Source organism: Tamandua tetradactyla, chromosome 4, assembly GCF_023851605.1.
Source record: "Tamandua tetradactyla isolate mTamTet1 chromosome 4, mTamTet1.pri, whole genome shotgun sequence".
NCBI lineage: Eukaryota > Metazoa > Chordata > Mammalia > Pilosa > Myrmecophagidae > Tamandua > Tamandua tetradactyla.
Genome location: NC_135330.1, coordinates 21,808,513 through 21,952,691, shown reverse-complemented (window position 1 = coordinate 21,952,691; position 144,179 = coordinate 21,808,513). Strand labels below are relative to the sequence as shown.

The window sequence follows — 144,179 nt, the reverse complement described above, 5'->3', positions numbered from 1 at the left end:
CTCGTGGCACTTCCTATGCTATATTCTAATTGTCTGTTTTCCATTGTCTTGAGAAACAGATGCCTTCACGGCATGCCACGTGGTGCCTGTTACCTAGTAGGTGTTCAGTAAACATTTGATCAAGGAACAAATGGCCAAGTAAGCTGTATGATAAATATGGCCAATGACCATATTTCCAACTCCCCAACCATTACTAAAACAATCATCATTTGGATCCAGCTCTTAGTACCAAGAGAAAGCTTTTCTTCCAAGGATGTCCAAATACAAATTGCAGGTGATTCTGTCACATAAGGTGGCAACAACAAGCTCACATGAAGCCCACCTTTAAAACTGAAATGTGCCAAAGAGCTTAGGACCCTAAAACATTGAGGGAAGGACCCTGGGCTACTGCATAGGAAAAGATAATCCTGGATGGAATCCTGGCCTTGCCACAGACTTTCTGGACAATATTGGACAAATCATTTCACCTCTCTGGGCCTAGGTTTCCTCACTTATAAAATGAGACACTTGACTTTTAAGATTTCTGAGGGTTCTTCCAACTCTAAACAAATTTGAGTTTCTGACTCAAGTCTTGCCTTTCTGCATTACCAACATCTTCAGTGGCTCCCCATGGCCTTTGGAATCAAGATGTATCCTTTCCTCAGTACTGTACCAGCTAATAGGATCTTGTGCTCTCACTTTGGCCTGCTCCAGTTAACTCTCAACTTCACACTCAGATGAAAACCTTCCCTTCATAACAGTTAAACAGGTCTATACCCTATTTCCCCTTTAGTTGGTTATTCATCTCCTCAAAGTGCCTCTCTTCTTCTCTGCAAATCTAACACTCTCCTTTTCAAAACCCACCTCCAATCCCACCTTCTTCATGCAACTTTCCCCAGTCATCCCAACTATGGCCTTCTTCGTTCAACCACATTTTATGGTCTTTATTTATGGTATCATATTGGATCATTTATTGTCTTAGATTTTGCTTCATTATTTCTTACATATTAGTACTTTCTCCTCATGGCTTCTTAAGGAAGAGATCCGGTCCTTTTCTTTTTACACCTTCTTCTCACTGAGCCTCATACTCTGCCAGCCAAAGAAGTGTACTCATGGAGCATATGTTAGCTCAGTAAATAATTTGCTGACGATGTCATACATCTTCTGATTGTTCATGGGTGCCCAGAGAATGGTGCTAAATGCCAGTGGTAATACTTAAGGTGCTTTGATTTATCAACCACCGAAGACATATTCAAATACCAGAATGCTTCAGTGTCTATGAGTAGTCTAAGTGTCCTTCAGCTAAGAAATCTACACAATCTTTACTCTCTTCCCCCTATTGCCTTCCCATCCCTCACCCTCTCCCTTAAGCCCCCCAAAGGCTTTCAGCTTTCCTTTCAAGCTGAAAGGAAATGCAAAAACACAGAATCTATCAAACTGTCCCATCTCACTTGAGCATTCTACATTATTTAAGTTTAGCTCCAGCTTTGTGGAACCATTGCCTTTTTCGTGAGACTAAAATGGCTCTCTTGACTGCTCATTTTCTCTTTTTAACAATAATATCAGGGAGCTTATTTCCTCACCCAAAGGCATCTATTCTGAGGTACCAAATGTTGCTGCTTTTTTCATTAGTCCTCCAGAAATAGAAGAAGCTAACACTTACCTCTTTCATCTATTTCTTCTTGCTACCCAAGCATTCCATCATGCACAGTACTAATTGCCATAACAACACTCACCATGGATGGCAAAGCTTTTTCACAGCCCTTATCTCATTTCCCCCTACACTGACCTGCTGCTCTTAGAAGAAGTAAGATTCCCGGTGGCCCTGCTTCCCAGCTCCTCTGTGCAGCTGTCTCCATTCCTAAACCACTGTAGATGATGTCTGTGGATGAAGTGACTCGGTGACATGGTAAAAGAAAATGTCTCAGACAAGCAAAGAGTGGCAGGAGCCAGAAAAGGTGTCAGGAAAGGGCAGTGACAGGGCAGGCAGAATGCTAAAATCAAAGATCAAATTGAATTGTTGGTAAAGATAAGTGCGACCCATTTAAAAACTCATATCTACCGTTTGTGTGTCATTTCCAGCTTGGGGTTTTCTTAGTGTCATGATAAGGCCAAGTCTTGGAATAAATGCTGAGAGCAGCACTTCCTAACCCCCAAACTCCAGAGGGTGCCAGAAACAGAATTTTATAAATCTACTAACTTACAGAGATAGTACTAAAACAAAGCTAACACGGGCAGCCCCCACATACAAAGGGATTGTGTTCCATATATGTTTGTAAGTCAGTTTTTGTGAACTTAAATACATTTTCCCATAGAATTATTTTTATAAAAGTTGGCAGGTTTCCAATTTTACTTGCAAAAGTTTATTTACCAAAAATATAGCCAAAAAATAATGTACCTGCTAAGAAACATATAAGTGTAATATTATGAATGAATATAGAAAAACAACCTCAAATAATGAATAAAACTAGATTAGGAGTTTCTTAAAGGCATTCACTTTTTCTTATTTAATTATTTTTCTAAGTTCCAAGATCTTGCCTCACTACCCATCACTGACTATTTGTGTTCATCAAATTCCAGTGCTTGAGCAGGTTTCATTAAAGGCAGACAAGGAGATACCTGAAGATTTGTGTGAATTTTCTGAAAAGACTGCCAGGACTTTAGTTACTGATTGCCCCAGTTATCTAATTTCACCACAGATCTAGAACTTTCCTTCCATTTACACAGATGTATTGGCAGCAATAAACATGCATTTATCAGTGAAAATAGGAATCGTTTTTGGTCCACAAATGTACTAAACAAAATAAAAGTGAAAAAATGAGAGGGAAAAAAGGACAGGAAGTAAGCAAAGGAGAGATTTTTCTTTAAGTACTGGACACAAGTGGGGAAAAAGAAGGAATATCATGAAACTAGAAAAGACAAGGCAAGACAGAGGAAAGATAGCGAATACTGCACTGCATGTTTTTGGTTGGGGAGGAGCTGGGAGGAGGTAGGAGCTGAAGGGTGGGGAGAAGAAAGGCTGTGGCCTGGAAGAGACTGGATAGCTGATCCTACTGGCAGCCAGGCTCTCATGGTGGTTTACACACGTCTGGTGCAGTTTGAGTGTTGTCTGTGTGGCTGGATTGGGGGGTAGGGTTACTTTGGCTTCACTGCTCAGGAGTTTCTATATGTTAAACATTTTAGTTGAAAGAAATAAGAGAAGATTAAGCTCAAGTTTAAGGAATCTTCTGCTGGAATTTTGCAAAGGCAAAAGTGAAAGATCCTCTGACTTTTGTTTTTCCACTTGCATGGTGGGAAAATAAAGTTACCATGGTTAGAGTTCGGGCTCTGGAGTCAGGCAAAGGCTTTTAAATCCAAGCACTTTTTAGTCATGAACCAACTTCTCCATGTAGGGAGGACTTCTGGATGCAGACAAGATTTCAAAAGACTTTTCTATTGTTCTATTGTTCTCAGCAATTATTGGAGTCTTCTTTTCCAGACACCTTTTCTTAACATGCTTTTTACTAGGTATCAAGATTAATATCCTTTCCTTTCTTTCAAAGCTCCTCCTCCAAGCAGCACCATGGATGGGGGCACCAGTGGGGCAGCCCACACACTGGGTACAAGATCTGGCTTCTACTTGACTTCGTGGGTGGTCTGTTTTGAGTCACCGTGCAACATAGCACAACCACTTCAAGCCCACTACCAGCCACCACGGGATTTGTCTTCAAGGAACTTGGTGGAGGTGTTAAAGCAAAGGGATGATGTAAATCTGAGTCAATGGCTGATCATGTCGTCTCCAATTTAAGGAAAAACTAAGATGGGAATACACTGGTGGAAATAAAAGAAGTATAATTACCTGTTTATGACATTGCCATTATGTAAGCATGGCCTCAGGACAGGCTGTTTCAAGGAAGTAAACCCTGATTTCTCAAGACCCTTTTAGGGTTTTGGGGGAAATGAAAAGATGCCTTGGGAAAACTGTAAAGAATTATAATACTTACTGTTGTTGGAAGTGAGGCAAAGTTAGTGTACTCACTTATTGCTTTAAGAAAGATAAATTGGTACAGTCATTTATGCAAAGCAAGAGTCCATAAGAAATTCATGTCTTTTGACTCCATTATTCCATTCCAAGGAAGTTACCCTGAAGAAATATTAAAGAGGTGGGATAGTGGGAAGATGACAGAGTAAGAAGCTCTAGAAACAGTCTCTCCACCATAACAGCTATTAAACAGGCAGAAACTGTCTGAATCAACTATTTCAAAATTTCAGAGTCCAGTAGAACATTGAACAGCATCCAGGAAAGAGCAGGAGGAAGAAGCTGATAAATTATGGTAAATACCAGTAAATTGCTCTTTCTGAGGTAGTTTTCATCCCCCATCCCCCATGGGATGGGGGTGGGTGGCGTGCATTTGATTTCACATCACTGCTTTTAAATTAGCTACTTCAGAACTCTGGGCGTCAGACTTTAAGGGAGACCATTATTACAACCTGTCGGGACAAAGGCAGAGGAGAAGACTTAAAGACTGTATGCTTCCTCAGACCTTCTATATGCTCAAGGAGACAAAGGAAAATATAGATAAAGAACTAAAGGATATCAGAAAAACAATGAATGAACAACATAAGAATCTTGGTAGAAAATTTTAAAAGAAACTAAACCCTACTTACTGGAGTTGAAGACCATAAACTGAAATGCAAAATTCTCAGGACAGTTTCAACAGTAGATAGGACCTAGGAGAAGAAAGAAACAGTGAACTTGAAGAAAAGACAATTGGAATAAGTCAGGCAAGGAACAGGAAAAAAAAGAAGTATAAAAAGAAAAATAACCTGAGACTGGTGGGAAACCATTTGTGGACCAAGATAAGCATTATGGGAGTCCCCATAGGAAAAACAAGAGAGAAGGGAGAAGGAGAAATATTCAAAGAAATAATGACAAAAAACTTCCCAAACTTAGCAAAAGATGTGAATATATACATCCAAGAATCCCAGAGAACACCAGTAAGGATAAACTTGAAGAGAAATATGGTCTGTCACATATGGATCAAATGTCAAATGCAAAGGACAAGCACAGAGTTCTGAATGCTACAAGAGAAAAGCAACACGTTACATAAAAGAAAGTCCCAATTAGGTTAATTGCTAACTTCTCATTAGAAATCATGGAAGCAAGAAGGCTATAGGTTGAAATACTTAAAGTGCAGGAAGAAAACAATTGCTAACCAAGAATTCTATATCTGGTGAGACTTTCTTTCAAAAATGAGAGAGAGATTAAGACATTCCCAGATAAACAAAAGTTGAGGGTGGGCATTACCAATAGACCTGCCTTATAAGTAACACTAAAGGGAGTTCTAAAGACTGAGGAAATAACACTAGAACTCTGGTAAAGGCAACCATTTGGGTAACTATACATGCCAGTACTATTATATTGCTTTTTTTTTTTGTTACATAACTCCACTTATAACTTCCTATAGGTGTTAAAATGCAAATGCCTAAAACATAAAGATAAATCTATGGTTTTAAATATAACAATATGCAAAGATATCATTTGTAACAAGTACAAATAAGGTGGGGGGACAGAGAGGTATGGGAATGCATACATTATTGAAGTCAAGTTGGTATCAAATTATATATGATTGTTACATCTTTAGGATGTTAAAACTTAAATCCATATTATATGGATACTTTATTTAAATGTGCCTATGGTTAAACTAAGATATCCATTTTTGGTGGTTCTAGGGTATAAAAAAAATTCTATAATAAACTTTAAAAATTGCTGAAACTGGGATTAAAAAAAAAAGAATCAGTCCTTTGATGCACAGAGATTTTTTGCTTTGATGAGGTCCCCTTTGTCTGTCTTTTTTTTTTCCTTTGCTGCTTGTGCTTTTGGTGTGAAGTCTGGGAAGCCATTGCCTATACGGGGTCTTGGGGATGCTTCCCTACGCTCTCTTCTAGACTTTGATATTTTGAGTCTTGTGTTCAGGCCTTTATGCATTCTGGGTTGTTTTTTATGTATATGGTGTGAGGTGGGCATCCACCTTCATTCTTTTGCAAATACATATCCAGTTTTCTTGGCACCATTCGTTAAGGAAACTGTTCTTTCCCAGTTAAGTGATGTTGGCACCCTTGTCCAAAATTAGATGGTACCTCCAAAGAATGGGAGAAGGATCAAAGGAGAAGGAGGAGTATAACAAAGAAGATAGGATTTAACAATTTCATTCAGTATGACTGCTGAATCATTGTATTGGCATTTCCTTTAGCTTCCAGTATCATGGAGCAGTTAGAAGAAAAAACTTAAAATAGTGAGACTATAATCCATACCAAACTCTGAAATCTGTTCTGTAATTACCTGTTACAATGTTCTTTGAAATTTATTGCTTTTTTATGTATATGTTATATTTCACAATAAAAAAATTAAAACAATGATAGCCACAAGAAAAATATATAAATATATATATCCATATAGAAATGAGAAGGGAATCAATATGGTACAGTACAAAAAAATTAAATAAGTGTGAAAATAGGCATTAACAGAATAAAGATTTAACATATACAAAGATGAAATAGCATCTTTGCTATTTCAAAATGTGCAAAATGGCATTAAGATTAGTGATATTAAATGTAAATGGATTAAACTCTTCACTCAAAAGGCAGAGATTTGAAGAATGGGTTAAAAACATAACTCAACTATAAGCTATTTACAAGAGACTCACTTTAAATTCAAAGACATAAGTGATTGAAAGTGAAAGGATGATAAAATATATATTTACCACGCAAACAGTCATCAAAAGAGAGGTGGGGTAGGGTGGGCCATGGTGGCTCAGTAGGCAGAGTTCTCACCTGCCATGCCAGACACCCAGGTTTGATTCCCAGTGCCTGCCCATGCAAAAAAAAAGGGGGGAGGGAGAGAAGGAAAGAGAGAGAGAGTTGGGGGTAGCTATGCTAATATCAGATAAAATGGACTGTAAATACAAAAAAAAATTGTTATGAGATTCAAAGACAATCACTATATACTGAAAAAGGGGTCAATTCAATAAGGAGATTTTAAATATTTATGCACTTAACAGCATAGCCCCAAAATATATGAAGCAAATGTAGACAAATTTTAAGGGAGAAATAGTTCTGAATTAATAGTAGGAGACTTTAATATACCACTTTCAATACTGGATAGAACATCTAGACAGTAGATCAATAAAGAAATTGATTATTTGAACATTACTCTAAATCTGGTAGACCTAAAAGACATACATGAAAACTTCACCAACAACAACAGAATTCACATTTTTCTGAGTACACATGGATCATTCTCCAGGATAGATGATAGCTTATGTCTTAGAATAAATCTCAATTAGTTAACAAATATTGTAATCATACAATGTATCTACTTTGATCACAATGGAATGAGAGGGAAAAATGGAAAATTCACAAATATGTTAAAATTAAGTACTGTACTCTTAAATAACCAGTAGGTTAAAGAGGAAATTACAAGTGAAATTAAGAAATCTCCTGAGGCAAATGAAAATGCAATATAACAAAATTATAGGATGCAGCAAAGGTAGTGTTGAAAGGGAAATTTGTAGCTCAAAATACTTATATTTAAAAAGGAGAATTTCAAGTCAGACCTAATCTCAAAAAACTGAAAGAACTAGAAGAACAAGAGCAAACTAAATCAAAAGCAAGCAGAAGAAAGGATATAACAAAGATGAGAATGAAGATAAATAAAGCAGAGGGTAAAAAAACAACAGAAAAAATCAATGAAACCAAAAGTTGCTTCTTTGGAAAGATCAACATAAAGAAATCTTTATATAAACAGACAAAGAAAAAAAAGAGAGGACACAAATAATTAAAATCAGAAATGAAAAAGGTGGCATTATTACTGACCTCATCAAAATAAAAAGGAGTATAAGAGCATACTATGAACAAATGTTTGCCAACAAATTAGATAACCTAGATGAATTGGACAAATTCCTAGAAATACACAAGCTACCTAACTGACTCAAGATAAAAAAAAAAACCCTGAAGATCTCAACAAACTGTAACTGCTAAAGAGATTGAAAAAGAAAAAAAGCAAAAAATCAGATCACTTCACAAGCAAGTTTTACCAAACATTCCAAGAAGACTTAACACCAATCTTTATTCAAACTCTTCCAAATAATTGAAGAGAAGGTAACACTCCCTAATTCGTTCTATGAGGCCAATATTAACCTCACACCAAAGCCAAGTAAAGATACTACTAAGAAAAGAAAATTAGAGACTAATATCTCTTATGAATATAGATGAAAAAATCCTCAACAAAATGCCAGCAAACTGAAATCCTACAGCACATTAAAAGAATTATACACCATGATCAGATTGGATTTATTCCAGTTATGCAAGGGTGGTTCAACATAAGAAAATCAATTAATGTAATACACTATATTAACAGAATGAAGGGAATAAACGTGATCATCTCAACTGATGCAGAAAAGGCATTTGACAAAATTCAGCACTACTTCTTTATTAAAACACTTAGAACACCAGTGGCAGAAGGAATTAAATGAAAACCCCACAGCTAACATCATACTTAATGGTGAAATACTGAAAACTTTCCCTCTAAGATCAGGAACATGAAAAGGATGTCCACTGTCACCTCCGTTATTCGACATTGTACTGGAAGCTCTAGTCTAGAACAATTAGGCAAGAAAAAGAAAAGACATCCAAATTGGAAAGGAAGAAGTACGTCTTTCCCTGTTCGCAAGTCACATGACCCTAAATACAGAAAATCCTGAAAAATGCACAAAAAAGCTCATAGAGCTAATAAATGAATCCAGCAAAGTGGTTTTATAAACCAGTGATGAACAATCAGAAGAATAAATCAAGAAAAAAATCCATTTGCAATAGCAACTAAAAGAATCAACTATCTAGGAATAAACCTAACAAGGATGTAAAGGACTTGTACACAGAGAACTACAGAACATTGCTAAAAGAGAGCAAAAAAGACCTAAATTAACAAAGGACATCCTATATTCACGGGCTGAAAGACTAACTATTGTTAAGATGTCAATTCTACAAAATCAATTTACAGATTCAATGCAATCTCAACCGAAATTCCAATAGTCTTCTTTGCATAAGTGGAAGTGTCAATCATCAAATTTATATGGAAGGGTAAGGGGCTCTGAGTAGCCAAAACTATCCAGAAGGAAGGAAAAGGTTGGAGGATTCATACTTCCCAATTTCAAAACATCTCTTGGGATTAGGAAGCTGAGCTCCCCAACAAAACACATATAAAATACATTTTTAAACAAGTGATACATGGATTCAGTGAAAAACAGAGGTTACCTTCAGTCCAGAAGAAAAATAAGTGTATATATTGTATCCCAGGAAGGGCATGGAAGTGAGCAGGGAATTTTTCCCTTTTCTTAGCCTTCATGCAGAAGGGAGGATAGGTAATGAAGTGATTGGATATATGGAACTTCAGATATAGAAGGAAACACTCCTCTCCTGCCAAAGTACTAGTCAGTCTGGTTGAGGAAGGGAAGTTATTCTCCCCAAAAATCTCAGGGTCAGGAAATTGTGTAATACCCTAGCAACTTCCATATTAGACAGAGACTAGGGTTCACTAGTTACCATTTTAGAGTCTTTGCTGCAAAGTGCCAAGCATTTGACACGTGTCATTTCCTCATAACAAATCTCACAACAGCCCAACACATTATGATTATCCCTCTATAAAGAGGGGAAGGTTAAGGCCCAGCAAACTTTTAAAAATATGCCAAGTCAGTCAACTCAGCAATGGATGATCATAGTTTCAATCTAGATCAGTCTCGCTCCAAAAGTGGTGGTGCCTTTTCCACTACCCCACCCTGTTTTAACCACAGAATCAAGCAGAGAAAGAATCTCAGGTGGAAGAAAAGCTCAGTCCTTAGCAGAATTCAGTTATGTGGGGGCAGCTGCTCAGAACCCCAAGAATAAAAAATATGACCCCCATTAGTTTTGTTCAAGCCTCCTCTTTACCAGTCTTTCTCAGTCACTTTCATGGAATCCTTTCAATTTGGAGAGTATCTGTCTTGTGTTTCATAAACATAGTACCACTTCTTTTACGATAAGTATACTAGGAAAAATAGTTAATATAACTACTTTTTTAAATTAGGAAATGGAGGAGACAGTGGAGGGATGCATATTTCACATTTTGGCAAATTAACTCATCTGCAGCACTGTTTCCATTTTGGTTTTTTTCTATTTAATTTGGCTCAAAATATCTTCTACCGATTATCATCATGAATATGTATCAAGCACCTAATTAAGCTTAGCTTGGAACAGGTTAAGCCACCCCATCAAGGCATAGGCTTCAGTATCAGAAACCTTCCTTTCACTTCCTGGCTAAGAACTCTAGGACAACATCTACTTAACCTTACAGAGTCTCAGTTTTCCGTATATAAAATGAGACAGTAACCTTGGCTCACAGGGATCTGGCAATGGTCAAATGAGATAAAGTACCTGAAACCTCTTTGTAAGCTATAAAATACCATACTCATATTTTTGGGCATTATGTTTTATACATGATTTTACTTAGCATTCATCTGGCCAACCTTCTTATTTGTATGCCCTCTGGCAGATGGAAATCTGGGACAGAACACAAAAATTCTGAGGAAAAGAGAAATTGCATTGTATGAGCAAACCTAGCATAAATGCAAAAATTTCCTAGGAAATGATTTACATTATAAGAAAAGAAAACTATTCATTTTGATGTGATAGGTGAAATGAGAATTACAGAATATGAAGTAGGGAATTAATTACTAACCAATTCTCATTCATTAATCAAGGAATGCTTCTTGAAGGAAGGAGGATTTCAGGTGATTTTTGAATATTAGAAAGGTAAACCTAAGGTATATTTAGGTGGGATAATTATTCTCTTGACCCAACATGGCAGTTGGATTTATCTAACCCATTGGTAGTGGTTGCTCCAAACACCACTATGAAAGGATTCTCAAGCAAAGCTCAGACTCAGCAAGAAGCAATATGATGACTCCCCAGAATTGGTTAGAATGGGCATTGAGAGTAAGTGGCAGCCAGTGAGCCATATTTGTATAGAGCTGGCACCAAACTTTGAGCCCTTGAAGGAGAAAATAAACTGCATTAATATTTAGTGTCTCCATGCAACAATTCCTTCTGGCACTTTTCAGAAAGTGTAAATGTTTTTATGAATCCTGAATCCTGAGAAAATCAGCTAAGAATCAAGGAAATGCATTCTAATTTTCCTGCAAGGAATTATACCTCACAATCAATGTGGGATGTTGCTGATTGATGTTAAGTTGAAAGTAAGAGTGGGAAACACTGATTTGTGGAGTGGAAGGTTAAGGTCAGCATATTTGGTCCTGGGATAAGAGCATAAAGGAGAGACATAGTCAACCCCCTAATCAGTCAGCCTTGCTTGTAGCTGCTGCCATGTCATCAGTGTGCGTTCATGACCTTGTCTGCTGCTAATGGTCAGTCATTCTCATAAATAAAATAAACATTAATAAGCTTATTTGCATATTATACATTATATAAATCCCGTGAGTGGTGTTCTATTTTGCTAGCTGCCGGAATGCAATATACCAGAAATGGAATGGCTTTTAAAAACAGGAATTTAATGAGTTGCTAGTTTACAGTTCTAAGGCCAAGAAAATGTCCCAGTTAAAACAAGTCTACAGAAATGCCCAATCAAAGGCTTCCATTCAGGGAAAGATACCTTGGTTCAAGAAGGCCAATGAAGTTCAGGGTTTCTCTCTCAAGTCACATGGCGAACACAGATTTTCTCTCTCATCTGGAAAGGCACATGGTGAACACAGTCAGGGTCTCTCTCTTATCTGGAAGGGCACATGGTGAACACGGCATCATCTGCTAGCTTCTTCTCCTAGTTTCCTGTTTCATGAAGCTCCCCGGGAAGCATTTTCCTTCTTCATCTCCAAAGGTCGCTGACTGGTGGACTCTGCTTCTCATGGCTATTCTCCAAAATAGTTCCTCTTTTATAGGACTCCAGAAACTAATCAAGACCCACCCAAACAGGTGGAGACATGTCGTCACCCAATCCAATTTAACAACCACTCTTGGTTGGGTTACATCTCCAGGGAGATGATCGAATTACATATTCAAATAGGGATTATTCTGCCTTTACAAAATGGGATTTTGATTAAAACATGGCTTTTCTAGGGGACATACATCCTTTCAAACCAGCGCAAGTGGCATTCCAAGAAATAATAAGTTTTGGAAGCAAGACAATTTCTTCAATTGGCAGTTTGCTTTGTGATTCTGTGTAGTGCTATTAACCTTGCTGGAAGAGCTGAGTATTACATTAGAAGAATGCCACCTAATAATATTTGCTGGTGTTTGCCATTGTTTGAATATTTGCTATAGGCTATAGTCCTTTTAAACACTGCTAAAATCAGTATTTCTTATTTATTAAAAATTTATAAATAAAGTGATATGAAAAATTCAGAATACCTTATGACTCAGGGAATACAAGAATTCTCAGGAATTCTGGTTTCTTGTTCACAAATTCTGGAGTTAGTTTCTTTTTAGGATTTTAAAACTATCATTTCTATATCCTCGATTCTTATACAAATGTCTGTATATTTGTACAATAATAGGTACTTAGTATAGTCTTGTCAAATTGGTTAATTAGCTTCAGACACTGGTTGCAGTTTTGGAAAAAATATTTCCATCAAGAAGATCCTCTTGGCTGAGGAGCAGAGGCCCACTTAGTGAACCTCTCCTCTACGCCTTCTTCACTCTCTGAGCTTTGTCCAGGACCTATCTAATGTCTTCCTTCCATTTGGTCTCTGCCAATCTAGTCACTTGACATTGCTTAACTCTCAAGCAGAGCTTGTATGGCAGCCCAGAGAGCATAGGTCACACAGGAACGTACAGATTTGACCTCCCTTTGATCACGTGCCCACCCTAAGTTCATTCAGCTATGGGAAGGACAGGCACTCAGGGCTTATGCTTGTCCAGTTTTAGAAGATTTAGAAACACATGATAGAACATATAAAAGGACATTCATAAAATGTTCTGTGAGAAGAGAACTCAGGACCCAGGCCATTAACAGAAGACAAGGGATGTGAGAAGACACAGGGCATGTGCACCAGCTCCCATCTCACCGCGAGTCACTGGAAGACCTTGAAAGGTAAGGAGGTCAACTCAGAGCCACACAGATGGCAAATGGGATTTACTATCCTCTGTATACTTCTCTCATGCTCTTGACATTCAGGGCTACGTAGATGATGGAGAAAGAGAAAAGAAGAAGTATCTATCTTGTTCTGGCTTCTCCCCATGCCCTGGTGTGGCATCTCCTGTCATCTCTAGAACCACATAACTAGATATCAAGCAAGCTCAACCACCCACCCTCAGCAAAAAGATCCCTTTTGAAAGTGTAGCAGGCTCAGCTAAGTGAGTTGGCTTCTTAGAGAACTCACAGCGCTCTAAGCAAACACCCTTGTTGTATTAGCAGTGTATTGCGGGCAGAGAGAGACAGCAATGACCCAGGTGGGATAACTAAAGTATAAGATCCAGTTGGTCTCATGGGACTTTCTCTCTGGCGCCCTACAGAGGGCTCTTGCTTTCACTAGCTGTTCTGCCCTCCAGTTGTCCTTTTCCTTCCTCTGGGATGCAGATACAACAGGGCTATGCTGTGGGATGAGTTCAAAGACCCTCTGAAAGCTATGCCTTAGAAGAAGATAGATTCTTCCTCCTGAGCAAATCCATCTCAATCAGAAAGCTTCACGGTCAGCCCCTCTCCATCTGCCTTGGCTCTATATCTCATCCTCAAAACGTCCATTAATACTGCAGGCCCTGCAGGCATTGGTCAGAACCCGGATGTCACCGATTCACGTGGAAAGAATTACCTCCTCACAACCTATCATGAAACCTTCACATTTTAACTGCTGAGCAAGAAGAAAGGGGATCCCTGAAAGCCACAGGGTCTGTCTCCTTGCACACCTGCAATATTGAATTATCAGCTTTAAAGCACCAGGAGCAAGACCTGCATTGTATTCTCCTCAGAGATACTTCATAAATAATGTTCATCATTCCTTGGGATTTTTTATGTTTTGGAGGTGGAGGCCGTTGTCTAGCCAACTCAGAAGGCAACTTTCTTCCAGAGCACTTTTCATTATGGCTCTCTTTAAAGCTTCCAGTCTTGCAAGGTTAGCTCTTTCTCTAAAAGGAAAATCTGCAGTGTGGCTTTTTTAAGTTCTGCGTCAGAAGACAGTCGGTACGTAGACCAGGACGGTTGGTGAGTTGGAGCTTTGCTGCCACCTAGTGTCCAACCTAAGAGGCTGACACGGTAAAGATAAGAAGTGGCAGAGACCGCTAGTGGGTGCGGACTTCCAGACATTCCCCGTCGGTCCATAGATGATTGTGCAGAGTTCTGAATCACCTGATCGACTCGGGACCATCCGTTCGCTCGCTCTGATCAGGAGGCCCACTACCACATACATCCCCAGCCAACAATCGCGGCTAATGCCGCCTTCAGCCAGCCATACCCTCCTTGACCTCCCACCCCATCACCCAGGCAAAGTTGGTAGGGCCAGCACTCCTCACTTACACACGTCTTTCCACTGGCCTTTCAGTTACTTCTTCCTCTTACTCTTCCCTTCCTCGACCGGACTCAAGATATCCCCATTCCCGTTGACAAACGGAGAGAAGGAGGAGATAGAGAAACATATGCAGTGAGATTTTCTCTGGGCTTCTCAATTCCCTACAGAGAACTCTGAGAACTAAAAACAAGAGAGTTGAGGAAGAGGAAGAGATCTTAAAGCACTGAAATCTCCAGGAGATGCAAACCATTAAGGTGATGTACATGGTTCAGACAAGGAAGGACTGGAGAAGAGAATAAACTAGACGCAAGAACTCAAAAAAAAAAACAACCGACTAAAGCCAATATAACTGAAAATATACCTGGTGGTATTTTGTATTCCATCTGCAAATTCAAACTTGCAGAAGCAGCTGGTGTGTATAAGGAATGCCCAAAATTAGGGACTCTCACACAAGACTTCTTGGAAGCTTTAATAACAATGCTGTGAGCTTCAGTTTTTCAAAGGGTCAGGAACTGGGAAAGTCTAACTTGATTTTCTAGTTAATGAGGGTTAATGAAGAAATTGTTATTGTTATCCAGGAAAGTGTTTTATGATAGTTACAAGTCTTTGTCCTATTTAATGTTACTCTTAATGCACTGGAAGAAGACTTTGAGACATGCCTATCGATAAAGTTTTAGATAATAGAGGCTGGGAAGGATTGATAATACATTATATGGCCGAATTTCATTCAAAAATTATTCAACAGACTAAAATGTATGAGATAAGATTAAAGTCCTGCAAATAAATCTTTATTAAGCTGACCATACAGATATAAGATGTGATAACTTGGCTCAATCAGATTTGATGTGGGAAAACCTAAGAATTTTGATCACCTGGTATGGATACCAAAAATGGTAAAGGTGTCTTAGACACATTGAGAGAGAGATAAAATGTTAGGAGCAGAGAGGTGGCAGTGCTACCAAATACTACAGTGGATCCCATCTGCCATGCTGTGTGCCACTCTGCCTGCTGCAGCACAAAAAACAAAAGGGTGACCAGGATGATAAAGGTTCTGAAAATTGAGTCATATGAGAAAAATCTGAAGCTGCTGAGGATGTTTAACTTGGAAAATAGAAGACCCAGGGGGAAAACTGAAGAGCTATATTCACACATTTGAAGGTTGTCTTGGGGAACAGGAAATAAATTTAGGACTTTCTAATAGAGTTGTTCCGAACAACCAAGTAAACGGCACTGTGAGAAAATGGAAACTCCATCAGAGAATTCAGAGTCCAGCCATGGTGAAAGGGGTCATAGAACTAATTCCTGTCCTGGGTTAGAGTTTGGCCCCAAAACAAATACATGTACACACACATGCATGGGCACGCACACACCAATACAGTCTCTTCCTGGCTCAGCTGTGTGACCTAGAATAGGTTTATTAGCCTCTCTAAATCTCAAGTTTTCCTGCTTATAAAAAAATAATGGAGGTGATTTCCTTAGAATGACTGTGAGAACTAAATGAGATAATGCATCTAATGCTTGGCATGTTATTAAGTGTTCAATAAATATTAGTTCTTACTCCTGTCTCTGCATAGGGAGTGCAGGAGGATGGGAGAGGGGACTGAGGGAAGAAGGTGGCCACTCCTTAGCAAACAAGGTTGTACCTCTTCCATTCAAAAGATCAGCTGAAACTGAATTGGACAATGAATAGTAATTCCAAATTCCTGAGAAAAAGAAGGCAAATAGCCTAGCTTGGTTCAGGTTTCTATGGTGGCAGTTATGGGGAGGACGGTGTGTTGGTTTGGTACCAGGAGAGTGGAGTGCTGCTGTTGCAAATATCAAAGATGTGGAAACAGCTGTGGAATTGATTAATGAGTAGAGGCTGAAAAGCTGTGAGCTATTTGATAGAAAAAGCTTTGCAGAGACTATTGGTAAAAATATGGATACTCAATGTACTTCCTTCCAATGAAACCTTAGACATAGATGATGAAGGTGCTATTGTAAACTGGAGGAAAGAAGATCTTTGTTTAAAGTTGGCAAAGAACTTGGCAAAATTGAGGACTGATGTCAGATGGAAGGCAGAACTTGAAAGTGATGAATCTAGATATTTAGCTGAAGCTATTTCTCAACTAAATGCTGAAAATGCAGCCTTGTTTTACTTGCAGCTTACAGTAAAATAGGAGAGGAAAAGGATAAGCTGAGAACTGAACTTCTGGGCACAGAGAAACCAGGAATTGTTGGTTCCAAAAATTTTGAGCTTCTGGAAAGCGTGTCCCCAGAGAATAGTTTTCCATGTGAGGGTTTGACTAAACATGGAGCCAATCAACCACTTCAGTGCAAGTCAGGATTGGGAAAGCAGTTACCTAGAAAAGATCTGTGGAAAGACCTTCTATCTGATGGTTTAGACCCCTGTATACTACATGCAAAACTGACAAGTTTTTGTGTGAGATCTGTATGAGTGGGACTACCGCCAGCCTGGACTAAAATGCACAGAAAAGGGACAGATGAAGGGAAAATCACTTCAAGGGCAGGACCATGGAAGCTGAGATATGGACTTAAAGCATCTCATGCCAAGAAAACGACCCCACCCATGTGGGAGGGAAGGGTGACTCTGCCCCAGCACTTGAGAGGGCAGGCCTTGCACCCACTGTTCAGGAAAAACTGGGATGGTAATCCCTGTTTTCTCAGATGTTGGGGGGATTACAGAGTCTGGATGCCACCCTGAAGCTTAAAGAAAATAGGACATTCAGCCCAGCCCATCAGCAGAGGATGGCAGTTTCTCAGGCATTTGGAAGGGGTGAGGCTGCCACTTTTTCAGACTCAGAAGACTGAAAATTTTCCATAGATGAGTCTCAGACCTTGAAATCTAATGGAGTGTGCCTTCCAGGATTTGGGGAACTGTGGCCCCTGTTATCCTTCAAATTTCTTTCTATGGGAATAACAATATTTATCCTATGCCTGACTTTCCATTGTACATTGAGGCAGATAGCTTGTTCTCCAGGTTTCATGGTCCACAGATGAAGGGGAATTGTGCCCCATAGAGAAAGCACCTATACTGATTTTGATGAGACTTTGTACTAAGCATTGTTTCTGAAATGACTTAAAGCTTTGGGGATTTTGTGATAGAATGAATGTATTTTACATATAGAGAGAAAAAGTCTTTTGGGATCCAGATCCTGGAATGTGGTGGTTGAAGCTGTGTGTATCCCCAGAAAAGCATGTTCTTGAATTTAACCCATTCCTTGGGGTGTAGCTCCATTGTAAGTATGACTTTTGATAAGGCTACTTCAGTTAAAGTGTGATCCACCTCAACCAGGATTGGTCTTAATCCTATTACTTGAGTCCTTTATAAAACAATAAAATTCAGGGGGTGCCTGGATGGTTCAGTGATCGAATGCTCACTTTCCATGCAGAAGACACAGGTTTGATTCCTGAACCATGCACCCAAAAAATAAATAAATATATATATATATAAATCACAAAAGAATAAGATTCAGACACACAGAGAGAAAGCCACAGAATCAAGAAGCTGAAATCAGAGAAACCTGGAAGAGATGGGAGACTCTAACAGATGCCATCACGTCTCTTGCCATGTGGCAGAGGAACCAATGATTGGGGGCAGCTGGTCTTTGGGAAGAAAGCATCTCCTTGCTGATGCCTTGATTTTGGACATTTTATTAGCCTCAAAAATGTAAGCTAATAAATTCCCATTGTTCAAGCCAATCAATTTCATAGTATTTGCTTTAAGCAGCTTAGGAAACTCAAATAGAAACTCCTAGAAACATGTCTGAGGGTTTCTACATAATGGCTCCTGCTTCCCTAATGCCCATGAGAACCTCTCCTGTGGTGACCTTAACTATAAATATAGAAAAAAATGAGTTCTGAGAAATGTAGTTCAGCCTGGCCAAATGCATATGTTACAAAGCCATCACATTTGATTGGAGAATATGATTGAGACCTGAAACCAAAATGGGACTCTTGCCTCAATTCAGACCTGTGGGCAGCTCTGATCCAGAAGAAAATAAGGACAGCTGGCCTGCCTTCCATACTGGTTGATGGCAGAATGGGGAGCTCCAGGGATGGGGAATTCAGGATGCTTATCATGATGTTAATGAAGTTAAGTTTCAGACCCAGCCTTGTAAGGGTCCTTCCAAGGCCCTGAGGTAGGAGGACACTATCAATTTTGTAGTCATAATTTTATATTCCCCGAATTGTTAGCCTTCAGATACCACATTAGAGTTCAACCTGGATCTGAACTCTAGTTAACCTGGTCCAATGGGCATCTGATTTATCATTGATCTCTCTAGTAAGTTATGTCTCTGCCCGTAAGGCAAAACAAATGAAAGCAGGAGAGGTGGCAGAATTTCTCTCCCCAGAGTTTCTCCAAAGGGACAGAAAAACTGTCTGGAGTTTCCTTTAAGGACGGATAACAGTACCCTGGAAAATTACAGCAGTCTGTTAAGAAATTGTCAGAAGAGGCAAGGCAAGATGGCAGCATAAGGACATGTGGGATTTAGTTTCTTATAAGGGAGCTAGCAAATAGCCAGGAACTGTCTAGAGCAGCTGTTTGGGGGACTTCCACGAAAGATGCACATCATAAACCAGCCTGTAATGAGTGGGAAGGCCAACATCATAGCACAGAACTATAAGCAAATTATTCCAGGGTGGGGACTGGTGCCCCTCCCCCACTGGCATAGCAGACTGACTTAGTCTATCCCCAGTGGGAAACAAAAGCCCTTTCTACTAGGAGCAAGGGAAGGAGAACTCAACCAAGCTCCAATTGTGGATTTGATTAACAAATTCAGACTGCAAATATCAGCTCTAAGCACAGATAAATCTACAACAGAAATACTAAAAAAAAACCAGTAGGCATATAGGAGCCCCACCTTCAGTAAGAAGGAGACATAGCTAATGGGAAAAAATAACAGGTTTCTGGAGTTGGTTGAGCTCAGAATATAGTAAAAGGGTTGTGCCCCCAAGAAAAGGGGCAGATAAAGCTGGATACCAGCTCTGGCTCTTGATTGACAAATCCAGGGGACTGGGAACTGGCTCTGAGAAGGATTTTTTTTCCTTTTCTTTTTCCCATTTTTTTTTTTAGCAGCCCACTTAAAAAAAAAAAAAAAAACAGCAGACATTCTCAATTTTCAACCCTGCCCCCTGCAAAGGTGGAATTAAAGAATGACTGAGTGACAAAGTAACTAATCAGGTTTAAGGAGGTAGTTCTTAAAAAGGGCATATCTTCCCCCAAGAAAAGGGAAGGCAAGGTCCAGTGCAAGTGACAGCATTCATTCAGAGAATTTAGACCACAGGAGCTGGGATATCAACAACAGTTTCAACCTACAAAAAGTGGACCCCCAACCTGTCTCAAACCCACTCCTGGCAGGGAGAAGATTAAGTGGAGATGTGATTCCACCCATTCAAGTGGTTAGTTTACTGAGTTGTTTAAAAAGGGAAATATTTTGGAGTTCCTTCAGAGCCAACAGAGATGCAGACATGTGGAGATGCATGGAGTGCAAACATAGAAAGCATATGCCTAAACATGGACATTGTGAGATGCACAAAACCAGCAGACATTGCCATGTGCCTTCCCCTGAGGTGCTAAGCAAGCCAGAATCCAGAGTTGTGTCTTAGAGGAGCTAAATGAAGGCCCACAGATGCTTAGAGAAGAAACCACTGACATCACAAGCTAGAAGCAACAGAACTTGGAACAAGAATGAGCAGACACCAGCCATATGCCTTCCCATGTGACAGACATTAGCCTTTCTTGGGTCAAGGTATCTTTTCATGGATGACTTAGTTTGGACATTTTTTATGGTCTTAGAACTGTAAACTTGTAACTTAATAAGTTCCCTTTTTAAAAGCCATTCCATTTCTGGTATGTTGCATCCCAGCAGCGATTAACAAACCAGAACACCTAGACACCAGCAAAAAATCATATGTCATATTAGAAAGCATAAAGATATGGCCCAATCAAAGGAAGAAATTAACATTTCAAATGAGATACAGGAGTTGAAACAATTAATTAAAGATGTTGAAAAAAATCATAAATCAATTCAATGAGTCCAAAGAAAATGAGTCCAAAAGAGATGAAGAATATAAAAAAAAAATACTTTATCACTTGATAACCATAAAGAAGAAAAATTTGCAAAAAAAAAATGGCAGGACTTATGGAAATGAAAGGCACAACAGAAGAGATGAAAACCAGGATGGAGACATACAACAGTAAATTTGAAGAGGCAGAAGAAAGGATTAGTGAGCTAGAGGACAAGGCATCTGAAATCCTACATACAGAAGTACAGATAGGGAAAAGAATGGAAAAATATGAGCAGGGTCTCAGAAAATTGAATGACAGCATAAAGTGCACAAATATACATGTTATGAAGCAGAAGAGAAGGGAAATAGCATAAAAGGAATAGTTGAGGAAACAATCACTGAAAATTTCCCAACTCTTATGAATGACATAAAATTACAGGTCCAAAAGTCACAACATACCCCAAATAGCATAGATCCAAATAGACCTACTCCAAGACACTTACTAATCAGATTGTCAAATGCAAAAGACAAAGTGATGATCCTGAAAGCAACAATAGAAAAAGCAATCCATCACATACAAAGGAAGCTTGACAAGACTAAATTCATACTTCTCAGCAGAAATCATGGAGGTGAGAAAGCAGTGGTATGATATATTTAAGATACTGAAAGAGAGAAACTGCCATACAGTAATTCTATACTCAGGAAAATTGTCCTACAAGAATGAGGAAGAATTATAAATATTTACAGATAAACAGACACTGTGAGAGTTCATGAACAAGAGATCTGCTCTACAAGAAATATTAAAGGGAATGCTACAGGCAAATAGGAAAAAACAGGAGAGAGAGGTTTGAAAAAGAGCACAGAAATGATGATTATAAGGAAGGGAAACTAAAATGATGTTCTAGTTTGCTAGCTGCCAGAATGCAACACACCAGAGATGGATTGGCTTTTAATAAGAGGGGATTTATTTTGTTTGTTCTTCAGAGGAAAGGCAGCTAACTTTCATCTGAGGTTCTTTCTTACATGAGAAGGCTCAGGGTAATCTCTGCTGGCCTTCTCTCCAGGCTTCTTGGTTCCAACAACTTTCCCTGGGGTGATTCCTTTCTGTGTCTCCAAAGGTCTGGGCTGAGCTGCGAGTGCTGAGATGAGGTATGCTGAGCTGTTTGGGCTGTACTACTTTGCACTCTCTCATTTAAGCACCAGCCAATTAAGTCAAACATCATTCATTGCAACAGGCATGCCTCCTAGCCGACTGCAGATGTAATTAGCAACAGATGAAGTTCACGTGCCATTGGCTCATGGCCACAGCAACAAAACTAGGTGCCTTCACCTGGCCAAGTTGACACCTGAATTTAACTACCACAACTGGTAAAAAAGGGAAATAAGATATGACATATAAAATCCAAAGGACAAAATGGTTGAAGAAAGTGCTGCCTTTTCAGTAATTACATTAAATGTTAATGTATTAAACTCCCCAATCATAAGACATGGACTGGCAGAATGGAGTAAAAAACAAACAGGATCCATCTATACACTGTCTACAAGAGACTTAGTTTAGACCCAAGGACAAAAATAGGTTGAAAGTGAAAGGCTGGAAAAAGATATTTTAGACAAACAGAAAAGAGGAGGAGCTATTCTAATATGAGATAAATTAGACTTCATGTGTAAACAATCAAAAGAGACATAGAAGGACTCTATGTATTAATAAAAGGGACAGATCATCAAGAAGAAATAACAATCATAAATATTTATACACTGAGTCAGAGTGCCCATAAGTACATGAGGCAAACATTGACAAAAATAAAGGGAGGGTGGATCATGGTGGCTTAGTGGCAGAGTTCTCACCTGCCATGCCAGAGACCCAGGTTCAATTCCCAGTGCCTGCCCATGCAAAAAAAAGGGGGGGAGCGGGGGAGAAGGTGACACCTCTATAATAATAATTGGAGACTTCAATACAGCACTCTCATCAATGGATGGAACATCTAGATGGAGGATCAATGAAGAAACAGAGATTTTGAATAATGTGATAAGTGAACCAGACTTAACTTTACAGAACATTACCCCCCACAACAATAGGATATATATATTTTCTCAAATGTTTATTGACCATTGTTCTAATTTGCTAGCTGCCAGAATGCGATGTACCAAACTAGAATGCTTTTAAAAAGGGAATTTATTAAGTTGCTTGTTTACAGTTCTAAGGCTCAGAAAAATATACCAATTAAGGCAAGTCTATAAAAATGTCCAAATTAAAGTATCAACAAGAGGTTACCTTCATTCAAGAAAGGCTGATGAAGTTCAGGGTTTCTCTCTCAACTGGAAAGGCACATGGCAAACATTTCAATGTCTGCTAGCTTTCTCCCCAGGCTTCTTGTTTCATGAAGCTCCCCTAGGGGCATTCTCCTTTTTCATCTCCAAAGGTTGTTGGCTGGTGGACTCTCTGCTTCTCATAGCTATGTCATTCTCACCACCCTGTTGTGGCTCTGCTCTCTTGGAATTTCTTATTCTGAAGCTTTCTCCAAATGCTTCCTCTTTTAAAGGATTCCAGTAAACTAATCAAGACCCACCTGGAATGGATGGAATCACAACTCCATGTACTTAAGATTTAATACCAACAATTGAGTGAGCCACATCTTCATGGAGATAACCTAATCAAGTTTCCAACCTACATTATTGAATAGGGATTAAAAGAAATGGTTGTTCCCACAAGATTGATTAGGATTAAAACATGGCTTTTCTAGGGTACTTAAGTCCTTTCAAACTGGCACAATCATTCTCAAGGATAGACCACAGGTGGGGTCACAAAGCTCGTGTCAATTCATCAAAAGATCAAAATTATACAAAACACACTCAGATCATAATGGAATGAAGTTAGAAATGAAAAAAAGAGAGCCACAAAATTCACAAATTTATGGAAGCTAAACAACACACACTTAACCAATGGATCAAGGAAAAAGTTACAAGAGAAATCAGCAAATATCTCTGGGTGAGTGAAAAGAGAGCATAACTGTTTTAGTTTCATAAATGCTGCAAGAATGCATTATACCAGAAATGGAACAGCTTTTATAAAGGGGAATTTAATGAGTTACAAGTTTACAGGTCTAAGCCTATAAAAGTGCCCAAACTAAGGCATCCAGGGATGATACCTTAATTCAATGAAGGCCAAGGGGTCAGGAACACCTCTGTCAGCTGGGTAGTCATGTGCCTGGCATCTGATGATCCTTTGCTCTTGAGATCCACTGCTTTCAGCCTCTTTTCCTTTGGGGGTTCCTCATTTTGCTTCTCCAGGGCCAGCCTTCTCTTGGCTCCCTTGGCTTCCCTTGGCTCTCTCCAGGTTCTGGCTTGCTTAACATCTCATGGCAATGTCCGCTGGGCTCTAACCATCTCCAAACATTTGTGTCTCTGTTCTCCAAATATCAGCATCTGTGTCAGTCTGGGCTCTGAAGTTTCTATTGGCTCTGTCATTTTCTGTCATATCTGTCATTTCTGAAGTTTCTCCAAAGTATTTGCTCTTTTAAAGGCTGTCAGTAAACTAATCAAGACCCACCCGAATGGGCAGTTTCATCTCTATCTAATCAAAAAGTCACACCCACAATTGGACACCTCACATCTCCATGAAGATTATCTAGTCAAAAGCTTCCAAACTACAGTACTGAATCAGGATAAAAAGAAATGGCTGTTCATATAAGAGTCTATCAAGATTAAGACATGACTTTTCTGGGGTACATAATACTTTCAAACTGACACAACAGTGTATCAAAACTCATGGGATACAGCAAAGACAGTGCTAGAGAGGAATGTATTGCCTGAAATATTGATATTAAAAAAGAACAGGGGGGCAGGCCACAGTGGCTCAGCAGGCAGAGTTCTCACCTGCCATGCCGGAGACCTGGGTTTGATTCCTGGTGCTCACCCATGCAAAAAAAAAAGGGGGGGGGGAGAAGTAAGGAAAAAGAACAGGGGGTGCAAGGGTAGTTCAGTGGTAGAACTCTCACCTGCCATGCAGGAGACCCAGGTTTGATTCCTGGCCCATGCACTTCACCCCAAAAAAGAAAGTCAACAAATGGTGCTGCTATAACAGGACAGTCACATGGAAAAAGAATGAAATGTGACCCCCACCATACAGCATACAAAAAAAAAAGAGAGGAAAGAGCAAAAAAACAAAAACAAAAACAAGGATTTAACTACTCACCTAGGAGAACAAAAGAATTAACAGCACACTAACCCCAAAGCAAACAGAATTAAAGAAATAACAAAGATTGGAGAAGAAGTAAATGAAATTGAAAACAATAGTGAGACTCAACAAAACCACAAGTTTTTTTTTCTGAGAAACTCAATAAAATTGATGGACCATTAGCTAGGCTGACAAATAAAAAGAGAGAATGCAAATAAATAAAAGCAGCAGTGGGAAGGAATACATAATTACTGATCCTGAATAAATAAAAGAGATAATGAGAGGATACTATGAGCAACTACATGCTAACAAACTAAACAATGTAGATGAAATGGACAAGTTCCTAAAAAGAATCATGAACACCCAACAATTACTTGAGAAGAAATAGAAGACCTCAACAAACCAATACAAGTAAAGAGATTGAATGAGTCATCAAAAACCTCCCAGAAACAACAGTTCAGGACCAGATGGCTTCATGTGTGAATTCTACCAAGCATGCAAGAATTAGTAACAATCCTGCTCAAACTCTGCAAAAAAAATTGAAGAGGAGGGAAAGCTACCTAAATCATTCTAGGAAGCCAATACCACCCTAATACCAAAGGCAGACAAAGATACTACAAGAAAAGAAATTACAGACCAATCATTTTAATGAATATGGATGCAAAAAACCCTCAACTAAATACTTGCAAATTGAATCCAGCAGCACTTTAAAAGTGTTTTTATACACTGTTCTAGTTTGCTAGCTTCCAGAATGCAACACACCAGAAACAGAATGGCTTTTAAAAAGGGGAATTTAATAAGTTGCAAGTTTACAGTTATAAAGCCAATAAAATGTCCCAATTAAAACAAGTCTACAGAAATGTCAAATCTAAGGCATCCAGGGAAATATACCTTGGTTGAAGGAGGCCGATGAAGTTCAGGGTTTCTCTCTCAAGTGGATGGCACATGGCAAACACAGTCAGGGTTTCTCTCTCATCTGAAAAGGCGCATGGCAAACATGGCATCATCTGCTAGCTTTCTCTGCTGCCTTCCTGTTCCATGAAGCATTTTCCTTCTTCATCTCCAAAGGTTGCTGGCTGGTGGACTCTGTTTCTCCTGGCTATGTCATTCTCAGCTCTCTCAGAATCTCCCTTTCATAGGATTCCAGTAAATTAATCAAGACCCACATAGAATGGGTGGAGACACATCTCCACCTAATCCATCTTAAGAACCACTCTTGACTAAAGCACATCTCCAGGGAGATGATCTAATTACAGTTTCAAATGTACAGTACTGAATAGGGATTAGAAGAAATGGCTGCCTTTACAAAATGGGATTAGGATTAAAACATGGCTTTTCTAGGGTACATACATCCTTTCAAACCGGCACATACACCATGATCAAGTGGGCTTTATTCCAGGTATGCAAGGGTGGCTCAACACAATAAAATCAATTAATGTAATACATCACATCCATAAATCAAAGTGAAAACCACATGGCCACCTTGACTTGTGCAGAAAAGTCATTTGACAAAATTTAGGATCCTTTCTTCATGAAAACACTTCAAAGGATAGGAACAGAAAGAAACTTTTTAACATGATAAAGGGAATATATGGAAAGCCCACAGCTAACATCATACTCACAGGGAAAGACTGAAGGCTTTCCCTCTAAGTTCAGGAACAAAACAAGGATGTCCACTGTCACCATAGCTATGGTAACGTTGTGCTGGAAGTTCTGGCTAGAGTAGGTAAGAAAAGAAAAGGCATCTAAATTGGAAAGAAAGAAGTAAAACTCTCACTGTTTGTAGATGACATGATATTATATGTTGAAAATACCAAAACAAAATCTGCAACAAATCTACTAAAGCTAATAAACAAGCATAGCAAAGTGGCAGAACACAGGATTAACACCCTAAAATCAGTAGTTTCTATACAAGAGTAATGAGCAATCTGAAGAAGAAATCAAGAAAAAAAATCCATTTACAATAGCAACCAAAAGAATCAAATATGTAGGAATAAATTTAGCCAAGGACACAAAAGACCTATACATAAAAACTACAAAGCCTTGCTAAAAGAAATCAAGGGAGAAATAAATGGAAAGACACACTGTGTTCATGGATTGGAAGAATAACTATAGTTAAGATGTCAATTCTGGGCGATGTAATGGTGGCTCAGCGGCAGAATTTTTGCCTGCCATGCCAGAGACACGAGTTTGATTCCTGGTGCCTGCCCATGAAAAAAATAAATAAATAAAATGAATTTGTTAAAAAGTTTTTAAAAAAAAAAAAAACAAGAAAGAGCAAAAATCAAGGACTTAACTGCTCACCTGTAGGAACTTGAGAAAGAACAGCAAACTAACCCCAAAGCAAATAGGAGAAGAGAAATAACAAAGATTAAAGCAGAGGTAAATGAATGGGAGAACAAAAGAATCAATAAAAAACAAAAGGTGGTTCTCTGAGAAAATAAATAATTGATGGGCCACTAGCAAGATTGACAAGAAAAAAAAAGAGAGAGGATGCAAATAAACAAAATCAGAAATGAGAAGGGGTGCATTGCCACAGACCCTGAAGAAATAGAACAAATCATAAGAGGATACTATGAACAACCATATGCCAACAAACTAAACAAACATAGATGAAATGGAAAAATTCCTGGAAGCACACAAACAAGCTACACTGATTCAGCAAGAAATAGAAGATCTCAACAAACCAATCACTAGTAAAAAGATTTGATCAGTCATCAAAAATCTTCCTACAAAGAAAAGCCCAGGGCCACATGGCTTCACAGGGAAATTTTATCAGTCATTCCAAAAAGAACTAACACCAACCCTGCTCAAACTTTTCAAAAAAAATTGAGAAAAAGGGAACACTGCCTAACTCATTTTATAAAGCTAACATCACTTTAATACCAAAACCAGGTAAAGATGCTACAAAAAAGGAAAACTACAGACAAATCTCCCTAATGAACATAGATACCAAAATTCTCAGAAAAAAAAACTAGCAAATCGAATCCAACAACACATTAAAAGGATTATACACCACAACAAAGTGGGGTTTATACCAGGAATGCAAAGATGGTTCAATAAGAAAATCAATTAATGTAATACAGGACATTAACAAATTAAAATGGAAAAATCACATGGCCATCACAATTGATGCTGAAAAAGCATTTGACAAAAACATCCTTTTCTGATAAAAACACTCCAAAAAATAAGAATCAAAGGTAACTTCCTCAATATGATAAAGGGTATATATGAAAAACTGATGGCCAGCATCATATTCAATGGAGAGAGACTGAAAGCTTTCCCCCTAAGATCAGAAATAAGACAAGAGTGCCCTCTGTCACCACATTATTCAACATTGTACCAGAGTTCTAGCTAGAACAATCAGGGAGGACAAAGGAATAAAAGACATCTAAATTGGAAAGGAAGAAGTAAAACTTTCATTATTTGCAGATGGCATGATACTATACTTGGAAAATCCTGAGGAATCTACAACAAAGTTACTTGAGCTAATAAATTCAACAAGGTGGCAGGATATAAAATTAATGTGCAAAAATCAGTAACATTTCTGTACACAAGCAATGACCTGAGAAGTCAGTTAAGGAAAAATATCCATTCAAAATCGCAACTAAAAGAATCAAGTACCTAGGAATGAACTCAACTAGGGACATAAAGGACTTGTACACAGAAAATTACACAACATTGCTAAAAGAAATCAAAGAATATCTAAATAGGTGGGAAGACATTCCTTGCTCATGGATAGGAAGGTTAAATATAGTTAAGATGTCAATTCTACCCAAATTGATCTACAGATTCAATGCAATACCAATCAAAATTCCAACAACCTACTTTGAAGGCTTGGAAAAGCTAGTTACCAAATTCATCTGGAAGGGAAAGTGACACTGAATAGCTAAAAATATCCTACAAAAGAAGAATGAAGTGGGAGGATTAACACTTCCTGACTTTAAAACTTACTATAAAGCCACAGTGATCAAAAAGCATGGTACTGGCTCAAAGATAGATGTATTGATCAATGGAATTGAATAAAGAGTGCAGAAATAGACCACCAAATGTATGGTCAACTTGAATTTTGACAAGGCCCCCAAATCCACTGAACTGGGATAAAATAGTCTTTTCAATAAATGGGCATGGGAGAACAATAGCCAAAGAATGAAAGAGGACCCTTATCTTACACCCTATACAAAAATTAACTCAAAGTGGACCAAATACCTAAATATAAGAACTAGCATCATAAAGCTTCTAGAAGAAAATGTAGGGAAATATCTTCAAGACCTGGTAATAGGAGATAGCTTTCTAAGCTTTACATCCAAAGCACAAGCAACAAAAGAAAAAGTAGATAAATGGGAACTCCTTAAAATCAAATGCTTCTGCACCTCAAAAGACTCTGTCAAAAATGTGAAGAGGTAGCCAACTCAATAGGAGAAAATATTTGGAAACCACAAATCAGACAAAGGTTTGATATCCTGTATACATAAAGAAATCATACAACTCAACAACAAAAGAACAAACCACCCAATTATAAAATGGGCTAAAGATATTAATAGACATTTTTCTGAAGAGCAAGTACAGATGACTCAAAAGCACTTGAAGAGATTCTCATTTTCATTAGCTATAAGGGAGATACAGATCAAGGCTACAATGAGATACTACCGCACACCCGTTAAGAATGGCTGCTATTAAACAAACAGGAAAATACAAATGTCAGAGAGGATGCAGAGAAATTGGGACACTTATGCACTGCTGGTGGGAATGTATAATGGTACAGCCACTATGGAAGACAGTTTGGCAGTTCCTTAGGAAACTAAATATCAAGTTGCCCTATGACTAAGCAATACCACTGCTTGGTATATAACCAGAAGAGCTGAAAGCAGTGATATAAAGAGACATCTGCACACCGATATTCATAGCAGCATTATTCACAATCACCAAAAGATAGAAACAATCCAAATGCCCATCAACAAAAGAGTGGATTGACAAAATATGGTATATACATGATGGAATATTTTTCAGCAGTAAGAAGAAATAATGTCCTGAAGCATATGACAAGATGGATGAGATTTGAGGCATAATGCTGAGTGAAATAAGCCAGACACAAAAGGATAGTATACGACTCCACTTTTATGACCATGGTAAAGGTAACATCAGAGACTTATGATACAGAATATAGGGGACTTAGAGACACATAGAAGCTAGAGATGGGTGTGCTGGTCTGAATCTGTGGTGGGCCCCAGAAAAGCCATGCCCTTTGATCCTTATTCAGTGTTGCTGGGTGGGAGCATTTTGATTATTTCCATGAAGATGTGACCCACCCAGTTGTGGATGGTAACTTTTGATTAGATGATTTCCATAGAAGTCTCCACCCACTGAAGGTGGAGTTGCTTGCTGGAATCCTTGAAAAGAGGAAACATTTTGGAGAGAGTCTCTTTTGGTAGAGCCACGTGAAAGCCAGCAGACGCTACCATGTTCTCCATGTGCCCTTCCAGCTGAGAGAGAGACATTGAATATCGTTGGCCTTCTTGAACCAAGGTATCTTTCCCTGGATGCCTTTGATTGGACATTTCTATAGACTTGTTTTAATTGGGACATTTTCTCGGCCTTAGAACTGTAAACTAGCAGTTTATTAAATTCCCCTTTTTAAAAGCCATTCTGTTTCTGGTATATTGCATTCCAGCAGCTAGCAGACTAGAACAATGGGTGAACAGTTAGCTAATGAGGTTGAACTCAAATGTAAGGGAATAGATAGAAGTGAAAGTGGCTCCCTAGTGGGTCTATAAGTGATATTACAATGTTGAAGATGAACAAGATTGAAAGGGGTTTTATAGACCTATGTATCCCACTGATTAACATTAGAAATGTAAATCATTTCTTAAAAGAACTGCTTCAAAGGTATGATTCGTGTACAAGAGTGTTTAAGTCCGGGATACAGGGGGAAGCTGCTATTGCATGCTGTGGGCTATGTTGAACAGGAAAACATCAGCAGTACCACAGTAACAGCAGGGGTAAATAATGGGGGGTAGGGACAAGAGTTAAGGGGAGGTTTAGATTTCCTGTTTGGTGAGGGTATGTTTATTGGTTATCTTTCTCTTGGGAACAATGAAATTATCTAAAATTGAGGGTGTTGATGGATTATGGACTTTGGGCATTATACATGATTCCTAATGAATGCAGGTAGCTGAAGGATGCATTTACTGAGAAGTAGATTGGCGAACAATAGTGTATACATATGATTGGATATTGTGCTGCTATAAAAAGGAAATGAAGTCGTGAGGAATGCAATGATGTGAACAAACCTATGGATCATTTCCTGAAGTAAAAGAAGCCAGAAATGAAAGAACAATTATTGTATGGTCTTCTTTAGAAATGCTTATAGGAAAACAGGGCCTTAGATTGAAAGCTCTTATAGCAGACACATTTAGTCCAGAGTGGTAATTAGTATCTCTGGATTTTGAGAGGCTGTTCTGTGTATCTATAACCTGGTGTTTAGAGATAAGAATGAAGCCAATCAGGTTGGGATTAAGGTAAATCAGAACACAGAGGTAAGGAAGGCATTATCTATATTTTAGAACCACACTTACTCTTTGAGACCAAAGGAAGAAAAATTTATTTTGTCCAGAGTCTAAATTTTCTGTAGCACATAATCTAACTCACCTGTCTGGATAGCTCATTTGAACAATTGAAACACAGGGAGTCCAGAATAAGAATGAGGGCCTTTAATCCTATATAGTTTAATGTAATGCCTGGATACATCCTAGAATATATTAAGCAGATAATCAAAAAGTATTGGTAGTGTGGGCACAGTGGCTCAGCAGGCAGAGTTCTCGCCTTCCATACTGGAGACCTGGGTTCGGGTTCTGGTGCCTGCCCATGCCAAAAAAAAAAAAAAGGAGTATTGGCAAAGTCCCTTCAGGGATGGGAGAAAAAATATGGAACTATTAAACTTAACCATCAGGGAATCCTCTGATACTGTGTCAAACATTAGGGACACCCAAATCAGTAGGCCAAACCCTTGATCTTGAGGCTTACTCTTGTGACGCTTATGTAGGTAGCAGAAAAGCTTAGTCTACCTATAGGTATGTCTAGGAGTTAGTTCTGGAGGACTTCTTTTGTTGCTTGGATGTGGCCTCACTCTCTCTCAGTCCAACTCTGTGAGTGAAATCATTGCCCTCCCCCTACATGGGAAAGTTTCCCTGGCAACCTGGGAGATGACTCCCAGGGATGAGTCTGGCCCTGGCACCATGGGATCAACAATTCCATCCTGACCAAAAGAGGGAAAAGAAGTGTAACTAATAAAATACCAGTGGCTGAAAGAGTTCAAATAGAGTTGAGAAGCCACTCTGGAGGTCACTTTTTCACAAGGTTCAGTTAAACATTGCTACCCATCATAACTCGCCAAACCCTGACCAAAACCATTCCAGCCAATCCCAAAGAACACCTAGGGCAATATATAAGATTTTACAAAGGTTTCATGCACTAGGGAAATTTTCCAGAAACCTACAATCTCCAGATGAAGTACCAGATAAGTCCTGAAACCTAGAGAGCCCATCCTCTCCAGAATATCAGATAGTTCCATCTCCCTATCCCAGATTATTGGCAGACTCTTCCAACTTGAAAAATTTAGAGTGGCCATAGCCCAAATACCCAGAAAGAGTGGGATAGAAAAATCAAAGGTGATGGTGGAGTTATACAGAGAAGTTAGGGTTTAACAAATGAATATGAATGCTGTATCATTAAATTGATATTTCTTTTAGTCTCCAGTATCTTAGAGCAGCTTGAAGTAAAAACCTAAGATCATGGAATTGTAACCCATACCAGACTCTGAAGTCTGTTCTACAATTGTTGTGCTGTGCTTTGAAATTTATTGCTTTTTTGTATATATGTTATTTTTCACAAAAGAAAAAAAGTCGATTGTGAAGATAAAAAAAATTTGTATTCCTTCTAGCCTCCTATATTCTGAAGCAGCTAGAAGGAAACATTTGAGAGGATCATATGGCAGACCATGACAAACTCTTGGATCTGTCCTGTAACTACTTCTTGAAGAGTGCTTTGAAAACTATTGTTTTTTTCTTTCTTTGCTTTGTATATATGTTATATTATACAATTAAAAAAAATTTTAAATAAAAAAACGGTCATTATAAAAATTGGAATTAGACTTAGCTGGTGCAAATAACACAAAGTCCAAAATAGTTGACTTGAACAAGATAGAAGATTATTTTTCTTAAGTAAACGAAGTTCGAAGTAAGAGACCTAGGGGTGATATGATGACTTGACGATCATGGTGAACTCAGAACCCTCCCATCTTATTATTCCACCATTCTCAGTTTGTGGCTTCTGCCTCATGGCCCAAGATGACTGCTCAAGCTCCACTCATTATCTATGCATTCCAACCAGCAAGAAAAGGGAAGAACTAAGAAGTTCTGAATCCCTCTCTTTAAGGATACTTCTTGGAAGTCATACATGACAATTTGCTTACACTGTGTTGGCCAATACAGTTACATGGGCACACATAATTGCAAGACAGGCTGGAAAGTGCTTTGATTCTAGCTTGTCAGAAATGACATAATCTATATTTTAATTAATTTCCTACAATTTTTTGGCTATTTACTCTTTGATCACTTTTTGTGATGACTTTTGTAATATTATTTTCTATAAAATAGAACAATAACTCATGTTCTTCTTTGGCATGACATCAAAATTTATGTGATTTTTTGGTATTAATATTTTAAAACAGTTTCTTTCAGCTTCACAATTAGCTATTAGTAATTTCATGTACATTTCTAGAATTTTTTTCAAATTTTGAAAAAGTATTGTTTCTTTTATGAAGAAGAGCTGCTGTACACGTGTTTGCTATTTATAATACTGCTATAGGTCTATGCCTTACAAAGACAGGAATTTTAAAATATTCAACTTTGCATAACTCATTAAAAAGTATGATGCATGTATGGGTATATTTCCTACTTTACTGAGTATATTCCTGGCAGGAGACAATTTCCAGTTTGACTAGGTTTCAGTGAAGGTTCTCTACTTAAAATTCTATTCGTCTGATAGCAGGAAGACATTTCCACACACCAGTTTCTGAATCCGTACATTTCAATCTTGTTTCTTTTCCATTATCCAGATTTTTCTTGTGCCAGTTGCCATAAGAGGTTTTCAAAGCACAGTGTAATTTCTGGCTCTGCATGTTCATCTCATGAGCAGTGGGAATATCCCTGGAAGCCATTTCTACACTGGGAGGGTCAGCAATAAATTAAAGTTGCCTGAAAATGATTATGAACCCCCATTAATATATCCCTGTAAGTACAAACCAAATGCATTCCCAATTCAATTTCTTAGAACCCCAAAATGCCCATGACCAGTCACCATGAGAGAGGCATCACAGGAGAGAAGTAGGAGTAGAAAGAAATTCTGGCCTTAACCAATTAGCATTAAAATATTTTACATTTGCAAATTTTGCAAAAATATATGATCATGTGAACACATTGCTAGATCTTCTCCCAGGAACTTGAAGAGGTCTGTACAAGCAAGGAGCCCTAAAACTAAATTTCAATAGCTTCAAATTAAATCCACCTCTGGCAACAAAGAAATAGCATCCAGAACTTATAAAGAAAGACAAACCACGCGTAGGAATAATGGGCACAAGAAATAAGGAGAGAGAACCCAAAAGGCCAATAAATCTATAGAAAGATATTCAACTTCACCAAAGATGAAAATTAAAACAATCACATAATATTTTACACCAATCAGATTGAAAAATATTAATAACTTGGATAACATTGTTTTTTGCAAGTTTGAAAATTTTCTGCAAGGTTGGGATTGCAAATCAATACAACCAATTTGGAGAACAACTTAACAATCGTCACAAAAGTTGAGATGAATATTTTCTAAGTCTAGGATTCTACTGGTAGGTGTTGGGGTAGGTGGAATTACATGCACCATCAAAAGACACATTCTTCCCTAATCAAACCCATTCTTGCCAATCCTAAAGAATACCTAGGGCATTATATACGCTCCTACAAAGTTCCATGTAGTAGGGTGACTTTTCAGAAACCTACAATCTCCACATGAGTCTCTGGACCAGAAAAGTCACTCTTTTTAGAACATCAGTTAGTTCCATCCCCTTATCCCATGTTATCGACAGCCTCTTCCAACATGAAAAAGTTAGAATGGGCATAGCCCACATACCTCTAAAGAGTGAAAGATCAAAGGTGATGGTGGAGTTATACAGAGACGGTCAAGTTTAACAAATGAGTATGCCTGCTGAATCATTGTATTGATATATATTTTTTTGGCCTTCAGCATCTAGGAACAGCTAGAAGATAAAATGAAAAATCATGGAACCCTATACCAAACTTTAAAATCTGTTCTAAAACTACTTGTTAAAATGTACATAGAAATTTAGCACTTTTTTGTACGTATGTTATATTTCACAATTAAAAAAAAAAAAGACATGTTCTTATCTGTGTTCCTGTGGGTATGAATTTATTGATAAATAAGACCTTTTGAAGATATTATTTTTAGTTAATATGTGGCCAACTGAATCATAATCCATATTGCTAGAGGCCTTTTAAGGAGAAAAAAACAACGAAGGCCACATGGGAAGAAGCCAGAGATTAGTGGAAACTGGAAGAAAGACAAAAAGGCAGAAGGATTGCCATATGACGGGAGGCAGAGATGCAAGCCAAGAGACCCCAAGGACAAGACAGCACCAGAACACTAAAGACCTTGGAGAGGAAGATTTGCCTTGTCAGTGCCTTGATTTGGGGATTTCTAGCCAATAAATGCTTATTGTTTGTCAATCCATTATGTGGTATTTGTCAGAGCAGCCTGGAAAAACTAAGGAGAGTGTCTACCTTGAAGAAACTCTCACACAAGTTTATGAGGAGACATATACAAGGATGTTCATTGCAACTCTCCTAATGACAGAAAATAAGTGGAAATTAGCTAACTGTCCCAGAGGTGAATAAATAAACTAAGTTTTTTTTCATAAAATATTTATACAATAAATGACAGTAGAACAATGAAAATGAATTAACTGTATCTATGTACATAAACATGGATATGTGTTCAAAACATTTGTCCGTCACTGAATTACATATTTGAATGTGGTTTAAAGAGGAAATTTTAGATTGTATATATATGTAACTAGAATTACAAAGTTTTAAATATCTATAGGACACCCCTTTCAACACGAAGAAGTTAGAATGGTTGTTGCCCAATACCCCTAAAGATTGGGAGAAGAATCAAAGGAGAAGGAGGAATTGTAACAGAAGAAGACAGGATTTAACAAAGGAGTTATGTCTACTGAATCGTTACACTGTTATTTCTTTTTAGTCTTCAGTGTCTTAGGGCAGCAGAAGAAAATACCTGCAATGGTGGAACTGTAACCCACATTGTCCTTTGAAATTTGTTCTAAAACTACTTGTTAAAATATACTTTGAAATTTATCGCTTTTGAATATAAAAATACATAATATTTCACAATAGAAAATATTAAAAGAAATCCATAGGACTGTTCAACACAATGACCCTTAATATAAACTATGAACTATAGCTAATAATACAATTATAATATTTTTTCATCAATTGTAACAAAGGTATCACAGTAATGCAAAATGTTAATATTGGGGTATTAAGGGAAACTCTGTAAACCTGCAACTTCTCTAATAAAAAAATTTTATATATTAATAAAAACATTTGCTGAGTTAAAAAATAAGTGGCAATATGACATGTATGGGTTGCTAGCATTTGTCTGTAACTTAAAGCACACAAAATAGTTATTCATATTGTTTATGAATTTATATACGTATTAAAGGAATATTGCAAAAATGCACATAGGTATAGTATATACCTACTTCAAGGTTTTGGCTACTGTCAAGAACTGTGAAGGGGCTGAGAATTTTGCCCTCCTTTCAAGTTAACAAGTTAACCGGCCACAATTTCACGGATACTGGCAAAAGACACCGGTCTCCTAAGCCAAAGACAAAGGTTTATTGTATTATTCACAGCAGAGCAGGCAGCCCACACTTCCTGTTCACATCAGTTCTACCCTTCCTCCCATCTCCCAAGGAAGGGCACAAAGTGGCCCAGGGGGATTCTGACTTTGCAATTGGTTTGCAACACAGCTGAGGAACTCAAGCTTTTATGATGGGTATAACGGGCTGCAAGAAAACTGCCTATCGAATTAGAGGGTGACACACTTTTTATTATACTAGAACAGTAAACAAATCTGCCTTCTTCTCATAGTGAGACTCTCTATCATCCAAGGCTATTTGCTCTGTATATATCCTTGAAAAGATGGCCGGGAGCAAAAGCCATCAGTGCCTCTGCTCACAAAACATGCAGAAATGTCATAACAGAGAGAAAATCTGTTGTGACAGAGAGAGATGTCACAACAATTACCTAAGGAAAAAGAAAGGTGGGGAAGGGTATGGGAGTGTGACACTTCAGTTGTATCTGTAATGTTTTTATGTATTTTTTCTGTTTTAATAAGGAAAGAGAACACAAAATTTTAAAAGAAGGAGCAATATTTGAAGTAGAGATAGTGAAATGTTAATATCTATTTAATTTTGTTGATAGACATAAATATATATGCCTGCTATATCATTATCTATATTTTTCTGATGAATTTTTGACATCTTTGACAATTGAAAATAGTCCTTAAAAGAAAACAAAATAATGGGAAGATGAAATTCACTGGAGTCAGTTGCTCTCTTTCTGGTCTTGACTTCAAACCCCATCTCTCCTCATTCAGCACCTCACATAGTGGCATTCCCAGAATCTTCTCTTCTTTTGCCAGTAGAACCTCCATTTCAGGCTTCCTCTCTTTGACTCTGTCTCAGTAAGTGTTCTCCAGAGAAACAGAAACAATTGGGTATATATACACCTTGTGTGTGTGTGTGTCTGTGTGCGTACCGTGTGTGAGAGATTTATTATAAGGAGTTAGCTCATGCAGTTGTAAGAGCTGGCAAGTCTAGAATCTTTAGGGCAGGCCGGCAGGCTGGAAACTCAGGCAAGAGTTCATATTGCAGCCTTGAGATAGAATTTCTTCTTCTCCAAGGAATGCTCAGTTTTTTTGTTTGTTTGATTTGCTCTTAAGGTTGTCGACTGATTGGATGAAGCCCATCCACATTACTTTAAGGTCAACTGATTGTAGATGTTGATCACATCTATAAAATGCATTCACAGCAACATCTAGACTAATGTTTGACCAAGCAACTGGATAACACATCCTAGCCAAGTTGACAAATAAGTTAACCATCACAGGTTCCAAGCCCACAAAGATACCTGCACAAAAAATTCATCTATCTTTCAAAAGAAATCCTGACTCAGCCTTTAATGGAAAAACAGACAGTTATCTGAGATATTTCCTTAGTTGAGGTGAGAGGGCACAAAGCCTATGACTGTAATTTTCATTTCTGATAAATGAGGGTAATGGCAGCTTGGATTGACAGAGGGTCTGGTAGCATTGAGTCAAGAAGTATTTCTGAGGCACCAGGGACGAGGCTTATTGGCTAACCATCTGCCACAGATGAATGGGAGAGATTCTCCAACACCTCTCAGGTTTCTGGATTTAGTACCTGGGTAAATGCCATTCATCCAAATAGGAAATACATAAAGAGAAGCCATTATTGAGTTGAGTTTTTGACATTTTGGCTTTGAGAGATCTGTAAAACACAGAAGTGGGGATGCCCTATAGACAGTAGTATAGATGGGGTCTGGAAAGAGAAGTGATCTATCCTGGAGAAATATTTATGAGTCATTATTAAAAACAGTGAATCTGCTAATGGCCTGGCCATATCACTCAATGAGTCAATAGAGCAGTAGATATCTACTTTGGGAGGTGATAAATCTCTTTGGAAATCTCATAAAATCTATGGATCCCTTGTTTTCCCTGCCCCTCAAAAATACCCTATTAATACATCATCCCCAGTCGCAAGTGGCAGGAGGTGAGGGCATTGGGGAAATGTCATGTTTGATACCATTCCCTTCCCTTCCCTTCCCCTCCCTAGTAAACCCACTAATGGGATTCCCACCTCTTAGTCTAATAATTGATCCTAATTGCAGGGCCTCTGTTGAAAGATCTGAGTTCTGAGCTAGTGAATAAATCCTATTCCTGAGTTTCAGAGTGCTATGAACCTGCATGACTCACCAACTTCGATCCTTGATCAGTTATGTGAAGTCTCACCAGCTCTGGGTCATGCTCCAAGCTGGGAGTTTTATAACAACTTTGAGAGAAGAAAACTTAAGACCTTAAGCAGTGTTTCTAGGACATAACCAAGTTATGTGGGGAATGTGAGGCATGCATTTAATAAAGCTGGGACAGATGGACCTGGTTGCCTGTAATGAAACAAGCAGCTGCTTTATGCATCCAACACTTCTAGTTGCTCTGTGCATCAGTTTTCCTTCTGTAAATAACTGTGCCAAATAACTCCATGGGGAGCTGATAAAAGCTCAGCAGTATGAAATTAAGGCCACAAAGGAATATCAAATCTGCTGGCTTCTCTACTTCTTCTCTGCTCATCTCTACCCTCTTTTTCTTTTCAAATATCCATTCCCTGTGTGGTGAAGAGTAGAATCCTGAGTCCCTTTGGACATCGTATAAGCCTGTGCCACATGGTATAGGTAACCAACTCATTCCTGGCAAACCAGAGCTGTCCCAGTTTAAACTGAGAGTCCTACATTCCAGGAACTGCCTGGATGGTCACCCCACCTGCTTGCCACTTCTATTCCCCAAGGCTCACTGACTTCCCTCTGGGGCAATGAGGGATCAGTGGTGCTGACCTGTATCTGATCCTCTCAGATACAGGTCAGCACCATTAAGTAGCATCATTCTACTACTTATCCATCCTAGCAACAGGGTCATCAAACAGTGGCCTAACATATATGGACCCCAACTCAAAATCTAATAGGCCTGATCCCCTAATATAAAAGATTTCAAAATCCTTTCTCTTTTGATCAACTTCATCACATTTGTGAATTTTTGAAATGTAAAGCTATTTATTGGATTTCTGAACCTCTTTTGTCAGTGCTTTGGCTATAGCATATTTTTGCTTAGGTGTCAATAAATGCTCTTTTCTTCTTTTTTTAAATCTATCCTGAAATTATCATACCTTCTAAAATTAAAACAAATATTTGTCAGACTTCTCTAGACTTCGAAGTCACATTTTCATTAATAACCCAATTTCCAGCAGATTCACACCTACATCCTACTTACTACACAAATGTTTCTGGAAATCCCCTAGAGCTATTTTCCTCTTACCCAATCCTTCCTGGACAACAAGGAATCTGCCACCAGAGACTCTGCTCAAACCTCAATCTTCCTGTCTTCTGCTGCCCTGCTCCCCCTATATCCAGCTCCTCTATACCCAACCTCCTCCCAACAGTGACCACAGACCCTTTCCTTAATTCTCCCTGCAATCCTAGCTGAGACCTGGTGTAAATTTGACAAGAAACTAAGGAGAAGCAAAACACAAAGAAACTTACAAGTACTCCTACTAGTGCTCCTCTTTCAGCTCAGGAGTGATTGGACTTGTTGTTGGACCAATCAATGGATTTTACATCAGATAGGTCTGAGCTGCCCCTTACCAGTGTGTCACTGGAAAACCCATCTCAGTTCTCGGAGCCTCCATCTTTATCTGTAACATGGAAAAAATAACAGTACTTATCCTACACAAGAAACTTATGCAAAAGTGCTCCTAATAGCAGCATTCTTCAAAATAGCCAAAAAGTAGAAACAACCCAAATGTTCATCAACTGAGGAATGCAGAACACAACATGATATGTCCTTATGTTGGAACATTATTTGGCCACAGAAAAAATGAAGTACCGATAGATGCCACAACGTGGGTGAACCTCAAAAACATGTTGCTAAGTGAAAAAGAGTCACAAAGGACCACATATTGCATGATACCATTTATAGTAAATGTCCAGAATGGACCAATTTATAGAGAAAAAAAAGAAAGTTAGTGGGTTGCCTGGGGTTGGGAGAAGGGTGTGGGGAGCAGGAGAGGAAGGGAGGAGGTGAATGCTAATGGATAAAAGATTTCTTTTGGGAGTGACAAAAATGTTCTAAAATTTCATTATGGTGATGGTTTACTTCTCTATACACATACTTTAAAAAATCATTGAGTTGTACACATTAAACAGGTATAATTTATGGTATGTTAATTATATACTAATAAAGCTGTTTAAAAAAATAATAGTACTGGGTGCATGGGTGGTTCAGTAATAGAATATTCACCTTCCACACAGGAGACCTGGGTTTGATTCCCAGACCATGAACCTAAAATGATAATAATAATAATAGTATCTACCTCATAGGCTTAGATTAGATAATGCATATAAAGAGCTTAACGCAGTGCCTGGCATATAATATATAATAAGTTTTCAATAAATGTTAGCAATATGACTAGCACACAGTTTTCCAACCACAAGACATTTCAGTGAGTCATTCTTAAATAGTATCAAGTATAGGAGAACATCAGCACTGGCATTTAGGTTGAGCTGCAACAAGTCTGTCCTGTTTTGTTTGTCTTACCATCCTCCTCTCCTCCTAGGTAAAATGAAGGTCATGGCTTTGCATCTTTCCTGAGGTGCTCTCCTCAGCACCAGCAATCAACTCTAACAAAGGAGTGTAGGATAGAGAATGAGAGAGAAAAAGGGAGGGAGAAAAGAAGGAGAGAGAGGGAAGGTGGGAGAAGGATCTCCAAGAAAACATGATACAACTCAAGGAGAGAGGTGATGCCAAGGAAAAAAAATTTCTTCCAAAGAGATGTAATATTATAAAGATACGACTTTGATTAAAATAAGTGCAAAATTTTGTTTTGCCAAACAAAACATGTGGCTTCCCCATCTTAAGTTACCAAGCATTGCTGTTTTAGTTTATAAAAGCTGCCAGAATGCAATTCACCAGAAACAGAATGGCTCTTAAAAAGGGAATTTATTAAGTTGCAAGTTCACAATTCTAAAGCCATAAAAATGTCCAAATTAAGGGAAGTCTATAAAAATGTCCAAACTAAGGCATCCAGGAAAAAGATACCTTGGCTCAAGAAGGTTGATGATGTCCAGGGTTTCTCTCTCAGCTGGAAAGGCACATGGCAACTTCTGCTAGCTTTCTCTCCTTATTTCATAAGGCTTCCCTGTGGGCAGTTTCCTTTTGCATCACTAAAGATCTCTGGCTGTGTGGGCTCTGTTGGTTCTGGTGGCTCTCTTGGCTCTAAAACTTTTACCAAAATTGTTCCCTCTTAAAGCGCTCCAATAAGCAACCCCACCTTGAATGGGTGGAGTTACATCTCCATGACAATCATCTAATCTAATTAGAAACAATTTAATTTAATTAGAAACAATTAAAATGATCCCATCCAGCAATATTCAATAAGAATTAAAGGACATGGGACTTCCTGGAAGATGGCGGCTTAGTAAGACGCGCGGATCTTAGTTTCTTCTCCAGGACACCTACTAGGGGAGTAGAAACGATACAGAAAGCGCCCAAAGCCACAACAGAGATAAAAAAAGACAGCGTACCCCATCCTGAAACGGCTGGCTGGCTGAGAGAAGCAGCTCAGGTGAGATCGCTGAGGCGCACGGGCCTTACCGGGCGGGGTGGCAAGCGGCCGGAGTTACTCCCTTCCCCCTTCCCGGGCCGGCTGGGAGAATTGGAGAGGCAGTCCCCTGAAACCAAGGTGACTGGCGCTCACACCACGCGCAGCCCCCGGACCAACTGAGAGAATTGGATCGGAAATCCCCAGCCCGCGGAGAACGGTGACGGGTGGGGGAGGCCCCTTCCAAACCCGTGACTCCCGGGGAACGTGCACTCTCTCGGGCGGGCCGCTGCCGCTGGCGCCCTCCCGCCACGCTTGTTGCCCAGGGCCAACTAGGAAATTCGGACGGGCTCTTTCCCTGGCTGCGGCGACCAGCAACCCTCCCTGCGTTCGGACCGAGGGCCGGCTCAAGCCGCTTCGGCTAGCGAACCCCCAGGACGGCGAGAGTTTTCCAAAGTTTAAGGTCCCACAGCACCTTTTACTGGTGGGACCCGCAGACAAACGTGTGCCACGAGCGCCACCTACTGGGCAGGATAAGAAAAACAGAACCCAGAGATTTCACAGAAAAATATTACAACCTTGCTGGGTCCAACACCAAGAGAAATCTGAATAAATGCCCAGACGCCAGCAGCAGAAGATAACTGTCCACGCTCAAAAGATTGAGAATATGGCCCAGTCAAAGGAACAAACCAATAGCTCAAATGAGACACAAGAGCTGAGACAACTAATCCTGAATATACGAACAGAAATGGAAAACCTCTTCAAAAATGAAATCGATAAATTGAGGGAGGACATGAAGAGGACATGGGCTGAACATAAAGAAGAAATAGAAAAACTGAAAAAACAAATCGCAGAACTTATGGAAGTGAAGGATAAAGTAGCAAACATAGAAAAAATAATGGATAGCTACAATGATAGATTTAAAGAGACAGAAGATAGAATTAGTGATTTGGAGGATGGAACATCTGAATTCCAAAAAGAAACAGAAACTATCGGGAAAAGAATGGAAAAATTTGAACAGGGTATCAGGGAACTCAAGGACAATATGAACCGCACAAATATACGTGTTGTGGGTGTCCCAGAAGGAGAAGAGAAGGGAAAAGGAGGAGAAAAACTAATGGAAGAAATTTTCACTGAAAATTTCCCAACTCTTATGAAAGACCTAAAATTACAGATCCAAGAAGTGCAGCGCACCCCAAAGAGATTAGACCCAAATAGGCGTTCTCCAAGACACTTACTAGTTAGAATGTCAGAGGTCAAAGAGAAAGAGAAGATCTTGAAAGCAGCAAGAGCAAAACAATCCATTACATACAAGGGAAACCCAATAAGACTTTGTGTAGATTTCTCAGCAGAAACCATGGAAGCTAGAAGACAGTGGGATGATATATTTAAAATACTAAAAGAGAAAAACTGCCAACCAAGACTCCTATATCCAGCAAAATTATCCTTCAAAAATGAGGGAGAAATTAAAACATTCTCAGACAAAAAGTCACTGAAAGAATTTGTGACCAAGAGACCGGCTCTGCAAGAAATACTAAAGGGAGCACTAGAGTCAGATACAAAAAGACAGAAGAGAGAGATATGGAAAAGAGTGTAGAAAGAAGGAAAATCAGATATGATATATATAATACAAAAGGCAAAATGTTAGAGGAAAATATTATCCAAACAGTAATAACACTAAATGTCAATGGACTGAATTCCCCAATCAAAAGACATAGATTGGCAGAATGGATTAAAAAACAGGATCCTTCTATATGCTGTCTACAGGAAACACATCTTAGACCCAAAGATAAACATAGGTTGAAAGTGAAAGGTTGGGAAAAGATATTTCATGCAAATAACAACCAGAAAAGAGCAGGAGTGGCTCTACTAATATCCAACAAATTAGACTTCAAATGTAAAACAGTTAAAAGAGACAAAGAAGGACACTATATACTAATAAAAGGAACAATTAAACAAGAAGACATAACAATCATAAATATTTACGCACCGAATCAGAATGCCCCAAAATACGTGAGGAATATACTGCAAACACTGAAAAGGGAAATAGACTCATATACCATAATAGTTGGAGACTTCAACTCACCACTCTCATCAAGGGACAGAACATCTAGACAGAGGATCAACAAAGAAATAGAGAATCTGAATATTACTATAAATGAACTAGACTTAATAGACATTTATAGGACATTACATCCCACAACAGCAGGATACACCTTTTTCTCAGGTGCTCATGGATCATTCTCAAAGATAGACCATATGCTGGGTCACAAAGCAAGTCTTAACAAATTTAAAAAGATTGAAATCTTACACAACACTTTCTCGGACCATAAAGGAATGATGTTGGAAATCAATAATAGGCAGAGTGCCAGAAAATTCACAAATACGTGGAGGCTCAACAACACACTCCTAAACAACGACTGGGTCAAAGAAGAAATTGCAAGAGAAATTAGCAAATACCTCGAGGCGAATGAAAATGAAAACACAACATATCAAAACTTATGGGACGCAGCAAAGGCAGTGCTAAGAGGGAAATTTATTGCTCTAAATGCCTATATCAGAAAAGAAGAAAAGGCAAAAATTCAGGAATTAACTATCCATTTGGAAGAACTGGAGAAAGAACAGCAAGCTAACCCCAAAGCAAGAAAAAGGAAAGAAATAACAAAGATTAGAGCACAAATAAATGAAATTGAAAACATGAAAACAATAGAGAAAATCAATAAGGCCAGAAGTTGGTTCTATGAGAAAATCAATAAGATTGATGGGCCCTTAGCAAGATTGACAAAAAGAAGAAGAGAGAGGATGCAAATAAATAAGATCAGAAATGGAAGAGGAGACATAACTACTGACCTCACAGAAATAAAGGAGGTAATAACAGGATACTATGAACAACTTTACGCTAATAAATACAACAATTTAGAGGAAATGGACGGGTTCCTGGAAAGGCATGAACAACCAACTTTGACTCAAGAAGACATAGATGACCTCAACAAACCAATCACAAGTAAAGAAATTGAATTAGTCATTCAAAAGCTTCCTAAAAAGAAAAGTCCAGGACCAGATGGCTTCACATGTGAATTCTACCAAACGTTCCAGAAAGAATTAGTACCAATTCTCTTCAAACTCTTCAAAAAAATCGAAGTGGAGGGAAAACTACCTAATTCATTCTATGAAGCCAACATCACCCTCATACCAAAACCAGGCAAAGATATTACAAAAAAAGAAAACTACAGACCAATCTCTCTAATGAATACAGATGCAAAAATCCTCAATAAAATTCTAGCAAATCGTATCCAACAACACATTAAAAGAATTATTCATCATGACCAAGTAGGATTCATCCCAGGTATGCAAGGATGGTTCAACATAAGAAAATCAATTAATGTAATACACCATATCAACAAATCAAAGCAGAAAAATCACATGATCATCTCAATTGATGCAGAGAAGGCATTCGACAAGATTCAACATCCTTTCCTGTTGAAAACACTTCAAAAGATAGGAATACAAGGGAACTTCCTTAAAATGATAGAGGGAATATATGAAAAACCCACAGCTAATATCATCCTCAATGGGGAAAAATTGAAAACTTTCCCCCTAAGATCAGGAACAAGACAAGGATGTCCACTATCACCACTATTATTCAACATTGTGTTGGAGGTTCTAGCCAGAGCAATTAGACAAGAAAAAGAAATACAAGGCATCAAAATTGGAAAGGAAGAAGTAAAACTATCACTGTTTGCAGACGATATGATACTATATGTCGAAAACCCGGAAAAATCCACAACAAAACTACTAGAGCTAATAAATGAGTACAGCAAAGTAGCAGGTTACAAGATCAACATTCAAAAATCTGTAGCATTTCTATACACTAGTAAGGAACAAGCTGAGGGGGAAATCAAGAAACGAAATCCCATTCACAATTGCAACTAAAAGAATAAAATACCTAGGAATAAATTTAACTAAAGAGACAAAAAACCTATATAAAGAAAACTACAAAAAACTGCTAAAAGAAATCACAGAAGACCTAAATAGATGGAAGGGCATACCATGTTCATGGATTGGAAGACTAAATATAGTTAAGATGTCAATCCTACCTAAATTGATTTACAGATTCAATGCAATACCAATCAAAATCCCAACAACTTATTTTTCAGAAATAGAAAAACCAATAAGCAAATTTATCTGGAAGGGCAGGGTGCCCCGAATTGCTAAAAACATCTTGAGGAAAAAAAACGAAGCTGGAGGTCTCGCGCTGCCTGACTTTAAGGCATATTATGAAGCCACAGTGGTCAAAACAGCATGGTATTGGCATAAAGATAGATATATCGACCAATGGAATCGAATAGAGTGCTCAGATATAGACCCTCTCATCTATGGACATTTGATCTTTGATAAGGCAGTCAAGCCAACTCACCTGGGACAGAGCAGTCTCTTCAATAAATGGTGCCTAGAGAACTGGATATCCATATGCAAAAGAATGAAAGAAGACCCGTATCTCACACCCTATACAAAAGTTAACTCAAAATGGATCAAAGATCTAAACATTAGGTCTAAGACCATAAAACAGAGGAAAATGTTGGGAGATATCTTATGGATCTTACAACTGGAGGCAGTTTTATGGACCTTAAACCTAAAGCAAGAGCACTGAAGAAGGAAATAAATAAATGGGAACTCCTTAAAATTAAACACTTTTGTGCATCAAAGAACTTCATCAAGAAAGTAGAAAGACAGCCTTCACAATGGGAGACAATATTTGGAAATGATATATCAGATAAAGGTCTAGTATCCAGAATTTATAAAGAGATTGTTCATCTCAACAACAAAAAGACAGCCAACCCAATTACAAAATGGGAAAAAGACTTGAACAGACACCTCTCAGAAGAGGAAATACGGATGGCCAAGAGGCACATGAAGAGATGCTCAATGTCCCTGGCCATTAGAGAAATGCAAATCAAAACCACAATGAGATATCATCTCACACCCACCAGAATGGCCATTATCAACAAAACAGAAAATGACAAGTGCTGGAGAGGATGCGGAGAAAGAGGCACACTTATCCACTGTTGGTGGGAATGTCAAAGGGTGCAACCACTGTGGAAGGCAGTTTGGCGGTTCCTCAAAAAGCTGAATATAGAATTGCCATACGACCCAGCAATACCATTGCTAGGTATCTACTCAAAGGACTTAAGGGCAAAGACACAAACGGACATTTGCACACCAATGTTTATAGCAGCATTATTTACAATTGCAAAGAGATGGAAACAGCCAAAATCTCCATCAACAGAAGAGTGGCTAAACAAACTGTGGTATATACATACGATGGAATATTATGCAGCTTTAAGACAAGATAAACTTATGAACCATGTAATAACATGGATGGACCTAGAGAATATTATGCTGAGTGAATCCAGCCAAAAACTAAAGGACAAATACTGTATGGTCCCACTGATGTGAACGGACATTCGAGAATAAACTTGAAATATGTCATTGGTAACAGAGTTCAGCAGGAGTTAGAAACAGGGTAAGACAATGGGTAATTGAAGCTGAAGGGATACAGACTGTGCAACAGGACTAGATACAAAAACTCAAAAATGGACAGCACAATAATACCTAATTGTAAAGTAATCATGTTAAAACACTGAATGAAGTTGCATCTGAGCTATAGGTTTTTGTTTTGTTTTGTGTTGTTTTGTTTTGATTTTACTATTATTACTTTTATTTTTTTCTCTATATTAACATTCTATATCTTTTTCGGTTATGTTGCTAGTTCTTCTAAACCAATGCAAATGTACTAAGAAATGATGATCATGCAGCTATGTGATGATGTTAAGAATTAATGATTGCATGTGTAGAATGGTATGATCTCTAAATGTTGGGTTAATTTCTTTTTTCCGTTAATTAAAAAAAAAAAAAAAAAAGAGAAGGGATAATTGGAGATGAAGGGATACAGACTGTACAACGGGACTGGATATAAAAACTCAGAAATGGACAGCACAATACTACCCAATTGTAATACAATTATGTTAAAACACTGAATGAAGCTGCATGTGAGGTATAGGTTTTTTGTTTTTGTTTTTTTTGTTTTTTTTTCTTTCTATTATTGTTTTAATTCTTATTCTGTTGTCTTTTTATTTCTTTTTCTAAATCGATGCAAATGTACTAAGAAATGATGAATATGCAACTATGTGATGTTATTAAGAATTACTGATTGTACATGTAGATTGAAATGATTTCTAATTAAAAAAAAAAAAAAAAAAGAATTAAAGGACATGGCTTTTCTGAGCAATAGCTTCAAACCAGCACAATTGCTAGGGATTATCTCTACAAATTCCAGGTTAATAGGTATGAAGCACTTACCACAGGCCAGGTATGTATGCAAGGTGTTAAAGACACGGAGATGGAAGACAGTCATTGTCTTCAAGTATAACCAAGTCAGTCACCCTTCCTCTAAAAGCAAAATAAATCATGAAATTAATTTTATAGCTACAGTGACTCCAGCACTCTCTTCCACCACTCACTGCTGTAGATACCTCTTCCCCAGGCATCCCACTGAAGAATTTTAGTCCAGGTCCCAATTTTTTAAATTCTTTCATTATCAATCCTTTGGACTCATATACCAGCCATTTTTCTCAAGACACACCAGTGTCCAGGTGGCTGCATGTCTCACAATGGATCCAGAGCCAAACTTATATTTGGGGTGGAAACCCACTCAAACTATCCATCCCATTTAGGTGAATTTTGTCATTATACTCTTTCTGCTTCCCAAAGTTGAATTGAGCTAGCTCTTCCAGGCCATCCAATATATTTTACTAAATCCAAAACACAAATAGAAAAGGATAAGATCTGTATCACTTTCCTTCCAAGAGACCATCACGTTCCTAACTGGATTTGCCTAATCCCTGCTCAGCAACCTCCAAGCTCCAAGGCTTCTCCATTCATCAGGTATGTAGGAGGCATTCCACAATTCCACCTCCCAGAACCAGCCCTGCTTCACCCAAAACTGGACAATTACACTCTTACCTACAACCCTGTCCCTCAAAAAATGTTCATCCCAGAACAAAGCAAGTTGACCTAAAGGTTTATTGACCTCCTCCAGGAACAGGAACTCTCTGCTAAATAAATCCATTCATGCATGCACAGGCACATGCATGCAGTTGCTCCCTCAGGGTACTTCAAATCAAAGTGGTCAGGACCAAAGGAAGTGAATTGCAGATTTTTCCATGTTAAAAAAGGAAAGTTTGACCAATTTCTTACTCCAGTCTCAGTTTAATTCCACCCCAAGTTCTAACATGGGCCTGACAAGTTACTCTGGCCTCCAGGTTTCCCAGACTCCAGTCCCCACCACTGCTCTCCTCCTTATTCTCATGCCTGTGAGAAGATAGCAGAGGTCAGGGTAGCTCATTCCCAGGCCTCTCTGTGCCTTTGCCTCTGGGACCTAGTGCCAGTCCCTTATTAGCAATTCCTAGACTGCCTCTCAAAGGATGCAATGCCTGGGTTTTCTCCACAGTGGGCTGGCACCTTTACAATAAATGTTTATTCCAGAAAAACAGTGCCCCAGGGATGTTCCCCCAGCTCTAGGGAACTAGGGGAAGGGAAAGGAAATATAAGTTTGGATGTGATCTTCTTATTTGTTGTAAAATCTGCTACTATAGAATATTAGATGTGGGCCATTTTGTGTTATAGATGAGGAAATCAAAGACCAGAAAGAAGAAGTAACTTGTTCCACTCCAGTAAAAAGCAAGCATGCCAATCAGATCTCTTACTACATGTCCAGTGGTCTTTCCTCTATAGGTGTTAGACTGGCATTCATCACAAGTGAAATTTATCTTCACTACAGACAGTATTTATTTTTTATAATGCTAATCTTAAAAATCTTCTGCACAGATATTGATCTACCTGTCAATTACAAAGCCCAACTGTGCTTCAGCAACAAAGAAAGCCAGCTTCAGTGCCCCCAATTCAATTCCTATACTTGGTAGGTCCTCACACAGCGATTTAAAAATTAGCAGTTGACTCCCTGTTCATTCACCACTTCTGTCCCTGCTCCTTTCTGCCTCCATCACCAACCGCAGAAGGATGGGAAACAGCAGACCCTTAGAAAAAATAATCGCTGTGAAATGCTTTGCATATCTGTCGATTTTCTCCTTACCTTGCCTTACCACATTCATGCTATACTTCATTTTCTCTTGATGGCTAAACATCAGCCGTGTTTCATAGTCATCAATAATCTCCTCATTTCAATAGCACTTACCTGTACAATGTCCTATTCTCTCAGGAGTGTTCTTTTTTTACTAAATAATATGATTAACTGTATTGCCTGTAGAATTAATAGGCAATAATAAATTGACCAGAAATTTGTGAAGAACTTAATTGTGTCCTCCAAAAAGATATGTTGAAGACCTAATCCCCAGTACCTCAGAATGTGACCTTATTTGAATATAGAGTCATTACAGATGGAATTAGGCAAGTTAAAATGAGGTTGTACTGGAGGAGGGTGGGCCCTTAATTCAATATGACTGATGTCCTTATAAGGAAAGGAAATTTGGATCCAGATAGGGAAGTGGGGGTGTCAGGGGAGTGGAAACACCACGGCTTGACTAAGACACAAAATGTCATGGATTGCCAGCAAGCCATCACCAGAAACCAGAAGAGGCATGAAGCAGAAACTTCCCTGCAGACTTCAGAGGAAGCACGGACCTGCCAACACCTTGTTTTCAGACTTCTGGCCTCCAGAATTATAACACAATAAGTTTCTGTTGTTTCAAGCCACACAGTTCCTGGTTCTTTACTATGATAGCCACAGCAAACTAAAACACTCTTCACAGATAATATTCATATCATAGAATAGGTTTTCCTGTGTTAATGCAAAAGACATGAAAACTTGCCAAAAAAAATTTTGGAGCAAGTCAGGGCTAAATAGAATCATTCTGTTTAGATGAAATGGAGAATAGGTCCAGCTAAAACACAATGATAGTGGTCAGAGTCAAATTTATCTTCAAGAAGGTCATTGCCCAGGAAATGTTCTATATTTCCATCTCGTTGAGCTTTCACAGGTGTGCATATAAGGTGTTTGCACCTTAAGATATGTGCACTTACTGAACCTCAATACAAATAAATTCCCTCATTTTAACTTGCCTAATTCCATCTGTAATGACTCTATATTCAAATAAGGTCACATTCTGAGGTACTGGGGATTAGGTCTTCAACATAATCTTTTTGGAGGTAGAGATTTGAGGGAATCTTTTGTCAACAAGTTTAAATTCCTATCAACTATGCCATGCCTACTCATTTATGGGTAATGTTAAACCAGTATTTTCTCATCTGTAAAATGAGCAGACCACAATAAACATTGAAAAAAAACCAACAGCAAACAATCCTTCACCTACTGGAAGTGCATAGAGATTGAATTTACCATGCTATAGTCTGGTGTGATTTGGGGGTAGGGAGAGAGTGAAGATCTACCAAAAGAAGAAAACCATTCCCACTGCCAGTCATCCAGAGATGAGAAATCAAAGGAAGGCATCAGTTTTCTGGTTTGGCCTTCAAAGAACCTAGATATGTATTGAGAGTGTCTCAGTTAATGGGTGAAAAGATGGTCTTTCTGAACAGGGGGCCATGTAGAGGCCAGACAGTGCCATAGGCATAGTATTCAGACCCATAAGAGTACCTACTCTTTGATTCTATTTAGATGAAATGGAGAACAGGTTCAGCTAAAACACAATGACAGTGGTCAGAGTCACATTTATTCAAAGAACCTAGATATGTATTGAGAGTGTCTCAGTTAATGGGTGAAAAGATGGTCTTTCTGAACAGGGGGCCATGTAGAGGCCAGACAGTGCCATAGGCATAGTATTCAGACCCATAAGAGTACCTACTCTTTGATTCTATTTAGATGAAATGGAGAACAGGTTCAGCTAAAACACAATGACAGTGGTCAGAGTCACATTTATCTTCAAGAAGGGCATTGCCCAGGAAATGTTCTATATTTCCATCTTGTTGAGCTTTCACAGGTGTGCATATAAGGTGTTTCCACCTTAAGATATGTGCACTTACTGAACCTCAATACAAATAAACCAAAGATGATTAACCTTTATTTTGAAAGCCAAGTTTTCTACATGTGCGTGACCTGCTAGGATTAGGCTTCCTTTATAAGCCCTCAGCATCTAGTAAGAAGACATTAGTTAGGCCTGTGTGTCTCTGTGGGATGAGTGTGGGTCCATGCCTGAGCCACAGTGATAGAAATCAGTGCGGTGGAAGCTGTGGTGACTTGTAAAGATTCTTAAGGAATCTAGAGCTGTGAAGTCTAGCTGCCCCTCCTCACAGAACCTTCTCCCTCAGTTGTCAGCTGAGGAGGCCTGGGTCTGATTTCGCCCACGGTAATGATGGTCTCCCTTGAAGCCCCCGTGGATTGGGTTCTTGTGATCCAAGATCGGAACCACAGTTAGCGACTCAAGGTGTCTGCAGTATTGCCCGGCAGACAAGCTGAATTGTGGGGGCAACCAGAGGACACACACTCAGGACCCAACCACAACATGGACATAGTCTCTCCTTGTCTACCAGAGCGAGAACAGCATTCGTCCAACTAGAAGTGGGGCCTGTGTCTAACACAGAATCTAGCCAGTGCTGTCCTGCAGAAATGATATGTTATATCCTTCAACGGGAAAGTCTTCACCTAAAAGCGTCATCTTGGTCCTTTTTCTGGGCTAAACTAGTAATATGTGCTAGTGAAACTTTCTATCTGCTATAACTTTTAACCACTCACCTTAATAAATATTTTCAATTCCATTTTGTTTGTAATAAATTTCACATCTAAGTTTCATTTCCCCCATTTTTGAGGTATTAGGTGCATTTTTTTAATAGAAATTTTATAACCTGTAACATAGTGAAAGTCAGATTTAATGAAACTGTGCAATTTGCCCAGGCTGGGCTCCTTGGTCTTCCTGTAGTAAACGGGATTCTTTTGGTAGCAAGTGGCCGAGACCCCTGAACCAATCAAATCTGCTCAAAGGGACAGGGTCATGTGCCAACATGGCAACCACACAGGCATGTAGATGTGGGGGAGAGGGAGATACTTCTCCAAGAGTGTGGAGGGGTGGGGCCCTGTTACCCAAAGAAGGTTGGGGTGCTTGGTAGATGTTTCACAGATGCCTCTACAATGAAGATGATGGATAAATTTTGGTATCTTCAGACCATGGAGGCTCAGCTATCAGGAAAGAATAGAAGAACTAGCAGCCACCATTGGTTCCCATCCAAAAGTATTATGGGATGCCAGCAAGATGTAGCACCTGAGGTGACCCTGTATATGCCTAGACTCTAAGGGAGTGCAGGGCTCATAGAGGAAGGCATACAGTGGGAAGACTGCTAAGGTGAAGGAAAGGGTCCTCCATTCTCACCTGCTCTCACAGTCATCCACTCTCTCTTCCTCTTCAGTTACCACCCCATTTCTCTGCTGCTCTTTAAATCTAAATTTCTCAAAAGAATTATTTATACTCTCTGATGTAACTACCTAATCCACATTCTCTGTTTTTAAAAATCTCCTTATGATGGAAAGTTTCACACGTAAAAATGAAGAAAAACATTTGTTGTATGCATCACTGAGCCTCAGTGGTTAGAAACACACTCCAGAGCCTTCTTGAATTCACTCTCACTAGACTTTCTTCATCACCTCACTGAAATCACTTTTATCAAGGTCTCCAATGTTCTCTACATTGACAAATCTAATGGTTCTTTTTTCAGTCTTCATCCTAATTGATCTTTCAGCAGCATTTAATATTGGTGAATATCCTCCGTTCTTGAAACGTATTCTTTTCTTGGCTTCCAGGACCCTACTCTCTCTTGATTCTTCTTTTGCCTCCTTAGACATGCCTTCTCAATTTTCTTGCTTGTTCGTCCTCACTCTTGTGACTTTAAGTACTGGAGTACCCCAGGGTTGGTCTTCAGACCCCGTCTCTTCCGATTGCATAACTGTTATGCAGATGATTCTCAAAGTTTATCTCCAGCCTCAACCTCTCCCCTGAATTCCAGACATATGTTTCCAATGATCTTGCTCAATATCCACACTCGAATAGACGTCTCAGTCTCAACATGACCAAGAACGAATTGTTGAATTTCTACCTCAAACCCACTCTTCCTCGTCTCCTTTTTGGTACATAGCCATGTTTCCCAGGACTCCTCACCATGCTTCAATCAAACCCAGCACCAACATGTCCTTTCCATTCTCCCTGCCTGGAATTTTCTTTCCCAGATAACTGTAGGGTGCTCTCCCTCACTTACTTTTTTTTTTTTTTCACATGGGCAGGCACCGGTAATCAAACCCGAATCTCCGGCATGGCAGGTAAGAACTCTGCTTGCTGAGCCACTGTGGCCCGCCCTCCTCAGTTACTTTTAAATCCTCTCTCAAATATCACCTTTTCAGAAAGAGGTCACTTATTATTTTATATAATATAAGATGCTTTCCCCTTCTCACTCTCTAGCCTTCTTATCCTGCTTTATTTTTCTTTATAACAAACTCCCCTGAAATAATCTATTTGATTATTGTCACCCATGTGGCAAAAAGCACACATACTCCTCCAATATAAAAACAGACACTTTGTCTCCTTAATTTGCTGCTATGTCTCCCATGCCTGGGGACTTCAACTTCAGGTGTTTGGAGTCATAAGTACTCCAGGGTTAAGCTCCTTAGGTTCCATTTCTTTAAGTATTAAAGCACTCAATAATAATTTCCATCACCATTATCTTAGTGATTTCCCAGTTGCTGTGATATTTCTTTAGGACTAAGGTAGGAATCCAAGAGCCATGATCCTAGGAAAGCCAGGACCATACAGCACTTATGGGTGGATGCCAAATATCAAAAGATCCCAAAACCCACAAAGAGAAGCTAGGAGTGGAGCTGCCATGACAAAGGGTGAAAATCACAAAGGAAAATGGTTTATCCTTTTCTCTTTTGACAGTGTTCCTTTCAATACCATATGTGCTGTTTCTCCCTTTCCCATTATACAATGTGTCTGCTTGAATAGTTATGGCAGGTTGGAAGAGGGCTGAGATAATAGGACCTGTGAGGTTGTGCCAAAGGAAGGATTTTCTGAGAGCTACATAGGTCAGGCCACTAGCTTTCTTCCCTAAAAATGAATCCTTATTCTATTCAAGGTTAAATTGTGTCCAGCTTTTTTAAAAAAATTGCTCTCCCTCTTTTGCAGCCTGGTGTGACCATTTGACTAAGTACTGGCCATGTGCTATGTGAACTTCTAAGAGGTTGGTTAAATAAGCTGGCTCAGCTGGGAGGTAAGCACCCTTTGTGCCCCTCTCTTTTCTTTCTTTCCTGTGACCTGGAATACTGTTGCGATGTCTGGCACTCCAGCAGCAAATTTGAAGTGGTCTTGAGGATGGAAGTCATGAGAATGGAGGGCTAGAAAGGTAGAAAAATATGAGTCCCTGATGACTTTGTGAAACTACCACACAAGCCCAGAACTGTCTACCTCTAACTCTTTTTATAAAAAAAAAAAAGGTATAAACACCTGCATGTGTTTTGAGTTTTCTGTAACATGTAGCTAAACATAATCCTAACTGATGCTGCTGCCCTAAACCTCAAAGACCTTAGCAATAAAAAGAAGCTCTTGCCCTAGGAACACTGAATACCTACATCTCTCCGATGCCCATCCCGGCCTTGTCACCACCCACTCCTGGACAGAGAGCTGGACCCCTCAGGCATCATTAAGGTTCTGCCCTTGGCATAGTCGGCAAATCACCCTGGGCTCTGAGAACTGAAGACCTTGCTTTCTCTTGGCTCTTCCCTTATGACCTTTTTGGGCACTCCATGTCCCCATCCTAACCTCTGTTCCCTGATTATCATACCCCCTCTGTGTACCAACCTGGCCAGAAAACAGCAAGCAGTCAGTAATGAGAACGGGTAGAGGAAATAGAAGGGAGGGAGTTGAGAGAAGTGCCACGTGAGTGCCCCAGCTGCCATGTCCCAACTTTGACTAGCCCACAGTTCCATAACACAGATTTAATATTTGTGGTGTTTTGAAATTGTATGTAGCCCAGAAATCATGTTCTTAAAGTTAATCCAGACTTCCGGGTCAAGATGGTGGCTTAACAACGTGCGCGTTTTAGTTCGTCCTCCAGAACAACTACTAAATAGCCAGAAACAGTACAGAACAGCTCCTGGGGGCCACGTCAGTGACCAGACACACAGCGTACCCCAGTCTGGACCAGCCGCACCGGCTGCGAGCACCCCCCAGAACCGTAAGTTCCCAAAGCTGCAGCGGCCAGCGCCCCTCCCCCACAGGCCACTTCCCAGAGGGGAAAGGAAAGGACTTTACCAGCAGCAGGGACTGGGCACACTCAAACGCCAATTGTGGAACTAATTAACAAATTCTTACTACTACAAATAGGCCCCCAGCTTAGGTGAACCTGATCAAAGCGGAGGTTGCTCATTTTTGCCCCAGTGCCAAGGGTGCAGGACTGACAGAAAAAGGGGGGAAAAAAAGAAGGAAACAGAGGTTTCTGTGGCTGTGTATCTACAGAGGCTTGACTGCCTCTGGATACAGCGGCAGGACTTTTCAGGCTGCAACTGCCCCAGGCATAGGCAGAAGTGAGCTCTTTTGGGGGCTTGTCTGGAGCCTGTGCCTTCCCCAGGGGAGGGGTGAAACCCAACTCAGGTGGAATCCCTCCATCAAGGAATTCAGACACCAGGGCTTGGTAATTTGAAGCCATTAAAACCAGCCTACAACCTCTCCTCTGTCTCCACCACACCCCCAGCAGGGAGAGTCTGCCAAAGTTAAAGGTACCACATCATCTTATGCTGGTGGGACCTGCAGTCAGACAAGCGCCACACACAGGGCAGGATAAGAAAAACAGAGTCCAGAGACTTCACAGGAAAGTCTTTCAACCTGCTGGGTCTCACCCTCGGGGAAAACCAACGCAGATGACTCTTTCCCCCTGATAGGAGGCCAGTTTGATCTGGAAAACTCCAGCTGGGGTCTATAATACCTAAGTAAACCCTCCTGGGGGGGGAGGCACCATACAAGCAGGGCAAGAAACAAGAAAACAAGAACTGAAAAATTCTCCTCTGTTAAACAAAACTTAAGCTAAAGGTCCAGATAAAGCTGAACGGAATGTCAAAGAACAGATAGACAACGAATTCATCCAGCAAGAAAACCCTAGATAAAAGAAGTGAAAACAATCTCCAGAATAAACTAATTAAGGTAATTAAATGCCTAGACACCAGCAAAAAATAACAAATCACACTAGGAAAATTGAAGATATGGCCCAGTCAAAGGAACAAACCAATGATTCAAATGACATACAGGAGCTGAAGCAATTAATTCAGAATGTACAAACAGACATGGAAAACCTCATCAAAAACCAAATCAATGAATTGAGGGAGGACATAAAGAAGGCAAGGAAAGAACAAAAAGAAGAAACTGAAAGTCTAAAAAAACAAATCACAGAACTTATGGGAAAAGAGATGAAAAAAACCATGGAAACCTACAATGGTAGATTTTGAGAGACAGAACATAGGATTTCAAAACTGGAGGATGGAACATCTGAAATCCAACAAGAAACAGAAACTATAGGAAAAAAATGGAAAAATATGAGCAGGGACTCAGGGAATTGAAAGACAATATGAAGCGCACAAATATACATGTTGTGTGTGTCCCAGAAGGAGAAGAGAAGGGAAAAGGAAGAGAAAAACTAATGGAGGAAATTATCACTGAAAATTTCTCAACTCTTATGAAAGACTTAAAATTACAAATCCAAGAAGTGCAGTGTACCCCAAAGAGAATAGATCCAAATAGATATACTCCAAGACATTTAATAATCAGAATCTCAGAGGTCAAAGAGAAAGAGAGGATCTTGAAAGCAGCAAGAGAGAAGCAATCCATCATATACAAGGGAAGCCCAATAAGACTATGCACAGATCTCTCAGCAGAAACCATGGAGGTGAGAAGACAGTGGGATAATATATTTAAATTATTAAAAGAGAAAAACTGCCAACCAAGAATTCTATATCCAGCAAAACTGTCCTTCAAAAATGAGGGAGAAATTAAAACATTTTCAGACATAAAATCACTGAGAGAATTTGTGACCAAGAGACCAGCTCTGCAAGAAATACTAAAGGGAACACTAGAGACAGATACGGAGACAGAAGAGAGAGGTATGGAGAAGAGTGTAGAAAGGAAGACTATGAGTAAAGGTAAAAAGAAGGAAAATTAGATATAACATATAAAATCCAGAAGGCAAAATAGCAGAAGAAAGTACTATCCATGCAGTAATAACACTGAATGTTAATGGATTAAACTCTCCAATCAAAAGACATAGTCTGGCAGAATGGATTAAAAAACAGGACCCATCTATATGCTGTCTTTACTCAAAGACATGAGGCCAAGGACACAAATGGACATTTACACACCAATGTTTATAGCAGCGTTATTAGCAATTACGAAGAGATGGAAACAGCCAAAATGTCCATCAACAGAGAGTTGACTAAATAATCTGTGACATTTACATAAGATGGAATATTATGCAGCTATAAGACAGAATAAAGTTATGAAGTATGTAACAACATGAATGGACCTTAAGGACATTATGGTGAGTGTGATTAGCCAGAAACAAAAGGACAAATACTGTATGGTCTCACTGATATGAACTGACATTCCAAGTGAATAAACTTGGAATACTTCCTTGGTAACAGAGACCATAAGGAGATAGAAATAGGGTGAGATATTGGGTAATTGGAGCTGAAGGGATACAGATTGTGCAATAGGACTGAATATAAAAACTCAGAAATGGACAGCACAATACTACCTAACTGTAATACAATTATGCTAAAACACTGAATGAAGCTGCATGTGAGAATGATAGAGGGAGAAGGGCTGGGGACAGAAAGAAAGATAGATGGTAAAGATCAAGATGGTATAATCTAGCAATGCCTAGAGTGTATAATAGTAGTGAAATGTACAATGTACAAATTTTTAAAATGTTTTTGCATGAGGAAGAACAAAGGAATGTCATTATTGCAGGGTGCTGAAAATAGATGATAATTAATACTTTAAAATGTCACCTTATGTGTGAGACTAAAGCAAAAAAATGTTTATTTGTTACAAAAGTTATATTTTGACTAGAGCATTTCCTAATATAACTCATGTAGATAGTTTGATTGAATGTCATAAGTACTTGGAATCTCAGGTAGGACATGAGATTTTGTTGGTTTGTCCAGAGTGATGCCCCGATGAATCCCAGAGTGATTTGATCAGTGACTGGAAAAGTATTTGCAAGCCCCCTTCAGGGAATGGTGAGAGTGGGGAGAAATTCAACTTCCCCAAGTTGAATTTCTGATATTCTCACAAGCAGTGTGCACAACCAAAGCTATAGGCTGAGCCCCCAGTCTTGGGGTTTGTTCATATGAAACTTAACCCACAAAGGATAGGTCAAGTCTACTTAAAATTTAGGCCTAAGAGTCACGCCCAAGAGAGCCTCTTTTGTTGCTCAGATGTGGCCTCTCTCTCCAGCCAACACAACAAGCAAACTCACCACCCTCCCCCTGTCTACGTGGGACATGACTCCCAGGGGTGTGGACCTTCCTGGCAACATGGGGCAGAAATCCTAGAATGAGCTGAGACTCAGGATCAAGGAATTGAGAAAAACCCTAGAATGAGCCGAGACTCAGCATCAAGGGATTGAGAAAACCTTCTCAACCAAAAAGGGGAAGAGTGAAATGAGACAAAGTGTCAATGGCTGAGAGATTCCAAACAGAGTCGAGAGGTTATCCTGGAGGTTATTCTTAAGCATTAAGTAGATATCATCTTGTTATTCAAGATGTAATGGAGAGGCTGGAGGGAACTGCCTGAAAATGCACAGTTGTGTTCCAGTAGCCATGTTTCTTGATGATGATTAAATAATGATATAGCTTTCACAATGTGACTGTGTGATTGTGAAAATTTGTGTCTGATGCTCCTTTTATCTACCTTGTCAACAGAAGAATAGAACATATGGAATAAAAATAAATAATAGGGGGAACAAATGTTAAAATAAATTTAGTTTGAAATGCTAGTGGTAAATGAAAGTGAGGGGTAAGGGGTATGGTATGTATAATCTTTTTTTTTCTCTGTTATCGTTTTATTTCTTTTTCTGTTTTCTTTTTATTTCTTTTTCTAAATTGATGCAAATGTTCTAAGAAATGATGAATATGCAACTATGTGATGATATTAAGAATTACTGATTGTATATGTAGAATCGAATGATATCTTAATGTTTTGTTAGTTAATTTTTTTAATTAATAAAAAAATTTTTTAAAAAGTTAATCCATTCCAGTAGGTGAAGACCCATTCTAAGTAGAACATTTTGATGAGGCTACTTCAGTTAACATGTGACCCACCTCATTCAGGATGGGTCTCATCCTCTTACTAGAATCCTTTATAAACTAAATGGAATTCAGACAGGAAGAGAGAAAGCCACAGAAGCAAGAAGCTGAAATCAATGGAACCCGAAGAGAAGGGAGAGAGCAGTAGATGCCACCGTGTGGCAGAGGAACCAAGGATTGCTGACAGCCAGTCTTTGGGAAGAAAGCACTGCCTTGATGATGACTTGATTTGGACATTTCTCCAGACTCTAACTGTGTGCAAATAAATTCCCACCAGGCCCAACTACTTCATGGTGTATTGCTTTAAACCACCTATCAAGCTAAAACAATATTCTTCACAGGTATGACATTTTAACTCACTGAAATCCACTTAAACTCATCCCAGGTTTGGAAAAAACAGTGACTGACACCTACTGCTTGTTGAGATTTTTTTCTTAAGACCTTAATGTTCTGCCTCCTTCATATTACTCCCTGCCCATCTCTCCCTCCCCAGATCTAGGAGGTGCCCACCTAGTGAGTTGGAGGGCACAGCAATCTCCTATGAGCACCTGGCTTCATTATGATGGGCAGAGATGTTGGTGACAAGGCTGGCTCACCTGAGGAGGGGAAAGCTGGTGAGGTCATACAAGGAGGGAGGCTTTCAAACAGACTCAGCTTTGGGGAGAGTTGGAATCTTTGTCCTCTGGCTAAAAGAATTATATACTCCTTTTATTCAGGTGGGATTTAAGTTTCTCTTAAATTTCATGCCAAAGGCCTAAAAACCTGAAGAGTCGCCATTGTTGTTTTATAATGAGCTGGGCAAGAAGAGATATGGGCAAGGAAACAGCCTTTCTTGGCTCCAAAGTTTGTCTAACACATTACATATTCCGCCATCTATTAAAGTAATTTAAGGAACTAGTGTTTTTACTCCTAATCAGAAATTAGCTCTGGACCATGTGGAGAAAAGACTCGAAAATTCTTTACTCTGGTTAGCTGGCTAACATCAAATAGAAACCCTTTATGTAGAACCAACTATTGTATTGTTTAAAAAGCACCCAGATTCTGAACTAGGAATATCAGAGGAGCAGATTTAGGATAGAACATACTGAGTTTAAGTTGCCCGTGTTTTGTTTTTTTTTTTTTTATTGTCTACATAAAGAACCCATTCAACCATAAGTGAATTTGCAGTATATTTTTACATTGAATTTTTCTTCACTTGAATATAAATGCCATATATAAGTACTTATTTATAAAATGAGATTAAGAAAAGAAAGGCATATTTTCTTTAACTGAATAAACTTGACTATAGATTTATATAACCCAATTTGACAAAACTAATGCATAGCTTAAATACAAACTCTTTTTCAAAACTATTTTCTCAAGCATTTATTTCATAAGAATATATTCAACCCTGTACCTGGTGTAATTTTCTCTTCTATTTGCTTTGGGGTTAGTTTGCTATTCTTTCTCAAGTTCTTCCAGGTGAGAAGTTAAGTCCTCAATTTTTACTCTTTCTTGTGTTTTATTATAGGTATTTAGGGCAATAAATTTCCCTCTTAGTACAGCCCTCACTGGATCCCATAAGTTCTGATATGTTGTATTCTCATTTTCATTCATCTCCAGAGAGCTACTTATTTCTCTAGCAATTTCTTCTTTGACCCCCTGGTTGGTTAAGAGTGTGTTATTTAATCTCCATGTATTTGTGAATGTTCTCATTTTTGGTGGTTGTTGAGATCCAGCTTCATTCCATTTTGCTGAGAGAAAGTGCTTTGAAAATTTTCAATGTTTTTAAATTTATAAAGACCTGTTTTGTGCCCCAGCTTGTCCTGAAGAACGTTCTATGAGCACTAGAGAAGAATGTATATCCTGGTGTTTTGGGGTATAATGACCTATATATGCCTGTTGGGTCTAATTCAATTATCAAGTTATTTAACTTCTCCATTTCCTTGTTGATCTTCTGTCTGGTTGTTCTATCTATAGGGGAGAGTGGTGTATTGAAGTCTTTTACTATTATTGTTGAAATATCTATCACTCCCTTCAGTTTTGCCAATGTCCGTCTCACGTACTTTGGAGGACCTTGATTGGGAGCATAAACATTTATGATTGTTATTTCTTCTTGGTGAATTGTCCCTTTAATTAACATGTAGTATCTTTCTTTTTCTCTTATGTAAATGTCTTTACATTTAAAGTCCATTTTGTCCAATATTAGTATAGCTACTCCTGCTTTCTTTTGGTTACAACTTGCATGGAAAATCTTTTTCCATCCTTTCACTTTCAATCTATTTGAACCCTTGTGTCTAAGATGAGTCTTTTGCAAACAACATATAGCTGAATTGTATTTCTTAATCTATTCTGCCAGTCTGTATGTTTTAATTGATAAATTTAGTCCATTACCATTCAAAGTTATTACTGAAAAGGTGTTTCTTGAATCCACTATCTTATCTTTTGGATTTTGTCAGATCTATATGTTCTTCTTCCTCTTTCTCTTTTTATCCTTTAAGTTACCCTTAGTGGTACTCTTCAATTCTGTGCCCTTCTCCAGTCCTCCCCCTCCTGTCTTTTTTTCAACTGGCAGAATTCCCTTTAGTATTTCTTGTAGGACTGGTCTCTTGTTGATGAATTCTTTTAGGATTTGTTTGTCTGTGAACATTTTAATCTCTCCTTCAGTTTTTGGGGTGTTTTTTTGGGGGGTGGTGGCATTGGCAAGCACCAGGAATTGAACCCAGTCTTCGACATGGCAGGCTAGAACTGTGCCACTGACCCACTGTCATACTGCTTTCTCCCTCAGTTTTGAAGGACAATTTGGCTGGGTCCAGAATTCTTGGCTGGAAGTCTTTCTCTTTCAGGATCTTAAATGTATTATACCACTGCCTTCTTGCCTCCATGGTGCCAGTTGAGTCTGAACTCAGTCTTATGTGGTTACCCTTGTATGTAGTAGATTGTTTCTCTCTTGTCACTTTTTGGGATTTTCTGCTTCTCTTCAACATTGAACAGACTGATTAATATGTGTCTTGGGGAAGGCCTATTTGGATTTATTCTATTTGGAGTTCATTGAGCTTCTTTGACTTGTATATTTATGTTCTTTATAAGGGATAGAAAGCTTTCCCCCATTAAATCCTCAACTAATCTTCCTAGCCTTTACTCCTCTCTTCTCCTTCTGGGACACCAATGAGTCTTATATTTGTGCACTTTATTTGGTCCATCATTTCCCTGAGATCCAATACAAATTTTTCCATCTTTATGCCATTTGCTGTTTTGAGTGTTCGAAATCAGTTGTCCTATACTCTATTTCACTTATTTTTTTCTTCTGCTTCTTCAAATCTGCTGTTATGCATCTCTAGTATGTTTTTATTTGGTCTACAGTATCTTTCATCTCTGTAGTATCTGTTATTTTTCTATTTATTCTTTCAAATTCCCCTTTATGCTCTTCTAGTGTCTTCTTGATATCCTTTATGTCATTAGCCATCCCATTTATTTTATATAGTAGAGTTATATAAACATCTTCAATTATTTGTTCCAACATGTGTCTCCTCGTTAGGCTAGGGTATATCTGCCTGCATCATGATATGCTTTGTGATCTTCTGCTGTCTTCTCAGCATGTAAGTATCTTGATTGTTTACTTTGGAAGTTGATTTCCTTCAGTCGTCTAAAGCCTTGTATTTGCAGGGTGGATGTGGAGCAGGATGCAGGGCATGGGGCGGGGCACAGCAGTGCTGTGATGTGTTGCAGTGCAGTAAAGGCATAGTTTGAGGATGCTACGCTGCTGCCTGTGAGTCTGGGTGCCCAGAGGCAGGGAGGATGTGGCTGTGCGGGTACACATGTCTGGGGGGCAGGGCCCTTGTCTGCGCTGGTCTAGGGCATGGGGCTCTTTGTGCACATGGACAGAGCTAGGGCAGCAGGTCTGCATTATGCCTGATTGGGCTGGGGGAGCATGTGGCCCAGCTGTGTAGGTCAGTGCTTTCCCAGCACTGGGGGGCGTGATTGGGACCATGCACATGCGCAGATCTGGGAGTGCCATAAACTGATGTACCCTTGCGCAGAGCTCAGTACCTGGCGTAATTTTGAAATTGATTGCTTGTAAGTGTCAGTGATTGATAGATTTCAAACAGAGCCGAGAGGTTATCCTGGAGGTTACTCTTACGCATTATATAGATATCCCTTTTTAGTTTAAGGTGTATTATTTTGAGAGGCTAGAGGGAAGTGCCTAAAAACTGTAGAGCTGTGTTCCAGTAGCCATGTTTCTTGAAGATGATTGTATAATGATACAGCTTTTGCAATGTCACTATGTAACTATGAAAACCTTGTGTCTGATGCTCCTTTTATCTATGGTATGGACAGATGAGTAAAAAATATGGATAAAAATATACAAATGTTCAAAAAATTGATCATGGTGATGAATACACAACTATGTGATAATATTGTGAGCCATTGATCATAACCATGTCAAGAATGTTTGTATGTCAAGTATATTTGCATGTCAAGAATGTTGGTGTCGAGGGATGCTGCTAAATATCCTATAACGCGCAAGATGGCTCCCCCTCACCACCACAAGGAATTACCCATCTCCAAATGTCTAGAGTGCCGAAGTTGAGAAACCTTGCTGTACCAGAAACTGACATTGGCGATTAGAAGATGTGAATAGATTTGCAAGCGAGAAGAGTTTCATCAGTAGCCTTGAGAATGGAAGTTTCTGATACTTTTGAAATAGGGACATATTCTCAATTCTCACATCAAGATACCATCTACTTTTATATGAAGTAAACAAAAACAAATATCACATATTCAGATGAATAAATCATACAAATAAATCTACAGTTTTCAAAGGCTTAATCACTGGCTTCACATCAGACTGACAATTACGGCAGTTCCTAATCTCATGGAAGTGATGCAATCCTTAAATAATGTTTGTAAAACTATCTAGGAGTTATGGTTGAGAAGAGTCATAAAAATGGGAAGAGATGTTATTGTAAGAGGTAACTTGCATACTTCCTTGCATTATACTAATGTGATAGCAATATGTATTATTTCACTATTAATAATTGGAAGAGCAAAACTACAATCTAATGATTAGCACATTTAAAATTTTCATATTAATGAATTAACAGGTAATAAATTTTCTCATTGGCCGTGTCTATGTGTAAAGGAACCAAACTATTATAAGGTCATTCTCCACTGTAACTATCTCTTGAATGAATGCACTATAATCATTAATGGAGTAAAATAATCAGAATGTTTTCAATTTTGAATCTGTCTCAATCACGTTTCCAAGTAGATACACTGGACTTGTCAATTCAAACACAGTTTAAAATGCTCCTGTGGCAATAGTTGTGTACCCTTTGGGTTATAAGACTGTGGCATGTTTATGTGTGTAAAGCCTTCTGTCCCAAATAATAATACTTTCTCTGAAAGTTACAAACTGAATTAAGATGAGTTTTGAAACAAATGTAGCCAAAAGTAGACTATTCATGGCATCAGAAGACTTGATTTGGCATTTCCATGAGCCTCAGCTTTGTTCACTATAAAATATTCTTTATGCTTTTAGAGATTTCGTAAGGTTCAATAATATATGTGGATTGTAACTCATGATGCAAAATAAACTATTCATTATATTTAAAAAAAAAAGAATGTTGGTGTCTGCTCATTGTTTATAATAAAAATATTTAAAAATATATGAATATGGGCAGGCCATGGTGGCTCAGTAGGCAGAGTTCTTGCCTGCCATGCCAGAGACCCAGGTTCATTTCCTGGTGCCTGCCCATGCAAAAAAAATATTACAGATAGATAGATAGATAAAAACAAATAATAGAGGAGCAAAGGTTAAAATAAATTGGGTAGATAAAAATACTAGTGGTCAATGAGAGGGGGTAAGGAGTATGGTATGTATGAGTTTTTTCTTTTTTACTTTTATTTATTTTTCTGAAGCAATGCAAATGTTCTAAAAAATGATTATGGCGATAAATTCATAACTATATGATGATATTGTGAGCTGTTGATTGTACACCATGTATGAAATTTTGTAGGTTAAGAATGTTTGTGTTTGCATGTTTTTCCCCACTTTTTTATTGTATAATATAACATATATTGCATGTTGTTTTAGCAATAAAAATTTTTTTAAATAAATAAAACCCATTATTCTGAAAAATAATAATAATAATAATTGCTTGTGTCGAATTCTTGCCTGCCATGTGGGATACCCAGGCTTGATTCCAGGCCCATGCACTTGCCAAAACAAACAAACAAGAAAGCAGAGAAAGAAAAAATAAATAAACAAAAATTCAACAAATGGTGCTGCAATAACAGGATAGTCACATGGAAAAATTTTGTATGCCATACAAATACAAAAAAAAATTAATTGCTTGTAACCTCGTTTTACTAATAATGTTTATTATCTTCCCTAATAATATATTAATTGATTAATTAGGTCTTTAAATTTTTATACAATATACTTTTTCAAAAAGCTTATGTCAAAATTTTCAAGATATTATCACAAGTCTGAAAATAATACTTTTTGTATATGAATAAAGCTGTTGCTTTCACCATGCAATGTTGCATGATTCTAAGTTATATGGAATCAACATAATTCTGTTTTAATTGTAATTTGTTCTCCTGCACATATCATTAAAATAAATTTGAAGTTGAAAAAATATCAGCCAGATTGCAAGACGAGCTGCCTGTAAGATTAATGAGACATGATCACACCAAATTCAGCTAATGTTATTTGGACCAAATTTGCCTAAGCGATAAAAATGTAAAAGAATAAAGGTTATTAGCTTCTTTCTGTTCTGTACCTCTGACCCAAATCTTCTGTCTCCTCAAGGCTGGTGGGAGATGCGGGAAGGGAAAGACTAAAGATAGACTATCATAGACCTAATTACACTCGCTAAATATTCGGGGTGTAACTAATTGCTGCAGTCAGTGATATAGAGACCTTTGCTAGAGTGGCTGGGGCAAAAGGAGGCCACAATAACCTAAAGTTCCAGCAAAATGAGAAATGGCCACTTTTAAAAACTTAACAAAATAGCATCTTACAGAGTTGCAGTATATTAATATCTTAATGGAATGTAAATGGTATCACAGAGGGACTGGGGACTCAGAGGACAGTCCTGCCTCAGAGATGTGCTGAGGAGACAGCTTTGCAAATAGTCACATGGGTGCTTTGTGCCTTGGTGTCTCACAAAGCAATGAGGGCCCTGCAGCTCCCACCAGGCAACCCCAAGTAAGGTAACATGGCTTCCCAGGACACTACATGGCTGGAGTAGCATTGTTTCAAGAGATCCTCGTCCAAACAATGGAATGGCGCAGAAATATCCAGGAATTATAGGGGTTCTCAGGCAATGCTTACCACAACATGTTAAAGGAACCTTCTCTGTTGAATGAGACTAGGATGAAACAGTGCCATGTCTGGATTCCCCCAATCCAAGGCTTGGAGCAGAAGGGGGTTGCACTGGTTCAGCTACCAGCATAGTGGTGAAGCAGCTGAGCGGAACCTTAACGGCTCCCTCAAGGACAGCCCAAAAAGGCAGCTGCTGCGGATGCCTTGACAACTGCTCATCTGCCCAGGTCTGGGGACCACACTCTCATGTCATTAGCACATCAGTACTGGGTAGAAAACACAAAGGAAAACAAACGAAACAAATGATTTTGCTCTTTGGATTTAGTAAAGATCTTGGCTGGAGCAGTGACAGAAACTCTGTTCTGAAATGAGCATCCTGGAATATTTACTATCCTATTTCTCTCACCCAGGCAAGTAGTTTCCAGGCCTGGCTCTGTGAACATCACACGGCCCAACTGTTTGAAATGCAGATTATGGTTAGGTGTAGGGTGGTGGCTGGAATCTGTATTCCTAACAGGTGCTCCAGGGTATCCCAGCACGGGGAATCTGTGGACCAGCATTTGGAAACTACTGTTTTAGCACACCCTGGTCTCCTTAGATCATCAGTCACTGAGCCCTGTTGTGCCTCAAATGAAGACACCAGGGTGACTCCCAGCCAGCTCCATGACCATCCCCTCAGCACTCATAATGAAGTGCTTCACACCAATTCATTTCAGCAGATATTTATTGGGCCCCTATTCTAAGCAAGGCATGGGAGGAGGTTCTGGGGTGGAGAAAAACAAGATGGGTAGGCCTCACCCTCAAGGGGCTTACAGTCTAGTGTGGAGAAAGACTCACTTGCAGCTAACAAAAATACAAGGCAGCATGTGATGGGTGCTATAACAGAGGCGAAAATGGTATAGGAGCAGGAAAAGATCCAATATGCTCAGGCAGATCAGATGTGCAATGCGGGGAGTGGTTTCAACCAGAGCCTGTAAGATGGGTGGGGTTCGCACAGGTAAACTGGAGAGCAAAGAACACTCCAGGCACAGGCAAAGGTGTGAGGGTGAGAAAAAGCAATGAATGTCCAGAGAGCACAGAGATGTCTGCCTTGACTCCAACAGAGGATGCTAGAGGGGTACCAAAGGAAGCTAAAGCTGGAAAAGTGGTTTGTGGCTAGACAGTAGAGGCTCGCCTTCTGATAAGCAGATTTGACTTCATTCTGAAAACAAGAGGGAGCCATCAAAGGTGTGTGAGCAACAGAGTAACATGACCTAATTTCATCAATTCCAGCCCACTGCTATGAGTACCATATTATTAGCTCTGTTTTTTAAAAAGTACACTGTTGACTCAGGCTCTCTCTTGGCCTGAAAACAGAGCCAAGCAGAGCCCCATAGCCAACTTTCCAGAGCTGCAAAAAGCTAAGAAGCAGTAGACTTAGATGAGATGAACTTTGAGCTCACCTAACACCTTTGAACCAACTCCACAGAAGTGAGGCCTTCTAGGACCACCTCAGAGTAAAGGGCAGGGCACAGGGAAGGTATTCAATGAACTTTTGTTGCCTAAGCATGGCGTGGATAAGCTGGAGAGAAAATGGGATTGCCAAAGAAAAGGGCAGAGAGATGGAAGTGACAGAACCAGCATCATCCAAACCAAGACATATCCTGTTAGGACTTCTGGTAATAACCCACCCCGCACCCCAGCTCACTTGGTGGGGAGACCCTGCCATCTGCCTCACTGGAATCAGTTGACAGGGGTTCTAAGCACACTATACATAGCAGGTTCTCTGCTGACACCCTTCCCTGGGATCCTGACTAACCATCCAATGAGGAAGGAGAATGGCTCCCACCCCCACCTGGGCCACCCCAACCCGAGAACGGATGCGAGGCCACAGCAGTCCAGGTGGACACAGCAATGCTGGTCAGCGAGGGCTCTCCCAGGACCTCCATGCCAGCGGAAGTGGGTGTTTGGGTGGAGAGCATAGGGTGGGGCGCAGTCACAGTTGGGTTACCCAGGAGAAAGGCTCCCGGGGAGCTGGCGTGCACCTCGGAGCCCGGCCCGGCAGGACCCCCGCCACTGTTGCTGATGGTCCACAGACACGGGTAGGGGCTGCAGAGACACAAAGGGAGAGTGTGTATGAGGACCCCTGGAGAACAAGCACGGGCACAGTGCTGAGAAGAGTAAGCTGCAACCGAGAAATCAGGATTTAAGGGATGATTTTGATTACTGAATCATTATATAGATATTCCTTTTTGCTTTCTGGTATATTGGAGGAGACAAGGAAATTCCTGAAATCCCTAAATTGTAATCCAGCTGCCTTGATCTCGGATAGTGATTATTCAGCCCTTATCTTCTGTCCCTGTGATTGTAAAAACCTTGTGACTAACCTTCATTTATACTCATTTATATCCAGTTTTTCAAGTTTACAGTCTTGTAATCACTAAAGACAGCCCTTAATGTTTAGTAATGAAGTGTCTTGTCCAAAATTATCTTGATAACTGAGACTGGATCTGTCTGACATGCATAGTAGCTTAGACTTCAGCCTACAAGTCACCTATACCTCATTATAATATTAAACATCATACCCATCCTCTTATTAAGGCTGCCATTTTCTTACATACATTCTGTGCTAAGCATGTAATCAATCTGTGCATGCTCAATAATTGGATCACCTCTAATTACATAATTTGGGGCGATTGTGCTCATTATACTAAAACCTGCCCATCTTTTTCACTACTAAAACTATCAGAATTACTGCAGTTTAAGGAGACAGATTTTGGGCCACTAGGCTATCAGCTGTCCTACTACATGCCTAGTAATAAACTTTCTCTGTTTGAAACCCCGGTGTCTCAGGAATTGGTCATTTGAGTGCATCAGGCAAAAGAATCCGTGGCCTTTGTCCGGTAACACTCTAGGAAGCTCTAGGAAGAGGACAGCTGACCATGGCTTTAGCCCTAACTATGAGACAGATTGGGTGTTTCTGCAGAAAATTCCGGGGTGGCAGCCAGGCGTGGTGGAATGAGCATAGGACAAGGTACCCTAAGACCTGGGTTTTCATGCTGGCCCTGCCACCAGCAAGCTGTTCGATTTTTAACAAAAGTTTTTCACTTCCCTGGGCTTCCCTTTTTGCTTATATAAAATGGGCAGGGAACAAAACAGGGATACTGAGATTATGTGATCTGTGAGGACCTCTCATTGGCCAAGAGAGGAAGCATGGCATGCAAAATAGCCAGATGTCTGCTGTCACAAGACCTGGGTTTGAATCCTAGCTCTACCACTTCTCAGTTCTGAGAACTTGGATATTATTTAAGCCTCAGTTTCCTCATTTTCATGATCTGGAGTGATAATCATACACACACACACACACACACACACACACACACCTTACGGGGATTGTTTTGAGGATTAAATGAGAACATGAATATACAGTGCCTACATGCTCAGTAAATGGTGGTTGGTATCATTAATTCTTCCATTCCATAAAGCAGAAACCTGAAGTTCCTGGGTTTTGTCTGTCAGCTCTAGCCACCGGCAGGAAAACCTGGGAATTGTACCACTTCCTTTGGCTTCTCTTATTCTATTCCACTGGTTCTCAAACTTGACTGCACATTGGAATCATCTCACAAGGTTTTTAAAATACTAACGCCTGCATCCCATCCCTGAGATTCTGATTTAATTAATACAGTATGCGGCCTGGAATTCTTAATGGCTTCCTAGTTGATTTTAATGTGCAGCAAAGTTTGCTCCATCACATAGAACCCTGATAAAAATGATTCACAGTTAGAACTGGTGAATGATTGCCGATGTTTTGAGCCTTCAGTTGTCACTATGTTCTGACTTTTTAGAGTTTCTGCATTGCCTGATACTGCATTGCTTGATAATGGGCTCATTACACTAATGACAGAACTGAACACATTTCTTTTCCTCTAATAAAATCTTCATGGAGGCAGGAATGGGTTAAACACACCAATGAGGAAACCAGTGGTAGAATGCCTTCCTTCACCCCTTGCCATGTTTCAGATGCCATATACCTCCCCAGACCACATGGAACCTGCAGGAGCCCATCCCCTGACCTCTTCCTGCACCAGCTCAGCTTGTTGGGATTCTAGCCTGAATCTCCACAAAGGCTCTTCTACAAGACCCTTCAGGCCCCTTTCTGATGCTTTATGGGCCAGTTTAAAAGCCACAGGCCCTGGTATACACTACTCACTGTGTGATCTTCAATAAGTTTTAAATGCCTCTGAGCTTTAGTTTCTTCACTGACAAAATGGAGATTTTTTTAATACTTGTCTTGTAAATGTCTTTGAGTAGTACAGACGGCTTATATGAAGTGTCAAGTAAAGAACTTGGCTCATGATTGCATCATATCTTCTACAACAGTTTATGTTCATTCTTTCTCTTTCTGCCACAGAACAAATCAGTGACTTTCCCTCACATGCTCTAGACCAACACTAGCCAATAGAAATATAATGCAGCGTAATTTTACATTTTCTAGGAGCCACGTTAAGTAAAGTAAAAAGAAAAAGGTGAATTTATTTTTAATATTTTATTTAATCCAATATATTGAAAATATTATAATTTCAACATGCATTCAGTACTAACAACTATGAAGGAGATTTTTACATCCTTTTTTCAGATTAACTCTTCAAACTCCCATGTGCATGTTATACTTACAGAGCATCACAATTTGGATAATTGCACAATAGCCATTTTGTGACCGAAGTCTCCTGCATTAGACACACAGCTCTAGGCCCTGGCAGTCCACAGCGACCAGACTTACTGATCAGATTCTGCACTTTAACAACATCCCCAAGTGATTCTAATGTACAGTAAAGTTTGAGAAGCACTGCCCCAAACCAAAGTTCATCACCTTCTCTTAACTTTTTCTTTCCTTGAGCTACAAATCACAAGAGTTCTGACTTCACCCAGGTCCTTGCTTTTCATTTGAATCCCTTTTTTGACCTTTTCAAAATTCTGCACACTCATGTTGAACATAGTATCTGACATTTACACAGAATTTTGCAACTTATGAAACATTTTTTTTTTGCATTTTCTAATTTTGATGCTCATTATAACCCTTAACAGTAACTCACATTATTTCCATTATACAGATAAGAAAGCTGAAGTTTGGTAAGGTTACAAAAATTGTCTACAGTAAGGAAGTCAGTAGGAGGTGGAACTGCGACTCAAAACCACATCTTTCAGACTCCAAAGTCTCTTCTGTTTCTACTCTACCACCCTGATTTCCAGAATTCAGAATTAAATGCAGGTCTCTGGTATGAAAATTGTGTCATGGGTCCTACAAGCTACCCTTAGCCTTACTTCCTGTCTCCTTCTGAAGATATGAACAATCGAGGGTCTTGAATTCTCAGTGTGTTCACATTTTTCCCCTTTAGTCCCTAATTTCATTCCCTAGTTAGTATCTGTCTGCCATTATCTCGGTTTCAGTACTTTTGACTGGAAGGGAACAAATGGTCCCAGGCTATAATGTTTTATCCCTTTTAAAAATATAATATCAAAGCTACAAAGGGTACTTTCCTCCCATCATTTCTCCAGGCAAGAAAGGTCCATCCTGTGTCACCTTCACTTCCTAGTGGCTTAGCAATCAGGACAACAGCTTAGACCAAGTCACCCTCCGGCCCTAGGGAAAGGGAATGAACTAGAGTCCTCAGTACCAAAGGAGACCCCCTGAGACCACCAATGAGCAAGCTGGTGGGCGTCTTACCTAGGCCCGGGATTGATTGTTCCACTGCTGTGGGGTACGGACAGGATGCTGGCATGGGGTGTGGAGGACAAAGAAGTCCAACTCTCAGGTCCCGAGAAGACTTGCAGATTATTGCTTGAGCTTTCTATCAAATTCACTTTGGGGAAATAACAACAGTTCAATGTATGGATCACATAAAACACATAAAGATAGTAACAAACGACATTGTCCTAGGGCAAAATACAACCATGGCTTGTGCTATGCTACAGCTTGTTAGTACTATCTGAGGGAAACAGAAAAGAGGGAGGAACTTAATGCCTTTCATATCTAAATCTTCAGAACTCCTTCTTTGCTCTGTTTTATAGAAGAAGCCCAGAGAGGGGGGGCGATTTGCCCTTTTGGGCACAGAGCAAATTAGTTTCACCACCCTCACTCTCCTTTTAGAATAGCACATTTGCATCCACTCCAGCTCTGCCTAAAGGCCCCCAGAGTCCCAGAGGAGATTGCTGAGGCCCAGTTCCTCTTTTCCCAGGGATCCCCAAGAAGATTTCGACATCTCAAAAATAGTGAGCGTGTTTTACTGTATGTTTTTGAATCTGCATCTGCATAAATAGAGAACACACACTTGATGGAAAATGGAAACAAGAAAGGGAGGAAGGAAGAGGGGTAAAGGGAGAGAATGGAGGCAGATTCCCATATATGTAATTAGCCATGTCATTCCCTGTCTAGAAACCTTTGGTGACTCACAAGACTCTTCCTGATTGGGTACTTGCAGCCTCTTCGCCTCACTCAGCTCCTACATCTTCCATCTCACCCTCCTTCCCACTATACTCTTCAGATCTTTTCCCCAGACGATCCAGGTTCTTTTGCCTTTCCATGTCTTTGTTCATATGTCCATACTGCTGCGTCTGCCTGGAATGCCCTTCACCATGCCTCATGTCACATATCATCCACCTTTCACAGGCCCATTCCCATCTCTGTCCTTTCCTAGTCACCCTTCAAAGCTCAATTTAAATGTTAACCCTTCTGGGCAGCCTTTGCTCTTCCACTAGATAGACCCAGCTGCTCTTTTCCCTTCTTTCCTGTGGCACCTTGGCTTGAATGTTTTACAGGGTATTTCTCCAACTTTAATGTGCATATGAATCACCTGGGGACCTTGTTAAAATTCAGCCGCTGATTCAATAAGTCTGAAGTGGAGCTCAAGAGTCTACATTTCTAACAAGCTCCCAGGTGATACCGCAGGTCCGAGAACCACAGAAAAGCACTCACCACATTGTATTGTGATTATTTGTTTATGTTCTTGTGTAGCCCTGAGCTCCTTCAGGGAAAAGTCTGCATCTTACCCACCTTTCTATCCCCACTTCCTAGAAGAGTGCCTGGTGCATAGCTGGTGCTCGAAAATGTGTTTTTTGTGCTGACCACAGGAAAGAGGATGCTAATTTGGTTCTGAAATCATTAAGCCACATGGTCTCCCTCCCTGAATCCAGCTGTAGGGGTTGCCAAGCATAGCAGGCTAAGGGGCACAGGAACAGGTAGCTGTAACCCAGGAAAGCTCTGTTGCAAATGCAGAGCTCAGGGTGTCAACAGTAAGGAGGCTGTAGCGTTAACATCCTCTGTCATTTCTCACACCATGAATTTTTTATTAATTTTATATAGTGTCGACCTCCTTATATTAGAATGCAATCTCCATGGGGGTAGGGATATTTGACTATTTCGTCTATCTGGTTTCCCTAGTGCCTAAAACAGAACCTAGCACACAGTTAACCCTCAGTAAAAGTTGGTTGCATGAATAGCTGGATGACATTTTAGCCCCTTTTCTTTCACTTCCCACTTCCTTAGTACAAATATATTCACCAGGCAAGACCTGGGCATACACAAGGCCAAGGCAGACAAGGCAGCAGTTAATGAGAAAAGGTACACAAACAATAGCACCAACTTAAAAAATAATCAGACTGCCAAAGTCATGCCTCCATTGCATGCCTCCAATTGAATCAAACTGGGACTGAGATCCAGAGACCTTCCTAATAGATCTCCAATCCCAGGACAAGTATTCCCTGGACTGAGCCATGCAATGAAACTTTGGAAAAGAGCCTTGGTGAAGGCAATAAGCTCAGTGTTTCAGCCTTAACTTGGTTATTAAAACAACAGCCTGAAACTGCTCCATCCACCAGACGCTCAGGGATGAGGCCTTTCACCTCCATTGTATTAGAAAATATAGTAATATTTCACATATATACCAGATATATTAGCTGAAAAGAGTTCCAGCTTCAGATGCTTCTTTTTTACTGTTTATCCATTTCTCTCCCCCCACCGCCCAAGCCCCAAGGTTTAATTAGCAGAGCCACACACCTGTGGGAGAATGGTTTCTATGCATGTACGCAGAAGGGTAGGGAGCCTGCCGGTGTCCTCGGAGGCCAGGGCAATGCTCACAGCCCTGGTGGGAGTGGGGAGCAGGCAGAGACAAGGGCGTAGCATACTGGTAATTGGCATTTCCTGCTGTGCACACTCCCTCCGGGTTGGAAAAGATCCAGCCTCCCACTAGAATGGACAAGAAAAAGATACATATGGACTCTTAATTTCCATCCACAAAGCTGCTTACTGGCACATTTGCAGGTCTATGTCTCTGTGAGATATACCATCATCCCTGCTGCTGCCCACCCACCCCCCACCCCCCTTAGCAGTAAGTTGGCTTCTCTGGAGATGGTAGCCAAGTCCCTGTCAAAGTTTGGAAATGCTCTTAAAGAACATTAGAATCATAAGTTATGTAAAATACAATTTTAATACAGAGGGACTAGAAATGCAAAAGTTCAATTGTTTCTGTCTTGCTTTAATTAAAATAAAAGTCCATCTAGGAGAAGTGTATTAGATGTCTATGTAACTCACCAGTCTGCAGCTACTAGGGAATGTTTAACATGGTTACGCAGGAGTGAAGTCCTCCCTATTTCTGCTCAGTGGGGCAGTATCTTTAGCTCTCACTCCAAGAAGGAAGAGATGATGCCGCCCATTGCCACCCCACACAGTGGGCGCCACCATCACAGAGAGAGAGAGATGGAGCTAGCATATTGGAAGGCTGCAAATTATTTCATAATTAGTGAAGATTCTGAACAGAAGGATCTGTTCAAGAATGTTCATAGGCAAAGACTGAGTCTTAGTAACTCAGGTCCTCAAACAAGAAGCATATCCTCCCACAGACCAGATCGCAATGAGAGACCTGCAGATGGGGATTCCGAGAGGACAAGAACTGTTCTTTAAGAATGTTGATGAAGGATTATGAACAAAGCTTCAGTATCAAGAAAATGAATAGAGTTTGGTATTAGAACCCACTGTCTTTGCTTAATACTTTTTATGTAAAAGTAAATAAACTGTTCAGAGTTCACTTTACAGTCATTTTCAACAAACCCTTTTGTCATCTTCCTTTCCCATTATTAAATAGACACATGGCCCAAGGGTCTCTCCCTGGCCAATAGAATCAAAATTCTGATGTCCAGTGGGCAAAGCCAGGCATGTAGAATCAGGCTCGGTCCGTTTAGCCTGCCACATGTGATAGACACCCTTTGAGAAGTTTGCTGAGAAGACTGTAAGACAGGAACTTACAAAGGGGTTGGTTCCCACATGGTCCTAACCTACAAAAAGGATTTTTGTTCCATGTCACTTAAAAATATTTTTTGCTTTCCTGGAAGCTGCTTCTCTTTATGTAGCCATGTGTTCTGATTGCCTGCAATTCACCCCACTGGTGAAGGGGGATACCCTGCCCTAAATAGTTCGTTATGGCTATACACACCACACCTGACACTGGACAGATGAGAATGACAGCAGTTTATTTGTCACCTATAGTCACAGCCCAGGGAAGTACACCGTACACCATGCAGGATTCACGGGTGTTACATTCAGGAGCAAAGTGAACCAGAAGAGGCTGTGGGAAGCTGGCCATAGGGGTGGGTGTGGCTTTAGTTCTCAAGGATGTGATGGCTTGTTTGAATAATCTCACGGACAGGCCAGGAGGTAAAACCTGTTAGGGTGAAGATTCAATGGAGAGTACTTATCCCGTTAATAAGGGAAAAGCCAGGAGGGCAGCCTTTCCCAGTGGATGGGGCATATTTATTGAGAACAGAGGTATGCAAGGCTAGGCCTTCAAGCCTGTCAAGCACTTGACATTTTAGGTCTTACAATACACTATGCTGCCACTTCTGGGATGCAGATTGCCTTAAGGTTTACGGGAAAGAGGGCGTGAAGAATTCCATAGGTGGAAAACTGCAGAAGGGATCTTAAAATGTGGCAGGGTTCTGGTATCCCTGACCACCACAGTTCTAGAAGGGCCCCTCCACCATGAAGTCTCCTCTACCAAACTGGGGCATGGAAAGGGTATCACCCTGTTAGGAACATCCAATGCTGCCTGCAGGATCTAAGATGTCTTACCCCAGCTCTCCCTACAGCCTTCCAGTCAACAAATGTACACTCGTCCTCACAGGATCTAAGATGTCTTACCCCAGCTCTCCCTACAGCCTTCCAGTCAACAAATGTACACTCGTCCTCACATGGGAAGAGACTTCCTTAGGCATGGCCATGGTGACCAACTCCAAAATTAGCAACTACTAAGGTCAGAGGAAATCCAGAACAGAGAGGCAAGAGTGGAAATGTACGGTAAGAAATAGCCCAGAATACACTTTTAAGAGCACTTAGCCTAACCAACATGAGAAGCAGAGACTAAGAAATTCATCATTTCCATTCTTATCTCCTGGTAAATTTGCCTTTAGTCCCAAGAAAACTAGTTCTCTCCACAAATTCTGGAAAGGGCGTGACCTTGTAGTGAGTGGAAAAATAATATCCTGTTGGGTCCTGGAAAAAAAAACTGGAATAGACCTTAAGCAGTCAAGACAGATAAAAAGTCTAAGTGTACTGGAAGGTCTTCCCTAGTATAGCCCCACCTCCCTCCCACCCACTTTTCATCCAACTCACGGTGAGAATAGGCCACATGCTGGCTCTCAGAGATAGTCTCTGGAACATCTTTTTGGTGATTCCTGAAAGAGTAGTGAAAGTGCACCATGACTGCCCAGTTTATTTAAAAAGTTCAGCATAGAACATGCCCAAAATTCTCTACGGAGACCAATACATTTCATGGAATAAGAAAACCAATCACTTTTCTTCTTGAAGCTGCTCTCCTTCTCCCATCCCCCCAAACTTGGGGTATTTATCTACTTGTGCAACTTCTCTTTGAACATAACCATATTTGTAGTTACCCCAGTTTAACTTGATCTCACTAACTTGTGGTCATTGCTCCTGCCTGCCAAGATTACCGAAACAATAACAACAGCTAACATTTGCAAGGGGCTTCAGGGCAGAATCACAAACGTGGTATGCTAGCTCCACCAAGAACTCTGTGAGGAAAACATTTTTATGCCCACTTGGCATATAGGGAAAGTAGATCCCAGGGAGGTAAACCAAGATATGCAAGGTCAAAAAGCCAAGAAATGGCAAAGCAAGGGCTCAAAGACAGGGCCTTGTACTCAAAATCAGATTCTTTGTATTGTACCACGCTGCTGTCATTTGAATTTCATAGAGCTTTCTGTTATCTGAAAAAAATTTAAGTAGGTCTTCTATATTATCAAAGTTTGCTTAAATATTGAACAGGACAGATCCCTGTAATCATTTTAATCATCCGTCCCTTAATCTGGAGCCTTATCAGAGCTTTTAGGATAAAAAGAAAAGATTAGACCGTTTTAAAAGTACTGAAAAGATATGAAATTCAGGCAATAAAATCATAGTTATACTCTAGGATTTGTTGATAGAAAAGTTATTGATAAGCACCAATTTTTTTTTCCTCAAACGGAAAGGAATGAAACAGAAATGGGAAGTCACTGGCCCAAAGCCAAAAGGCTGGAATCATCACTCACACCGAACAGCTGCTGACGTCTGTTCTTTCTGACCTGAGAAATAGGAACGTCCCCACATTACTCACCTTCCCTAGGTTGAACATACTTTAAAAATAAATATTTATTAATAGACCACCAAATCTATGGTCAACTGATTTTTGACAAGGCCCCCAAATCCTCTGAACTGGGGCAAAAGAGTCTTTTCAATAAATGGGCATGAAGAACTGGATATCAACAGCTAAAAGAATGAAAGAGGACCCCTATATTACACCCTACACAAAAATTAACTCAAAGTGGATCAAACACCTAAATATAAGAGCTAGCACCATAAAGCTTCTAGAAGAAAATGTAGGAAAGCATCTTCAAGACCTAGTAATAGGAGGTAGCTTCCTAAACTTTATACCCAAAGCAGAAACAACAAAATAAAACAAATAAATAAATGGGAACTCCTCAAAATCAAATGCTTCTGCACTTCAAAAGACTGTCAAAAAGGTGAAGAGGCAGCCAACTCAATGGGAGAAAATATTTGGAAATCACATATCAGACAAAGGTTTGATTTCTTATATATACAATGAAATCATAACACTCAACAATTATAAAATGGGCTAAAGATATGAATAGGCGTTTTTCTGAAGAGCAAATACAGATGGCTCAAAAGCACATGCTCATTTTCACTGGCTATAAGGGAAATGCAGATCAAGACTACAATGAAATACCACCTCACACCTATAGGAATGGCTGCTATTAAACAAACAGGAAACTATAAATGTTGGAGAGGATGTGGAGAAATTATAACACTTAGCCACTGCTGGTGGGAACGTATAATGGTGCAGCCATTATGGAAGACTGTTTGGTGGGTCCTTAGGAAACTAAATATCGAGTTGCCCTTGACCTAGCCTAGCAATAGCACTACTTGGTATATATCCAGGAGAGCTGAAAGCAATGACACAAACAGACATTTGCACACCAATGTTAATAACAGCATTATTCACAATTACCAGAAGATGGAAACAAACCATACGCCCATCAACAAATGAGTGGATCAACAAAATGTGGTATACACATACGATGGACTATTATGCAGCAGTAAGACAAAATGATGTCCTGAAGCACATGACAAGATGGATGAGCCTTGAGAACATAATGCTGAGTGAAATTAGCCAGACACAAAAGGATAGATTCTGTATAATTCCACTTTTCTGATCAGCATAAAAGTATAATCAGAGGCTTATATTATAGAATATAGGGGACTTAGAGATACATAGACGCTAGAGATGGGTGAACCATTAGCTAATGAGGTTGTACTCCAATGTAAGGAAATAGATAGGAGTGAAGGTGGTTTTCTAGTGGGTCTATAGGTAATATTACCATACTGAAGATGAACAAGATTGAAAGGGGTTGTATAGACCTATACATCCCACTGATTAACACTAGAAATATGAATTAGTTCTCGAAAGAATGATGTCAAAGATATGATTTTTGTACAAAGAATGTTTAAGTCCAGGGTTCATGGGGAAAACTGCTATTACATGCTATGAGCTATGTTCAAAAGGAAGCAATCAGCACTACCATAGCAACAGCAGATGTAAATATTGGGGGGAGGGACAAGAGTTAAGAGGAGGTTTAGATTTCCTATTTGTCTAGGGTGTGTTTATTGGTTTTCTTTCTCTTGGGAGCAATGAAATTATCTAAAACTGAGAATGTTGATGGACTGTGGACTTTGGGCCCTCTACGTGATGCCCAATAAATGCAGGTGGCTGAAGGATGCACTGATGGAAAAGTAGACTGGCGAACAATGGCATATACTTATGAATGAAGGTTGTGCTGCTACAAAAAGGAACAAAGTCATGAGTCATGCAAGGATGTGAATGAACATGGGAGACATTTAGTTAGACAAAATAAACCAGAAACAAAAGAAGAACAATGGTATGGTCACCTTTAGAAAATGCTTATAAGAAAACAGGCCTATCCTGTAAGCTATTAGAACAGATACACAAAGTCTGGAGTAGTGGTTATTATTTCTGGACTTTGAGAGGCTGTTTTATATATATATATATATATATATATATATATATATATATATATATATATAACCTGATATTTAGAGATAAGAACAAATCTAAACAGATTGGGGTTAAAGTAATTCAGAACATAGGAGTAAGGAAGACAGTGTCCATATTTTAGAAGAACACATGCTCTCTGAGACCAATGGAAGAAAGGTTTATTTGGTCTGGAACTGAAATTTTCTGTAGTGCATAATCTAATTCAACCTATCTGTAGAGTTCATTTGAACAATTGAAACACAGGGAGCCCAGAATAAGAAAGAGGTCCTTTAATCTTGTATAGATTATTTTAATGCCTGGATACATCCTAGGGTATATCAAGCAGATAATCAAAAAGTATTAGCAAAGTCCCCCGAGGGAGGGGAGAAAGAATATGGAATTATTAAACCTGACCATCAGGGAATCTCCTGATACTGTGTCAAACTTTAGGGACACCCAAATCAATAGGCCATGCCCTCGATCATGAGGCTTACTCTTGTGAAGCTTATGTAGGTAGTGGAGAAGTTTAGACTACCTATAGGCATGTCTAAGGGTTACTTCTAGAGAACTCAGATGTGGCCTCACTGTCTCTAAGCTCAACTCTGCAAATGAAATCATTGCCCTCCCCCCAACATGGGACATGACTCCCAGGGACGAATCCAGACCTGGCACTGTGGGAGCAACAACCCCATCCTGACCAAAAGAGGGAAAAGAAGTGTAACTAATAAAGTATCAGTGGCAGAGAGAGTTCAGATAGAATCGAGAGGCCACTATGGAGGTTACTCTTACGCAAGCTTCAGTTAGACCTTGCTACCTATCATAACCTGCCACCCTCTACCCAGGACCATTCTAGTCAATCCTAAAGAACACCTAGGGCAATTTATAAGATTCCACAAGGGTTCCAGGCACTAGAGTAACTTGCCAGAAACCTACAACCTCCAGATTGGTCCCTAGTCCAGATAAGTCTTGAAACCTAGCCCAGCCTCTCCAGAACATCAGATAGTTCCATCTCCCTACCCCATATCAGTGACAGACCCTTCCAACATGAAAATTTAGAATTGCTATAGCCCAAACACCCCTAAGGAGAGGGATAGAAAGACTAAGGGTGGTGGTGGAGTTATACAGAAAGATAGGATTTAACAAATGAATATGAATGCTGTATCATTAAATTAGCTATCTCTTTTAATCTCCAGTATTTTAGAACAGCTAGAAGTAAAAACCTAAAATTATGGGATTGTAACCCATGCCAAACTCTGAAATTTGTTCTACAATTAATTGTGATGCCGTGCTTTGAATTGATAGGTTTTTTTTGTATGTAGGTTATTTTTTGCAAAAAAAAGTCATTTGTGATGATAAAAAAAATTTAAGACCTCTAGCCCCCTATATTATAGGGTAGCTAGAAGGAAAAATATAGAGGATCTTATGGTAGCCCATGACAAACCCTGGGATCTAGCTTGTAGCTATTTGCTGAAGAGTACTTTGAAAACTATTGCTTTTTTATTTCTTTGCTTTGTATATACAATAAAAAAAAAAGTTAAAAATTAAAAAAACTATAAAAAAAATAAAGTGAGAAAGATTGCCTAATTTGCCTAAATACATTTGTCTACATTTATTTGAAAATCTTGATTATAACAAATCAGCGATTTTGCTGAAATGAAGACAAAAATAAATTGCATGAAATAAATGATCAGATTTAAATATATATATATGTATGCTTATTAAAGTCATACTATTTAGAGGCAATTTAGGAAAGGGCAGAGTGAATTATTAAAAATACAAATCTTCTCACTTTTTAAAGAAATGTGGCTATATAACTAAAACAGGGTTAGTAACATGTTGTCACCTAGAGGTTATCGTGGACCCCAACTAAAAAACAGATATTTACACTTCCATGTGGATATAAATGGGAAAGTGATATTCTTAGAATTGTCCCTTCAACTAGCTAAGAAAATATTTCTATCAAAGGTGAAACTAGCCCCGTTCCTTTCAAGATAGTCATAAATTTCAAACTTGCAGAACAATTCTTGCAAAACAACTCATAAGATTTTACTGAGATTTTTCTACTCACCTTTCCTTGGCATCCAAGAAGGCTTTGGCAAAAGGGTTGTACTTGATTTTGAGAGCTGTTATCTTGAGTTTACAAAGACAAGAAGCGTTAGTGAAAGTGGAGTGTGCATGGGCAGACAGAACCCTTTGTCTTTACAGGTGAATTTCTGTAAATTCAGGATAATTCCCCTCAATTTTTTTCTCCCTCCCAACATCTCTTCCCTCACTCCTGCATAAATCACTATTGCACTGTCTCTGGCAAAGAACATTGTATTGTGGCATGTGGTGGAAATGACAAATGCAGTATGAGGTGAGCAAAGAAAGAGCAAAGCATTAGAAATGGCCAAAGGCCTGATGTGCTTAGCCTAGCAGTCATTCTTTTATGCATTCATCCTACAGCAATCATTGAGCATCTACCACGTGTCAGACACCTCTCCAGCCGCTGGGAACACCGTGGAGGATAGCACAGGTATGACCCTACCTCTCTTGGAGAGTGCACGCTAGCATCAATTCTCTAATAGAAATCAAAGCTTAATTCTTAAATAATCACTTAGGCACTGGGCTATGTTAATGTAAAAAACAAAACAAAAAACAAATTGTCACTTCCCCATCCACTGTCACTCTTTATCCCCCTTATCCTTAGGCTGCTTCATTTTTCTTTAGTCATCTGACATCACACACACACACACACACACACACACACATTCAGAGTAGTCCCTTCCACCCCTGCTCTGCCATGTCCAGAACACACCCCAGCCCTGTGCAGGCCAAGGGCACATCAGAACCTAAAGACAAAGACTCCTGGATTTCTGTTCGCTTTAAAGCAATGTGCAATGACTGCTTTCTTGACTCCAGGAAAAAAAACACAGATGGGCCTTTGGCTAACAGGCAAGAGGGAGTAAAGAGCAGCTACCCAACTGCTTAACTTCATCTTTACTAAGTGTATCTGCATTCTGGAAAACCTACCTTTCATCCAAGCTTGGTTATGGCAATGAAAATATCCCACCCCACTGCACTCTTCCAGGTGACATTTACACACACACACACCCTTACCTCCTCGTTCTGATACGCAGTCACAGCTATAAACTGGGTTTCAGGGAAGGAGCAATTCATCACCATTCGGTGGGAACCTCCAACACGTACTATGTGAACCTGGGGTTCATATTTATGCAGAGAATTCAACATTATCTGTTGAGGAAAGTGAAGAAGAGAAAGAATGGCCAAGTCTGGCATCTCACAGGTGAGAGATGGGTCCCAAGCTCCCAAGCTCAGCTCCCTCCCAGGTCAGAGATACAGGCCCTCAAGTCCTAGGCCACCTGAGCTGCCACCACACCTCCCCCAGGTAGCATAACATGGGAGCAAATGTGGGGGTTCAGGGGAGGGCTGCCAGGGAGGAATCTTCTAAACAATGATCAATTTTCTGGCTTCCTTTTGTTCTCCCTGCATTTTCAACACAACAATTTGAGTATCTGACATTGGATGGCTGCATATAAACCACTTTTGGTGATTCAAAGGAAAGATTTATTGAAAGTCTCATGTGAAATCTGGTAGGCAATAGTTTTCAACTTCATATTTCAATAAAGAACTAGAACCTTCTGACTGTCACAAAGACCTGCATGGCATGATATCCCCCTCCTAAAACGTGAATTCCTTCTAGGCACCCACCATGGGGAAGCACGGTGAGGTCGGAAAGGGGAAGTATGGGGGCCAAGAAAAAAAAATCAAGACCTTTTATTCCCAGCCATGTCACTAACCCCCAGAAAAAAAATGTCTACATTTTGTAAAATAACTAACCTTACACAGTTCATGAAAATTCACAATCCTACCAGAGGAAAAAGCCCCAAATCTTGTTTACTTTAATTGGAGACCTTAAATAAAACCTCCCTTATTTAAGGTTTGTTTGGATTTATTTTCTAAAAAACCAAAGCTGATTCAATACTCCATTGATAATTGTCATAATGCCCAAGTGGAGGTAGTAATTATTTCATTTAGGAGGATCTTTTTATTAAGGTATTTGTCTATTGCCAACATGCCACTTATACCAAAAAAGGAAGAGGAAATAACAAAACCCTGGAACCCAGAGACATCCCCCACCCAGGCCTGAGTAAAAAGCTGCACACACAAGACAAAACTATGAAAAGGGCCCTGATGATTAAGTAAACTACTGCATTCACTCACTCTCTCTTTTAACATCAGGAAGTCCATTAAAAACTGAAAGCACCAATTAAGAGCTATTTATTCTTGTTTACATTTGGACTCACAGGAATAATTGCTTCTGTGGGAGAAGAGGCTGGTGAGGACCCCTCTAATTGCCTAAATGCACCCTTGATATTTCTTGATTGGTGTTGTGGGGTGGCCAGGGCAGGTGGCCAGGCGGCCCAATCTTACCTGCCCACCTCCATTGAGTTTGTTGGTCAGCTTCACTTTGCTGAAGGAGATGGGAGCTTTCATCCAGTGGGCCCCAAAGTTTGGGGAATCTGGATGAATGTAGACACAACTGTGGTTGGAGACCTCTGGCTTGCCTGCAGGCACCCACTCTCCATTGACATACTTCCAGCGGTGACTGTCAGTTGGGACAAAGTCCAACAGAAGGGAGTACATGGCATTGGGGTCCAGTCCCGTGACACTAATCTTTAGGACTGGGAACATCCGTCTGAAAGAAAATGCAGAAACTTAATCACAGGAGACCCCCTGGTCTATGGGTTTCTCAAGTCTAGGGAGACCTTCCACTGAATATATCTGGGATTCAGAGAATGCCTAACAGGAAATAATTCCACAGCCCTACTTCAACCAGAGCAGCTCTTTGTGGATGCATTTTATATTGGGGGCTCCTTTTGTGCTGGTTTGAAACTGTTATGTAACCCAGAAAAAGCCATGTTCTAATTCAATCTTGTGGGGGTAATCCATTGTTGGGTGAGACCTTTGATTAGGTCATTTCCATGGAGATATGACCCCACCCATTCAAGGTGGGCCTTAATCAGCTTACTGCAGTCTTTAAGAGGGAAATATTTTGGAGAAAGCACAGGCACAGAGGTTTGGAGATGCAGAAGGAAATGCCCCAGGAGATACCAAAAGCTGAGAGAGACATTTCAAAACCAACACAGCAGAGAAGGGCCAACAGACATCACCATGTGCCTTCCCATTTGACAGAGAAACCCAGGGCATGATCGGCCTTTCTTGAGTAAAGGTGTCCTCTTGTTGCTGCCTTAATTTGGGCATTTTCATGGCCTTAGAACTGTAAGTTTGTAAACCCCTTTGTAAAAAAACCAGTTCCTGTCTGATATATTGCATTCTGTCAGCTTTAGCAAACCACAACAAATTTAAAATATTATGCTTCATTTTAAAATGTGAAAACCACTTATCTAGTCATTCGACAGAGGAGTTGATTGAAGCCTACAGTGTCTCATCAGATGTCACAGAGACCTCTCCTCAAAGATTTCGTCCCTGTATAAATTGATTCTCACACTAATACCACAAACCAGCCATTTCCAGTCTCACAAAGAACACCATTTTTAACAACAAAATAGCATTTATACTAAAAACATGTTTTCATGGTAAAATAAGTATAGGAAACCCTTGCTATTTAAAATTAGGACAGTTTCTTTGCTGCAAGACATCTCAGAGTCTTTAATATACAAATGTACACTGTGAATGTTTGGAAAAGAGAGGTGTATGAGCACTCTCCAAATGTATTAGGCAATGGAACCATCTTTTCATTGACTATTTTGTGGGAATTTGTGTTCAAGGAATACACTTGGAGACATACTGATCTGGATTCATTTGTCCTTCCTCTACCCTTTAGAACAATATAAGACAATTTACTTTCACAAATATTTAAAGAAGCTATCTCATCTGGTTTCTCATTCCCTTTAGTTTATTTTTGTTTCACCAAATATGCTAAGTTGCTTCAGTCTTTCCTCAAAAGACCCAGTTCCCAGACACAGCCCCACTACCACCTCATTGCTCTGGATGCTGTTTGATTTGTCAATACCTCTTTTAAAATCTTAATCCCAAATTGAGAAGCTAACAATTTAGCATTTAGACCCTGGCTACTCAAAGTGTGGCCCATGAACAAGTAGCATCAGTATTAGCTGGGAGTTTGCTAGAAACGTGGAGTCTCAGGCCCCACTCCAAACCTTTTCAATCAGAGTCTTCAGTTTTGCAAAATCCCAAGGTAATTCATATGAACATTAAAGCTTAAAAGGTACTGGTCTAGATTATCTTTAGCTTTTAAGACAATAACCAAGAGAAATCCTAAAAGGAGGGGGAGAATGGAGGTGAGTCACCTCCATGAAGAGGAGAGGCGAATGAAAAGGGGAGACCTGGAAGGCGCCCATTGCTAATAGGAGGAATCTAAGGATTCCAGAAATAGGGGTGCTGGAAGCAGGGATAGATACAAATGAGGAACTGAAGGATCACTAAAGACATTCTAATGTGTCCAGAAGTGCCCAGTTTTGAAATGAAAAAAACTCCCAGAAGGGTTTAACAGTAGATTGGAGTTGACAGAAGAATGAATCAATGAACCTGAAGACAGGACAATTGGAATGAGTCAGGCTTAGGATCAGAAAGAAATAAGAACTAGAAGAAGAGAAGATAGCCTAAGAGACCTGTGGGACACCACCAAGCACTCCAGTAGATATATTATAGAAGTCCCAGGGGAATAAGAAGGAAAGAAATGAGCAGAGGGAATATTAAAAGAAATAATCACAAAAACTTCCCGAGCTTGGCAAAATACGTGAATATGCACATCCAAGAAGCCAATCAAACACCAAACAGCATAAGCTGGAAGAAAAATGCATCCAGACATGTGGTGGTCAAACTATCAAATGTAAAGGACATGGAGAGAGTCCTGAAATCTGCAAGAGAAAAGTAATGTGTTATGTACAAAGAAATCCCAATTAGATTAAGGGCTGATTTTTCACCAGAAACCATGGAGGCAAGAAGACAGGGGATTGAACAACTTCAAGTATTGAAAGAAAAAAATTACCAAAAAAGAATTTTGTATCTGGTGAAACAGTTTTCAAAAATGAGGGAGAAATTAAGACATTCCAGACAAATAAAAGCTAAGAAAATTAATTACCACTAGACCTGTCTATAAGCAATGTTAAAGGGAGTTCTTCAGACTGAAAGACAGTGAATCAAAGCAGCATAAAGAAATAAAGACCTTTGGTAAAGGTAATGATTTGGGTAATTATAAACACCAGTACTATTGTATTGGTTTTTTTGTATGTAATTCCTCTTTTTACTTTTTCAAGTGCTAAAGTGCAAATGCACAAAAAATAAAGAAAAATCTATGGTATTAGGAATACACTGTACAAAGACATCATTTGTAACAAGTACCAAAAAAAGTGGGAGAATGGAGGGATTGGGGAGAGTGCATGTGTAGGCTATTGAGGTTAAGTTGGTATCAAATAAATAATGCTTATTATATATTTAGGATGCTAAATTTTAACTCCATGGTAACTGTTTTAGTTTGCAAGCTGTTGGAATGCATTATACTAGAACTGGAAAAGCTTTTAAAAAGGGAAGTTTAATAAGTTACAGGTTTACAGTTAAAGCCTATAAAAATGTCCAAACAAGGCATCCAGGAATATTCAAAGAAGGCCGATGGGTCTGCAACATCTCTGTCATCTGGGTAGTCACATGCTGGCATCTACTGGTCCCTTGCTTCTGGGTGCTGTTGCTTTCAGCCTCTGTTCCTCTGGGGTTCCTCACTCTGCTTCTCCAGGGCTGGCTTTCATCTCTTGGCTTCCCTTGGCTCTCTCCAGGTTCTGACTTGCTTAACATCTGTCAGCAACATCTGCTAGGCTCCAAGTATCTCCAAGCATCCATGTCTCTGTTTTCCAAGTGTTGGCATCTGTGTCAGCTCTACTCTGAAGTTTCTATTGGCTGTATCATTTCTGACTCTCTACAAACTCTCTCCTCTTTTAAAGGATCCCAGTAAACTAAGCAAGACCCACCTGAAAAAGGTGGTGTCACATTTCCAACTAATCAAAGATCACCCACAATTGGATGTGTCACATCTCCATGGAGATAATATAATCAAAAGTTTCCAACCTACAGTATTGAATCAATATTAAAAGAAACAGCTGCTCTCACAAGATCAGATCAGGATTAAAGCATGGTTTTCCTGGGGGTGCATAATGCCTTCAAACTGGCACAGTAACCAGAAAGAAAATATATGAAGAATATGTCCAGAAAAAAATGAAAAAAGATTCAATATGGTACAATGCAAAAAAGATCAAATTAATATGAAAGTAGGCATTAATGCAAGAATTGAAGGTCAAAAAAAATAGAAAATCTGCAAAGATTAAATAGAAAAATGATAGAAGAAATTCCTGCATGATCAGTAGTTATACCAAGTATAAATGGATTAAATTCTGTATTCAAAAGGCAGAGATTGGCAGAATGGGTGTGTGTGTGTGTATGTGTGTGTGTGTGTGTGTGTGTGTGTGTGTATGCATGGGCCAGAAATTGAAACCAGACCTCCCACATGGCAGGCAAGCATTCTACCACAAAGCAGACAGGCATTCTACTTACAGAATGGATTTTTAAAAGCATGACCCAACTATAAGTTTATTACAAGACACTCACCAGAAATTCAAAGACACAAGCAGGTTGAAAGTGAAAGGATATAAAAATATATACTATGCAATTAATAAACAAAAGGGATCTGGAGCAGCTATATTAGTATCAGATAAAATAGACTTTATATTAAAAATTATTATAATGGACAAAGAAGGCTATTATGTACAGATAAAGGAAAAATTCAATAAGAAGACATAGCAATTATAAATATATGCACACTTGACAGCAGAGCCTTAAAATATATGAAGCAAATATTGACATATTTGAAAGGATAAATAAGTGGTTCTATATTAATAGTAGTAGACTTCAATACACCACTTTCAATAATGGATAGAAAATCTATACAGAAGATCAAGAAGGAAATAAAAGACTTGAACAATATTCAAATAACCAGACCTAACAGACACATATAAAATACTTTCACTGACATATGCAGAATAAATATATTTCTCTAGTGTGCATGGGTAATTCTCCAATATAGACCAAATGTTAGGTCACAAAGCAAGTCTCAATAAATTCAAAAATATTGAAATCATGCAATGTATTCTCCATCCACAATGGATGAAATCTGAAATCAATAACTTAGAGAGAAATGAGAAATTCACAAATATGTAGAAATTAAGCAATGGATTTTAAGTACTGTCATGGTCATGTTCATGTGTCAACTTGGCCAAGGTGGTACCTGTTTGTTTGGGCAAGTGCTGGCCTGTCTGTTGCAATGAGGACATTTCATAGAATTAAATCATGATCACATCAGTTGCATCCACAGCTGATTCCATTTGTAATCAGCCAAGAGGAGTGTCTTCTGCAATGAGTGATACTTAATCTAATCACTGGAAGCCTTTTAAGGAGGATTCAGAAGAGACAGGCTCTCTTCCTGCTTCAGCCAGCAAACCTCTCCAGTGGAGTTCATCCAGACCCTCCATCGGAATCATCGGTGTCACAGCCTGCCCTGTGGATTTTGAACTCTGCATTCCCACAGTTACATGAGACACTTTCATAAATTTTATATTTGCAAGTGTTTCCTGTTGATTCTGTTTCTCTAGAGAACCCTAAGTAATACAACTTGGTACCAGGAGTGGTTCTTAAGAAACAGAATCTTAAAAATATGTTTCTATGAATAGTTTTCTACTCTGACTGGACTCAAAGGCACTAAAGACTCTGCTTCCCACAATCAGAATGACACTCCCAATCCATGGAGTGAATTGGCAAAAGAGATAGTCAAAATATCACCATTCGATTCTCCTAATGCTTTGCTTGTATGAAGCCAGGCCCTGGGGGATAATGTTTTTGACACTTTTATGGAGTTTTGTGGAAATAAGAGGTATAGAGATGTTGGCTAGTTGTTGTTGGATACATTAAGGAGTGAAAGGGAAGGGCTTAAGGCTTCAAATGAGAAGCTTAAACACCATCTGACAGATGTAGAAGTTTCTATGGGTATCCTGAAGGAAAATTTTATTTCCTGTAGCCATAGACTTGGGATCTCTGAAAATCAGACTCAGAATCTTAGTGTTAGAGTAGCAACTTTATAACATAAACTGAAATCTCAATCTTGCATGATGTCTGCTGTTAAAGTGAGGGCACTGATTGGAAAGGAGTGGGACCCTGAAAAAATGGGATGGTGACATATGGATTGATAATGATGTCAGGGGTGAGGTTGAAACCCTAGATCATGCTGAGTCTTCTCTAGATAACCCTGTAATAGTCAGCCCTCAGGACATAGCTGCCCCACCTCCAGCCTGCCTTGAGGAGTTGGTCACCCAACCTCCTCCTGAAGGGATTAGCCCTAGAGTGATTAATCCTATTTCACCAGATGAAACTGCAAATGAAGGGCCTGAAGCAAATGGCTTGGAAGATATTCCTAATTCTTTTCATGACCCACCCCCACCACCCCTCATTTCTTCCAGACCTATAACTAGACTAAAATCCCAACAGGCCCCTAAAGATGAGGTACAAAGTATCACACATGAGGAGGTACATTATACTCCAAAAGAACTGTGTGAGTTTACCAATTTATATAGACAGAAATCAGGGAACATGTGTGGCAATGGATTTTAAGGGTGTGGGATAATGGTGGGAGGAATATAAGGCTGGATCAGGCTGAATTTATTGATATAGGCCCACTAAGCAGAGATTCTGCATTCAGTGTTATAGCTCAAGGATTAGAAAAGGTATTAACAGTTTGTTTGGATGGTTGGTTGAAACATGAATCAAAAGGTGGCCGACATTACCTGAGGTTGAAATGCCAGACCTGTCCTGGTACAATGTAGGTGAGGGGATCCAGAGACTTAGACAGATTGGAATGTTAGAGTGTATTTATCATACAAAGCCTGCTCCTACACCCCAGGAATGTCCGGAGGGTGCACATTTTACCAGAACAGTGAGAAATAAATTTGTGAGACTAGTGCCATCATCTCTGAAGAGCTCTATAGTTGCATTTCTCTGTAGGTCAGATATTACTGTAGGAACTGCTTTCACTAAGCTGGAATCCTTAAACAAAATGGGGATGCCTGGATCCCAAGTTGGCAAAAGCCAGGAGGCAACACTTAATTGCCAAAGACAGGGTAGATGTGGCTATTATAATAGACAGCAAACTCAAAGCAGGAGTCAAAATTATATGACTCACAGAGATTTGGGGCACTGGCTAGTAAATCATGGGGTACCTAGAAATACAATAAATGGGCAGTCTACTAAATTCTTGTTCAAGGTGTATAAACAGAACAGTTCTAGGTCAAGTGAACAGAAGTCTAACCTGAATTACAAAAACACAGAGTCACAGCCCCTTAATCAATTTCCAGACTTGAGACAGTTTACAGACACAGAGCCCCTTGAATGAAGGGGAGGCCAGGTTCCTTTGGAGGAAAACCCTGTTACACTGCCACAAATTTATACTGTTAATCTTCCTCCAAGCCTTCCCCAAGGAGACCAACAGCTTTTTGCCAGGGTAACTGTGCATTGGGAAAAAGGAAATGATTAGATATTTGGGGGACTATTAGACACTGGTTCAGAAGTGACATTAATTCCAGGGGACCCAAAACATCACTCTGGTTCACCAGTCAGAATGGGGGCTTATGGAGGCCAGGTCAACAATGGAGTTTTAGCTCAGGTCCCTCTCACAGTGGATCTAGCGGGCCCTCCCCACATTGGCTCTTTAACTCATGCAGTGAGGGCTATTATGGTGGGAAAAGCCAAGTAGAAGCCACTAGAACTGCCCCTACCTAGCAAAATAGTAAATCAGAAGCAATAACAGATTCCTGGAGGGATTGCAGAGATTACTGCCACTCCTAAGTACTTGAAGGATGCAGGGGTGGTGATTCCCACCACATCCCCATTCAACTCTCCTACTTGGCCTGTGCAGAAAACAGATGGGTCTTGGAGGATGACAGTGGATTATCATACACTCAACTAAGTGGTAACTCCAATTACAACTGCTGTTCTGGATGTGGTATCATTGCTTGAGCAAATCAATACATCCCCTGGAACCTGGTATGCAGCTATTGATCTGGCAAATGCTTTTTTCTCAATAGCTGTTAGTAAGGACCACCAGAAACAGTTTGCATTCAGCTGGCAAGGTCAGCAATATACTTTCACTGTCCTACCTCAGGGGTATATCAACTCTCCAGCCCTATGTTGTAATCATGTCTGCAGTGACCTTGATCATTTCTCCCTCCCACAAGATGTCACACTGGTCCATTATATTGATGATATTATGTTGATTGGACCTAGTGAGCAAGAAGTAGCAACTACTCTAGATTTACTGGTAAGGTACTTGTGTGTCAGAAGATGGGAGATAAATCCAACAAAAATACAGGGGCCTTCCACCTCAGTGAAATTTCTAGGTGTCCAGTGGTGTGGGGCATGTCGAGATATCCCTTCTAAGGTGAAGGATAAGTTGCTGCATCTGGTCCCTCCTATGACCAAAAAAGAGGCACAATGCCTAGTTGGTCTCTTTGGATTTTGGCAACAATAAATTTCTCATTTGGGAGTGCTACTCCAGCCCATTTATTGAATGACCAGAAAGCTGCTAATTTTGAGTGGGGACCTGAGCAAGAGGAGGCTCTGCGACAGGTCCAGGCTGCTGTACAAGCTGCTCTACCACTTGGGCCTTATGATCCAGCAGATCCAGTGGTGCTGAAAGTGTCAGTGGAAAATAGAGATGCTGTCTGGAGCCTTTGGCAGGCCCCTATATCAGAATCACAACACAGACCCTTAGGATTTTGGAGCAAAGCCTTACCATCTGCTGCAGATAACTACTCTCCTTTTGAGAAACAGCTTTTGGCCTGCGACTGGGCCTTAGCAGAGACTGAACGCTTAACCATGGACCACCAAATTACCATGAGACCTGAGTTGCCTATCAGGAGCTGGGTGTTGTCTGACCCACCAAGCTATAAAATTGGGAGTGCACAGGAGCACTCTATTGTAAAATGGAAATGGTATATACAAGATAGGGCCAGAGCATGTCCTGAAGGCACAAGTAAACTACATGAGAAAGTGGCCCAAATGCCCCTGGTCTCCACTCCTGCCACATTATCTTCTCTTTCCCAGACCAGAGCCATGGCCTCTTGGGGAGTTCCTTACAGTGAATTGACTGAGGAAGAGAAAACTCGGGCCTGGTTTACAGATGGTTCAGCACAATATGCCGGTACCACCCGAGAGTGGACAGCTACAGCACTACAACCCCTTTCTGGGGTGTCCTTGAAGGACAGTGGTGAGGAGAAATCCTCCCAGTGGGCAAAACTTTGAACAGTGCACCTGGTTGTTCATTTTGCTTGGGAGGAGAACTGGCCAGAGGTGCGTTTGTATACTGACTCTGGGCTGTTGCTAATGTTTTGGCTGGATGGTCAGGGACTTGGAAAGACCATAATTGGAAAATTGGTGACAAAGAGGTCTGGGGAAGAAGTATGTGGATAGATCTTTCTGAGTGGGCTAAAAACATGAACATATTCATGTCCCATGTGAATGCGCACCAGAATGTGACTTTAGCAGAGGAAGGTTTTAATAATCAAGTGGATAAGATGACCTGTTCTGTAGATGCCAGTCAGCCTCTTTCCCCAGCAACTCCTGTCATTGCCTAATGGGCTCATGAACAAAGTGGTCATGGTGGTAGGGATGGAGGTTATGTATGGGCTCAGCAACATGGACTTCCACGCATCAAGGCTGACTTGGCTACAGCCACTGCTGAGTGCCCAATCTTCCAGCAGCAGAGATCCACACTCAGTCCTGTTATGGCACCATTTCCTGAGGTGACCAGCCAGCTACAAGGTGGCAGGTTGATTACATTGGATCACTCCCTTCATGGAAGGGGCAGCAATTTGTTCTAACTGGAATAGACACATACTCTGGATAAGGGTTTGCTTTCCCTGTATGCAACACTTCTGCCAAAATTACCACCCATGGCCTTACAGAATGCCTTATCCATCATCATAGTATTCCACACAGCATTGCTTCTGATCAAGGAACACACTTCACAGCAAATGAAGTGCGGGAATGGGTACATGCTCATGGAATTCTCTGGTCTTAACATGTTCCCCAACATCCAGAAGCAACTGGATTGATAGAACGGTGGAATGGTCTTTTGAGAACTTAATTACAGTGCCAACTAGGTGGAAATACCTTGAAGGGCTGGGGTAATGTTCTCCAGGAAGCTGTATATGCTATGAATCAGCATTCTCTATATGGTGCCGTTTCACCCATAGCCAGGATTCATGGATCCAGGAACCAAGGGATGGAAATGGGAATAGCAATACTCACTGTTACCCTTAGCAATCCACTAGGAAAATTTTTGCTTCCTGTCCCTGTGACCCTGAGCTCTGCTGGTCTACAGGCTTTAGTTCCAAAAGTGGGAGTGCTTCCACCAGGAAAAACAACAATGATTCCATTGAACTGGAATCTAAGACCGCCACCTGGTCACTTTGGGCTACTCACGCCCCTGGGTCAAGAAGCCAAGAAGGGGATTACATTATTGGCTGGGGTGATTGACCCTGACTATCAGGGGGAAATAGGACTGCAACTACACAATGGAGGTAAAGAAGAGTTTTCTTGGAATATAGGTGATCCCCTAGGGCGTCTTTTAGTACTACCATGCCCTATGATTAAAATCAATGGAAAACTGTAACAACTCAATCCAGGCAGGACTACTAATGGCTCTGAAATTTCAGGAATGAAGGTTGGGCCACCCCACCAGGCAAAGAACCATGGCCAACTGAAGTGCTTGCTGAGGGTAAAGGGAACATGGAATGGACGGTGGAAGAAGGTAGTGATAAATATGAACTATGACCATGTGATCAGTTACAGAAATGAGGACTGTAATGCTGTTTTGTTCATGTTATACTATTTTAGTTGTAAGATATCAAATTTAAGAATGAATATTACCCAAGGACTTGCACCCTATTCTGGAGAGATTTAATGTGTTTCCAGTTATATGCAGGACAGTTGAGTATTGTTAGGTGAAAGAAAAAAGTGTGTGTTTTATTGTTTTTTATTTAGAAATTAGGTATAGTTTAAGGTGATATGTATAGCTGCCAAGTTGACAAGGGGTGGACTGTCATGGTCAGGTTCATGTGTCAACTTGGCCAAGTGGTGGTACCTGTTTGTCTGGTTGGGCAAGTGCTGTCCTGTCTGTTGCGATGAGGACATTTCATAGAATTAGATCATGATCACGTCAGCAGCATCCACAGTTGATTCCATTTGTAATCAGCCAACAGGGAGTGTCTTCTGCAATGAGTGATGCCTAATCTAATCACTGGAAACCTTTTAAGGAGGATTCAGAAGAGACAGACTCTCTCTCTTCCTGCTTTGGCCAGTGAGCTTCTCCTGTGGAGTTCATCCAGACCCTCCTTCAGAATCATCAGCTTCACAGCTTGCTCTGCATATTTTGAACTCTGCCTCCCCACGGCAATGTGAGACACTTTTATAAATTCTTTATTTTCGAGTGTTTCTTGTTGATTCTGTTTTTCTAGAGAACCCTAACTAATACAAGTAAGCAATGGATCAAAAAGGAATCTCAAGGGAATTTAGCAAATATCGTGAAGGGAATGAAAATGAAAACTAGCATACTAAAATTTATATGATACAGCAAAAGCAGTGCTGAGAAGGAAATTTATAACTTTAAGAAGAAGAAAGATATCAGACTAATGACCTAACCACAAAACTGGAGAATCTAGAAAAAATAGCAAAACAAATCCAAAGCAAACAAAAGGAAGGAAATAACAAAGATTGGAAAGAGATAAATGAAGTAGAGAATTTAAAAACAATACAGAGCATCAACAAAATGAAAAGTTAATTCTTTAAAAAGATCAGTAAAATTGACAAAGCTTTAGCTAAACTGACAAAGAAAAAGGGAAAGATGCCACAAATAATTAACATCAGAAATGAAAAGGGAAATTACCACCAACCCCATAACTCCAACCTATAAAAAGGATTATAAAATAATACTATGAACAACTGTATGCTAACAAATTAGATAACCCAAATGCAATGGACAAAGTCCTAGAAACACACAAACTACCTACACTGATTCAGGAAGAGCTAAAAGATATCAACAAACCAATAGCTAGTAAAGAGATTGAATCATTCATCAAAAACCTTCCAACAAAGAATATCCAGGAACCAGATAGCATCACAGGGGAAGGCTAATACCTGTCCTGTTCAAACTCTTCCAAAAAAATGTAATAAGACAGAACATTCTATGAGGTTAACCTAACCCTAATTAGGTTAATCCTAATATTAAAGCCAGATAAAGATACCACAAGAAAAGAAAATTACAAAGCAATATTCCTTAGGAATATACATACAAAAATCCCCCAATAAAATACTAGCAAACTGAATCTAATAGCACATTAAAAGAATTATACACCATACCATGGTCAAGTGGGATTTATCCAAGATATGCTGGGGGGGGGGGTATTTTCAATAAAAAAAATCTACCAGTTTAATATACTGCATTAACAGAATGAAGGAAAAAACACACACACTCATCTCAATTGTTGCAGAAAAGGCAATTGACAAAATCCAGCACTCCTTGATAAAAACACTTAGAAAACTAGGAATAGAAGGAAACTTCCTCAACATGATAAAAGGTGTAAATGAAAACCTACAACTAACATAATACTTAATGGTGAATGAAAGATTGAAAGCTAACCTTTAAGATCAGAAACAAGACAACGATACCCACTGTCATCGCTATTGTTCAACATTTTAACTGGAAGTTCCAGCCAGGGCAATTAGGTGAGAAAGAGAAATAAAACGTACCCAAATTTTAAAGAATGGAGTAAAACTTTCCCTATTTTCAGACAACATGATCCTATATACAGTAAGCCCTGAAAAAATCCGCAAAAAAATCTCCTAGAGCTACCAAATAAATTCAGCCAAGCAGCATGGTACAAGATCAATACCAAATAAATCAATAATGTTTCCATGCACTAGCATTGAATGATCAAAAGAATAAATCAAGAAAAAAAACTATGTAAAATAGCAACTAACAGAATCAAACATCTAGGAATAACTCTAACCAAAGATCTAAAGGACTTATACACAAAAAACACAAAACAATGCTAAAAGAAATCAAAGAAGACTTTAATAAATGGAAGGACATTTCATGTTCATGGACAGAAAGAGGAAATATTATTAAGATTCTAACAAAGCAATTTACACATTCAACAGAATCTCAATCAAAATTCCAACAGCATTTGCAGAAATGGATATGCCAATCATCAAATATATATGGACAGGTAAGGGGACATGAATAGTCAAAGCCACCTTGAAAAAGAACAGAGTTGGAGGACTCACATTTCATGATCTTAAAACTTATTACAAAGCCCCAGTAATCAAAAAATCATTTGTACTGGCACAAGGACAGATATGTAGACCAATGGAATAGAATCGAGAGTTCTGAAATCCACCCTCATATTTACAGCCAACTAATTTTTTTTTTTTTTTTTTTTTTTTTTTTTTTAGAGGGAGGAAGGGAAGGAAAGACAGAGAAGGAAGGAAGGATGGAAGGAAGGAAGGGAGGAAGAAAGGGAAACATCTTGTTTTTATTATATTTTGTTTGTTTGTTTGTTGTTGTTACATGGGCTGGGGCCGGGAATCGAACCGGGGTCCTCCGGCATAGCAGGCAAGCACTCTTGCCCGCTGAGCCACCGCGGCCCGCCCTACAGCCAACTAATTTTTGACAAGGGTGTGGTGTTCACTCAATTGGGAAAGAATAATCTCTTCAACAATTGGTGCTGGGGAAACTGAATCCCTGTAGGCAAAAGAAAGAAGGTGGACCCCTACCTCACACCATTTACAAAAATTAACTCAAAATGAATCAAAGACCTCAATACAAGAACCAAAATAAAACTCTTAGAAGAAAACATAGGGAAGCATCTTCAGGGCCTTGTGTTAGGCAATGGTTTCTTAGACTTTGCACCCAAAATACCAAAATAAAAATCAATAAGTGGGACCTCATCAAAATTAAAAACCTTTGTGCATCAAAGAACTTTATCGTAAAAATAAAATGACAACCTACACAATGGGAGAAAATATTTAGAAACCATATAGTTGATAAAGGTTTCATATCCAGAATATATAAAGAAATCCTCAATTCAACAATAAAAAAGACAAACAACCCAATTTTAAAATGAGCAAAAGACTGGAATAGATATTTCTCCAAAGAAGATATACAAATAGCAAAAAAAAAAACACATGAAAGCATGCTCAACATCTTAGCCATTAGGGAAAAGCAAACCAATACCAAAATGAGATACTATTTCACACCCACTAAAATGGCTACTATTTTTAAAAATGGAAAATTACAAGTGTTGGAAAGGATGTGGGGAAACAGTAATACTCATTCAAGCTGATGGGAATATGAAATGTTGCAACTGCTGTTGAAGACAGTTTGGCAGTTCCTCAGAAAGGTAAGTATAGAATTACTATGTGACTTGGAAATTCCACTTCTAGGTATATAACCAAAAGAATTGAAATCAGGGACTTGAACAGATATTTGCACACTGATGTTCATTGTGGCTTTATTCACAACAGCCAAAAGATTAAAGCAATCCAAGTGTCCATTAAGCAGTGAATGGATAAATAACATGTATATATGTGCTGTGAAATATTATTCAGCCATAAAAAGGAACGAGGTACTGATACACGCAACAACATGGATGAACCCTGAAGATGTCGTGTTAAGTGAAATAAGCCAGACACAAAAAGACAACTATTGAATGATCTCACTGATATGAAATAATTAGAATAAACAAATTCATGGAGTCAAGAAATATAGTTACCAGGGGCTGGTTTGGGGGTAGGGAATGGGGGTTAATGCTTAAATTGTTCAAAGTTTCTATTTGGAATGATGGAAAATTTTTGTTAAATGGGTGGTGGTGATGGTGTAGCACAATATTGCGAACGTGTTTAATAAAACTAGCGTATATCTGAATGTAGTAAAAAGGGGAAATGCCAGGTCGTATATGGGTAACAAGAATGAAATTTTTAAAAAAAAGAAAAGAAAATCCAGAGGACTGCATAACACAAACAGTGAGCCCTAAGGTGAGCCATGAACTATAGTTAATGGTATAATTATAAAAATGATCTTTGTAACAAATGTACCACACTAATGTAAGGCGTTAATAATAGGGTGGTATATGGGAACTCAGTATTTTATACGTGATTTTTCTATAAACTGTCATCTTTAAGTTTAAAAAGTCAATTAGCAAAATTAAATGTGCTCCATCTTTTGATGAGTACAATATAGACAAAAATCATGTTTTGAAGATCACTTATTGATATAAGAAAATGGTCAGGGAATATAACTAAATGATGTTTAAAAATAGCCACAAAGCTAGACATGTAATATGGACCTTAATTTAGAATGAAGAAAGGAAAGTAGTAAAGAAGGAGGGAGAGAATGAGAGAATGAGTTAGGTAGGGAGAAAGGAAAGAAAGAAGGAAGGGGAAGTGTGTACACACATATTGGGTTGAATCACAGGAAATGCTTTTTCATAGGACAAAAATAGTTGAATATTGGAAATTTTATGTCTTCAGTCTAATATTTAGGAAAAGATCTGAGAGAAATACACAAAGAAATTAAAAGTGGTTTTTTCAAGGTACAATATTCAAGAATTTTTTTTACTTTCATGGCTTTTGTGTATCATTAATCATCAGAAACAAATGACAACAATTTTTTTAATTAACATTAATTAACTTTGGCAGACTCCAACTTTTGATCTGGAACTCTGCCCTGTTTCTTCAGTATATGCGTAACAAATGCTTTCACACTTTTATAGCACAGTCTGTTGTCTATTCTCTGAGTACACACTATTTGACTCCTTCTGTCCCCTGTGGTCTATGTGAGGTCTGAGTTTATCAGGAGAAAGAAACTTAGGCGAAGTTCAAGGTGGAGAGTAAGACCACCAGGTGATGACAGGCTTGACCAGGCCCTAGGTCTGGAAATGGCTTATTCAGGCTCTTTAGAAAGTCTTCTTCCCTTGGAGCTGATGACAGCATGCTGGACTATGAGCAGCTTAGCAAATTTGATTTGCTTTTGGTCTGTTAAGATATCAGAGTAACTTTAAAACTAGGTTTTACTGTTTAAAAAGTTGAAAATGTGATCAGACTTTGTCTACAGATATGAATGAAGCTATCTGGATAAACTAAGGTAAATCCGAATACAGAGTAAAGAATGATGTGGTCCATATTTTAAAACTTCAACTTCTGTGTGAGTCCAAAGGAAGAGATGTTTATTTGTTGCAAAATTTATATCTTGGGTAGCACATTATCTAATTTAACTTGTTTGGTCAGTTTATTTGAACACCATAGTTACATGGAATCTTGAATATGGCATGAGATCTTATTGGTTTGTACAGATTAGTATGATGCCCCAATACATCCCAGAGTAATTTGAACAGAGAATAAAAAAGTATTTGCAAAATTCACTTGGGGAACTGGAGAGAAGGGAGGAAATATTAAACTTCACCATCTGGGGAATTTCTGATACCCTCACAAGCAGTAGGGACAACCAATTCAATAGGCTGAGTCCTTAATCTTGGGGTTTGCCTCTATAAAACTTATTCTTCCAAAGGAGACGCCAAGCCTACTTATAATTATGCCTTAGAGTCTTGTGCTGCTCAGATGTGGCCTCTCTCTTAGCCAACTTGGCAGGTGAACTCACTACCCTCCCCCCTAACTGGGATGACTCCCAGGGGTGTAAATCTCCCTGGCAATGTGGGACAGAACTCCAGGGATGAGCCAAGACCCGGCATCATCGGACTGAGAAAGCCTTCTTGATCAGAAGGGGAAGAGAGAAATGAGACCAAATAAAGTCTCCGTGGCTGAGAGATTTCATACATAGTGAGAGGTTATCCTGGAGGTTATTCTTATGCATTATTTAGATACCACTTTTTAGTTTATGGTGTATTGGAGTGGCTGGAGGGAAGTACCTCCACAGCCTTGATTCTCAAAGACAATTGTATAACTATGTAACTTTTACAATGTGACTGTGTGGTTGTGAAAACCTTGTGTCTGATTTTCCTTTTATCCAGGGTATGGACAGATGTATAAAAAAAAATAAGGACAAAAAATAACAAATAGGGAGAAAGATAAGAGGTAAAAAAAAAATTGGGTAGTTTGAAATACCCAATAGATGGTCAATGAGAGGGAGAGGTAAGGGGTATGAGTATGGGATGTATGAGTTTTTTCTTTTGTCTTTCTATTTCTTTTTCTGGGGTGATGCAAATGCTCTAAAAATGAATATTGTGATAAATATACAAGTATGTGATATTTTGAGCCACTGATTATATAATATGGATGGACTGTAGTGTGTGAAGATATCTCAATAAAAACATACATTTCCAAAACTAGGTTTTAATTTGTTCTCATGGCCAGGAGAGGGCAAGAATCTAAAAGAGAGACAGTCAAGTGCCTAGCACAGTCCCTGGAGCATGGCAAGCATTCTGTAAGGAGTTGTCAGATACATGCTGTCCCTGGCACCTCTACTCATCCAACTCCCCTTTAGGACTTCTCCCCTTCCACATGCTTCCAAGGCCTCAAAGAGCATCACTTGGAAGCCCTGCCCTGCTTAGTTCCAAATGTAACTTTTCCCAATTCCATGACTACAGCAAGACTCACCATCTTACTCTCAGAACCTTAGGTGACTACTTTGCTAAGACCTAAGAACTTAGTTCACATTAAGGAGTCAGTGACTTATACAAACGAATCCTAGCAATGTCCTCACTTGAATGATACTTTCTCCTCTACCTCTATCACCTGATTATCAGCAATAGCTTCCTTTAAGGCACCCAACACCCACAGGCTTCCTTTCCCATCAAGCGACAAGAGACCTAGAAACATCCCTCATTCTCATCCTCTCGGGTGGACTGGCAGATAAATTACTCCACTGGAAACATCCAGCCTCATAAAGTTTTGTAAGAATTCAATGAGTTAATTCACATGAAGTGCTAATTCCAATGCCTAGCACCTACTAAGCGCTCTGTGAGTGATGGCTCTATTGTCATTACATCCAAGTCCTTCAGCCAGCCCAGGCCTGCCTCTGTCCTAGGGGTAAGGGGTATGGGCAGTGACTTCGGAAGACGGAATTACAAAGGGCATCAACTCTGGGTTCCTCCCTCTTGCTTGGCTGGCAGGGACCATGTCCCTCTGCTCCTCTTTCTGGAGAAAATACATCTAGAAGACTGCTAATGGGTATGGGGTTTTTTTTTTTTGGAGTGATGAAATTTTTTTGAGATTAGATAACGGTGATGGTTGCACATTGTGAATGAACCAATGTACTGAGCTGTACACTTTATAAAGGGGAATTTTATGGTATGTGAATTATATCTCAATAATAAAAACGAAGTCTAAGTAAATTAATAATTTTTAAAACCACCTCAGTTTTTGCTCTCCAGCTGCACGGCAGTCATCTGTACAGAGATCCTAGGCTTTGGGGATGAACCATGGAAAATGGCTAATCCTGGCTGCTCCCTCCTTCCCTCGACTTCCTCATCATGGGCTCTCCCTTCCCTCTGTCTTATCGTGTTAAGGAGATAAAATTCATTTAAACAGGTGCCTAAGACAAGCACAATGAATTAAACAATCCTTCTAGGGGAAAAAAAAGCGTCAGATGATGTTGTATTCCAAATCCAGATCTTGGTTGAATATTATATTGCCCATTTCATCTCTCTCCTCCCTTAAGAGGATGATTCTTTGGTAGAAGGATTTTCCTTCATTATTTTATCTTGATAAAAACCCACACTCTTTCTTTTACAATGTATTTTAATTTTTTTCAATTATTTCTATGGTGTTTTTCAAATGTAGAAAACAGCAGACTCATGAAGGGAAGGTTATTTGCAAAGAATCACAGAAGTAGGCATCAGAAATTTTCTTAGGAATCATTTGGGTCATTTTAACAGCCAGGTGCCTGGCTTATTTCTATAAGGTCAATGGAGAAATGGTCTCCTGACTTCTGGCCCACTGCTTTTCTACAATACTAAAGTTTACTTAAAACACACGTACACACATATACACACAGGAGTAGAACGTGTATAAGTGTCATTGCAGACATGAAAATTTTAAAGTACCAAAATTTTTCTCAATAAGTATATGTAGTATATGTAAAATTTAAAAAAGAAAAGCAAACCCAGGACATATCTTCCACTAAACTTCAGAATAATGACATAGTTCTTAAATAAGGCAATGTGGCTTTTATCTTCATGGTTTGAAAGGTTAGGAAGGTTCAATAGTGCTGACCTAGGATTTAAGAGGTGATTTGATACAGGATGCTTCTAATGATAATAATAGCTACCATGTACTGAGTTTCACCCTGCACCTTAGACATAACATAGCTACATCTTGTTTAAGTCTTACTCCACCCCGAGGAGGTAAATGTTTTTATGCCCATGTTACAGATGCAGAAATAGGGCTCAGGAAGCACAAGCCCACACTGCTTTTCCTGTGGCTCTCTGCCTTCCTGTTTGTTACATTCACTACATCTTCTTTCTCTCTCTCTCTATCCCATCTAGAAAGTTAATTTGGTTGGTCCACAATGACAGGAAAAGCTGCTTTGATATTTTTCAAACTCCTAATATCTAATTAGAGATTTATTTACTAACGCAACAAATGCTTTTTGAGTGCCTGCTCTATGCCAAGAACCATTTTAGGTAAGGATTCAATAGCAAAAATTGTCTTATTTGTGGTGCTTATGTTCGAACAGAGAAGACAAACAAGTAAAGAGCTTTTGTGATTTTTTTTATTAAAGTACAAGATAGTTTTATATTGCAAGAGTACTGTGAAGGAACTAAAATGGACCATGTCACAAAAGGCTGCTTTACATGGCTCTGGGTAGATGTTAGGCCGAGTAGAGAGTGATATTTAAGGTAAGACCTAAATAATAAGAAGAAATGAGTCCTCTAATGCCAGTGGAGGTACATTTACAGGCAAAAGGAGCGACAAATACAACAGCTCTAGCATTCAAATACATTGGACTATTGAGGAACCAAAAGAAGGCAGCCAGGATGGCTGAGGCAAGTGAAGGAAAAATTCAAATGTTTATCCCCAATGTTGATAAGTTAGAGTGCCCTCCTCTCTCTCTTGTTGCAATATGCTGGATCTCACAAAGAATATAGCATGACTTTTCATTCCAGAATAAGACAGTGTGTATAATAGCTTTTCCTCTTTCATGCTGCATATAGGAAGCCAGGATCACATAAAAAGATGCTCAACATCATTAGCCACTAGAGAAGTACAAATCAAAACCTCAGCGAGATACCATTTCACATTCACCCGGATGATTATAACAAGAAAGACAGACAATAGCAAGTGTTGGCAAGGAGATTAGAGAAATTGGAACCCTCATAATTGCTAGTGAAAATGCAAAATGGTGCAACCACTTTGGAAAACAGTCCAGCAGTTCCTTAAGCAGTTAATTATGAAGTTACCATATGACCCAGCAATTCCATTCCTTGGTATATGCCTAAGAGAAATGAAAGCATACATCCATTGCAAAAACTTGTACATAAATGTTCATAGCAACTTATTCATAATAGCCAAAAAGTGGAAACACCCCAAATAGCCATCAGCAGATGCATGGACAAGTAAAATGTGGTATGTCCATACAAGGGAATATTATTAGGCAATAAAAGGAATGAAGTTCTGACACATGCTACAACATGGATGAAACATTATACTGAGTGAAACAAGCCAGCACAAAAGGGCTATAATATTGTATGATTTTACTTGTTTTAAATATCTAGACTAATCAAATTCAATGAGACAGAAAGTAGACTTGAGACTCCCAGGAGCCATGGAAGAGGGAGCAATGGGAATTTAGGGGTACAGTGTTTCCATCTGGAGTGAGGAAAGAGTTTTAGTAATGGATGGTGGTGATGGCCGCACAACACTGTGAATGCAATTAATGCCACCGATAAGTACACTCAAAAATAGCTAAAATGGAAAATATTACATTAAGTAATATGTGCCCACAATAAAATTTAAAACAAAAATCTGTGAACTATAAAGGCATGGTGTGGGACTGTATTTACCTGCTGTGCATCCTTAGTTTTTCTCCCTCTTTTGCACTGCTCTCACTGGACACTATGAACATCAGCACATGGACCCTGCACCCACATCTCTTAATCATTGGATATTCAAAGTTAGTGATTCTCAGCACATTTTGAGATAGCACATAGAGGAACCAGTTACATAAGAAAATGCTTCCAGTTTCTTAAAAACCGCTCAAGGCAAATTTAAACAGAATTAAGTCAAAATTATTTAACAGCATGAACATACAAGTGAAATACAGCATTTCCATTAAGGAAAAGAGGTTGCAGATGAAGAAAACATTAAGTAAAAGATATTTAATTTGTTTGCCTCTGTAACCTGAAATACTTTTATGCAACCTAAAATACAAATTCCTAGCTTAAAGGATGGAGAGGAAAAGAAATATTCATTACTAGCAATGGCTCAAATGAGCCTAGTATAAAGTGGTGATAGTGCTGTTATATCTGAAAGACTATTAAATATGAGTACCTAAAAGTTTAAAATAAAAAAAAATAGCAGGCCACAGTGACTCAGCAGGCAGACTTCTAGCCTGCCAGGCCCGAGACCGGGTTCGCTTACCGGTGCCTGTCCATGCAAAAAAAATGGTGGTGATTTTATTCCCGGTGCCTGCCCATGTTAAAAAGAATTAGTGGGAGGAAGAAAGAAAGAGGAATGGGAAAGGAAGAAGCAGTAAAGCAGAGGGAGGGAAAGAGGGAGGAAGACGGGGGACGCAGGGAAGCAGAGGGGAAGGAAAGAGGTAGGGAGGGGAGGATGCAAAGGAGGAAAGCCGTAAGATCTCAGTTTCTGGGGGATAATCCCCCTGTGTTTTTTTCAGGGAAAATCTCCTCTCTTCACAATTTCCCATCATGCCAGAGGCAAGCGCCCTGTTTATATGTAAGGTAGGTCTCTATTTGAAAATGGAGTCTTTTCATTCTTTCAGCAGTCCATCCTATGCTATTACAAAACTTGCAACTATGCAGAACAAAGAGACCCCAAGAACCCAAAAACTATCTGATTTCTCCAAATGAAGCTGTTTAAAAAGTCAAATAGTTAACCATCTACAGGGCCAGGCAGGTAATATGGATGAAGAGAGCCCAGGAAAAAATGAAGGTCCACAAATCTACCTTGGTCAGGCTCAAGAGTTGGAGAGAAGGGTGGGACCAGGTATTTGGAGGAGGCATGGCCAGTCCACAGACAGAGAGCAGAAGATGTCTGGGAATAGATGACTGAGAGAAGAGAGAGAAAATAAAGGGAATAAAGAAGACAAAACGAGAAAGGTGTTCAGTGGTAGAATGCTCGCCTTCCATGTGGGAGCCCCGGGTTGGATTCCTGGACAATTCACCCAAAAAAAAAGATGTGTCTAAATCAAGATGGTAAATTGTGATTGACAATTTAATCTGAGAAACTAAAAGATTGAGAGTAATTCCAGACCAAGCACATTCACTAGCAACCACATGATTTTCTTACTGGTATACCTTCTCTTCTTTATCCAAAATATAAAGGGAACTTTCTGTGTCCTGGTGAAATCTTTGCCCTAGGAACATTAAAGGAATTTAAGAAGAAGAATCTGTTCATGTGAGGAGGGGAAACAGCAGAGGGACCTCCTCAGCTAAGTAAGAATGACCAAGTTGACCATAATCAGACTCTCTCTACTAAGAATAATTTTCACATATTTAATATTAAACAATTTTAAAATATAAACATTTAAAATTTTAAATATATGAAAAAATCATATAGATGAAAAGTGCAAGAGAAAGTTATTTTTAAATTTTAAAAGTACTTTCCAATCTACTATATTATTAAATTAGATTTTATATTGGTTTCAGGAACTTGTATTATTTATTCCTTGCTAAAGTAAATGAGCTATATTTTTACTTGGTGGTTGTAATCATTTTACCTTACTACAGGGTCACTTTGACAGTAAAATAGATGGTATGAGGTTATGTTTTAGTATAACTACCATCCTATAAGTATAAGGAATAATGAATAGAGAGTTCTACCTATTAGCAGCACCATAAAATTTTTGCAATTGCATACTCATCCTTAAAAAGAGACTAAAGCCAATTAAGAATTTGGAGTGACTCTGAAATGAAAAGCTTGTTTTATATTGCTTTCTAGCAAAGAGACTGAAAGTCATGTGCAAATACAGAGCAAGAGTACGAACAGGTATAATTAAATCTACAAATATTAAAAATGTTAAATCCTCTATATGAAATAAATACAGAACACAGAGAGAAAATATACTGTGCAAAGTTGATACTCCTGCTACTTAGTAATAATTTATTAAATGCCCTTATTCCTAGGGTCCCTTTCACTTATAAAGCTCTACACTATCAGGCAGCAGCATTCAACCTCACAAAATTCCCAGATGGGCCAGGAGTGGTTCATTTCCTATGCTATGCATCTTGTGCAAAAATGGAAGAGTGGGACATCAGGAGAGGAAGCATTCTGCACAAGAACAAAAGCCTGATGGAAGTTCAAGTGGTCTCAATTTTTCTGCATTAGGAAGCAGAATTTCTCTCAAGGGTCACAAGTACACTCCTGCTAAAACTAATCCTAGTGAAAAAGCTTTTCAATATTTTGTACTTTTGTGACCATGTCTACCAAAAGATAAGTGAGTGTCAACTGAATATTTAAAGCCAGTGTGGCCAGGCTGGGAGCAGTGAGATTTTCTTTCAAAATATTTGGATCTCCTCTACTAAGCGGAGGTGTCTAATATTACTTTGACAGAACCTTAGAGGACTAGATTTAATAGAATCCAATAATGTCAGCAGAGATCAGTTTTGGTTAATCCCTAACTTGCTGCGGTGAGAAAAAGAAGGCACCTCTCTTCTCTAAGGCTATATTTTACGATTTCATTCACTCTTACTATGACGGCTCTCGCAGCACAATCTCAAATGAACACTCACCGCAAACACATGAGGGGAAGTCTGACTGTCAATGAAATTCAATCTGCCCTTTTGCTCCCAATCTTCAGCTAGTCAGAAGTTTGCTATACTAGGGAGAAAACCATCCAGCTTCCAAAGACAGTTGGCTTTCACTTTATCGGAACAGACTTAGGGATCAGATCTGCTGCAGGGTAGGCAATCAGTCAAAAATCAATACTATTTCCTGACATTTGAGCACATTTTCCCAGGCCCTTGGAGCATGCCCCCCTTTACAGCAACTTCCCAGAATTTCTCTAATTGAAATGCATGTCAGACAGGGGGGCTTCGTCCTCCACTTCTCTGATGACCTCAGAGAAATTAACTAAATTGGCTGGGGGAAAGCCATGTGAGACGGTCCGTCTCGGGAGCATGTTTAATCAGACTGCACTGCCTCTGAATGAAGGGCAGAGCCTCTTCCATATTCAAGCGGTCTCACCTCCCTTATCAAGCTCTGCAGGCCCACACAGGGCCGCAGCTAAACTTACCTGCCATTTTTGGTCACGATCATTTCGTTAGTGACTTCTTTGAACCTCTGCCAGAGGGGTGCATCCTCCAGGATGATCTGAAGTTGCTTTTCCGTCGGGTCTCCTTTTTCCCTGCCTGCCTGGAGCTCACTTTCCACCACGTGCAGCAGGCGAGAAACAGTGCCTTCGCTGGCCTTCTGAGAGCCCAGCTCACTCATGGCTGGTGGTCCCTCACAAACTTTGCTGAGAAGTGCTCGCCAACTCGCCTGCTTCCACCTCTTTCCTGCCCTCACTTGCTTGCTTTTCAAACCCAGCTGGATGCGCCCGGGGAGCTGGAGAGAAGATGTCCCCTGGCTCTTGTGCAAGCTCCTAGTATGTCACCCCTTAAAGTCTCCAAATTATACCACCAACCTGTTAAGCTTTAGTTGGGGAGGGGGTGGAGGGAGGGGAGAGGTAGGGAAGAAAGAGCCCTCTCTTAATTACTCATTGGATCAGATGGGAGGGAGCCTGGCTTTCCCATTGGCTGCTGCGCATAGAGTAGCCGTTTAAGAAGAGTACTCCATCCAAATTATCAGGCTTTTATCTTGTTGTACCTGAAGAGGTCTAATCGGTGTATTGAGGACCATTTTCCTGTTAATTAAAATTGTTCCAGGCTCAGACTGCAACAATAGGGCAAATCATGTTTGTGTATAAATCATGGTATGTGGCACCTATAGGGAAGTAGGTCCTGGGGAGAACCGACAAACTTGATGCCCACCCAGGCTTTCCTGATACAGTCGAGAATTTAAATCCCTCAGCTATTCTCTAGCACCTTCAATTGATGATGAAGCCTGGGGAGAAGGAGACATACGTGGAAGGTCAAAGACTCAGTGCCAAGGCCCATGACGGCTGCACTGGAGAACGATGAAAGAGGCTCGGTGTGCCTGCCATTCAAGGCTCCAAGATCAGGAGAGAAGCAAGGCTCTAAGGACCTCTTTCTCCCAGGGCATCCGCTACTGGTCTTCTCTCTCCTGAACTTCCCCACTTAGGCACACCTACTTATCTCAAGCACTCTACTCACCTCCTTGGAGTCTAAAACTTGCCTTTCCTCTCTAGGACCTAAATCCTCTAACTCTTCTTCTCTTAAGAGGGGGGGAAAATATCAGTTAGCATATTATCAATCTCTCTTAACATGTCTTCTGCTGCCAGTGAGTATAGGCAAGTTGGTTTTTTTTTTTTACATTATTTTGCAGAGCAATTCCAATCCTCAGTCCAGAAAAGCATTCTGGCTTTCCTTTTAGACAGCCCAAGGCCAACTGTGGCATTCTAGGGTGAATCCTCACATTACCTGGGAAAATACAACTAGCAGAAAACATTTCCTTTCAGTACTCATGGGAGGGGGAGAAGCAGGAACAGAAGTAGCTCTACCACTCCCCACCCCACACACACCCTAAGCAGGTCCTGGGGTTTTGATGTTCCCTCATTACAACAGAAAGTTAGAAAAGCAAGACAAAGGGAAAATAAAAGCTATGATATTAGACAAAGTCAGGGTAAGGATGAAACACAAAATGCATTTCAACACATTTATTCAGAGTCCACGAAGTGCCAAATACTGATGAGACATCACATGCAGTGATGAACAAAACAGAAGTGTCCCCTGCCCTCACAGAAGTCACAATCTAATGGAGAAGATAATGATATACAGTAAACAATGTCTAAGTCAGTATCAACAGTGACAAGTACTAAAAGGACTATGGAAAAGTGGGGGGCGATGGAGAAAAATCTGTGCACAAATTTGCATGTATGTTACCTTACGTGGTACAGGGGAGTTTGTAGGCGCCATTAAGGATTTTGCGATGTGGAGAGGATCCTGGGTTATCTGCTTGGGTCCGATGTGATCACAAGGATCAGAGTCAGTGCGAGATAGAGGCAGAGATCAGAGGGGAGAGAAGATGTTACAATGTTGGTTTGGAAGAGGGAGGGAGGGACCTTGAGCCAAGGAACAGAGGTGGCCCCTAGAAACCAGGAAAGGGAAGGAAAGAGTCTCCCTAGAGCCTCCAGAAGGGACCCAGCCCTGCCGACAGCTTGATGTTAACATAATGAAACTGACTTCCAACCTCTGACCTCCAGGAAGGTAAGATAATAAATTTATGTTCTTTAAGGCACTAAATTTGTGGTAACTTATTCCAGCAGCAAAGTAATACAAAGACCATAAAACATCTAAGAGGAGATTTCAAGAAGTCACTGCTTGCAACTGTGTTACAATTGTGGTTCTGAGCTTTCTAGCAGCCAGTGCGAGAGGGGTATAGTGCCATGCATTTCACTGTGTTCATAAAATAAAAACTAGCCATTTGCTCAGGGGAAGCTTTGCTTCTCCTTATGCTTAAACTGAGAAAAATTTCTTCCATGATTGTTTGTAAGGAAAAGATTATGTGATAAAGTGAACGATATCCCCGCAAACAGTCCATAAATAAGACTCTCAAAGAGTCTTATAATCTAGAAGGGAGAAAAAGGCATGCAGCACCCAAGGAATCCCAATATAGAGATGTGTAAAGTGTTTTGGAAGCACCACCAAGGGGAAAATGAAGGAAACAATTCTGTTTTTCTTATCAGTCTTATCCAAACCAGTGTATTCCTGCTAACTGGTTAGCACATGGAGGTTTACAGCCAGTGGGCCTGGGAAAGAATGGCACGTGCCAGAGAATAGCACGTGCGATCAGCTTCCAGACTCTCCAAGCCCATGTGGCAAACCTGAAGAGGGAGACTTCCAGAAATAAAAGCCGTCTCCACTCTCTCAATTTAGGTCCGGCTTGTCTAGACAATGACTCTACTCCCTAGTCATTGTCTGCCTCTGAGTTCTGCATTATTCTAGATGGATTGGACCATAAGAAATTACTGATACTCAACCTTTTTTATCTTCAAAACAGCAACTTCAAATAGTTCAACCATTTAATTCAGAGTTAAAAGTTAGGTAATACATGATTCAAAATCAGAGCTTCAATTTTTGAAGATTGGCCACATATCTTCAACATAGGGTTAAATCACTAAATTGTTATGCCTCCAATGTCATAAGCCATGTTCCTTTTAACCTTAAACCTAGTATCTGGTGTATTGTACGCCATCGATAATTATTACTTGATCAATTGTTTAATATATCAAAGATGCAGTAAGGAAAAACAGTTTTTATTTTAAAAACTTAGTTGTATTTACTCGATTACATACTTTTAGAGGCATCACAATATTTATGGAGACATTTTTAAGAGAAAATAACATTTCAAAAGGATTTTTTTAACATTTTTTTCAAAGCTGTTATTAATGACATCCCAAGGATTCTTTGAGATAGCCCAAAGGAATTTTGATGGAAATATTGAAAAAGAAACTTGTATTCAAAAATATAAATATGGAAACTAAAATAATGAATAAGAAACAAAATAATGTTTTAATCAAATGTTAGCATGCTTCTTCACAGATTCCGGGAATGCTAAATATTCAACAGTATCAAGTCAAATAAAGCAAAGACACACACAAAAATTCTCAAACAAACTAACAAAAGTCAGTGCAACTTTTTAAAAAAATACTTAAGATTTTGGGTCTATGGAGAAGCCATGCCCCAGTTATTTAATGTTAGGATGGAGATGGAGGAACTGAAACGTCATGAAAAGCCCTGAGCACCTTAAAATCGTGGCTCTCTGCTAACTCTTCAGAGCTAAATAACGACTCCACTCTGCTCAGTCACACATCAAGCCATATACACAGTCCACCAGTTCAATTGTTGCTCCAGCTTTTCACCATTTCTCAATGGGTGTGAACAGTATATAGGTGCTCGTCTGCATTACTCAGTAAGGAACAGATAAATGACTACACATCAGGTCTACCTGGGAGTAATACTAATTGCCAAACTCCTCTTTACATACTACTTTAAGTGTAACAAGGAAATCTGCTTTGTAAGTAACTCTATTGTGAATTCTGTAGTAAAGCAAAAACCTCCTCCGTAAACAACTGCCCCCTAAGAATCTGGGGTATGTATCTGAATTTTCACTATGGGCTCACTTAAAGGAGGACTTGGCTGAAGCATTCCAGGAAAAGGGAAAGTTCTCATTTGGGAAAGCCCCATAAATGATCGACAGAAGTGAATCAAATAGCCAGGCACATAGTGAGTTAGCAATGCTTCTCTTATTGCCAAGGTGTCATTCTTGCATAAAACATCTGAATTTCATTCTTATAAAAGTCTAAGTACTCAGGCAAATATCTGGTACCTTTCTCAGTTGCTTATACCAGGAGCTCCAGCTATTGACTGTCAGTCGTGGGCATGTAGGAGCCAGGTAGGGAGCTCCAACCACATGCCTCATACTTTACTCCTTAGTTTGGGATTGCTGTATGCTCACCCCCTTTGTAGAAGGAATCTGATATGCTGAGGTCCATGGGAAGGAGTAAAAGAATTAAATGGGCTCTGCCACAAATAACCCTGTGTCCATTGGCAATTAACTTCTCTGCCTCTCTTTTCTCTTCATGAGCTAGAGAGAAATGAAAAGAAATCTTTGAGAACACTTCATCAAAATCTCTCAGATGTCTTCCAACTTCAAATGGGACTCATGACAACAGGGACGGGTGTAACCTTTCTGGCATCATTCACTCATTCATTCAGCCAACATGATCAAGTACTCACGTTATGCTAGGTTCTGTGCACGGGACCACACCTGGCCTCAGTTGCCTGCAGTGGAAATTTGGAAGGAAAGTTATCTAAAGAGGCACAGAAGAGGGAGAGCCTAGCTCTCCCTGCAGAAACCAGGGACACCTCTACAGAGTAGGTGATGCTGAAGGCTGAGTTTTGAAGAAGTTTGCATCAGGAAAGGGAGGCATTCCAGAAAAAGAATATTCTATGAAAATGCCAGAAGGCAAAAAAGCAGAGAATATTCAAATAACAGCAAGAAGTTCAGCCTATGGAACATTAAACCAGGGATGAAACAACAAAGGGTTTTGGATACCATACTAAAAAGCATGCTACAGAACAGCATTTCCTGTAAGGAAACAATTTTGGGTGGTGTGTGGACTAACATTGGCTCCTATAATATTTATAGAAGAAAAATGTAACTAGCATCAGAAATACTTACCTTTATGGATAGTAGTTCTTAGGACAAGTAAAATGCAAAAATAGAGATATTTAATTTAATTAAAATGTTAATAAAGCAGTAATGCAAGTAAAACTTGAAAATTAAAAAAGGTCGTAAGGAGATGGCCAAAGTTTAACAAACGCTATTATAGGTGCTTAGGAACCATTGAATGATTTTGAGAGTTAGATGACCTGCTCAGGTTTGCATTTAGGAAGATTGCTTTGGTGGCAGTGTGGAAGCTGGATGGGAAAACAGTGGGACTGCAGGCAGGAAGAAGACTGCTGCAGAAACCTTCAGGAATGCGGAGGAACTCTCAAGGCAGTTGCAATGAGGAAGGAACAGATGGAGCATACGTGAAAGGTATTTAGAAGGGAGACTCCATAGGACTAGGACACCTTTGGGTAGGGCTGGTAAGGAAGAAGGTGTCCAGGATGATGCTAGGTGTAGTTGGGTGACTGGGCAAATGGTAGGGTTGTTCTCCAGGAGAGAGAACACAGGAGAAGAGTTGGAAGGGATGGCATTCCACATTCACCATGCGCAGGGGCATGCACTTCCATGAAGAGTCTGCAGACCACAGGGTGTGTTTGCCCACACACTCTTGGACATTAACTTGAATATTCAGAACTGGGAACTGGAGGGATATAGATGCCCAGTCACGTGACCTCTAGATGTGAATGCCAGTTAAGGGATTAAAAGGGTTAAATGTTCCTCTTCTGTCTCACAAATTTTCTATTTCACAGGCCCAGCAGCTGCTGTGCTGCTGGTTGGCAGTGGTAGTGGTGGGGAGTTGAGACATTAATTAAGGTGTGCAGTCTACCTGACACCTGATAGCACTACTGTGTCCTCTGGCATACAGCAGCCCATGTCTTGGACTTAAAGGGCAGAAATTGAAAGCCACGCAAATCGAGCTTTCCTGAACTGTGCCCGGATCCTTAGGCACACACCAGGCAGAATCCATGTCTGCACATTCAGTACCTGCAGTCTGCAGAAACCTAACACCTTTCTCCACCCACCTCCAGTGCCACCAGGAAATTAACACTCGCCCAGGTACTTGGTCATAATTAAACTGAACAAAAAGACAGCTGTTCCTACCTTTCTTTTTTAATCACCAACATGCAACTCTGGGGATTACTAGCTTTGGGGTGATTTAGGGAGGATTACTCTTTCATTAGCATCTGGGGTCAGTTCCAATACAATGTCATAAGAGCCCTTTAAAATACCCTCCCATACCGATAGCTCATCCCTTTCCAGGTCTGAAAAGTTAGACTTTGCAAAGCCACTGGCAACCTATTTGTGAGACCCTCAGACTTCTGTGATTTCTAACCAGAAAGATCACACAAAAATTATTTCTGCCATGAATTTCTAAGTGTCTATGGGAAGGAACAGCTTCAGAGTAGGGAGATGACTGTCCTCCATGTTGACAAAGTCAAAAGATCATTGACAGAAAAAAACGAGCATTGATTTCTCCATAGCTATCACTGTACATCACCAGCCCCTCATTCAGCAGACCCAAGGGACTCAACATGCTGGTGACATGAGTGAAGGCTAGGCACATCAGAGTCTGCGGAAAGGGGAGAACATATGGCCATCCAATGGCATCCAAAGTCAAAGAAGTTTAAATGTTGTGTGGGGATAAACAAGCACGTCTGCAGGCCAAATTCTACCCACCTGTTTGCAACCTCTTATACCCATTAATATTTGTCATTCATTCAGAAAATATTTATTAAGTGTCTACTGTGCCAGGTGGTATGCTAAGACTAGGTATATAGTGGTTAGCAAAAATAGACGCATGGAACAAGGCTCTGCTGAGGACAGTACTGAGTAAAGAAGGTCAGGGAAGGATTCCCTGAGGAAATGAGGCTTACACTGAAACCTGAAAGGTAAGCAGGAGTTAACTTGACAGACGAGAAAGAAGGCAGATGAAACAGCATATGCAAAGACCATATAGCAAGAGGAAGCATGATAACAGAACAGACTACATGACAAAATGAAAATGAAGAAGTAGGCAGAAGTCAGACCCTAAAGACCATACAGACACTTATAGGTTAAAGAAAGCATTGCCTTATCCTAAAAGTATGGAGAATACGTTTGAAAAGATTAATGAAAAATGAACAGAAGATATTGGAGGGGCTTTAGAATAGATGTGGATAGACAAATTAATAGAGCACATCAATGCCCCCAGCTAGTGATAGTAGTAACTTGTACCATCTGCATTATCTCTCAGAATCACAAATGTCACATTTACTCCCCTACTTGAATCTAAAATGGCCTCCTTCTATCTTTAGGGAGTGGCCCCAGCTCTTGGACTCCAGGTTTTGTGTACCAACTTCTGTACATCTTCGCATATGACTCCTTTCTTATCATAACTCTGGAGTTTTCATTTGTAGCCCCTTGGCTGGCTTCATTTTTGTATCCTAAAACCCTCAAACCTTTTTAGTCTGATCACATTCAGTATTCCTGGGCTTTTGTGAACCATTTCCATCTCTATCACAACTTGCTTGAAGTGGTCAATCAGAATGATACCCATTGTTTTGGTACAAAACCTTCATGGATTTTCTGCTGTGTTTACAATACCTTTAACCAATATCCATGAGGACTCCAAAGAGCCTTTCAAGGTCATAAATGACAAGTTGAAACCCATGATCACAAACAGTTTGGGTTGCTTTCCACCGTAATACTCAAGCATCCACCACTTTTCTGCCCTTTCATAAAATCTGGTTGTATCTTCCTGTACTTTTACATTAGCCTAGATTTTTTTTCAGAACTTGGCACCACCTGTAAATTTCACAATTTCACTTCATACTTCCTCTTGAAGAATGAATATGAAAACATTAAAATAGAAGCAACCTCAATTCAGATCCCCAATGAACCTCATTATTTGATATGTTCCTTTATTTCTTACTGTAATTCCCTCAATCCATTAAAACTTAGTAGAGCTTTACTTGCTTATTTAGAAAACACTTATCTGTGGAAATGTGTTAGTGATTTTTGATGTAGTTGCTGAGATATTGCCCGTTGGTTGACTCCATGCCTACTGTGATGGTTTGGTTCTGGTGTCAACTTGGACAAGCGATTATGCCCAGTCTGGTCAGGCAAGCAGTGACCCGACCATTGCCACAACGACAATTCATGGCTGGTTGATAAACCAGAAACTGGTGTTTTAAAACATCAGTCAGTTGATTGCATCTGTGACTGATTACACCTGTGATCAACTAAGGCATGTGTCCCACCAGCAAGATAATCCAGTCAGTTGAAGGCTTTAGAGAGACTCTTTCACTGCTTCTTCAGCCAGCAAGCCTCTCCTGTGGAGTTCATCCAGACTCTTCATCGGAGTCCCCAGCTTCACAGCCTGCCTACAGATTTTGGACTCTTCCATTCCCACGTTTGTGTGAGACACCTTTATAAATCTCACTTTAACAGATATCTCCTTTTGGTTCTGTTTCTCCTGAGAACCCTAACATACCCACCTTATGCCAAGCCTTTTGATGTTCTACTAAGAAGTCAATGTTTTCCCCTCCTTCTTGAGTTAGCTCAAGAATAAACATGGGAAATTCAATCCCTTCTTATATGTTCCTGGCTCAGCCATGGCTCCTTCAGGGGTCTTACAGAGTCATCAGCTCTGAGCAGTCTCCTAAACTAAAGTTGGAAAGAGAAGTGGCCTGTACAGGAGAGCAAGGGACAACTGAGTAGCCAGATGAGCCGTATTTTGGATGTAGATCTGAAACTGAACAATGGTTATTACTAGGAACCCAAAGGTCACGTCATGTGGTGCGATGACCTCATTTTAATATTGGATACTAGAGATAAAAAGTATACATTTTAATTCTTACAATAATCTTCTGTGGCTGCTTGGGGATGACTGATAGTTCTGTACAAGAGTTCCCTTTACCAGCAAAGCAGATCTTTTGATTTCACAGAAAATATTTTGTTGACGGCTATTAAGCAACATAGTTGCTCAACTATTTGTAAGTGGTTCTTTACACCAAGTGGATTACCTTTTTGTTTTTTATGGAAAGTGACTTCAAAACCCATAAGAAAAACTGTGTTCATAATGCCTGAATCTAGGATACTAGCATCTCTTATGATACTTAATTCCTATGTAATCTAGACTCAACACATTCCAGTAAATTATATAATTTGGCTGTAAGGCTATGCCTTCTGCCTCATATATATCTCTAAGGACTCATCTTCTCAGCCATCTAAAGCTCTTGTTATTACAGGGGACCAGTAGCTTATTTTCTTAATCAGAGGAACTATATATGTCCAGCTCCACCTCCTCCCTCCAGTTCCATGAGTATAATTCCAAGTCAAGCCACAAATCTAGATTGTACCTCCAATTACTTAACAGTTCTCCAAACGTGGAGTGTCTAATAGCAGTTGATGGGGGAGGAGAGGCATCGTAGTAGGGGCTGAGCAGATGTGAACATGTAAGGAAGAACAAACAGAAGTGTAGGATGTACACTCCATCTCTGAAGTCTGAGGAAGTCTACAGGGGTTTCTACCTGGAAAAATGTCTCAGGGTGATGATACAAGGAATACCTCAAGGTAAATGAATGCAAACCAGTGATACCTAAAAAAAAATAATAAGAATAAACATGACTTCAGAAAAGAGACATAAGCTCAAAAGAAAATAAATTGAAGGCACATTTTTATTGATTACCTAACATACATATGTAAGTCTAATGAGAACTGTTTCTTAAAATAGGAAAAATACATATAAAGACTCATGAATAACCAAATGACATAAAAAAATGTATTACTGAAACATTTTAGTCAAATTATGAATGGTAATGGTATCCCTTAAATTCCCATGCAGAAAATTCTTAAGCTGGTCCAACAAACTACTCTGGTTATGAGGAAGGCAGGAAGAAAAGTACCAATTAATATTATACATTGATAAGTTAAGGATGCATATCATAATATCTAGGGTAATTATTAGAGGAGAATAATAGAGTAGTTAACTTCCCAGCTAATGGAGGGGTCAGGGTGGCATTTGAAAATAATCAGTCAATCCAAAATAGAGCAACAAAAGAAATTTTTAAAAGAATATATAGCACATGTTATATAATAACGGGATACTCACATGGAAAAAAAAATGATGTGACCCCGCTATACAGCATATAAAAATATATATATATATAACATAGAGACAACAAATATTAAGCTGGTAAATTTAAATTTAAACATAGCACTAATTTTATAAAATAGTCTAAATTCTCAAAGAATAAAAAAAATTTCAGATTGGATTAAAAACAAAAACCTATGCACTCTTTATATGAGACATAAGAACACAGAAGGATTGAAACAATACTATGAAAACATTAACAAAAAAAAGTTTTTGTAATCTGATACACCAAAGTAAAAATTACCAAAGTAAAAATTAAAACAAGGAGTATTAGTAAAGAGGAGCTTTCCATAATGACAAAAGTTTCAATTCACCAAGGAAAGATACACAATTATAATTTTTATGCACTTAACATTTTCAAAATATATAAAGTAAAAACCAACAGAAGCACAATGAGAAATATATTCAGAATTGCTAGGGGAGATTTTAAAACATTTCTCTCAGAAATTTATAGAATAAGTAGACAAAAAAATGAGAACGGTTATTAAAGATAATAAAAACACTGGCAAATCTGACCTAATGAATACTTCATTTAAACATGTAATAATGGGATAAAAAATAAAATGTCTAATTATGAAAATATACAATATTTATAATTAAAACTCACTGGATGGGTTAACAAATCAGAAACTTGAAGACAGATAAACAGACAGGCAGGCAGACAGAGCAATCAGTGATCTTGAAGGCCCAGGGCGGGCCACGGTGGCTCAGCAGGTAAGAGTGCTTGCCTGCCATGCCTGAGGACCCAAGTTCGATTCCCGGTGTCTGCCCATTTAAAAAAAAAAAGAGAAACTACCCAAAATAAAGCACAGAAGAACAAAAAAGAACTGAAAAACTGAACAAAGCCTCAGTGGCCTGTGGGACAATGGCAAGCAGTCTCACTACTATGTAATAAGAGTCCCAGGGAAGGGATTGAGGGGTTCAGGAAAATATTTGAAGAGATGACTGACATCACACCAAATGTGATAAAAAAACATAAGTGTGCAATTCCAAGAAACTCAAGGATAAACACAGAGAAAGGCACTTAATCATATGCTGTCTATAAGAAACCATTTTAATATAAAGGCACAGACGCATTAAAAGTAAAAGGATGAAGAAGAGATCTATGCCAATGCATCCCAAAAAGTTAGAGTACCAACTTAAACTCAGACAAATAAACTACAGAACAAGGAATATTGTGAGAGATGAGGGACACTTACAAAATGTCAACACATCAATAAGAAATGATGAGGGCGGGCCACGGTGGCTCAGCAGGCCAGAATACTTGCCTGTCGTGCCAGAGGACCCGGGTTCGATTCCCGGTGCCTGCCCATGTATAAAAAAAATAATAATAAAATAAGAAATGATGACCCTAAGTGTGTATGCACCTTGTAATAGAGTCTGACTTGGTTTTTGGTGCTTGACTGCAGGAGCTTTTAAGCCTCACCCTCTCTCTACTCCTTTTGTTCCATATCTGGGAAAGCTGATCTCAAAGCCCAGGTGCTCTCTCCTTTGGCACTAGTGGAAGAGTCAAACCACTGCAAACCCCTGCCCACGAGAAACCTGGTCCAAGCCCAGCCCCTAGCCACAATCAAAGCCCAAAGCTCATGTTCTTTCCTTGCTCACAAGCCATTTTCTGACCTGACAGGGAAGCATTCCCTGCCCTTCCCAGTAGTATTAAAGTAATAAAAAGTTGTCATACCCTCTTAGGGGAGTAAGACATGATCTGTCTTAACATTCAAATCAAATTTTGAGTAGGGGCCCATCCCACTTATGCAGGGTGCCACCACACACTTCCAACAAACCTTCAAAATGCACAAAGATAAAACTGAGAGACTGAAGAGAAGAAATCATTAAATCCAAATTATAATTGGAGAGTTCAACACCTCTCATTCAACAACTGACAGAAGTAAACAGAAACCAGTAAGGTTAGAACCTGAACAAGTTTCCCAGCCAACTTGACCCAGTTGATATTTATAGAACACTCTACCCAATTATTTTCAAGTACACATGGAACATCCATCAAGGCAGATTATATGCTGAGCCATAAAGCAACTCCCAATAAATTCAAAAGGATTAAAATAATTTAGAATATGTTCCCTGGCTACAATGGAATTAAATTAGATATTAATAATAGACATCTGGAACACCTGCAAATGATGGAAATTAAACAACACACTTCTAAGTAGTCAATGGCTCAAAGAAGTCACAGGAAAATAAGGACACATTTTGAACTGAATTAAAATGAAAACACAATGTGTAAAAATTTGTGGAATGCAGCTAAAGCAGAGATTAAAGGGAAATGTTTAGCACTAAATTATTATTAGAAAAGAAGCAAGGTTTAAATCAATGATTTAAGCTTTCACATTAAAAATCTAGAAAGAAAATTAAACCCAAGTGTATATAAAGGAAATAATAAAGGTATGAAAAGAAACAAATTTAATTAAAAACAGACAACCAATAGTGAAAATCAATGAAACCAATAACTGGTTCTTATAGATAGGACAGTACTGTGTGAAGGGAGCACAAAACTGTCAGTTTAACTAGCAAAACTGAGTGTATGGCTGAAAGAGGAAAGCTAGGGTCGTGTATGCCACCAGAAGGAAAGCTAGAGGATAAAAACTGGGACTGTGTAACTTAGTGAAACCTAGAGTGGACAATGATGGTGGTTAACTGTACAAATATAAGAAAGTTCTTACATGAACATAGCGCAAACATGCCACTATGACATGTTAATAATGGAGTGGTGTATGAGAAAAAAATACAATTAATGCAAACTAAGGTCTATAGTCAGCAGTAACATTGTATTATAATGTAACATTAATTATAAAGCACTATCCCAAAGCTAACTGTCAATAATAGGGGAATATAAGGGATATGGGATTTTTCTTTCCAGAAGAAATGACAATATTCTCATACTGACAGTGGTGATGAATACTGAACTATGTGATTATACCAAGAGCCATTGATTGTACACTCAGGATGGTTTGCATGATGTGTGAATAAAACTGTTAATAAAAAAAAATGGGGTGAATAAGTGGTGTGGGCTGTTTTTGTTTTTTTTTATTTTTTTCTGGAATAAAGATGTTCTAAAATTGATCATGGTGATGAATGTACAACTATGTGATGATACTGTGAGCCACTGATTGTATACTTTGGATGGACTGTATGGTGTGTGAATATATCTCAATAAAATTGCATTAAAAAAAAGAAAAATTGGTCCTTTTATTGTAAACTATAACACAGGAAAGCATACACATGCACAAGAAAATATGAATACAATGATTTACAAGAGTGAACACCATGTAACTATCTCTTGATCAAGATACCATTTCCACATCATGTCCCCTTCCGATTACTATTCTTTGTCCCTCCTAAAGTAGTAACTATATCAACTTTTCTGCAAATGATTCCCATGCTTTTCATTAAAATTTTACCACCAAATCCACATATTTAAAGTCTAGAGTTGTGTTCTACCTATTTTCTTTAACTTTATATAATGGTAAACATATGTATTAGAGGTGCTTGTTGACCATGCGTGTATATTCTTTTGTAAATGTCTGTTCAAGTCATTTTATAATTGGGTTGATTACCTTTGAAAAGACTAATAAACTTAATAAGCCTACACTATATTAATCGAGGCAAAATGAAAGAAGATACAAATTATCGCTATCAATAAATGAAAGGGACATAACTACAAATCCTACAGACATTAAAAGAACAAGGAAATATTATGAACAATTTCATGCTAAGTAATCTGATAACATAATTACCCAAAACGACTAAACTAGCAAGGTGTTCAGAAACACTCTAAAATATACATGAGGAAAATTCTTGCTATTCAAAAAGCTTCAAAACTGTATGTAGACCCATGTTAACCCCTAAGTCATTTGAAAGAAAGGACTACATACCAATTTAGTTAAAAAAAAAAAAACATTTCTAAGGACCTACAAAATGTACTATGCACTAAAAATTCAAATTAAAGACATGCTCTTTTCTTGTAGTGATATAATCTTCATTTGGCTTAGTGATGCCTGGAAAAACAGAAATGAATCAAGAGACAAGATTTATTAAAGCTCATAATGCTATCATTTATTGGAGAAGGAAAACAAAACAAAAAAAATTGAGAATTACAATGTTTGGGGAGGAAAATGGATTCGGTACCAGCAAGGTCCTTTCTCTTTGAAATAATAAGTTTTAGTAAAAAGAAAATTGCATGACAAGAGTCTCAGGATGGGGAAAGCAGCATTCAAGAGTGTATTTTTAGATATAAAAAATTCAGTTATGCAATCAGCAGCATTCAAAATTACTTATGAATGTCTACACAATTATAAAAATCAATTTGTGTTTGAACAAAATGTTTTCAAAGCTCACCATATTAGAACAGGCACAATGTTCTGAAGGCATATAAATTCTGAAAAGGCTTTTTTTTTTCTTTTGTTTGTTCAAGGTTGCTAAGTCAAGAAAACAGTGAAAAAGGTAAAATAAGCACTTTTCACAGCAAAAATATTATAGAATTGAATGTAAACTATGGTTCTCCTAAAGGAGATAATAGAAATAAAGGTTCATTTGTACTTAGGACTCTTTACCTCTTCTTGCAGTATGGATGTTAAACAGGTAGAAAACATTCTGCCCAAACCCCAGACCCAATCTGATCTTTAAAGATGCCTCACAAGGATGCTAAGTCCAGGCAGCCTACTTATATCTGTGACCTCTTTATGGTGTTGTAGCTTTTGTTTTGTTTGCTGTTTATTAAATGTAGTGACATGACTTTGTGGTGCATATACACACTGCTAACTATTTACTACAATATTGTGAATTGATCTTTTATTTTAATTAGACAAGCTTCTCCTAATTAGACAAGTTTCTCCTATTCACTAGACTCACTCTTCCCTGGTTTCAGATCGTCCTGTCTATAAGAAATCTTTTCTACAATTCTAAGTCTATTATCACTTTCATCTTCTGCCAGAAAGGATGATAGTTTATTCTGTCAATTTACTTTAATAAAGGCTCCGCAGCTACCAACAGCCTCACTGGGTATATTAACAAGTACCGGAGTGAGATTTCTGCATGTTTAAGTATCTCAGGGACTTGGGAATATCACTTATGCATCTGGAGTAGAACTAGAAATAACCAAAAGGTAGAAGTAAATACCTTATCCAGAGCACACTGGGATCTAATAAACTGCATAGCACTTTCCTCTTTATACAACTAAAAAAACACTCAAGATCTCAGAATTGCACAAAATTATGAATTATCAGAATTAGAACGTACTTTAACGTCACATAACTTGACTTCCCAATGAACTTTTTTGAAACAAATTTCAAAGAAATTTAGACTTCCAGTTTTTTAAAAAATATCTTATCGAGAGTTACTGTATTTAACTGTATCTAACTAACTTCAGTGGGTGGTCTATAAGCTTTCAAAAACATTCCATCCATAAAGAAACTATTGTACATATAATTTATTTTTGAAAAACAAACTTAGATTTTAAAATTTTAAAGAAAGCTATGCCAAAAATCTAGCAAAATGGTTTTATATACTTTAAACACTGGTGCTTTATTTATTTTTAGAAAATGAGGTTTATTGTAGGTTGTGAATTGAAAGGTTTTTTGTAATCCAGCAGCTCAACTCTATTTAGAAATTATCTGAAGAAAGAGAAGGATGGTCTGTGTAGACTGTCCCTAGAAGAGGATTCCACAGCCAAAGGGCTGCAGTTTAATTTCCTGACTCACTCACTACATCTCATCACTAACGTTGCAATATCTGCTGCTGTCACAGGGCTGCGGAAAGCAGAAAACAGTAGTTCCCCATGTCCTTTCTTTAATGCGTGGCCCACTTCTTAATGATCTATTCTAATAGAAGTATCCAAAAGTAATATTGCTTAAGACGCAATTCATGATTTTATTTCTTATTTCCCAGACATGCGCTGGATAGGGTGGAAGGGAGGTGGCACTTGGGCAGATAATCCATAAAGTCACCATATAAAGGTGATGGATAGATGGCAGCAACAAGCGCTGAAAGAATCCATCCTGTGAAAATGCTAAACTGGGGACAGTGTCTTGCCTTTCCCGAGAAAAACAGCCTGTCTGTGAGAAGGAGAGAAGGACCTTGACAGGGTCTAAGCAGGGGCAGCCAGGACCCAGCCAAGCAGAGGGGCAGGGGAACCAAAGGCTCCTTCAGAGCATATCCTGCAAGAGGAGTAATCTTCCAGTTAATGAGGCAGGAGGAGATCGAAGTCAAGGATTTGCTCTAGAGACTTGTCTGATGTCAAACAAGCTGTCTCTGAGGAACTGGAAGAAGGGGTGAGGCCAAGAGGACTGGAGGCCAGTTCGCCTAGCTGAGAGGGCAACGTTCCCCCCAGTGCATCACAGAGCCAATAAGCCCAGGGACAAGCGCTTGGGCCAGCACTTGTGCACCTTCTGGACAACCCTGGGTGAGCATCTGCAAGAGTCACCTCAACCGCTCACTCATCACTGCTTAAATGCAATCAACTCTTCTGCACCCGCGGTGAGCAGAACAGGATGAAGGAGCAGGGCTCACTACCCGTCACAGGATCTACAACCCTAACCCTCACATACTTGTCTTACCTAATGGGTTATTTTTAAACAAGCAATGTTGCTTTATAAAAGGTTTCAGCAGATTTGAAATGGAATTCGCCATTCCACAGTGCATCAGACATAAACAAGTAGAGAAGCAATCAAAGGATAATGCAGCAGAAGGAAAAGTCTGAGTCTGGAAGTTGGCGGGTAGGGTCATCCAAAAGCTGTGGATAGTGACCATAGGCCACAAAAGGAAAGGCAAAGCAGAAGCCTTTCTGGAAGTCTGATCCATTAGAAGCCCTCCCCAGTGTCCTCTACTGGTGAAGTTTGGTTCCAGCCCCTTAACCTCTGTGTTTAGTCCCTCTCTGAACAATGGAGGCAAGGCCACTCACCTCACAAAGTCACTATGAATACAGAACAAGATAAATGTATGACAGTGTCTACAGTCCCAGACATATGGTCGGCACTAGATAAACATATATTAAATAAATTAATGGTCACAGCTGCTCATCCTGTCACCTTCAAAGGTCACTGGGGTTAGGTAATAATACCTACCTTTTACTGCAATATCATTTACCCCTCATCCTATGTTGGCACATATCTCACTGACAGCCTGCAGTGATCCAGCAGGAAGTGTAATTTCCAATTTTTAAACAGATGAGCAAACTGAGGAACCAGAAGTAACTTATTTGACATGGCACAACTAGGAAATAATTGAGACACAACTCACACCCAGATCTGTTTGACTTGAAAACCTACATTCACTACCACCATAATATATAGCCCTTGTGACATCTGAAAAGGAACCTTGACCTCTCATCCCACACCATCAAGTCCAGCCATTAAAGAGGATGCCTGGGGTTAGCTTTTTAGGTGTATTACTCCAGGCTGGCTGGAGCTCAGCACCCAGGCTAGTCTCACATGAGCACTCAAGAGAAGGAACCATGAGCACTCTTGTCTTCCTGCATGCCCCTTCCTCATGTCAGAACCCTTCTGAGATATGAACTGTCTCCTAGAGGTACTTGAGACAGCTGCAGCAGAAGAAATAAAAGATCAGGAAGATGATGCTCAGGAACCAGCCACAAGCAAAGGGAAACCAGTGGGCCATGCCCAGAGCAGGAATCCAACTGAGCAGCCAAGTGGACCAGCTGGACCTGAGTAAAAGGCAGAAAGGCAATCCCAGAAAGACTCCATTTGTAGGGTAACTTCAGAGGCCCTTGGGTGCCAAGGACTCTGGATGATCCAGATAGGACACGTACGATGGTCTAGCAGCAAGGAGGAGCTGCAAGGGAACATGGGGCCTCCTGGACATCCTATACAGCCAAGAGGGAAGCTCCAAAAGGAAGATGGGAGGAAGAGGCAGTACAAGTGACTTAAAGAAATGGAACCCAGAAAAGGTACAGGTTCAACTGATGAAACCAGGAAAACAGTTAAGAGGAGGGAATCACCAGAGACACGCCAGGAAACACTGAGTCATGAAGGAGGCCTGAAGCTTGGACACCCAGGATGAGTCCCTCTCTGCCACCAACTGAGGCTTTAAGTAGATCGGGGAACCTCTCTGGTCTTCAGTTTCCTTGTCTGCACAGTGGGATAATAATCCCTGCCTTTCATAAAGCTCTCACAAGGATCAGATAAGGTCAAGAACACAAAAGCACTCTGTGTGTGGTTAGGCATCAGGCTGAGACATCCCAGCTGTCAGTCTATGGTGTCGTCCCCAGACCGAAGTGCAAAGCTGGGACTGTTTAAAGGTCACAGGGTAGGCATGCCTACTTCCTGCTGGCACTGCAGCAGGGCTTGGTCTTCCCACCCACTCTCCCCTGGCTCTGACCCAGGGGAGAATGGAAAATAAAATCAGGTGAAAAGCAAACATTTATAAATAATGAAGAAACAAAAATGCAGCAAAGAGCAATGAACTTTTCACCTCCTACCGCAGCTCTTATCCAAAAGGAAACGGCAATGTTTTTGCTGCTTTGTTCTCCTTCAATCTAGTTCCAGCAGGTCAGTAAAGATATGTGGAGGAGGTAGGGGAAACAAAGAAAAAATCCAAGAGGAAATAGTCTGTCCTGAATGTTAGAAAGTTCATTCTACAGTTAGGTGTGGAACAGAATAGCAAGAGCGCCTAAGTTCAGACTAACAGACACATTTCACCAAAAGTGCTCATTTCCTTCTTCACTCCACTGCTAGGCTCTCCACGGCTCATATGCAGCTATAAGTAAAACAGAATCGCTTGTTCCCAGGCACCAGAGCAGAAGCATGTCCACGCTGTGGGCGGCAGTGGTGGTGGTCTCCAGGCTAAGGAACGAGTCTGCAAAGTCCCGCTGGTCTCTCTCATGGTCGAAAATTCTGTTCCTTGCTGCTGTATCTCTAAGGAGGCTGCCTGTCACCACCTGGGAATCCCTGGCTCCCAAAGCTTATTTGCTGCTGCTTGACAATGATTTTATTTAAGAAAATTCAGTGGAAAGTCCTCCAAAGAGAAAACAGGAAGCTGTGTGAGGAAGATTCCACTTCATCAGACAGAACCGCCTCTCATGCTGGGCAACACACATTTAGGTTGGGGAACATATCATTCATTCCCAAAAGCAGCCCTCAAATGTTTGAATCGCGAGCAACACAATGCTGCAAGCTAAAAGGCACATGTCTGTAAGACAGAGACTTAGAAAATATTTACAAAATGGTCCACCAGCATCCATCCACGTGTTGTCCAAACTTTGCAAAACTGCCCATGTATTAGGTAAGACACACAACAAAACACTTCTTCACAGCATCCCTAAAAGGAAAAGCAAAAAGATAATTAAGAGATTATCACCCCAAAGGCTGTGATAAACACCTCCTTAGAGTGTCCTTGGCACCTAGAGTAGTGGGTGAAGAGCCATAAGAGACAAGACTGTGGAGTCAGACCCAGGTGGCATCAAATCTTAGCTTTGACATTTATTAACAGTATTATCCTAGGCAAGTCACTTATTCTATTTCAAATTCCTCAGTTGCAAAAGGGGATGTCACCACTTATCACAGAGTCTAGTTGTGGGAATTAAGAGACAGTGCATGGCACAGAATAGGTATTTAATAAATGGTGTGCCGGTTTGAAAGGATTGTGCACCCCAGATAAGCCATGTTTTAATCCTGATCTATCTGGTGGAGGCAGCCCTTTCTTTTAATCTCTATTCAGCAACAAAGGTTGGAAACTTGATTAGATTATCCCCACAGAGATATGACACATCCAATTGTGGGTATAACCTTTGATTAGAGGGAGATGCAATTCCACCCATTCCAGGTGGGTCTTGATTAGTTTACCGGAATCCTTTAAAAGATGAAACATTTTGGAAAAAGCTTCAGAGCCAGGAGAGCCCATGCAGCCAGGAACCTTTGGAGATGAAGAAGGAAAATGCCCCCCGGGGGAGCTTCATGAAACAGGAGAGAAAGCTAGCAGACGTCATCATGTTTGCCATGTGCCTTTCCAATTAAAAGAGAAACCCTGAACATCATCAGACTTCTTGAATCAAGGTATCTTCCCCTGGATGCCTTAGATTGGACATTTTTATAGCCTCACTTAATTTTAGATATTTTCACAGCCTTACAACGGTAAACATGCAATTTAATAAACTGCCCTTTTTAAAAGATGTCCTGTTTCTGGTATATCATATTCGGCAGCTTGCAAACTAAAACAAATGGTAACTATCATAATTAGAGGGAAAAAACAGAAATTATGGACAGAATTAAGAAATGTGTCTAGACTGTTACACTTTTAATAGCAACCATAATCACAGAACACATCGAAAGCATTAAGTCAGATAATTATCAAGGTCTTTCTTCATTCCAAGCAAGCAGCAGAAAATTTTTAAGGAACATCTTCCAAGAGCTCCATAGCACAGGGTAGCTCTCTAAAGGTGCTGAGCCCTTGCTAATAGGCTATTAGCCTTAACCTTGATTTTTACAGTAGAGAGAGTGGGCAAGGAAAGACTGGGTGCCTGGCAAATTACCCTTCTGTTCAAGCAAGCATCTCCATTTCTACCACCAAATCTCACTATGTAATGTGGCAGCAGGGCTTCTCATAGCCCAGCTCTATTCTTTCTGAGTTCTTGGCTGCACTTCCACTAAGGACAACAGGTGCTCCTGAGGGAGAGAGAGACGAGTGAGTGGACACTGTTCATGAGCAGACCCTACTTTTAAAGACAATTCTAGAACAGCATTTTCTGAGACATACTCTGCCTTGAAGTCCCAGGAGCTGCTCTGCATAAGGACTTTTATGGAAACTTAGTCCCCTTCAAAGCAGTTCGTACACACATGACATAGTGAAAGACCTGAAAAGTCTAGCAACTAGGAATCTTACCTAATTTTGCTTAAATTACTATATCTCAAACGTATTTCATCATAGAACCCTTTTATTCCACAAGAACATCTACCAGCATCTCGGTGAATCTATTCTGTGGAAGGGTATTTTAGGGGAAACTACAAAGAGAAGGTTAGGGCTTAGCCTTGTAATTCAGTTCCTACTAAAGGAAAAGTTTACCTGCGCTGCATGAAACTCACTACACACATAACTGCACCATTCTACCTTTCACTCGCACATGTGCTCTCAAAGCCCCTTCCAGATCGAGCCTGCAGCCCTGAAGAATGGCACAGAGCAGGGTCACTTCCTTGGCAGGCAGCCTGTGTGGGTATACTGGGAACAGTGCTGAGAAGACCTGGCTCTGGTTTCATGCCATGCTGTCACCATCTGAAATTCTCAATCATTTTTGGCCAAGAGGCCCCACATTTTCACTTTGCACTTGGCTCCACAAATTAATATAGTCAGTCCTGGAACCAAGGCCCCTTTAAAAGGTTGGCAGGTTGGGAAATATCTCACTGGATGCTCAGAGAAGATGGGCTCTGGCTTATTTCACACAAAAAACTAGTCTCCCAGGACATCCCTACCCATGCTTTTCTCAAACTTACATGTCACTATCCCCCCACATGCCACCAGCCCTCCAAAACTGGCAAGTCTGCATTTCCAGCCACAAAACCACCCAGTTGTCTTTAATGTGACTGGCTTGTAAACTTCTCATCTAATCACTCCCCAGAATCCTCATATCACTGTCAGCATTAGATGCAGAAGGAACAACACATAAGACTGTTTCTTCTCTTTCCCTACTCATGCACAATTTTTCATTTCCTTGACACAATTAAAGTTTTTTTTTTAGTTAACAAGTAATGACAGAAAAAGAAATAATCAATGGTTACATGAAAACAGAATCAAGAGAAAGATCATGTGGCTAATTTGGGGAGGCCCATCAAATGTGCTTATTGAAGGAGGTTTGGACTATCAGAACCTCAAAGCTGGAAGGGATGTCTGGGAATGTTCAAGTCCAAGCAGATGAGTTATCAAGGACTCATCTAAGGTCAAAAGGTGTCAAGTGAATTTCCCAAGGTCACTATGTTAATTAGGAAACCCCAGTCTTCCAGAGTCCCAGTCTGATTACTTTCTCTTTATGAGCAAAGTTCTGAAATTTTCCCATCAATAGAACACAAAGAAAACAAACATAAATTCAAATTCCCAATCTCTTGCTCAATGACATCAAAGTGATATTCAACCTTTTAAAAAAAATACTCAAAGCTACAGATTAAAGAGTGATAATGTAGATGTATGCACTATGTATTACAGTAGAATGATCAGCCCCAACATTACTCATATAATCATAAGGCAGGGGAAAGATTTTGAGCTCTACTGTACTAATCCATAAAACAGATAACATTTGCCTATTTATCTCAAAAGATTTTAGTAAGGATAAAATGACATCTGAAGGAATGCTTTGAAGTCCTATGCAGACATGCCACAAATAACAGAAATAATATTTCTAAATACATAGTCTTACCTTGCAAATGGTATGTAGGAAATGCTATACCTAAAATAAAAAACAAACAAAAAAGGTCAAACAGAATGAAGGGAGTAGAAGATTACACAGTGGAATCGGCTTCAGTCCCATGAGAATATCTGTGGTGATTTACCCAGATCTTCTGCCCACCTTGGCGTGTGTAGCACCTGAGTGTGCCCACACACATATGCACATGCAGAGGTGTGCACACACTCACACATATGCACAGGTGTAAGTAATTCACACCGTGTACACCCTGTGACAGGTGTAAGACCAGGAAGAAGAGTATGCAAGGAAAGCAAATGCCCGTGTGAAGAGAATCCCTGTGCCCTCAGCCTCACTGGGGTACCGCTTTAGCCAACTGAGCCAGCGATCACCTAAAAAAGGCAGATTACAGATATCCACATGGCACCGGAACCCCATTCTGAAAGAATACTAAATAAAAACCAAATCAGTTTGTCCTCTAATATCTTACACATCCGTAACAGACTATAACTCCTACCCAACTGGATACATTTTCTCCTCTGCAACTTCCTACTAATTTTAAAAGACAACAAAAATGAATAGTGGCAGGAGGGAGGAGGGGGGTATGTGAAGTTTTGCATGTTCTTTTTTACTTTTATTCTTATTTTTGTTTTTTCAGAGTAGTGAAAGTGTTCAAAAGTTGATTGTTATGACGACTATATGGCTATAGGATGATATTGTGAACCACTGATCGTATAATTTGCATGATTAGATGGTATGTGAATATATAATATATCTCAATATAATTGCATTAAAAAAAAGAAAACAGAAAAGGAAAGAACAAACAAATCTTACTACCAACTATTCTATGGATAGAGATGTAATAGAGCTATGATTTCTCAAGTACCCAGACCCGAAGGCATCTTGGGGAACCCACATTAACCACCCCTAAATGCACAGCGAGAACACCAGCTAGAGCTCTAAAGAACCAGGCCCTGGTATGTCAGGCATGTTCCAAACTAGCCAAAAGAAAAACATATTGAGTATGTCAGTGTTGGAGGAAATATAGCAGGTATTTCCTACAAGACCTTTGAAAACTGGCTCCAAAATCGGTCTATGAACAAAGAGAGTAGTACGTTATGTGTGTGCCAGTTTCTTCCCTCAGAAAATAACAAAACAAAGCATAGATACACATATATACACACATACACATATAAGCCATCAAACCTGGCCCTTTCAGCACATACCATCAAAATGTGTGCGTTGTATATTATAATCAGATCATTACTCTTTGCTGTATCTTACACTCAGCAAAGTGTAATGATCTTACACTCAGCAAAGTATAATTTACTTTGGTAAATGTAAATTTACCAAAGTAAATTATAAAGGGCAGTTTGAAAGCACCTTTATTCAAAAGTCCAAAGGAACTAAAGGGCAGGGGTTAGTGTTAAGTTTGCAGTTTCAAGAGCCATTTCCACCAAAGAGGAGTGTTGTTGGTTCTTTGAAGCTTTAAAAATGCTCACAGTCCTCTCTTCCTCACTGATATACTTTCTAGCAAACATTTTTCCCCAAAATAGATCAATCACATCTGTTCTCAAACTGTTCTGCCAGATTTCATCCCTTAATGAACTCTGAAAGTATTTTTTTAAATGTCTTAGCAGCTACAGATTCCGTACCTGCCAATATCCCTTTCACCTTGATGTTGTACAGATTTGAAAGGCAATGCACAGACAGCCCTTTCACTAGGCTTGGTCTCTGAGTTACAATTTCCTACTCTTCACCAGAATTACCAACAACAGGCCTCCAGCGCCTATGCTGATCATAAGCCCCGTGGCTACATGGTTTCCATTTCATCAGCCACTATTCCTCATCTCTTGCTCACAGGTCACTCTTCATCCTTCTGTTAAATGATTCATCCCACCACAAGTGTAACACTCATTATTTTTCTTACCACTCTCCTTTCCCTTTAATGTCTATTTAAATCACAAGCCTCTTTTTAATCAGCCCTTATAAGGCATCCATTGTCCTTGCACATACTGGACATGACTGGTTTAATAGCATTCCTAACATCTCAAAATCAGTCATGAGCCCAGCAAACATGCCGCAGCAACCAACCAACCTCCCGTGATCACTCAACAACACTGAGCTCATCTATTGGTGGTGGGCCGAGTTGACAGACTTCTGCTCAAGAGTTGTGTCTTCACTGGCATCATTAAGAATTCGTAAGTTGAGGAGCTTCCATGATTTCCTAACCCTTCCTACCCAGAATATGTGCAGTTCTATCTCCCTGAGCTGCCTTAGTAAGAGATCTCACATGGGAGGGGACTGTTTAAAGGGTTACTTACCACGTCAACGCCAGGGACTGTAAAATGCAGAAGATGAGGGCAAGTCCCTTGTTATGCCACTGAGAGAAAAATGATATAGTTACATGAATGTGGATGACAAGCAACATAAAGCAAAAAAGAGTAAGTGAAAGTTAAAATACATGCTTACCCAAAAGGCAGAGCACAGGGTGAGTGCAAAACACAACTAGAAGAGCAAAGGAGACATAACAATTAATACAATGACAACAGGGCACAAAAACAAACTAAAAACCTTGCAGTAATCAGATTTTGTGGTTGTCACAGCAACCAATTCCATCTTTTATTTCAAAGTATCCAACCCATCTGAGCATGCATGCTTGACAGAAGAGTTAAAATCCCAATGAAATCAAACCAATAAGGAATTATGTCAAAAAAGAAAAAGAAAAATCCTCATTACTTTCATCTAGAATCTCTGTTCAGCAAACATAATCTCATTTCTAATTCATTTGTCCATCGTTTCATTCAAACAAATATTGATGACCACCACATGGGGCACTGCAGTAGGCACTTAGCACAAACCTCTGCCAAACACTAGGACATCTTCAGAGGAGAAGAGCCTGAGAGGTCACAGGTTAAGAGGAGTAGTCAATGTGAGCCAGTGACTCAGGGTTATTTTTTTATATGTCGTCACACTTTCCCAAGTCCTTTCTTAGAAAGTCCTTTCTACAAGAGCCTTTTCCAAGCCACCTACATCCCGGGATGGCTAAGAACAATTGGGCTCAAGTTGTCATTATGCCACTCGCCTCATCCCCCATAACAGCAACTACTCAACAAATGCATCCTAAACATTTTCTGTCTCCACCATCAAAGCCTGACTCTCTGAAAGGACACAAACTATACAGTAAATGTGGTATAATCTCAGAGAATATACACATTTGAATAATTGAGATATAAACAAATGAAACTAAAAATAAGAGCAGTGGTTAAGTTCCAAGTGTTGCAATACCGATAATTATAATAGGAGTTCCCAGAATGTGATCTTGAACGCATGGAAGAGAATGGTCCAAAGAGGGGAAAGGCCCAAGACTGAAGGCACTGATGTCAGAGCAGTGTGCAGGAACAATGGGTCATGAGAAGGCCAGGCCCACTTCAGGAAAACTGATGAAAACCAAATAAATATGGTTCCAAAGTCAGATAATGATGGGGAATATAAGAACATATACCAGAAGACAGAATACCCGGTCTACAGAATAAATCCTGTATTTCCACGTGATTCCCTTTAAGCCCTGCCTTGCTCCAGCCCTTGCTAGGAGGGTACTCCAGCTCTCTTATCACCTTATCAGTTTGGCTAAATTGACAAACAACGCCCTCTGGAGGTGTTTTATAGAACTGGAAGTACCTTGTCATCAACTGAAAACAGAAAGTGGACAATATTACAGGAAGAAAAATGCTCCTTTTTTTCCACAGTGGTTATAGGAATTGGGTAAGAAGTCAAGATAAAAGGATAAAGGAAAGAGGTCATCAATTTTAAGAGGGAAGAACATCCATAAAGCACCCCAGCTAAAAGGCTGTCCTCACCAGCATCACGATGGTTGCTATCAAGCGCGTAGGCTCAAACATTCGTTTCAGCTGCTTCATCGGTCCCATGAGGAAGATGGTGCTAAGAAACAAACACAAAGCCATTCAGACCAGAACAGAAGCACAGCAGGCTCACCACGGGGCCTCCCCACATCTCCCCAAGACTACCTCTGGCAATAAAGGCAGCAATCAAAGTTAACTTTTGACAAAGTCTTTTTCTGTATGCAAAGGCTCTTTGGTGCATTATTTTCATTTACTCCACCAACAACTTCTGACTCTAGAACCACACCCATAACCACGAGGTGAGACTACCTCTCTCCGAGAGATGACAGTTTTTCATCCTTGACAGTCTACCCTTAGAAACAGAGAAACAAACCAAAAGGCTCAGGTAATTAAAAAAAAAAAAAGTCAGATCTTGAAGGACCTCATGCGCATGCTGAAGGTATGGATTTCACTCAGTAGAAATGGAACGAGGAGCCACTAAAGGGGGTTAGGCAGGACTGCAAATAATTGCCCCACCACTGCTCCACTGTTACTCTATCAGATGGACGACAGAGGAGCAAAAAACGGAAGCAGAGAAATCCAGCAGGGAAATCTTGCAGTAGTTTCAGTGAGAGATAATATGAACCAAAGCTTAGAGCCAGCTCAGAAATCATCTTCTCCGAGAAACCCTCCCTGACTGCCAGCTTAGGCCCCTCCCTCATAATTTCTCCATACCATACTATGGATTTTATGTCTATCCGCTTTGCTAGAACAGTGAGCTCTTACTTGTCTTTATGTCCTCAGATCCCAGCACACTCTGTGATAAATGCATTGAGCATAGGACTGAATCAGTGACAGCAGCGTGGGGACAAGAAGAAGGAACCAGGAAAAAGAGGTCAAGAACCAACAGGGAGGTGTAAGGGCACCTTGGACCTCCCGAAGATTCTGAGGCCATTCACAGAGACACAAGGGAAAGGGAGAACATGGAGGAAAGATGACTGACTCCACTTCCTATGGGGCATTTAGAAAAAGATCAGGCTGGTGTCCCTGGCTGGAGAGGCAGGTTTGGGTTTGTGCGCACACATGTGAGGATGAAGCCCTTGAATGAATGAGCTTGACTTGGGGTGTCCAGGAGCACAGTGCATGGAACAGGCTGCCCACATTTGAGAACACTCCATCACACCCCTTGGAAGCTAATACTCATGCCAAGATGACTGGCTTGGGATGGCCAGTTAGTATAAGTTTCACCCAGAACCACTGGTCAGGTGAACCCTTTTAACATCATCAGCTCAGTCTCTAGCAGCAGTAAGATCACAGCAATGCAGAAGAGCATGCTGTGAATCTCAGAGAAGTCACCCAATCTCTCTGTCTCCATTTCCTCCCATGTAAATTCACAAGTCATATGTTTCCTGCTTTCTCCCAAGGGTGTTTCAAAGAGAAACTAAGATACAAAAATGTTTTGATGGGGTATGAATAAGATGTATTTTTAACTTCCTCTCTTTTCTCCAAATCCTTAGAATAAACTGCTGGGTCCTCACCCTTCATCTCCCTCAAGCATAATTCAGACTCATTTTACTACTTATGATTGGCAAAGGTTGGATAAAAACCATTACCTCCCAAGTGATGCGATGTTACCAATGGTATAAAACACTGCAAAGAGTGTTACTCCTTTACGTGGTACCCACAGCAGAAGAGTTCCCTGGAAGTTAAAGCACAGAGAGTGAGCAACCCTTCACACCACTGCCACACCACCAGGAAACCCTGAGAAACCTGTTTCCATCCCATTTCCACCCCATTTCCACCTCCCCACCACTCTTCGCTCCCACTCTACCCATCCCCCATCTTCCCCATCTCCTGCTTCTCTTATCCAAGCATTTTGGTGAAGAACAAAAGAAAAAAGGAAGTAAGTGGAAGAGGGAGAACACAGAGAAGAAGGGTAGGGGGAAAGGATAGAGGAGGGAAATCTTACCAGCAGTGAGCAGAGAATTCCTATAGCAAAACACGCAATGAAGGCTTTTATTCTTGTACTCCAACTTAATGAAGATGCCTCAACAACCTGAAAGTTTAAAACACCGATTACATATATGTAAATGCATATTTAATAACCAAAACAAAGAAAGCATTAAATTTAGAAGCCTGGGAACACCGAATCCTACACGGTGATAGCTACAAAAGACCTCAAAGTCAGTGAACTCCACTCTATGTCCATACATGAATCTCCTCTCTAGCAGCTGATCAGAGGTACTGCACCTCCAGGTGAACATCTCTGGAAGCGGAAACTGCCTGTCTCAAGGACAACCCATTCACAAACAGGAAAGCAAGACAGACCAAACCCTACTACAGCCCAGGGAGAACAAGGAACACAACTAAAAAGGCTTGAGCTCCACCTGGCAGGGTCCCAGGAACCAGGGGAAAAAGGAGGGACTGCACTTGGGCAGCTGAGTCCACTGATCATCCTCTCCTGTCAATCAGCCATGCCTTGGCACCAGCTGCTCCTGTGGGCATTCCCAGGACCTCCAAGGGTTAAAGCGCTCAACCTTATCAGGAGTTGAGTTACTCACTCTTGGTGCAGATACTGTACTTACAGGGCCCCAGCATTAGCCAAGTCACCCAAGCATGAAATTGAACCTAGTTAATTAATTACTGTCCTGCTCATCCTGACTCGCCACCATCGTGATTAATCTCTTCCCAGAACAAAGTGTTGAAGAGGTTATGATTTCCAGAAAAATCTTACTAAAACTGGTCTCAAGCCTGTGGGTATCTCTCAGCAGCTTTTTTATCTATATCAAAGGTGACAGCCAAGCGTCTGCACCAGAGACCTTCTATCCACCAGACTCAACTGGACAGAGCTGCTCCCAGCTGGACACAGGCAGCTGCTGCTGCAGGAAAAAGGCCTGCCTCTGTGCAGCCAGGGCACAGCAGCCAAGCACCATGGACCTACGCACATGAGACTTGCCTCGTGTGGCCACCTCCATTTAGCAACGTGGTAAAAGCTACCTGCCACATTTCCACCCAGCTGATGGAGGAAGGAAGGTGATGGAAGAGGCTACAACCATCACCAGCCTGGCAACTCCCTCAGCCTTGAATGCCCGCAGCTCAGAGACCTGTTTTCAAACCCTGTCTCCAAACTTCCTGTCAAACCAGAAACTTGTAGAGAAGGATCAGAGGCTCCTCCAGGCGTGGCAGGCATTGACATACTCACATGGGAGGTATTTAGGTCAAGTTACCAATAGGGTTCTCTTCCTATCGCCCCCCTATAAGCACACATATTGAAAGTGGGCTCATAACACTGCTGTGCCACACACAGGCATGCACAGACACCCACAGCACTGGCAGAAGTTTGTGGCTACACATGACCCTGCACAGAAAGGAGCACTTAGGGATGGTAACATGCAGTGGGAGCTGGGAGGTAGGACCTGAGAGATGAGGCACCTGGTTCCCTGGTGAGAAAAACCTTTCCTTACAGAGTCTGGTTTCTTAAACCTCCCTTAGGTAGTCCTTCCACAACGAGTGATGTGAAGCTGAATGTGATGCTGGGTTACAGGCTTTACTGAACCCCAAACAACTGGGTTAGACCACTTCTAAGTAACCTGTTTCACTTCTCACCAAGGACAGAATAAAATCAAAAGCCACCACTCTTCCTACTCATGCAAGTACCAAAGAGCTTACCTAGCCAACGTGGAAAAAAGAATTACGCTGCATACAGGTATAGAAATGTGATAGCAGGATTGGATGGATTTGTTTCCTTGTCACTATTTGAAATCAACATTAAAAGGGACATTTAAAAATATTCATCCTCTTTTTTTTTAAAGAGGGGAAACCATAAGGTTAAGCATCAAAATTTGAATTGGCTTCAGCCTTTCGAGTGCTAAATAAATAAAAAATAAATAAAAATTGCATCCTGAACAGGAGGGTGAAATTCCAGGCCTGAAAAAGATCAAAATTACTGTCAATAGGAAGCAGTTCCAGCAAATATACGTGTCCTTTCCTTCAGAAGGAAAGGTCCTACCAGTTTCAAGCTGAATTTCATCCAAATGTTACTTTTTTGTGTCAAAATTAGGTGAGGGCGGAGGGTTGGGCAGACAGGATCACTTTTTACCATGGTGTTTTTCCATTACAGTGGTCACCAGTTCTTTTACCTGCGACTTGGTATGGGAAGGAGGAAGCTGCTGTTGCTCCGTCTAACTGGACTCAGTAAAAGAAAAACACTTCTTTTTGCCCACTTATGAAAGCAAGCTCAGTTGATGTCAAATGTATCTCTACAGTCAAGATTGCTGAAAACTGGCTAATGCACTTTTTGGAAATGAGAGTAGTTAAAATAAATGGGAGTAGTTAAAATAGTATCCGGATAGCATTTGCAGGCAATCTGATCACAAGCTGACTGACTGGTAGTTTTGTACAAAGGTCCCTTTGACTCGGAGACGTGGAGAAAAGAAAGGGGCCCTTACCAAAAGTAAAGCACGATTGTTCAAAGAAATAGGATTGTAACCCAAAGAAGGTGAGAAAGGAACACTGTTTTATTCCTGTGCTTTAAAATCAAGCACCATTCATATCTTCCTTCCCTCCGGAATCCCTCATAGAAAACATAAAGCTTATACGTTCAGAAAGAAGTCCATTGAAACTAAAGATAAGTGTTTTATGAAGATGAGGTATCAATTAGAAAAGCCATTTTCTAATTTATGATTAGACAATGCCTTGCAATTCTTAGAACTACATAGTTTCACAGGTAGGAGATACAGAACTAGTCACACTTTAATGTTTGCATTAAAAGAATAAAAATGTTTAAAACCTACCTGGCAACCTCTGACAGCATTATATAATTGAATCTGAAGATTTTTTTAAGTTGACCTGGTCCACCTTACCACACAAAACAGTAATTTCTCCACGGAATCCTCTAGCTTGCCAACCTCAAACCCTTGGCTGATGTGAGAAATCAAGTCGGTACCAACATTTTAAAGGTGACTCTACCTCAAAAGTAAAAACTAAGCCAAAAACAACCCTGAAAATGAATTCAGCCAGCTACAAAATATTTCCCAGGAGTTCAAGATTCCGGAAGTGCTTTACAGCGATGCATATAAACAGGAATCTCACACTCAGAAAAAGGAAACTGACAGAAGTATTTTAGACCAAGATAGTAAGACCTACTATTTTTAAAATAGGTTTAATGCATGCCTGAGCTTACAACACTATAAATATAAAGCCCTTCACTGTGTCAACACAGGCATTCTCCATTTTGGGTAAAAACAAAAACCCAGCATTTACCTTCACTCTGCACTATATCCTTCACTCTTACAGGTCTGTCCACTGCTCCACGATTACTTTCTAAATGTTTAATATCTTCAAGATCCCATTCCACACCCCCCTCCCCAACAAGAGTCCTTAGGAAGAGCAAGTGTCTTCTTCTTAAGCCTCAACTGCTTATAAAAGCTTGTTGACAATCTATAGGGTGTAAAGCTTCACATAAGCCTGAATGTCAACTACCTAAGTTTCCTTAGGACCTGTCTGATATTTGGCTGACAGTCCCTAATAGACGCCAGAGATCAGGAACAAAAAAACCATGAAATGACTCCTGAACCTTGAACAATTAATAAGGGCAACAAAATAAAAGCCTCCCAAAGAGCTGTTCTAAAAAGTCACAGAAAATTAAGCCTCAATTCCCATAACACTCCATTTATAGTGTTATTCTCTTCCAGATGAAGATCCAGAGAGCAGGTTTCAGTTTTGAGATCACGGAAAGAATGGACTGTCAGTAACACAACACAATATTCCAAGTAAGACCCACAAGCACAAAAGTGGGTGAAAGACGCACAATGGCAAAACCAGAAGAGACTGTGATTAAAGTTGTAGAGGAAAAATGTAGATTTCCAGTTGAAAAGGGCCATATCATCTTGTTCAACACCCTCATTTTACAGACTGCAAAACAAAGGCCCAGGAAATATACCAGAAAGTACAAAGAAATGTTACTTTGTCATCCAGAAAAGAAAAGCAAAAGTTAAAAGCACCCAAAATAGGAAATAAATCATTCGGTGTGGTCCTACAACACAGAATTAGGGCACTGAGGAGCCAGATTTCAGATCGATCAAAAACCTTTCTAATTAAAAAAAAAAAAGTCAAACGTGAAGACAATCCCATGAGGAACTAAGTATCTACTGTGAGTCTCCGTACCGGATGAGCGCAGAGAAACAAGATGCGGTCTCTGTCCTCAAGGAGTCCGTGGTTTCACGGTGGAGACACTTTTACAACAAAGAGATGTGCACAAGGGCTGGTGGGAGTGTCACAATCCACAGCCTAAACTGCAAAGAGATCCCGCGCGGGCACAGGAGCGCGACCACGAGCCGGGCCACATCGTGGGCAGCAAGCCCAGACAGCTGCGGGCCACACCCGCCCCGGGCCCAGGCCATCTACCCATCAGGCCTCCCTTGCCTGGCTCTCAGGGTCCCCCTACCCAGGCCGGCCCCAGAGCCCTTTCCCTAGTGCGTAGTGAAGAGGCCCAGCGCCTGGAAAGCCCGCCCTCTCCATTTCTAGGAATTCTCCAGCACCGCCCTCTCTTCGCGGGGAGGGCTGCAGGGGTGCAGAACTAATGAGTAAGCCGTGCGCAGAGTCTGGACCCCGCACCTGTGGCGGCGGAATGTGAGGGGCAGGGGAGGCCCTCGCTGAGCCCTGCAGGAGAAGAGAAAGGAAAAGAGCTGCTTTCCAAGAAATCCTGTAACTCCTCCCCGGCTTTCCCACCCGCCATCACAGTCGCCCGCGGAGCAGAGAGCCGGGATCCGGAAGCGCCCGGACCCCGCGGAACCCCACAGGCGCTCAGCGTCCGGCTAGGTCTGTGCCGAGCGCGGCGCAGGGGGAGTCGGCCAGGCGGGGTCGAGCGCCCTGGGCGCACTCACCTCGGACAGGCCTCCCCTGTCCTCGGCGTCCTGCCCACTCAGCACCTTCTTCAGCTTGTCCATACCCGGCCTGGTCCACACAGGCTCCAGCCCTTTAGTGACCGCCTGTTGCTCTCGCCAAATCGATCACTCTTCCGTGTGCTCGCCCCCGCCCGCCGCGGCTCTCGGCAGCCAACCCGGGCGCGCCCCGCCCAAGTACCTGACAGCCTGGGCCTCGGCCTGCGCCTGCGCCTGCGCCCGGCCGCCCAGCGCGCTCGCTGTGCTGTTTCACACCACAGGCTTTTACCGACTTGTTTTGGTCGAGGGAGGCGGGGTGGGCAGAGTTACGACTGAGGTCGACCAAGGTTTGCCTAACACCAATTACGCGTCGGGAGCCGCGTTCCAAACCTATGCAGGCCGTCTTCCCGGGCCGTTGTTGATTCGGTCAGCAAACGCTGAGCATCTACTAGGTGCAAGGGGCCGGAGAAGCAAAGACGAGTGAAGCCCTGTCCGTGCTGCTGGCATAAATGAAGGTTTGTGAACAAATGTTGTGGTTAGTCTCCATTGTGATTTTGTCACACTGGAAACGCTTTTTAAAAATTCACTAAGGCCAACGGGGATAAATTCAATCTGTAGAAAAACTCTGTAGAAGCATTAGAAAAAAAAAAAAAAGAACAACTATATCCAACTGGAAGATGTGAAAATGTCTTCAGAAATATGATTTGGGCAAAGTGGTAAAATTTGGGTGAGAGGATGGGGAAAGGGTTGTTTTGTGTTTCGTGAATGGTTTCTTTTACTGACCACACACCAGACTCCGCACTAATGATTGTGTCAGAGGACCTAGGTGTCAACATAAATCCT

At 39.9% G+C, this 144,179-nt stretch overlaps 2 protein-coding genes across 2 annotated transcripts; both read right to left on the bottom strand.

The window, feature by feature from the left end:
• Positions 1-68,623: 68,623 nt before the first annotated feature.
• TBX19 (T-box transcription factor 19) lies at positions 68,624-110,789 on the bottom strand. Its single transcript, XM_077155740.1, has 8 exons — positions 110,065-110,789; positions 85,935-86,199; positions 84,600-84,734; positions 83,569-83,630; positions 78,545-78,606; positions 75,938-76,126; positions 73,610-73,745; positions 68,624-69,993 (listed from the first exon to the last, which is right to left on the bottom strand). The coding sequence occupies exons 1-8, from the start codon at positions 110,259-110,261 to the stop codon at positions 69,699-69,701; spliced, it is 1,341 nt and encodes a 446-aa protein (XP_077011855.1). The 5' UTR covers positions 110,262-110,789; the 3' UTR covers positions 68,624-69,698.
• Positions 110,790-124,303: 13,514 nt separating this feature from the next.
• On the bottom strand, positions 124,304-143,500 carry SFT2D2 (SFT2 domain containing 2). The gene is made up of 8 exons (XM_077156897.1): positions 143,340-143,500; positions 138,425-138,511; positions 138,069-138,154; positions 136,474-136,555; positions 135,086-135,121; positions 134,938-134,996; positions 132,629-132,658; positions 124,304-129,546 (listed from the first exon to the last, which is right to left on the bottom strand). Exons 1-8 carry the CDS (start codon positions 143,400-143,402, stop codon positions 129,507-129,509), a joined length of 483 nt encoding a protein of 160 aa, XP_077013012.1. The 5' UTR covers positions 143,403-143,500; the 3' UTR covers positions 124,304-129,506.
• Positions 143,501-144,179: the final 679 nt, after the last annotated feature.

What these genes read in the sequence shown, in the direction of transcription:
- TBX19 (XM_077155740.1), bottom strand. Translation starts at nt 110,261, where the DNA reads ATGAGTGAGCTGGGCTCTCAGAAGGCCAGCGAAGGCACTGTTTCTCGC. An exon ending in CTGCGTATCAGAACGAGGAG is followed by an intron (nt 83,631 to 84,599) that starts GTAAGGGTGTGT and finishes TGTAAACTCAAG; the next exon opens with ATAACAGCTCTCAAAATCAA. An exon ending in ACAATCAATCCCGGGCCTAG is followed by an intron (nt 69,994 to 73,609) that starts GTAAGACGCCCA and finishes GTGTCTCTGCAG; the next exon opens with CCCCTACCCGTGTCTGTGGA.
- SFT2D2 (XM_077156897.1), bottom strand. Translation starts at nt 143,402, where the DNA reads ATGGACAAGCTGAAGAAGGTGCTGAGTGGGCAGGACGCCGAGGACAGG. An exon ending in GAATTCTCTGCTCACTGCTG is followed by an intron (nt 138,155 to 138,424) that starts GTAAGATTTCCC and finishes TTTAACTTCCAG; the next exon opens with GGAACTCTTCTGCTGTGGGT. An exon ending in TAGCAACCATCGTGATGCTG is followed by an intron (nt 135,122 to 136,473) that starts GTGAGGACAGCC and finishes TTGCTCTTCTAG; the next exon opens with TTGTGTTTTGCACTCACCCT.